Here is a 144179-nt window from a genome sequence, read left to right on the forward strand (position 1 = left end):
GCGGCTCATGGGAGACCAGTATTAGATTAAGATGCACCAGTGCAGGTTTACTGTATCCCTTCGACATTCACATTGACCATGAAACACAGAAATTGCATCGGGATGGAATTCAAATGGGACAATGCCGACTTAAGTACAAGAAGAGTGAATCTTACAAGTGTATAAGATTTGAGTGGCTCCTGGGTGTCCAGTGTTAGATTTCGATGCACCTGTGCAGATTTACTGTATCCCTTAGACCTTCACATTGACCATGAAACACAGAAATTGCATTGGGATTGAATACAAAGGGAACAATAACTACATAAGTACAAGAAGAGTGAGTCTTGTAAGGGTTTGTGCTTCGAGCGGCTCCTAGGAGACCAGTATTAAATTTCGATTTACCAGTGCAGGTTTACTGTATCCCTTGGACATCCACATTGACCATGAAACACAGAAATCGAATCGGGATTGAATACAAAGGGAACAATGCTGACTTAAGTACAAGAAGAGTGAATCTTCTAAGAGTTAGTGCCTTGAGCGTCTCCTGGGAGACCTGTATGAGATTCCGAAGCACCAGTGCACGATTACTGTATCCCTTTGACCTTCACATTGACAATGAAACACAGAAATTGCATCAGGATTGAATACAAAAGGGACAATGCCGACTTAAGTACAAGTAGTTGAATTTTCTAAGAGTTTGTGGTTTGCGCGGCTGCTGGGAGACCAGTATTAGTTTCCGATGCACCAATGCAGGTTTTCTGTATCCCTTGGACCATCACATTGGCCATGAAACACAGAAATCGCATCGGGATTGAATACAAGAGGCACAATGCCGACTTAAGTACAAGAAGAGTGAATCTTCTAAGAGTTTGTGGTTTGAGCGGGACAAGGGAGGCCAGTATTCGACTCCGATGAACCAGTGCATGTTTTCTGTATCCCTTGGACATTCTCATTGACCATGCAAAATAGAGTTTGCTTCGGGATTGATTACAAAACGCACAATACCGACTTAAGTTCAAGAGCAGTGAATCTTCTAAGAATTTGTGCTTTGAGCGGCTCCTGGGAGACGAGTATTAGATTCCGATGCACCAGTGCTGGTTGACTGTATCATTTGGACCTTCACATTCACCACGAAACACAGAAATTGCATCGGGATTGAATACAAAAGGGACAATGCTGACTTAAGTACAAGAAGAATGATTCTTCTAGGAGTTTGTGCTTTCAGCGGCTCCTGGGAGACCATTATTAGATTCCGATGCACCAGTACAGGTTTACTGTATCCCTTGGACCTTAACATTGACCATGAAACACAGATATTGCACTGGGACCAATACAAAAGATACAATGTCGACTTAAGTACAAGAAGAGTGAATCTTCTAATAGTTTGTGATTTGAGCGGCTCCTGGGAGACTAGTATTAAATTCCAATGCGCCAGTGAAGGTTTACTGTATCCCTTGGACCGCCACATTCACCATGAAATTCAGAATTCGAATCAGGAATGAATACAAGGGGAACAATGCCGTCTTAAGTACTAGAAGAGTGAATCTTCTAAGAGTTTGCGATTTGAGCGGCTCCTGGGAGACCTGTATTAGATTCCGATGCTCTAGTCCATGTTTACTGTATCCCTCGGACCTTCACAATGACCATCAAACACAGATATTGCATCGGGATAGAATACAAAAGCCACAATTCCGCCTTAAGTACAAGAGGAGTTAATCTTCTAACAGTTTGTGCTTTCAGCGGCGCCTGGGAGACCAGTATTAGATTCCGATGCTCCAGTGTAGGTTTACTGTATCCCATGGACTTTCACATAGACCATGAAACACAGAAATTGCATCGGGATTAAATACATTAGGCACAATGCCGTCTTTAGTACAAGAAGAGTGAATTTTCTAAGATATTGTGCTTTGAGCGGCTCCTAGGAGACCTGTATTAGATTCCGAAACACCAGTGCAGGTCTACTGTATCCCTTGAACCTTCACATTGACCATGAAACACAGAAATTGCATCGGGATTGAATACAAAAGGGACTGCCGACTTATGTACATGAAAAGTTAATCATCTAAGAGTTTGTGCTTTGAGCGGCTCCTGGGAGACCAGTATTAGATTCCGATGCTCCAGTGCAGGTGTACCGTATCCCTTGGACCTTCACATTGACCATGAAACGCAGAAATTGCATCGGGATTGAATACAAAATGCACAATGCCGATTACGTACAAGAAGAGTAAATCTTCTAAGAGTTTGTGATTTGAGCGGCTCATGGGAGACCTGTATTAGATTCCGATGCACTAGTGCAGGTTTACCGTATCCTTTGGACCTTCACATTGACAATGAAACACCGAAATTGCTTCGGGAGGGAATACATAAGGGACAATGCCAACTCAAGTAGAAGAAGAGTGAATTTTTAAGAGTTTGTGCTTTGAGCGGCTCCTGGGAGACCAGTAGTAGATTCCGTTGAACCAGTGCAGGTTTATTGTATCCCTTGACCTTCACATTGACTATGAAACACAGAAATCGCATCGGGATTGAATAAAAAACGCACAATGCCGACTTGAGTACAAGAAGAGTGAATCTTCTAAGAGTTGTGCTTTCAGCGGCTCCTGGGAGACCAGTATTAGATTCGGATGCACCAGTACAGGTTTAATGTATCCCTTGGACCTTCACATTGACCATGAAACACACAAATTGCATTCGGACCAATACAAAAGATACAATGTCGACTTAAGTACAAGAAGAGTGAATCTTCTAAGAGTTTCTGGTTTGAGAGGCTCCTGGGAGACCAGTATTGAAGTCCGATGCACCAGTGCAGGTTTACTGTATCCCTTGGACATCCACATTGACCATGAAACACAGAAATCGATTCGGGATTGAATACAGAGGGAACAATGCTGACTTAAGTACTAGAAGAGTGAATCTTCTAAGAAATTGTGCTTTTGAGTGGCTCCTGGGAGACCAGTATTAGATTCCGATGCACCAGTGCTGGTTTACTGTATCCCTTGGACCTTTACATTGCCCATGAAACACAGAAATTTCATCGGGATTGTATACAAAAGGGACAATGCCGACTTAAGTACAAGATGAGTGAATCTTCTAACAGTTTGAGCTTTGAGCGGCTCCTGGGAGCCCAGTATTAGATTCCGATGCACCAGTGCAGGTTTACTGTATCCCTTGGACTTTCATATTGACCATGAAATACAGAAATTGCATCGGGTTTGAATACAAGAGGGTCATTGCCGATTTAAGTACAAGAAGAGTGAAGCTTCTAAGAGTTAGTGCCTTGAGCGGCTCCTGGGAGACCAGTTTTAGATTCCAATGCAGCAGCGTGGGTTTACTCTATCCCTTGGACTTTCACATTGACCATGAAACACTGAAATTGTACCAGGATGAATGCAAAAGGGACTGCCGACTAAAGTACAAGAGGAGTTAATCATCTAAGAGTTTGTAATTTGAGTGGCTCCTGGGAGACCAGTATTCGATTCCGATGCTCCAGTGCAGAGTTTACTGTATCCCTTGGACCTTCACATTCACCATGAAACACAGAAATGGCATCGGGATTGAATACAAAGGCACAATGCCTACATAAGTACAAGGGGAGTGATTCTTCTAAGAGTTTGTGCTTTGTGCGGCTCATGGGAGACCAGTATTAGATTCCGATGCACCAGTGCAGGTTTACTGTATCCCTTCGACATTCACATTGACCATGAAACACAGAAATTGCATCGGGATGGAATTCAAATGGGACAATGCCGACTTAAGTACAAGAAGAGTGAATCTTACAAGTGTATAAGATTTGAGTGGCTCCTGGGTGTCCAGTGTTAGATTTCGATGCACCTGTGCAGATTTACTGTATCCCTTAGACCTTCACATTGACCATGAAACCCAGAAATTGCATTGGGATTGAATACAAAGGGAACAATAACTACATAAGTACAAGAAGAGTGAGTCTTGTAAGGGTTTGTGCTTCGAGCGGCTCCTAGGAGACCAGTATTAAATTTCGATGTACCAGTGCAGGTTTACTGTATCCCTTGGACATCCACATTGACCATGAAACACAGAAATCGAATCGGGATTGAATACAAAGGGAACAATGCTGACTTAAGTACAAGAAGAGTGAATCTTCTAAGAGTTAGTGCCTTGAGCGTCTCCTGGGAGACCTGTATGAGATTCCGATGCACCAGTGCACGTTTACTGTATCCCTTTGACCGTCACATTGACCATGAAACACAGAAATTGCATCAGGATTGAATACAAAAGGGACAATGCCGACTTAAGTACAAGAAGGTGAATTTTCTAAGAGTTTGTGGTTTGAGCGGCTGCTGGGAGACCAGTATCAGATTCCGATGCACCAGTGCAGGTTTACTGTATCCCTTGGACCATCACATTGACCATGAGACACAGAAATCACATCGGCATTGAATACAAGAGGCACAATGCCGACTTAAGTACAAGAGGAGTGAATCTTCTAAGAGTTTGTACTTTGAACGGCTTCAGAAAGACCTGAATTAGATTCCGATTCACCAGCGCAGGTTTACTGTAACCCTTAGACCTTCACATTGAGCTTGAAACAGAGATATTGCTTCGGGATTGAATACAAAAGGGACAATGTCGACCTAAGTACAAGAAGAGTGATTCATCTAAGAGTTTGTGCTTTGAACGGCACCTGGGGGCCAGTGTGAGATTCCGATGCCCCAGTGTAGGTTTACTGTATCCCTTGGACCTTCACATTGACCATGAAACACAGAAATTGCATCGGGATGGAATACAAACGGCACAATGCCAAATTAAGTACAAGAAGAGTGAATCTTCTAAGAGTTAGTGCTTTGAGTGGCTCCTGGGAGACAAGTATTAGATTCCAACGCACCAGTGTGTGTTTACTGTATCCCTTGGACCTTCGCATTGACCATGAAACATAGAAATTGCATCGGAATTGAGTACAAAGGGACAAACCGAACTTAAGTACAAGAAGAGATAATCTTCTAACAGTTTGTGCTTTGAGCGGCTCCTGGGAGTCTAGTGTTAGATTCCGATGCACTAGTGCAGGATTACTGTATACCCTTGGACTTCCACATTGACCATGAAAGACAGATATCGCATCGGGATTGAATACAAAGGCACAATGCCGACTTAAGTACCAGAAGTGCGAATCTTCTAAGATTTTGTGCTTTGAGCAACTCCTGGGGGAACAGTATTAGATTCCGATGCACCAGTGCAGGTTTACTGTATCCCTTGGACCTTCACATTGACCCGGAAACACAGAATTTGCATCGACATTGTATACAAAAAGGACATTTCCGACTAAACTACAAGAACAGTGAGTTTTCTAAGAGATTGTGGTTTGAGCGGCACCTGCGAGACCAGTATTAGAATCCGATGCACCAGTGCAGGTTTACTGTATCCCTTGGACATTCACATTGACCATGAAACGCAGAAATCGCATCGGGATTGGATACAAACGGTACAATGCCGACTTAAGTATAAGAAGAGTGAGTTTTCTAAGAGATTGTGGTTTGAGCGGCTCCTGCGAGACCAGTATTAGATTCCGATGCACCAGTGCAGGTTTACTGTTTTCCTTGAACCTTCACATTGACCATGAACCACAGAAATTGCATCGGGGTGAATACAAAACTCACAATGGCATCTTAAGTACAAGAAGAGTGGATCTTCGAAGAGTTTGTGATTTGAGCGCCTCCTGGGAGACCAGTATTAGATTCCGATGCACCAGTGCACGTTTACTGTATCCCTTTTGACCTTCACATTGAAAATGAAACACAGATATTGCATGGGGATTGAATACAAAAGGGACAATGCCGACTTAAGTATAAGAAGAGTGAGTTTTCTAAGAGATCGTGGTTTGAGCGGCTCCTGCGAGACCAGTATTAGATTCCGATGCACCAGTGCAGGTTTACTGTATCCCTTGGACCTTCACATTGACCATGAAACACAGAAATCGCATCGGGATTGAATACTAAATGCACAATGCCGACTTAAGTACAAGAAGAGTGAATCTTCTAAGAGTTTGTGGTTTGAGCGGCTCATGGGAGACCAGTATTAGATTCTGATGAACCAGTGCAGGTTTACTGTATCCCTTGGAACTTCTCAATGACCATGAAACACAGAAATTGCATCGGCATTGAATACAAATGCACAATGCCAACTTAAGTAGAAGAAGAGTGAGTCTTCTAAGAGTATGTGCTTTGAGCGGCTACTAGGAGACCAGTATTAGATTCCAATTCACCAGTGCAGGTTTACTGTATCCCTTGGAGCTTCACATTGATCATGAAACACAGAAATTGCATCGGGATTGAATACAAAAGGCACAATGACGACTTAAGTTCAAGAAGAGTGATCGTCTAAGAGTTTGTGTTTTGAACGGCACCTGGGGGCCAATATGCGATTCCGATGCACCAGTGCAGGTATACTGTATCCCTTGGACCTTCACATTGACCATGAAACACAGAAATTTGATCGGGATTGAATACAAAAGGCACAAAGCCAAATTAAGTACAAGAAGAGTGAATCTTAAAGAGTTTGTGGTATGAGCGGCTCCTGGGAGACCAGTATTAGATCCCGATGACCCAATGCGGGTTTACTGTATCCATCGGACCTTCACACGGACCATCAAACACAGAAATTGCATCGGGATTGAAAACAAAAACCACAACCGACATAAGTACAAGAAGAGTGAATCTTGTAAGAGTTTGTGCTTTGAGCGATTCCTGGGAGACCAGTATTAGATTCCAACGCACCAGTGCAGGTTTACTGTATCCCTTGGACATTCACATTGACCATAAAACACAGATATTGCATTGGGATTGAATAGAAAAGGGACTACCGACTTAAGTACAAGAAGAGTTAATCATCTAAGAAATTGATTTGAGCGGCTCCTTGGAGACCAGAATTGGATTCTGATGCTCCAGTGCAGGTGTACTGTATCCCTATGACCTTTACATTGCCCATGAAACACAGGAATTTCATCGGGATTTAATACAAAAGGGACAATGCCGACTTAAGTACAAGAAGAGTTAATCATCTAAGAGTGTGTGTTCTGGGTGGCCCCTGGGAGACCAGTATTAGATTCCGATGCTCCAGTGCAGGTTTACTGCATCCCTTGGACCTTCACATTGACCATGAAACACAGAAATCGCATCGGGATTGAATACTAAATGCACAATGCCGACTTAAGTACAAGAAGAGTGAATCTTCTAAGAGTTTGTCGTTTGAGCGGCTCATGGAAGACCAGTATTGGATTCCGATGAACCAGTGCAGGTTTACTGTATCCCTTGGAACTTCTCAATGACCATGAAACACAGAAATTGCATCGCAATTGAAATCAAATGCACAATGCCAACTTAAGTACAAGAAGAGTGAATCTTCTAAGAGTTTGTGCTTTGAGCGGCTCCTGGGAAACCAGTATTACATTCCCATTCACCAGTGCAGGTTGAGTCTATCATTTGGACCTTCACATTGACCATGAAACACAGTAATTGCATCGGGATTGAATACAAAATGGACAATGCCAATTTAAGTACAAGAAGAATGAATCTTCTAGGAATTTGTGCTTTCAGCGGCTCCTGGGACAATAGTAATAGATTCCGATGCACCAGTGCAAGTTTACTGTATCCCTTGGATCTTCACATTGACCATGAAACACAGAAATTGCATCGGGATTGTGTACAAATGGCACAATGCTAACTTAAGTACAAGGAGAGTGAATCTTCTAAGAGTTTGTGGTTTGAGCGGCTCCTGGGAGACCAGTATTAGATTCTGATGCACAAGTGCACGTTAAATGTATCCCTTTGACCGTCACATTGACCATGAAACACAGAAATTGCATCGGGATTGAATACAAAAGGAACAATGCCGACTTAAGTACAAGAAGAGTGAATTTTCTAAGAATTTGTGGTTTGAGCGGCTCCTGGGAGACCAGTAATAGTTTCCGATGCACCAGTGCGTGTTTACTGTGTCCCTTGGTCATTCACATTGACCATGAAACATAGAAATTGCATCGGGATTGAATACAAAAGGCACAATGCCAATTAAGTAAAAGAGGAGTGAATCTTCTAAGCGTTTGTGGTTTGAGCGGCTCCTGGGAGACCAGTATTAGAATCCGATGCACCAGTGAACGTTAAATGTATCCCTTTGACCTTCACATTGACCATGAAACACAGAAATCGCATCGGGATTGAATACTTAATGCACAATGCTGACTTACATACAAGAAGATTGAATCTTCTAAGAGTTTGTGCTTTGAGCGGCTCCTGGGAGACAAGTATTAGATTCCGATGCACCAGCGCAGGTTCACTGTATCCCTTCGACCCCCACATTGAAGATGAAACACAGAAATCGCATCGAGATTGAATAGAAACGGGACAAAGCCGACTTAAGTACAAGAAGAGTGAATTTTCTAAGCAGTTGGCGGTTGAGCAGCTCCAGGGAGACCAGTATTACATTCTGATGCACCAGTACTGGTTTACTGTATCCCTATGACCTTTACATTGCCCATGAAACACAGAAATTTCATCGGGTTTGAATACAAAAGGGACAATGCCGACTTAAGTACAAGAAGAGTGAATCTTCTAACTGTTTGTGTTTTGAGCGGCTCCTGGGAGACCAGTATTAGATTCCGATTCACCAGTGCAGGTTTACTGTATCCCTTGGACCTTCACATTGACCATGAAACACAGAAATTGCATCGGGAATGAATACAAGAGGGACAATGCCGACTTAAGTACAAGAAGAGTGAATCTGCTAAGAGTTAGTGCTTTGAGCCGCGCTTGGGAGACCAGTATCAAATTCCAATGCAGCAGTGCGGGTTTACTGTATTCCTTGGATCTTCACATTACCATGAAACACAAAAATTGCACCGGGATTGAATACAAAAGGGACTGCCGACTTAAGTACAAGAAGAGTTAATCATCTAAGAGTTTGTGTTCTGGGTGGCCCCTGGGAGACCAGTATTAGATTCCGATGCTCCAGTGCAGGTTTACTGCATCCCTTGGACCTTCACATTGACCATGAAACACAGAAATCGCATCGGGATTGAATACTAAATGCACAATGCCGACTTAAGTACAAGAAGAGTGAATCTTCTAAGAGTTTGTCCATTGAGCGGCTCATGGGAGACCAGTATTGGATTCCGATGAACCAGTGCAGGTTTACTGTATCCCTTGGAACTTCTCAATGACCATGAAACACAGAAATTGCATCGCGATTGAAATCAAATGCACAATGCCAACTTAAGTACAAGAAGAGTGAATCTTCTAAGAGTTTGTGCTTTGAGCGGCTCCTGGGAAACCAGTATTACATTCCCATTCACCAGTGCAGGTTGAGTCTATCATTTGGACCTTCACATTGACCATGAAACACAGTAATTGCATCGGGATTGAATACAAAATGGACAATGCCAATTTAAGTACAAGAAGAATGAATCTTCTAGGAATTTGTGCTTTCAGCGGCTCCTGGGACAATAGTATTAGATTCCGATGCACCAGTGCAAGTTTACTGTATCCCTTGGATCTTCACATTGACCATGAAACACAGAAATTGCATCGGGATTGTGTACAAATGGCACAATGCTAACTTAAGTACAAGGAGAGTGAATCTTCTAAGAGTTTGTGGTTTGAGCGGCTCCTGGGAGACCAGTATTAGATTCTGATGCACAAGTGCACGTTAAATGTATCCCTTTGACCGTCACATTGACCATGAAACACAGAAATTGCATCGGGATTGAATACAAAAGGAACAATGCCGACTTAAGTACAAGAAGAGTGAATTTTCTAAGAATTTGTGGTTTGAGCGGCTCCTGGGAGACCAGTAATAGTTTCCGATGCACCAGTGCGTGTTTACTGTGTCCCTTGGTCATTCACATTGACCATGAAACATAGAAATTGCATCGGGATTGAATACAAAAGGCACAATGCCAATTAAGTAAAAGAGGAGTGAATCTTCTAAGCGTTTGTGGTTTGAGCGGCTCCTGGGAGACCAGTATTAGAATCCGATGCACCAGTGAACGTTAAATGTATCCCTTTGACCTTCACATTGACCATGAATCACAGAAATCGCATCGGGATTGAATACTTAATGCACAATGCTGACTTACGTACAAGAAGATTGAATCTTCTAAGAGTTTGTGCTTTGAGCGGCTCCTGGGAGACAAGTATTAGATTCCGATGCACCACCGCAGGTTCACTGTATCCCTTCGACCCCCACATTGAAGATGAAACACAGAAATCGCATCGAGATTGAATAGAAACGGGACAAAGCCGACTTAAGTACAAGAAGAGTGAATTTTCTAAGCAGTTGGCGGTTGAGCAGCTCCAGGGAGACCAGTATTACATTCTGATGCACCAGTACTGGTTTACTGTATCCCTATGACATCTACATTGCCCATGAAACACAGAAATTTCATCGGGATTGAATACAAAAGGGACAATGCCGACTTAAGTACAAGAAGAGTGAATCTTCTAACTGTTTGTGTTTTGAGCGGCTCCTGGGAGACCAGTATTAGATTCCGATTCACCAGTGCAGGTTTACTGTATCCCTTGGACCTTCACATTGACCATGAAACACAGAAATTGCATCGGGATTGAATACAAGAGGGACAATGCCGACTTAAGTACAAGAAGAGTGAATCTGCTAAGAGTTAGTGCTTTGAGCCGCGCTTGGGAGACCAGTATCAAATTCCAATGCAGCAGTGCGGCTTTACTCTATCCCTTGGATCTTCACATTACCATGAAACACAAAAATTGCACCGGGATTGAATACAAAAGGGACTGCCGACTTAAGTACAAGAAGAGTTAATCATCTAAGAGTGTGTGTTCTGGGTGGCCCCTGGGAGACCAGTATTAGATTCCGATGCTCCAGTGCAGGTTTACTGCATCCCTTGGACCTTCACATTGAACATGAAACGCCGAAATTGCATCGGGATTGAATACAAAATGAACAATGCCGACTTAAGTACAAGAAGAGTGAATCTTCTAAGAGTTTCTGGTTTGAGAGGCTCCTGGGAGACGAGTAATATATTCCAATGCACCAGTGCAGGTTTACTGTATCCCTTGGACCTTCACATTGACCATGAAACACAGAAATCGCATCGGGATTGAATACTAAATGCACAATGCCGACTTAAGTACAAGAAGAGTGAATCTTCTAAGAGTTTGTGGTTTGAGCGGCTCATGGGAGACCAGTATTGGATTCCGATGAACCAGTGCAGCTTTACTGTATCCCTTGGAACTTCTCAATGACCATGAAACACAGAAATTGCATCGCGATTGAAATCAAATGCACAATGCCGACTTAAGTACAAGAAGAGTTAATTTTCTAAGAGTTTGTGCTTTGAGCGGCTCCTGGGAAACCAGAATTACATTCCCATTCACCAGTGCAGGTTGACTCTATCATTTGGACCTTCACATTGACCATGAAATACAGATATTGCATCGGGATTGAATGCAAATAGGACAATGGTGACTTACGTACAAGAAGAATGAATCCTCTAGGAGTTTGTGCTTTCAGCGGCTCCTGGGAGACCAGTATTGGATTCAGATGCACCAGCGCAGGTTTACTGTATCCCTTGGACCTTCTCATTGACCATGAATCACAGAAATCGCAACGGGATTGAATACAAAAGGCACAATGACGACTTAAGTACAAGAAGAGTGATCGTCTAAGAGTTTGTGCTTTGAGCGGCTCCTGGGAGGCCGGTACTACATTCCGATGCACCAGTGCAGGTTCACTGTATCATTTGGATCTTCACATTGACCTTGAAACACAGTAATTGCATCGGGATTGAATACAAAATGGACAATGCCAATTTAAGTACAAGAAGAATGAATCTTCTAGGAATTTGTGCTTTCAGCGGCTCCTGGGAGAATAGTATTAGATTCCGATGCACCAGTGCAAGTTTACTGTATCCCTTGGCTCTTCACATTGACCATGAAACACAGAAATTGCATCGGGATTGTGTACAAAAGGAACAATGCCAACTTAAGTGCAAGGAGAGTGAATCTTCTAAGAGTTTGTGGTTTGAGCGGCTCCTGGGAGACCAGTATTAGATTCAGGTGCACCAGTGCACGTTAAATGTATCCCTTTGACCTTCACATTGACCATGAAACACAGAAATTGCATCGGGATTGAATACAAAAGGAACAATGCCGACTTAAGTACAAGAAGAGTGAATTTTCTAAGAGTTTGTGGTTTGAGCGGCTCCTGGGAGACCAGTATTAGTTTCTGATGCACCAGTGCAGGTTTACTGTATCCCTTGGTCCTTCACATTGACCATGAAACATAGAAATTGCATCGGGATTGAATACAAAAAGCACAATGCCAATTAAGTAAAAGAAGAGTGAATCTTCTAAGCGTTTGTGGTTTGAGCGGCTCCTGGGAGACCAGTATTAGATTCCGATGCACCAGTGAACGTTAAATGTATCCCTTTGACCTTCACATTGACCATGAAACACAGAAATCGCATCGGGATTGAATACTTATTGCACAATGCTGACTTACGTACAAGAAGATTGAATCTTCTAAGAGTTTGTGCTTTCAGCGGCTCCTGGGAGTTCAGTATTAGATTCCGATGCACCAGTGCTGGTTTACTGTATTACTTTGACCTTCACATTGACCATGAAACACAGTAATTGCATCGGGATTGAATACAAATGAGACAATGCCGCCTTAAGTACAAGAAGAGTGAATCTTCTTTTAGTTTGTGCTTTCAGTGGCTCCTGGGAGACCAGTATTGGATTCTGATGCACCAGTGCAGGTTTTCTGTATCCCTTGGACCTTCACATTGACTATGAAACACAGAAATTGCATTGGGATTGAATACAAAAGTGACAATGCTGACTTAAGTACAAGAAGAGTGAATCTTCTAAGAGTTTGTGGTTTGAGAGGCTCCTGGGAGCTAACTCGTTACAATACACCCAGGAAGTGGAGAGGAACCCGCACTGGACACCTCAAAAGGCTGAACATTGGGAATAATTGTAGATGTAGCTAAATGGAATATCTGAAGGGAAGTAACAAAATAATGTGTACTAGGATATGACAAACCTGCCCAAGTCCTCTACAAAGGATACCAAGGGTGTAAATAATTTTTTGATAACATTTTGTATTTAAAAATATTTGTGTGTATAAATTGTTCATGTTGATGTAAATTTGACAATTTAAGAAATGGTCATGCTTAGGAACAATATAAGAAATAGGCGTTATGTAAAAGCCAGTGTGCTTTTGTTTGAAACGAAAATGGCTATGGAGAGTGGAAAAGGTTCGAAAGGCGAATTGGCGTGCTACCTTGAGCAAGTGCGGGAAGTAAGTCACACAGTCTGTAGGCAGCAGTGATTGAGGTAACTCCTTTGTGGAGCAGAAGCTTTGCCTGCAAATTTTCATAAAAATGCCTCGGTTGAAGACTGCAAAAAGCTTGCAGCATAGCTGCGAGTTGTTGAGCTACTGTATGTAAAACTGAATGAAGCCAAGTAGAGAAATTGAGCCCACACAGCAAGAAACTTGCAGGCTGTAGTGTGGGTAGTTTAGCCGTCATAACTGTTCGCCACACCCAAGCCTACAGCCCACAGATAAGATTTTTTTCTATTTTTACCTTTGTAGGGCATGAACCATTAATTTAAACTGTGTTTTAATAATCATTCTTGAACTTTACGGAAACTGGTTCACCCTGTTATTTCATCCTAATCATACATCTGTATAGGGTTCCTTCCTGGTGTTTGATTAATCCGAGTGTCCTGTTTTACAGACTTATGAAGTTCCAAGTTAATATAAAGAGGCACCATTTAAATAGCTTTAGTGTAAATAATAAAAATGTTTTCTTAACTATTGCAAAGTGTTGTAGTTTGGTTACATAAAATTCAATCAGAGTGAAGACAAGTTACTAAAACCTGTTAGATGGCTATACAGAATTAGTTCAAAGAATAATAGCTTTTGAAAGTTAATTCCACCAAGAAAGAGGTTTTCTTTAAGTGAAATGTTCAGTTAAAAAGTGTGTGCTTTAGTGTCTAAGTATTTAAGTTTCTTGATTATGGAAAGTGCTTTTCTAAAGGTTGTCCCCCCCACCCCGGCTAATTTTTTTTACCTTCCTCGAAGTTATCTACTGGGCTTTTTCTTTTTTAAAAACATAATGCATAAAGATGTAGCCCAAAATTGTTTAAGTGGGGTGATTTATTTGAAGAGCCAAACTAAACAGTAGCAAGAAAGTAGGCAAAATTCACATTTCTGCTTCTCCAATACTTCACTATTTCATTGCCAGGATAGGTTGGTGACCATTAAGTACATGTTTCATACCACTACATGAACTTGGAAATGAGTTGTCCTAGCTTCAGTATATTATTATTCATACTGTGTTTCTATCTAGCCACTGGGTAAGATCTTAGGAAAAGAAGTGAATAGTCAAATTTTCTTATCCATTAGATGCAACACATGGTAAATCCTGTAAGAAGGATAACTCTATTGATTATCTTTTCCTATAAACAGGACTATCCTTCCATAGTGTATTTTATTTGGAAACTAAATTAAATTTTAGTAAGAGGGTTATACGTGGCAACATAGAGACAGGGTTTCTGTTATTTATGTAAAAGCATACTAATATCATAATGGTAGTGTTATAAGGTCCTATTAATGTGTGGTCATGACATTTGTTAAATGTCTCACCACATTCCTATTGAAACTATTTACTCTTCTTGTAAATAACACCTATGACAATTTTATACAAATGTCCACTAAGACTTTGCTCGTCAACTTTCATTTAGGTAACAGCGATCTTTAGATGTATTTAAATCAGTACTGTTAAGAAATACTGACTAGCTTTATTTTCAAGAATCTCAAGTTTAAGTTATACATACTGTTATCCTCCAATAAGAATCATTGGCCGATTCTTCATCTTTGACAGGTTTAGCATGCCTGCAATGCAAAACATTATCTTTTGTATTAACAGATGAAATCCAACTTTTTAAATTTAATAAATGCTTATACAAACATAAAGTTTCTTCAAAAAATGTATTTCTGACAACTTCCTGTCACAGATAATTTTCACTGAATGTTGCAACCCAGTTATATTGCTGATGAGAAGCAAATGTTGATCTTTTCCCTCTCTTCCTTCACCATCTCCTGTTTTCAGAATGAGATTTTCACTCTGCAGCGGAAACGAGGTACTGGCAGAAGTAAAGCTGTGAGTACCGGACGTGAGTCGTGCTTTGGTAGAGCACTTGCCTGCGAAAGGCAAAGGTCCCGAGTTCGAGTCTCGGTCGGGCAAACAGTTTTAATCTGCCAGGAAATTTCATCTCCTGTTTTGTTCACCTTGACATATTTCTACCAAAAAGACTACCCCAATGGATCCACTGCTTATATTTAACACACAGTAAATTCAGTTCAAATATTTCCTTAACAGAGGATGTGCATTGACGAGCTTGAATTAATCAGAAAAATATAAACAGATACTAACCATTCCTCAGCTCTTACAAAATACTTGCATTAAGTAATCATCAAAGCTACTTTTTGTACAGCAAGAGGACTAACAGTCAAAATGGTGCTACATGCTACAGGCAGTGCAATACAATTTATTTTACTCATTGCTACAGCAATAAATGTACTTATAAAAATATTCAGACTTAGACTATAATCAAATACAGAGAGAGAAAATATTCTAACTAAAGAGATATAGCAGCCATAGGCAGAAACAAATAAAAAAACTGATACTAATCTTAGCTTTGAGGACCAAAAGTTTCTTCATCTGGAAAATGTAAAAAGAGAAATGAGACTGTTCAAGAATTAAGGATGAAAATTCAGAATCTTGAGTCAAGGAAGATGGATGGTTAAATGAATGAAAAAACTAGACTGGACATGATGAAATTGAGTTGCGAAAGAGCAGCAGATGATGTAATTTTAAATGCTGAGAAATAAGATCTCTTCAAGAGGAGCCACCAAAAGGTCAAATAAGTGAAAAACAAGCTGAAAATACCGGTAAATGGGCTAAAATGGCGGCAAATAGATAAACGAAACAGAAAGATAGTGCTGAAGAACAGGCAACCAAACAACCACAACAACAACAACAACAATAATAATAACAGCACATTGTAGCAATATATAATAGCAGTCCCACAACATCTGGAGGAAGATTTTCCACTAACAGAACAATAAATTCATGAAGCCATCAAATCATTCCAACACTCCACTACAGAAAAATTATTGAAATAGTCAGAACACACAAATGATCTACAACTGCTGTTTGAGAACATTTGGAGAGCTGAAGAGATTATGGAAAGCATTAATCCACAGCTATGAAAAAAAGGGGAAACACAAAATGTCAACAATTGCAGAGATGCCTGACTTCTGCCAGTGATATACAAAATATTATCAAAAATTCTCTGGACAGAGTTGTAGAAACTTTAGACAAATAACTGGGAGAATCTCAAGGAGCTCTAGAAAGGGAATACCCTGCACAGAACAGATGTTTATTAGAAAATCGATAATTCTCCACATACTGTTAATCACCAAACCTATAATAGTATCATGTATAGGTTTCAAGAAAACATTTGATTTGGTAGGCAGAGAAATTATAGGTAAAATCATCAAAGAATTTTGTGTTAAAGCAAACATAATCCTCAAAACACTAGCAAATAGGATGGCAGAAGCTAAATTTATGGGAGAAGTATCTCAACCATTTGAAATAAAAACTGATGTTAGACAAGGGGACAGTTTATCACCTTTACTGTAACACTGCATTCTAGAAAAAATAGAAAGTATCTGGAATTTGGAGAAAAAAAATCACAAAATTGAACCAATAATTTTAGGATGAAAAACAAATGGAATTAAGGTAAACTGCCTGGCTTCTGCAGATGATTCTGATATACTTTCAAAAAATCTGGCAGACAGTTATTGAAAGAAATCTTTTGGAAGAAATAGCAAAGGGAGCTGGTCCCAAAATTTCAGCCGAAAAAACAACATTGATGACAATTTCAAACAATGCATCAACACTCTTAGAAAAACAAAAAAGTAAAATAGCATTAGGAAGTAAATTTAAATATATTGGACAAACTGTACAACAAAATGGACTAAAAGAATTAACAGTAGATGCAAGAGTCAGCAAACTGGAGAGAGCAAATCGTTTGACAAAGGATATTTACAACAAGAAATGTACAACTAAAAAAACAAAACGAAGACACTATCCCACAGTGGTATGACCAGGATGTTTATATGGTTGAGGATGCCTAATGATGAACTATAAGCTGGACAGAACAGAGGTTCCTCAAAGGAGCATTATTAGAAAATAATGGTTGCAATACAAGCTATAGATGGCTGGAAAATGAGAAGTAATGAGGAGATCTACCAAAATTTTGAGAAAATATCAGAAGTAATGGCTAAAAGAAGATTAATCTTTTTTTAGAGACCTCTACTGAATGAGTAGTTCTGGAAGAAGGAATCAATGATAGCATGGATTACAGAAATAAGAAAGAAACAACATCAAACAATCAGAAATAATAGAAAGAAACCTTTTTACAGATAAAATACTGAATTTAAAAGGATCATCACCTCTCCAAGATCAAAATTAATTTCATCCCTCTCAATAAGACCGTGAAAACCGGAAATAAAATTCATAAATATGATATTGCGAAGCTCAAAATCAATCAAAACATATTGGAACAATGCCACCAGTAACTGACAGTTGAATCCCATAAATGGGCAGACATTGACTCCATGATCCAACAAGCAGCTAATACTAAAATCCTGACAGCTAAAAAGAGGAATCATACATGGTGGAATGAGGTTTGTGGTGAGGTGGTGGGCCAAACAGCAAGTGCATGGAAAAAGTGGAACTCTACCAGGAGACCTGATGATTTTGATGTATTCCATGAAGTTCGAAAATATGCAGCCAGAACTCTACGAAGGGCTAAGCAGTTGCATGAGAAACAGCAGTTATAACAGATCGATCAGCGTTTCCAGATAAACAATGTCAGAGACTTCTATCAGACGTTCAAATCGAATTTGAAAGGATACCAAGCCCCTAGTTTTTGTTTTAGAGACGAAAATGGAAAGCTCAGTGTTGTGTACATAGTTCCGCGTATTCAGCGCGTACACAAATTTCCCACTAGAGTGAGCCCCGCTAAGCACAACAGCGCAGGCGCAGCACTCGTCCATCTCCGCACTATGAGATGGCGCTGCCACAGAGACGGATCAAATTCTGCTTCCGCCGATTCGCGTATTAATATGTAACACAGCCAATGAGATTGCTGCTAAGATAGAACACTTTCTCCTCGCGCATCACACTCACGCAGTGATACATGAACGTGCGAGGTATTATAACAAGTGTAAAGACCTTCGACCAGTCAGTCTGCATTTGTCTGCACCAGTCTGCATTAGTCTGTACCAGTCTGCATAGTCTGTACCAGTCTGTACGAGTTCTACAATTGTCTGTACCAGTCCATAGTCAAGATTCAGTTTGCGCCTAATAAGATTACCATATTCCTGTACATTGCCATGAAGATAAATGTATAGACACTTTCGTCAAGTACCCGAGATATATGTGAGAATAAGATTAATGTATCAATACCAAAGGAACTTCAGATTGTCAATTGTAAATAGCATCCAGAACCAAGTTAAGTAATTTTTATATTTGTTATTATTTTAATAAATGAATGTGAAAACTAATCAAGTTCTGTTTAAAGTTGGTCACCGTCAATCTGCTACTCTCAGCGTGCAAGTGGCATTTCTATCGTCTGACCTAATGGCAGAAGATAAATACGCCATGATAAGACCACGAGACATATTGCTGACACTCGCTTACTTTGTTAGAGCAACAAGTCAAATAATCTGATGGTGTGTGCACTGAAGGTCTTACAGTACGCACACCACACTCGGCCTGACCAACAAAAAAACTGCAAGATAATGTCTCGTTACTTTGAAAACCTACTTAATTGTGATGAACCGAAAGAAAGATTCCCTGTATGTGCCCCAATCCACAAACTACCCCTCATCTCCATCTAGTAAAGAGGAGACCAAAGAGATCATCAACAACTTTAAGAATAATAAGGCAGCTGGAGAGGATTCAATAGTGGTGGAACTACTGAAGCTGGCAAATAATGAAACTCTAGATATACTAGTCCAACTTTTTGAGGAGATCTGGAGAGCTAGGATGATACCAACTGAATGGCAGTCAGCTTTAATCCATCGTCTACACAAAAAAGGTGATAAATAGAATGTCAATAACTATAGGGGTACCTCATTAGTATCTGTTCCATATAAGATTCTCTCGAAAGTGATACAGAATAGAATAGAAGATCATTGTAACCAACTGATTGGGGACTATCAAGCTGGTTTCCAAAAGGGTGATTCTTGCGCAGAACAGATCTTTAACCTGAAGAACATCATGAGGTACAAAAAAAAATTGGAAGAAATAACTATGTGGTCATGTTTGTTGATTTTCAGAAAGTATATGACTCCATCGACTGACATGCATTAATGAATATTTTGGAAAAGTTTGGGGTGGATAATACATCAAGAAAGCTGATCAAACAAACTCTTGCTAACACAGTGTCGAAAATTAAACTTATGGGTGAGGTATCTGAACCCTTTACAATCAGAACGGACATAAGACGAGGAGATGGACTATCCCTCTCCTTTTCAATTGTGTCTTGGAAAAGGTCATTCGAGAGTGGAGAAAGTTATTAGCCCAAGAAGAAACAAATGAAGAGTGGTTCAGACTTGGTCCTAAGAACAAAGGGGTGTGCATTGACTGCTTAGATTTTGCGGCTGACCTGGCCATTTTTGCTAACAACATAGAGTCAGCAATCAACAAGATAAATAGGCTGTCAGAAATTGATGAAAAAAGTTAGACTCCAGATCTCTATTCAAAAGACAAAATATATGACGAACATCTGTGACGGACCTGAATGGAAGATAACCAACCTGGGAAAAAATCGGATGAGTTAAGAATTTCAGGTATCTGGGTGAAGTCATCCACCAGGAGAATGGATTAAAAGAAGAAGCAATTGTCGGGATGAGGAAGTTAGACCAAGCATACCAACTGACAAAGAATACTTATAACAAAAAGTCTATGAGTATATGGGCCAAGTTCCAACATTATAATACAGTTGTACAACCTGAGGGCTTATAAGCATCCAAAACTTTGACCACGAATAGACAAGGTAAGCTGAGCGGCTGGAAAAGCGTGAGTGTAGGATATTAAGGAAAATCCTAAGGTAATAGATGGGTCGATGGACAATGACGAATGAGAGCAAATGAGGACACGTGCAGTGAGACAGAATCTATCACAGGATCCATTACAAAGAAATGATTGTTATTTTATGGTCATCTCATGAAAATGGACGGTGATTGACTAACAAAAAGAATACGGAGTTTCATCCTATCTAAGAAAACAAGGCCGAGATGGTTCAAAGAATGTGAAAAAGATCTTAAGCAGATTGGTATCTCAGAGAGAAATTCCTGAAAGGAACAAATTTAGAAGATTGGTGACCAACTACCAAGGTTTTAACATGGCATCAACATTCGAAAGACAGTGAGGACCATTATCTGAAGAGCATAAAAAGGCACTTCTTGGAGGGGCTCAGAAGATACTGGCAGGAAGTCAAAGCTGGAGCAAGAACAAGACCTGGACACTAGAGTGAAGTCGGTTGTTACCACGCAGTCCGTAGAGACTCACCTCAATAAAAAAAATAAGTAAATAAAAATAAAAGACTTTCAATGCAGAAGAAATAGGGGATTGAGAACAACACGAATAGAATAAAGGGGGAAAAACATGAGGAGGAGATGGACGAGTACTGGAAAAACAGGAGACGACAAGGGAAGAAGAAGAAGTGAAGTTATTACATGACGAGAGATGGTGATTGGATTTGATTTGATTCAGTTTTTGTTACATACACCGAAAAAATGAGATGATTCTCGAGGGTGTGGAACATATCAGAATGTATAACACAAAACATTTTAATATAATGAATACTTCCCTGATCATTTGTCACGAGATTGTCAAAATAGGTGAATACAATACAGTAAACTGGAAAAGCTAATATTTACAGAATTAATACGCTGTCAGAATGAAACATTGTTATGCACTATTAATAAATTTATCATACACAAAATACTTAATATTGACTGTTGCAACCAAGTGCTGTCAAAACTTAAATCTAACATATTTTTACTTAAGCTGGCCTTTCAGTCTCTGTTAGGATATTCATCTATAGAGTAGACGGCATTGCCTATCAAAAAGTCATTCAAACTCTGTTTAAACTGTGCTTTATCTGAAACCAAGTTTTTAATGGGTGCTGGTAATTTATTGAAAATGTGTGTTCCTGAATATTGGACCCCCTTTTGGACCAACATAAGTGATTTTAGGTCTTTATGTAGATTGTTCTTATTCCTAGTATTGATAATATGTATTGAGCTATTTGTTGGAAATATAGATATGTAACTTGCAACAAATTTCATTAAGGAGTAAGTATACTGAGAAGCAATGGTCGGAATTCAAAGTTCCTCGAATAGGTTCTACACAATGTTCTTCAAAGACTGGTCCCAGATACTCCATTGCACCATTCACCGAACCTGATAACCCCGAGCCGTCAGTAACAAAAATTAAGTCTTGCTTAAGAGATTTACAACACTACATGCACTTGTTACCAAAGCCTCATTTACTTTTAGAGCTATCTGTTCCACTTCCTTTTTGGCCCCACTTCTCTCTGTCTTCACTATATCCCATACAGTTCTTATTTTGTTGATACAATTATCTTTTTCTCTTAATAAAGCTACTTCAATTTCTGGATTACTTGATTCAATATTTTGCAGTATTCTTTGTAATGCATTACAATGCTAATATCAGAAATGTTCCTAGATAGTAGATACAGTCTCCTTTTTCCCCACATGACATCTTTATTCCTTGTGTAATCCATGGTTTATCTTTTGACTTCTGTGTGATCTGAGTTACCTTTAGGGGAAAACAATTTTCAAAAGAGGAGGTAACTTTATTAATAAATGCTTTGTATTTTCCATTTGAGTCAGGTAAACATCTCTCCAGTTCATGTCTTTGAGCAATTTCCTGAATTCCTCAATTTCTGGCTTATTTATTATCCTCCTGTACTCAGATTTAATATTTTTTTTATCCTGAGAAGTTTCAACATTTGACACAGGATGCTGCACGTTGTGATCAGATAGTCCATTTACTATTGGTTTTGTGATATGACTTTTTTCCGCTAGATTTGTTCATAAAGATATTATCAATAGCAGTCTCAGAGCATTTACATATCCTAGCTGCAAAGTTCACAATAGGAACTAAATTGAATGATAGTGTTAAAAACACCAGCAACCACTATTTCCTCTTCTTCTTCTTCTTTTTTTTTTTTTTTTTTTTTTTTTTTTTTTTTTTTTTTTTTTTTTTTTTTTTTACACAAGCCATTCCTTTCGCTTTGTGAAATGAAGCACTGCCTAGTTCCAAAACACAGGACTACTATGACAAGGTGAAATGTTCTCAGAGTGCTACATGTACGATAGTAAATGTAATCAGCACTATAGTTGTTTTCTGAGTAGTTATGCTGTGTGTGTTTCATGCAATCAGATGAAATGGAATAAAATCATCTATTTATTTATTTGGGCTCTTTATCACCAAGATACATTCAATGTTGGTTGAGGTTTATCTTTTGAATTCACTCCAGTGTAGATTGTCAAAATTTTATCAGTTGTCAAAGTACTTGTAACACAGTTTTCGAATTTACTGCCATCCAGGAAAGTCTCGCACTCAAATTATTCTCAGAGACTGAGAGCTGGCTGAAACCCAGAGTAGAAAGCTCTCACATATTTAGTGATTAATGGAATATATATCGGAAAGGCAGGTTAGACACTGTAGGAGAGGGAGTGTCTATTGTCTCTATTGAGGTCAAAGCTGATTGTGACAGTGAAGTTATCTGGTTGCATATAACAAGTCTACGTGAAATCAAGTTAATTAATGAATGTTTTAATCAGCCACCCGGTTCTGCTATGACAGTTTTGGAGCCATTCACAGAAAGTCTACAGACAGTAGCACGTCAATATCTAGATCATGCAATACTAGTTGGAGGTTAATTTAGCCTACTGAGTATAGATGGTAGCCTATGGCTTCATTGCAGGGGGTGCAGTCAATCTTGTGAAGCACTTTTGAATGTGGTTTTCAAAAATTGTCTTGAGCACCTAGTTTGGCATGCCACATGCAATGGAAATATCTTAGACCTTGTAGTTACAAACAGGCCAGATATCATCAATGACTTCAGCATAGAGATGGGGATTAATAATCATGATAACATCATAATAACTAAGGTTACAAAAATTAATAAATCAGTCAAGAAGGCTAGGAAAACGTTCATGCCAGAAAGAGCAGATAAGCAGATGTTAGCATCTCACTTAGACAGAACTGACATCACTTAGTTCCATTAAGATGGACGTAGAGAGATTATGGTCAAAGCTTAAACAGATCGTGAATTGCACTCTCAACAAGTCTGTACCTAGTAAACAAATTAAGGATGCAAAAGAGCCACTGTGGTTTAACAATGAAATTCGGAAAATACTGAGGAAGGAAAAGCTACTGCACTCTTGGTTCAAAAGAGAATGCCAAATGGCAACAAGGAAAGGTTACTACCACTGTCATACCTCAGCAAAAGATCTGGCTGAGAAGCAGGGGAAATTATTGTCCTATGTAAAATCACTAAGTGAGTCAAAGGTTTCCATCATGTCACTTGACCAGTCTGGTGTGGCAGTAGGAGATAAATGTTTTAAATTTTACATTTAAGAAATAATTCATGCAAGAGAATCATATAAACATACCGTCATTTGACAATAGTACAAAGACACCTAACAACAATCACCTGTAAACATGTGCCATGTCAGTGCTCTTGGAAGAGAGCTGTGGCAGTGACACGGCTCTGTTGTTGTTCCTGTGTAGTGATCTGCAAAGACGGGGGGGGACGGGTAGAGATTCAAGCAGTGATGAAGTACTTCATAAAGATAGGTATGAAAGCGAAGGACATTCATGCCGATTTCCAGAATACACCAGGGGCTCTGCTCCTTTGTCTTCAACTGTTGCCAAGTGGATAAATGAATTTAAATTTGGTCAGGAGAGCTTAGATGATGATCATCCATGAATAGGTCAGCCAAGATGTGTCACTACTCTAGAAATCATTGCAAAAGTGCGCATAATGATCAAGGAGGATCACCAATTTAGAGTGCATGAAATTGCTCACGCTTGCCAGATGTCATCTGAAAGGTATTCACAAGATGGGTGCCGCGACTCTTGATGCTGGGTCAAAAACACATGAGAATGGACATATCACAACAATGTTTGGCCTGTTTTAGGAGAAACAAACAAGAACTTTTGTGCTGGTTTGTGACCACGAGGAAACTTTGGTTTACTACTATACCCCAGAGACAAAGCAACAATCAAAGCATTGGAAACATGCTGAATCTCCGTCGCCAAACTCCTTCAGCGGGGAAGGACATGGCGTCAGTGTTCTGGGATGCGCCACCAAATTCCTTCAGCGGGGAAGATCATGGCATCAGTGTTCTGGGATGAGAAGGGGATTCTGTTTGTACTTTATCTCCCCACTGGGCAAACAATTACTGGAGAATACTATGCTAACCTTCTGGACAAATTGCAACAAAAGATATGAGAAAAAGGCCAGGTTTAATAAGGAAGAAAGTCATCTAGCATCAAGCCAATGCACGCTCGCACGCATGTGCCATCGCCATGGTAAAATTACACAAACTAAGGTATGAATTGTTGCCACACGTGCCTCTTCCCTAAACTGAAAATTTTTCTTTGTGGATGAAGATTCACTTAAATTAAGAATTGATAGCCTGAGTTGACAACTATTTTGTAGGCCTGGAGGAAAATCATTGTCGAGATGGGATCAAGGTATTGGAACACTGTTGGACCAAGTGAATTAATCTACAAGCAGGGTACATTGAAAAACAAAAAAGTTTCAGTGACATAAGTACTTTTTTTCTATTCTGTTTCAAGAACTTTTCAAACCACCCTCGTAAGCATCCCTGACACCTGAAATAATTAAAAACAAATGTCACCAGTTGCAGATGGAATCTCAATTTGGTTTTACAAAGAGTGCTATATGGCACTGGACCCTTACTTAGCTTGTATTTATTGTGAATCTCTCACCCAGCAGAAAGACCTAAGCAACTGGGGAAAAAATACAGAGGCGTCTCCTGTATATACGAAGGGCGAAAGAACAGACCCGCGAAATTACAGACCAATACCCGTAACATCAGTTTGCTGCAGAATTCTTGAACATATTCTGGGTTTGAATCTAATCAGTTTCATAGAGACCAATAAGTTTATGTCCACAAATCAGTACAAAGCATCACTCATGGGCAACTCAGCATGCCCTTTTGTCATACAATGTCTGTTCAAAAAATTCCAGAACTTTGTCCACAAAATTTTCTATGCTTATCTTTTAGTTACTATGGATTGTCTCCTTCAAAATACTCTACTCCAAAATTGATACACTGCTCCCAATATCATTTCCACTTCCAGGAGCAGTCTTGACACACATCTTGCTGGGTCGCATAAAGTGCCGTCTGCGAATTTTCTTCTATCTCATCTACCATTGCAAAACTTCATCCTTTTCACCTTTGGAAATAAAAAGAAGTCTGCAGGGGTCATACTATTCTCACAAGGAACATCTCAGTCTCATTTGTAAGATCCAAAAAGTTTTTTTGGTCTTGACTCATGAGCGTGGAATGAACTTGACGGCAACACAATGCATTCCAAGATGCTGTGTCATTTCATAACATGATCCAACTGAAATGTTACATTCTTCTACAATCTCTCGGACAGTGAATCTTCGACTGGCACACACAATTTCGTTGACGTTCCTGACACAAGCATCATCAGTGGACATCTAAGAGCGTCCTGAACAAGGATCATGTTTGACTTTTGTAAAGCCATTTTTAAAACGTGTGAATAATATATAACACCGAGTATGGCTTAAGTACTCATCGCTATAGGCTCCCAGCATCATTTGGTGTGTCTCTGTAAAGGTTTTCTTGAGTTTCACACAAAATTTAATGCAGATGCATTGCTCCTCTAACTTTGCCATCACAAAATTCACAAACCCAGATTCCATATTTCTTGATTTCCGAGAAGCATTTGACATAATGACTCAATGCAGACTTTTAACAAAGGTACAAGCACATGGAATACATTCCCAGACATGTGAGTGGCTCAAAGACTTCTGAAGTAATAGAACCCACTACATTATCCCGACGGTGAGTGTCCATCAGGTGACTGGGGTATCATTAGGATCGTTCCAGGGATGTGTGATAGGAGCGCTATTACTCATATTTTCTATGTGCATAACTGATTTGATGGACAAAGTGGACAGTAATCTGTGGTTGTTTGCTGATGATGTTGTGGTGTATGGAAGGTGTCATCGTTGAGTGATTTAGGAGGATAAAAGATGACCTGGACAAAGTTCCCAGTTGGTGTGATAAATGACAGCTAACCCTAAATGTAGAAAAATATAAGTTACTGCAGATGAGTTGGAAAAACAAATCCATAATGCCAGAATCCAGCATTAGTAGTGTCATGAATGAAGAAGTAACATTGTTTCAATATCTGGACGTAACATTGCAATGTGATATGAAATGGAACAAACGTGTGAGGGTCATGGTAGGGAAGGCGAATAATCATCTTTTGTTTGTTGGGTGAATTTTACTACAGTGTGGCTCAGCTGTGATGGACATCACATATAGGATGCTAGTGTGATCTCTTCTTGAGTACAGTTTGAGTGTCTGGTATCCGCAAGGGGTCGAATTAAAGCAGACATTGAGGTAATTCAGAGGCAGGATACTAGATTTGTTAACAGTAGGTTGAAACAACAACATACAAGTATTATGGAGATGTTTCTGGAACTCAAATGGGAATCCCTGGAGGGATTTTGAGGAACACTGTGCTGACTGCAGAACAATTCTGCTTGCACCAACATACATTATGCGTAAGGACCACAAAGATAAGAGACAACAAATTAGGACTCATAGAGAGGCATATAGACATTCACTTTTTCCTCACTCAATTGGCAGATGGAACGGGAAAGGAACTGACTACAGTTGAAATAAAATTACTTGATAGTTGGCACTTCAAACGCCAATAAGAGTAGTCAGCGTCACACTTGAACTGTCTGCTGTTGCCAAACTCCACCAAAATTGGCCAGTCACTTCCAATTCCTGGTTCAGCATTCTTTCTTGATGTATTTGTATCCCGAATTACGAGCCCCACACTTTTATTATGTATTTCATGACACGCGATACCTACACCAAAAACAACACACATTAACAATGCTAATGAAAGACACACATTTCATTCATAGCACTAACCAAACACTACTGAATAACTCAGCACAAGGTGTGATTCAGTATCATACATATAGTTATCATATTCACAGAGATCATCTTACATTAGATAAGCTTTTCACTACACTGCGTGAAACTGAAATTTTTAAGGTTGCAATTCATAGTTGCAACTGGGTCACTACATTCACATATATAAATACTTCATGCAGTGCTGTGGCATAGCACAATGGTTGGCAGATTAATCTAATATGTAGCATGTTGTAGGTTTGAATCTCATCAATGTAGCAAAATTTTTATTTTTAAATCTAACCAAAAGAGTGTGATTATTATTTTCATTCAATTAATTGGTTTAAATATATTTTTTTTATTTTTAATAATTTGCTGCATCATTTTTCATCATTGTTTTGACTGTTCTATTTGGTCTTATTTTTCTTCCTGTCATTATTTCTTCATTTGGAATCTGCCTCAGCCATCTATAATCCACGACCAAGTGCCCACATGGACTGTTCACTGATTTCTAACATGACAGCATGTGCAGCTAGTGTAAGGATAGTTACAGGTAACAAATGACATGGAGAAATTTCAATTTGCTTTCAGCCCTGAAATTGAGTTTTTGTTGTCGTGAGTTTACCCTTAAGGGTTAGCTTTAATTGCCATGAACAAAGCGATCATGATATTAGTACTGCTGCAGACTGTTGACCACAATTTTCTTGGCTGGGTTAGGACACAAGTTTACAGTCAGGGATACAAAACGGGTCGTCTGCCCCAGTTCAGTCACTGGTCACTTTAAATCAATAGTCGACAGAGTATCCAACATTTCTGACATACCTTGCACCAGCCACTAGAAAAATTGCTCTGTGTTAAACATTTAACATAATTTGTGAAGTGAGCTGCTTGTTTGTTGTCACCTGTAACCAAACGGTAGCTGGTAGCCAATGTGGCAACATTGTTGCAGCAAGTGATTGATGTCAACTATCAAGTAATTTTATTCAGACTATTGTAGTGAGACAGGGTACCTTCTGCCATGCACCATATGGTGGCTAGTGGAGTATGTATGTAGATGTGGAATCACATCCCATCTGGAAAGTCAGCCCTTGATCTGCAGTTCTGGGTAACTTTCTCAAAATCTACCCTTTTTCCTAGACCTATCCTTCACCCCTCTTCCTTCCACTTCAACCCCTCTGCCTGAAGAATGAGCTACTGGCTCTGAAGCTCGCCTAATTATAATCTTCTTTTATGTGTGTGTTCTGCCGCCACTTAGCAAGTAGGTTGTTTATCTATCCAATTCAATTATCATGTAATCAAAAGCTGCATTTAACACACCAAGTCTCTTTTACCAATCACTTTTAATATGTCCTACAGAATGTACTGTCTATCCTGTCCTTTTTTGAGATTACTGTTTTGTTGCACTTTTCTACAGGCATCATCTTACTTATTAGGAGTCAGTTCCTTCATGCTGTTGTTGTTGTTGTGGTCTTCAGTCCTGAGACTGGTTTGATGCAGCTCTCCATGCTACTCTATCCTGTGCAAGCTTCTTCATCTCCCAGTACCTACTGCAACCTACATCCTTCTGAATCTGCTTAGTGTATTCATCTCTTGGTCTCCCTCTACGATTTTTACCCTCCACGCTGCCCTCCAATGCTAAATTTGTGATCCCTTGATGCCTCAAAACATGTCCTACCAACCGATCTCTTCTTCTAGTCAAGTTGAAGAGCTGCATGTCCTCGGGAAAAATTATGGCTGTAGTTTCCCCTTGCTTTCAGCCGTTCGCAGTAACAGCACAGCAAGGTGTTTTGGTTAATGTTACATGGCCAGATCAGTCAATCATCCAGACTGTTGCCCCTGCAACTACTGAAAAGGCTGCTGCCCCTCTTCAGGAACCACATGTTTATCTGGCCTCTCAACAGAAACCCCTCCGTTGTGGTTGCACCTACGGTACGGCCATCTGTATCGCTGAGGCACACAAGCCTCCCCACCAACGGTAAGGTCCATGGTTCATGGGGGGAGTTCCTTCATAGTCAACAGTTAAGGAATGGGTGGCTGAATTCATATGTGGCATATGTCTCTGTAAGATGACTCATGAACTACTTCCTAGAATTACAATCAAATATGAAAATGCTGAGAAAGAACACAGTGTGATATTGCAAGATCAGTAATTAAAAAGATGTGCAAAACAGTTGATGCCGTGGCCATACCGGAAAATGAGTGGCATGTCTGTTGAAGCCTGACTACAACCTAATGTGAAAAACAATTTGGGACAATCTGACACACAACTGATTCTATGCACCAATCTGTTCCCGTGGATGAAATGAAACAGCAGTTGCACAAAAATAGCCAAGGTGACTTAATCGGAGAGAAAGAGTGGTCATTGTTTTCTAGGATGCAAAAGGGATTGTATTTTAGATTAGCTTGCAAGACTGAAACAATACCTCACAAATACTATGCAAGTATTCTGACTCAACCGGATGAAAAAATATGGAGCCAAGACCCAGGGGGGAAAAAAAGTTTATCATCAGTGAAATGCATATGGTCACAAAGGCACTTTCACAATAGGAAAACTGGGAGTTTCAAGTGTGAAGTCTTCAAATATCTATTCCATTCTCCAATTTTTTCAGATTCTGACTTTAGCTTCCTCTTCTTTTCTTTTTGTATGAATGATTCACTTAAGACTACATGCGTCACAGCTCAAAACCGTTTTGTGAGTCAACAACTGGATATGTTTTCACTGCTCTGTCTCTTGTAACTCCGTTGGACATGGAGGTAGCAAATGAGGATGTAGGATGTCCATGACATACTGTTGTGCTGTCAGGGTGACCTGAAGTCATATCCGATGCTGCCCCAAACGCCCTCTCCCTATGTCGTTGTCATACTCACTGACAACTGTCATCGCGGGTCTTGTAGAATGTGACTCACTGCTGATCACATGACAGGTGCAGGTGTGAAAGGGTTACAATGTGCTCGGCGTACTTGCAGCAATTCTCCCATGGGCTCGTCAGACACGGTCAACCGGAAGCTTGCTGACAAGCAAGCCGCCCTTACGTACCCAAGCAGTCCAACATGGGGACACTACCACATCTGAATGTCTCACAAATCTGCATACTGCATAATTCAATCAGCCTGGCAAATGGAGACACACAATTAGGCCCCTTCAAATTTTGTTACGTGCTGATAATGCTGACTCACAGAAGTACAGGGCATCTGTGTCCTTCACAGGGATCACTCAACATCTTACGCTCTTCACATCTCTTATAGCTCCTACCATTCACGGTAACAATCCGAGACACAAACAAAGCTAATGCAATCTGGTGACCTTTTTATCCATTTCAGAGGGTTGCGACTCTCATAATTTACCACTGGTATGCACACTCGTGAAACTACGTTGCTTCAGGGAGCTTCCCTTTTTTTTCTTCAAGCAGTTTAGTTCTTTGAATCCATTTTTCTTGTAGCTCAGAATAATTATTTTATTGTGTAGCAAACTTACAGGCTAGCATTCTGGCCTGAGCTGTCTGAGTTGGTGGTCATGTGTGTGTGTGGTGTGCTTGCTTGTGTGAATGAATGGTGTGTATTTCTATTTCTTTTTCTGATGAAGGTTGTGGCCAAAAGCTTATGTGTAAGTGTCTTAACTGTGCCTGTCTGCATTTTAACGTGCCATCTTTATGGTAATTAGCACTCTATCTTTTCCTACACTGCTGATATTCCAACCTGTAGTTTCCATTGTTTGAACTTACGGTCTACTGTTTTATGTTGCAGTGCACTTCTACAAGTGTAATACACAAATGTTGCCTTAGGAAAGTGTCACAATAACATCCATGTCTACCGTTTGCTATTTTTTACGAAATAGCACGTCACACTCGAAATTTAACTTAGCCAATGAAATAAGTTTGAAGATTTATTGTGTGTAAGAGACACAAGGGCCCACTGTGTGGGAAATGTGGGAAGTTCTGTGCAGAGACGGAGTTATCCACAGACACAGTAAGTCTTGGGAGCTATACGGGTGTTTAAACATCGCCACCTGCTGGGATGAGGGGCCACTTACTCTGAGGTGGCGCTGTGCCAGCAACGAGCTCGACCCATTGATTAGCACCACAGATGACAATGAGTAACCAGCTGCTTCTCTGTGCAGAGATATAAAATTTATCGATTTTGGACATCGGGTGACAATCTGTCACATGGAGAACAATGTTTACTCTGGCAATTTTAACACTAATCTAGTGCTCTGCAACATATTAATGTGAAATGTTGTCTATGATGTTGAAGAGTTTAAGTTAAACTGATATCTGAGAATTTGTTGTTTTTGTGGCACTATCCGGAAAATGGCCTCTCTTGCAGCTCCAAGCATAAATGTATAGTGAAGAAGAATAATTAGCACAGCACACTGGAACCGAGTAGGGATCCGGTTTACTGCTCGGCCACTAAATTAGCATATTGTGAGTACACCAGAAGAGACGCTGTACACACTTGCATATACTACATACACAAGTACAAGCATCGATCAAGCTACTGTGAAACTGCACTCTGTGTGACTCATCACTACATCAGAATACTGTAAATGTGGTGATTCCAATTTCGTAAGGTCTCCTCCTGTTTGTTTTCATCAGTTGGATCTTATTTTTCAAGTATGTGGGAATCCAATGAGCTGCCTGTTTGGATACATTCTTTCTGTATGTCCCACAAGTTGGATTCTTTGGAGACACATTGTAACAAGAGTTTTTAGGAATTTGCCTGGAGATTTCACACTGGGTTCTGTGTGATGTATTCCATCTTTTATTCTTGGACCTAAGATTTTTACTACAATTTTACATTCTTCTAATTCAGTTTGCTGTTTTCATGTCTTGTGTTGGACAAAGAGTCTCTCTCATGCATAAAGAAATTCTAATTTGATCACTGTTGTGCAATGTTAGATTTTAGAGTTCCAGGAAAAATACTTTTAGTTAACTGAGAGACAGTTTGTATTTTCTGAAGTCTGGATTCTATGCCTTCTTTTCATTATGATGTTCAGTGGTCTTTTTCACCTAATTATTTAAACTCTTTATCACCGAATACTATGTTGTTGCCTATATAAGTTCACCCAGTGCCATTTTGGTATCGTCCATTAATTTTTTATCCAGGTGAAATTATTAGTCCAATTTTCCTAGATTGCTCCCTTAATATTTCAAATTGCTTTAGCACATCAGTGATGTTTTTGTCAATTAGTATTACATCATCGGTATAGGTTACACAATATAATTCTATCTTTAAGTTTACATTCTAGTCAGTGTAATAGTGCACCTGCTCTTCTCCATTATCTTACAATTTTCTTAGGGGCATAGTTGAATAGCAATGTGTTATGCCATCCCATTTTCATATACTTATGTCTGTCTTAAATTACACTGCTTGAAAAAAAGTGAGACACTCAGAAGGTGGGGAGAAAACAAATTGAAACATAGCTAATTTAGAGGGTATGCGATGTTATTTCAGTGATAACAAAACAGAGTCAAATTTACACAGAACTTATCAGTTTGAGCCCACTTATCAACACAGCAATGCACCCTGTCTGGCCTGGACAGTGCGGGAGGATGTCGTAAAGCTGCTGCATACCCTCCTGAGAAAGGTGATCCACAACTGTTGTAACTGGACATTGCAATCATGGATACAGGCAGTGGGATGGAGTTGACGTCCATGTTGGTCCCATAATGTTCTATTGGGGACAGATATGGGGATTTTGCTGGCCACAGGAGTATATCAACATCACGCAGACAACTTAAAGAGACACACACTACATGTGGACAAGCACTGGCCTGTTGAAAAATAGCACCACAATACTATTACACACTGCTGTACCATCAGAGTTCCCTCGGCCATTACAAGCCATGACCTGAAGTCATACCCAATGGCTCCCCACACCATGGGACTGCTTTGTGACCCCCCCCCCCCCAAAATGTGGAAGAATGGGACCTCTCCCCATCTCCCCGGGTCACTGTCGAACTTCTCCACGATAGTCATTTGGAGCAGTGCAGGACTGGGACTCATTAGTGAACATAATGTGACACTATTCATTAGCAGTCCGTACTTCTCGATCATGGCACCACTTCACATGCAGTCATTTGCTTGGGTGTTAATGGCAGCCTATGTGCAGGACGGCAATTCCATAGTCTGGCTGCTCCTAGCAGTATGACACAGCATGTTGCAAGGAGTCTATTACAGTGAACTCCTGTTTATCCTAAATGATCGGGACGGTGGCCGGTTCCGATAACAAAAATTTCAGATAAATCAAAGTCCCCCTGTTTTCACATGTGAACACTCCAAATTGCATCAATATTGCGAAATACGATCGTAAAACGTGCGTAGGGTATGTAAAACGTTACTGATATGGTTGCAAATAACCCTGCACTTTTTTACTGAAAAAATTGTGTTGACATGTTAAAAAGGCACCAAACTATGATTGAAAACTCAAAGTTTTTAAGTGCTGTATAACAAAGCTCGTTTATTTTGCATTCTTACAGAAAAAATCTCCCTTATTTGGCAGCAGGAAATAACAGGAGTTTTAATTTTATTACCTACTCTTTTGAGTAAAAAATAAACTACTGAACAAAATTATGAAACAAATCTAGAGATTACTCAAAGGAACAAAAAGTCTGTCTAGAGGAACTTTCAAGAAAATTAAAAAAAAAAAAAAACTTTTTAAGTTATGGACATAGAAGTTCTAGGATGCTTCATTAGAGTTTATTTTTTGGTAACAAAGTCACAAACGTCTTTTTCTTTTGTTTTTTTGCTTGAGAAACTATTGCTGCAACAATACATCTCCAACGTTGAAATCAAACTATTTCAAGATAAATCGTCTCCGCCTGTTGGCTGATGTACTCCAGGGCAGTTTGGATCACTTCGTAACAGAATGTGTGAGGAATATTTTTCTCTGATTCATCATCAGAAACATAGTCTTCTGACACTTTATGATCGGTCACAATTTGGACGATTTCATCCTCAGTCACATGAAAAAATGCCATTTTCTATCCACTCTTCAATGTCTTCGAAGTGTGTGTCTTTACAACCAGCTTCTCCAGTAAATTCACCAAAATTATGTCAGCTTGAGTTTTGGTGTTGCCTCCTCCTTCCCACCACTTAGGTTGCCTTACGATCTAAGAGTTTTTTCCAAGACCTAACAAGAGGAACTGGAGGAATTAGATTCCAAGCTTCAGCAATCAATGAATGACACTTAAAACATCGATTTTTTTAAGAGCTTCCACAAAATCATCTGCAGCATCAATCACACCTATTAATTATTCCAGCATCTTGCGTCTGTAATGTTTTTCCATCGCCTCAAGAATACCTTGGTCCATCGGTTGACATAGAGATGTGACATTTTGTGGGAGAAATACAACTTTGATATCCCCATCTTGCAGATCACCTGGGTGAGAAGGAGCATTGTCCACAAGAAGTAGCACTTTTCAAGGAAGTCCATTTCCTTCCATGTAATTTACTACAGTTGGAACAAACTCTGCCTGGAACCACTCTCTGAAGATGGCACTGTTCATACATGCCTTAAGACTGACTCGTGTACCTCAGTGGCAAACTGGTTGGTTGGTGTCTAAATGCTCTTGGTGTTTTGGATTTGCCAATTAAAGTAAGACACAGTTTATGATTGCCAGTGGCATTACTGCAAGCAAGGACAGTAAATCTTTCTTGGATTTTTTTGTATCCTGAAGCCATTTCTTCTTCTTTAGAGGCAAGGGTTTTCATTGGCAGCATTTTGTAATTCAACCCAGTTTCATCACATTTGTAAAGTTGATTGCCAGTATAACCTCCTTTGTCAATGATTGTGTGCAGTTTCTTCTTAAAATCAGTGTAGCAGCTTCATCCCCAGATAATGATTTGGAACTGATGGCAATTTCATGAATGCCACGCTGCTTCTTGAAACGATCCTGCTGGCCATTACTTCCGAGCAATTCTTGCTTCTTTCCTTCAATCAGCTCATCAGCTCATTTTGACAAAGTAGAGGACCTGAAACTGACACACCTTTGGCTCTTATTTATTCGTGCCACAAAAATAATGCCTCTTCTAACTGAGGATGTGCACCTTTTCTCATTGCTTTTCAAGATTTCACTGCGCTGCCCAATGCTTGGATGGAACAAAATTTTTAAATTCCTGATCAATTTGTCTTCCGATCAGTAATTGTACTCCTACTCTGCAGCAACTTTTGTGGGTGGCTCACCAGCATCAATTCTCTGCAAAGTGTGAAGCTCTTTTTCCAACAAGATCACATTCATTTTATGTTTCGTGCCTGTAGTCACGTTCAGTGTTCTTTCTACAGACACTCGACTGAGTCCTTTATGGTTTTTGGCCCCTTTTATCTCTGGACACTTTAAGGCACATAGTGGGAGCACGAAACCTCAAATCAGAAACACACAGATGCACAACTTGACAACACTCGAGATGCACTAGACAAACTTTTGACTTTTGAAACCAGGCTGTGGCAGCCATCAAATGAAAGCATTCGATACATCTATGCCATTTCCTCTGTTCTACCCAAGCCCACGTGGCAACACAACAGGGTGTTGTACATTCACTGTTACACACTCAGCTTTGATGTACCGACAACAAGTGGAAAGTGTTAGGCGGCGCACTCTAATTGTCGGTTTTGACAGGGCTACGTTGCGCTGCATAGAACAATACTGTATGTACTGTACTACCAAGGAGTTCCAATAGATGGCAGTGGCATGAAACCATGCAATACGAATAAGAAACACACTAGAGCTTCAACCAACACACGCACGAATTGACGATACTTGGACTTTTGACACACACCAGTGCACAGATTAGCAGTAGATTGCCAAAAAACACCAGCAAATGCTTGGCTCCAGGTGCACGCAAACTGAAACTTGTCAAGTGTCAATCTAGCTAGCCAAAAGTGTAGCTGCACGAGAGTTTACTGTACTTGTTCTCAGATGGCAGTCACAGATGTGAACAGGTTACAATGTACTCAGTACACTACACAGTGATGCTCCCTTGTAGTGGTCTCATGTAGTCAACTGGAACATTGATGATGAGTATGCCCTTACTTCCAACATCAGGCCACTGTCAGATCCAAATACTCCAAAAATACAGATGTTGCAAGGTTTAACCAGGCGACCAAATGGACATCCACAATGAGGTTTCTTTCAAACTCTCATCAGATAATGCTGTCTCACACCAATATGCAGCACCTTCATATCCTCCAGAGTGATGATTCATCTGACGCTATTCGCATCCCTTATATACCACATGATGCTTGCTAAACAGCAATAAAAACAAAGAACACTAATGAATAATGAAGGAAAAGACAGACTGTTACTTACCATAAAGAAGATACCTTAGGCTGCAGATGGGCAGAATTAAAAGACACTTACATAGCTTTCAGCCACAGCCTTCACCAGTAAGTAGTAATCTGCCTTTTCCAATATTGTTGATATTCCTACTGGAGTTTCCATTGTTTCAAGGACACTGATGCTTTTCTGTGAGTGTTTGCTTTATGATGTTTTCTGCATTTTAGCTTTTTTTTAAAAAAAGAAAAAAAAAGAAAGAAAGAAAGAAAAAAAAAAAGATTTGTTGCTGGAAAACTTCTGAAGTCCAATAAAGGAGTTACAACAGCCATATATGGTTATCTGGTGGACCTTGCAGAACCAAATTCTAGGGCTGAAATATCTTGTTGACCAATGGGCATTAATCAGAATGAATACTAAATAAAAATTAAATCCAAGTTTACACAAAAAACACAGGTTCTATCACTGTTGTTTTTCGTTCTATTTTGCTTTTATGTTTGCTATGACTTGTTAAACAGAAATTTTCTTTCTATCTATAGAGTTACATTTGCTGTAATGTATCTTACCTCGATGTTGTTTCTTCCTTCTTCTCACTGCTGCCCCAATCATGGCAAGCAAGTCATCCTCACTGCATTTGCTTCGTATTGCATCTCTGAAACAACTGTTAAAACACCCGTTAAACAGTACCAGGCAATTACCACACAGTGAAATGTTGGTACACTAAAAAGGAAGAAAAACTTTGCAGAAATCTTCAACAGTAATCTTGTAGTCTGCAGTAGGCAACAGCAGGATAACAAACCCACTGGACAAGAATGGGAAAGTCATGATAGATCTTACTTTTATTTTTATAAATAAACAGGTATCTTACACAAATGCTCAAGAGTGTACATAGGATCTTGGGCTGAAGAGGTGGAGCAGAAACTGACATTAGTTTTGTTGAAGAGGGAGTACTGGAACACAGCACAATTTCTTGCAAAATGAAGCCAAATTTATTGATAAACTCTTAATTAATTGCCAAGCTCACTAATGTGATCATTTTACGACAGGTACTTACTGCTTGGAGTATATGTGACTTTTCAGGCTTGCCTGATAGATCTGTTGCAAAAACACTTTGGGTTCCCCACCAGATAACATTATGCAAGTCCCTCCCTCAATATTTAAGTGACACAACGTTTTGGCATCTACAGGTGGTGGTGATTTCCACCATCACTGCTGCAAGATGCAACTGGCAATTTCCACATGACAGCTTTGAAATTTATCATGTGGATGACTATGACCATCATATTTAGAATTCAGAGGATTTCATAGAATACCTGAAGATGCTTAAACTAGAACTTTCAGATCTTTTAGTTAGCTCAAATGTTATATCATTACTTACAAAAGTGCCCCTGCAGCCCTCATTAGAGGTTATTAACAGCAAGTTTGAGAAAGAAATTGTGGTGCTGTTTAAGCACGTGCATACCTCATCCTATTTCTTATGTAACACCAACTACTTTAATCAAGTGGACAGTGTTCCCATGGGAGATCCTCTATTTCCCTTAGTAAATATCCAACATTCCTCCTTCTGGCAGAATGCTGAAGAGACATTTGTGGTGTGGCCCACATAATACAGACACTACCTATGTCCCTGCAGCATTTGCACTCGCTCCATCTGAATATTCAGTTCACTGTGGAAGTACAAAAAGATAGCAGCTTACCATTCCTGGATGTCACAGTTAGAAGAAAAGCTGACAGAACACTGGGGCATAGTCTCTACTGCAAACTGATACATGCAGAGTTTGCGGTCCAAAAGTTGCCATCACCCTGCACAATGTGGTAGTGTCTTACACTCCTTGGCACATAGAGCACACGTGATCTCAGATACCAACAGTCTGCCTGGTGAACTGTAAAACCTAATAACAGTGTTGCAGCAGAACGTTTATTCTTGTAAACAGATTTGCAATGTGTTCTGAGCAAAGCAAGTTCAGTGTAGGGATGTAAATGAAGATACTTAGACAAGCACTGCAAATGGCTTTCTTGCCATATTTCAGTGGCATGTTTTCAAAAATAGAAAGAATCGCTAGGAGAAACAGAATCAAGTGTGTTTTTCGTCTACCAGCGAAACTAAGGAAGTGTTTGTGTTAAGTTAAAGACAATCTTGACCCTAGAAAACATAGATCATATATAAGATCTGATGCCATTATGGGAAATCTTATATAGGGCAGACACCTCACATTGTGCAAGAACACTGTGTTCAACAGCACTGACAAAAATGCCACCCAGTAAATTAGTGGTAGCAGAGCACTGCCTGAATACAGGGCACCACACGTTTCCCAAGAGGCCATACGGTGGGCAATCTTACCAACAGGAATATGGAATTTTGACTAAGCACTGCCCAGAATCCAGCACTGACTGCCATGAAATTAAAACAGTAGAAACCAGATCCTCCGATGTATGACCTGATGCAGCACCTTGCAGAGAGTTAATTCAGCTTTTAACCACACGAGTGTCCAGAAGTGCAGTCATTGCCCACAACACATAAGCAGAAGGCTACTATGAATGGCATTTCCATCCAACTGGGAGTGCCTGTCCACACATTCGTACTCCTGCTTCTAGCCTGACAAATTTCAATTCTGCTGTGCGAATATCACCAGTCACATCTTGCAGCAGTGATGACAGGACCCACCACTACCTGAAGATGACGAACAGTTGTGTTGGTGAAATATTGCGAGGCTTGCACAAAGTTATTCAGTGGCCAATCTGAGAAGATTTGTATACATTATTTTTCTGTGACACAGGTATTGTGCAGCAAAATGTGATAACTTTCTGCATTTGCCTTTTTGTAAATTTCAAAATACCCCAAAAATTGGTGAGAAACACTGAACATATGACGTAACCAGATGACATACCCCACAGCATGTGCAGCAGTCGGGGTTGAGTGTAAAGAAATGATTGAGCAGTGCAATACTTTCATTTGAGAAAACAGAGCAAATTTCAAAACATTTTGTAAATATGATCTGTTGTAAATGTAGATGTTACAAAATTACTGTCCCTGCTGTAATCAAGCAAAAGCAGTTCTGATTTTGTGTTTTTTGCTTCTGTCACTTCTCTTTTTGTTTACAGACATTAGTTAGTAAAGAAAACAAAGGTCATTTAATGGCGATGATGCTATTCTGAAGTTTACACTCATCTACTTGTTATGCAATATGGTAGGTTTTCATTGTACTGTACTTTGCAAGAAATCAAGGAAACTGCAAGACCGGTAAATAAAATAATAAACTTCAATATAAACACATAATTGTTTAACACAATGAAAAAATACTGCCTGCCAGATGCAAGACGCAAATCCTGAACGCCATCACTAAAGTCGCACACATGTATCCGTAGCCACAACGATATGAATACTTGACTTGGGTTGGGATGATCAAGTGTGACAGACCAAGAGGCTCAACCACTGCAAGCATGGCAAGGTACATCATCTGGTGACATTTGTCATTTGCTTTTGACACATTTCCCAACATTTGTATCGTATCCAACATTTGTGATCCCATGTGTCTTGTATTAAATTACTTGTCTCAGGGTCATCTACAGTGCTTTGGAGGTTTTTAAATGTTAATACGCATCACCCTGTGTGTGTGTGTGTGTGTGTGTGTGTGTGTGTGTGTGTGTGTGTGAGTATGTGTGTGTATGTGTGTGTTTATATATATGAAACAAATACTAACAAAGAGGTAGAGGGCCTGGTGAGTACTTACCTCAGCTCAGTACAGCCGATAGATACACAAAACAGAACAGAAAATTGACGTATCCTAGCTTTCGGAACTTCGTTCCTTCATCAGGGAGGAGAGAGGGGAAAAAAGGGGAAGAAGGGAAAGTGGATTCAGTTATTCACAACCCAGGTTATGAAGCAACAGGGGAAAGGTAAACAGGGAGGGTAGCAAAGATGGAGGCATGGATGTCAGAGGGAAGCCAAAGATATTCTACTGTAATTACTGTGCCAGCTTCAAACCAAGGAGGATGAATACAGAAGTAAAGAGGTACATAGTATAAAGATAAACACAACTATGTAGGATAAAAAGATGCGTGAATGGCTAAAGAGGAAAGGGAAAGAGGAGAAGACTAAAGAGTAAATGGGAGTGAGGTTGGTTAACATAGGTTCAGTCCAGGGGGATGGCGGGATGAAAGGATGTGTTGTAGTGCAAGTTCCCATCTCCGCAGTTCCGAGGTACTGGTGTTGGGTGGGAGAAGCGACATGGCACATATGGTGTAGCAGGTTCCTAGGTCCCTAGAATTATGCTGGAGGGCATGCTCCGCTACTGGGTATTGGACATCTCCTAGGTGGACAGTTCGTCTGTGCCCATTCATGCGCTCAGCCAGTTTAGTTGTCGTCATACCAATGTAAAAGGCTGTGCAGTGCAGGCATGTCAGCTGATAAATGACGTGCTGTCTCACATGTGGCCCTGCCTTGAGTTGTGTATGTTATACCAGTAGCGGGGCTGGAGTAGTTGGTTGTGGGGGGATGCATGGGGCAGGTTTTGCATCGGGGTCGGTTACAGGGGTAGGAACCGCTGGGTAGTGAAGGTGGTCTGGGAATATTGTAGGGTTTGACAAGGATGTTACGGAGGTTAGGGGGACGGCAAAAGGCAACTCTGGGTGGTGTGGGGAGAATATTGTCAAGGGATGATCTCACTTCAGGGCTTGACTTGAGAAATTCATATCCGTGGCGGAGTAATTAGTTGATGTATTCGAGGCCAGGATAATATTGGGTGACAAGGGGGATGCTTCTGTGTGGTCTGGGGGTAGTAACATTGTTGTTGGGTGGGGAGGAATGTATTGTTTGGGAGATCTATTTGTGGACAAGGTCTGCAGGATAGTTGTGGGAGAGGAAAGCACTGATATATAATATAATACAGGGAAACATTCCAAATGGGAAAAATATATCTAAAAACAAAGATGATGTAACTTACCAAACGAAAGCATTGGTATGTTGATAGACACACAAACAAACACACACACAAAATTCAAGCTTTCGCAACCCACAGTTGCTTCATCAGGAAAGAGGGAAGGAGAGGGAAAGACGAAAGGATGTGGGTTTTAAGGGAGAGGGTAAGGAGTCATTCCAACCCTGGGAGTGGAAAGACTTACCTTAGGGGGGAAAAAGGACAGGTATACACTCGCACACACACACACACACACACATACACACATATATCCATCCGCACATATACAGACACAAGCAGGGTATATGTGTGGATGGATATGTGTGTGTGTGTGTGTGTGTGTGTGTGTGTGTGTGTGTGTGTGTGTGTGTGTGTGTGAGAGTGTGTGTGTGTGTGTGTGTGTGTGTGTGTGTGTGTGTGTGTGTGTGTGTGGCATACTGGTCTGAACTATCAGCCTTCAAATGGAAGTTTTTTGATCACTCCTTATTTTGCACCCTGCCACCTTGGCAATATGTACCGCAAATCATCAGACAGACGACCTTCCTGCATGCTTCGAGCATCCCCTGGTGCTGTTCCGAACCAATGCTAATCTTTGTAACTGTGACGAGCAGTGTGCAGATTGCATCTTTGTATCCCACAAAGAGGTGACAGTTCCCAGTGGCATGAATGGTTACTGTTTATTGACTGTCACTGAGTTGGTGAGTCATTTGCTACATTGTGGCCCACCTGTTCGCTGCTAAAGCCATGCTAGTCAGTGGTAACCCCTGTCAATGATATCCTGTTGCCCATAGCAGTTCACTCTGCTGATTGTGGTAGTATTTTCCTTGAGTAAATCTGCTCACAGTACACCTTTGACACTGTGGTACAAGAAAGCCCAATGACTACACACCCTTATAGAATAAGTGTCTCGAGCCATGGTTACCCACGATATGGCAGTGATAAAATCACCCTGTGATCAACTGTCACACTGCAGCTGTAAGCTGCACCTCCTTTTTCAGAATACTCAGGTTTATTAATTTGAAGTAAATCAGATCTTTTGCAGGAAGATTTAACAAAAAGAGCACATCCACGAAAGGATGAAACCATGTCTAATTAACTGGAACACAAAATTAATAATTAGTGGTGACAAAGATCCTCTGCAATAAAAAATAATGTCCACTTACTTCATGTATGTCTTCAAGTGACAGAATATATGTAACTGTGTCCTTCTTATTTACACTGATTAAACAATGGAAATTCCAGGTAGGAATATCAACAGTGCAGGGAAAGATAGATCACTATTTACCGTAAAGAAAACAAAGTTGCACACAGGCACAACACACAAGCAAGCACTCCACGCGCGCACGCACGCACACACACACAGAGAAAAAAAAACTGCCAAGTCCAGCAGCTAGGGGCAAGCTACTGGAGTTGTCAGTCATATGTGTGTGACATGTGCTTGCCTGTGTGTATGAATGTGTGTGTTTCTCTGTATCTCTTTTGCTGATGAAGGCTGTGACCGAAAGCTTTGTGTAAGTGCCTTTTTAATTGTGCCTGTCTACAATGTAACATGTCTGCTTTACAGTAAGCAGCAATCTATGTTTTCCTATATTTTTCATTTACACAGATGTAATTAACAAATCAGAGTCTATTTATTCCAGAGAAGTGACAGTTTGTTCATGACAGTTCAGCACAAATCTGATTTTTTATATACAGCAAGGCTACCTATATATTATTCTGTGTGCCAGTGTTCATGCTGACTATAGGGATTCACACGGATCATGTGTAATTTGACATCTGGTCCTGTAAACTTACTTCTGCTCAACGTGAAAAATTCTCCAATCCACATTTTATAATTAACCTTAACATATCAAATAATGCACCCTTCGATATAACTGCTTATTGTCCACTTCCCATCACTCTATTCCCAATGTCAACCCAGTTGACCTCTTCTTCTAATCCAAAAACCATGGTTGACTCAATGTTTGCTATTGCAAGCTATTGCTATTGCAGCACAAAAGTGCCAGAGGCACCAGTAATGATATATAATTAAAAATACTAGAAAGTAAGGCTCACTGGTCCGTACATGCTAAGACAAACACTACAAGTGTGTAAGACACCGCGCTCTCACACAACAAGTACAAGGTCTGAATACATTCCATTTACGATACACTAAACTGTTTCATTCACGGTGCAATATACATACTCTCTCCCCAATAAACAGAATAGTTATAACTCAATTGTTCACAAGTGTATATTATGACTCTTGCCACAGCTATGCAGTCAGTATGCCACAGGGGTGCCATAGAAAGGGATCAGGTTCAATTCCTTGTAGAGCCGGGAAATTCTGCTCGGTGGACGGACTGGAATAGGGTACACTCTGCTTGTAGTTCCAGCTGAGGAGCTACTCAAGTGAGAAGCAGTGTCTTCAACTTCTGGAAGTTGATAACAGCCTGGAGAGTTGTATACTGACCCCCTAACTCTCCATAGATATATAGTAGAGGACATCTCTCGAAGGGCATTGCGTGGTCTTCTGGGCCCAATGCAGAGTTCCTTTATCAATGTATATTGTATATCACCACTTGTACACACTCATCAGCACAGTACCATATTGTCTCTTCGCGTGGCAAATTTTTATTCCCTTGTTTCCAGATCAAGATTTTTCCACTTCCTCTTCTTCTTCTTCCCTTTTTTTTTTTTTTTTTTTTTTTTTTTTTTACTTGTACCACACATATTCCACACGGTTTATGCTCACTCCTTCAATGATACTTCCTATCCTCCTCTAGTGTCCGAGTTGTCCCTGCTTTCCTGCGTGTTTGTTGGTTTAAACACCCTTGTTTCAAAAGAGAGTGACAGCTTCGATACAGTCTTGTCAACATTTTGTATTTTTATTTAGCAATTATTGTTTGAGCCTTATAGGCGAATGTCACAAGATATTGTCAACCACTGCATTCACTAGATTGGAATGGGGTTCATGGTAACTTATCAATTCATTTTTTAAGTTGCTGTTATCTTTTTCATCCTATCTTGGACTAGCTTTTCCATACTCCCACTCTATTTTACGTAGTCAAACAGTTATCTGCCCTTGCAAACTTGCTCCTTTACTACCAAGTTAACTAATACTGGGCAGCCTAACAGAAGTTCCAATATCCAGTCTTTCACCACAATTCACCTACACACACTTTTCACTCACTGATTTTCTTTTTTCAATGTCATAAATATTTTGCTTTCACAGACTGCTGTGCTATGAACATAAAATTGTAGGAACATCTGCCTCACAGGTCATTTTTTTTTTTTTTATTAAAGAATATGTTCCTTGCTTATTCCTATTTGCTTCTGATACATTTCCATTCTCACTTTTATTTTGTTTTGATCCATTTCTTTTTTCTTTGATAGACAAGTCAAACAACAATGGCAATATGTTGCAGCCCCTTGTGTTTCACCCTACTTACTACGAACTTACTTTTCTTAGCTTCCAATTTTATTAGTCATTTGGTTTTTAAGATACTTAAATTAATTGTTTGACCCTGTATTTTTATATCTTATTTTACCTTCGGTTGATAAAGGATTTCTGGTATGCTCACAAAGAGAGAGCTGATTCTTCCCACCCCTCACCCCCCTTACCTTGTCCTGAAGCAAACTTATCGCCAAGTATCTTGCAGTTTTTTTCCTATTATTAATCTCTTAGTCTAGTCATCAATTTAAAAGTGTCAGTTGTTGGTCCCATTGTCTAATAATTTGTACATTTATACACATGAAGTTCCAATTTTTATTTGGAACATATAGACTCTGATAATCATGAATCACAGTTCAAATGGCTCTGGGCACTATAGGACTTAACATCTGAGCCAAGGCAGGATTCAAACCTGCGACCGTAGCAGTCGCGCAGTTCTGGACTGAAGCGCCTAGAACCGCTCGGCAACAGTGGCTGACGAATCATAGTTACCATCACATGGACAGAAATATTGTGTTAACTTTATTACAACATAGGGACATAACTAAAAATGTCTTTACATAATTTCCAGTTCTGATTACTTTCCTTTAATTTAATCTCACAAATAGGTTAGTGTAACATGATGTTGACAGAGGCAAATTATATATACTCACAAATTATTTAGCTAGAGGTATCTGGTTTGTATGTCTGGGAGGGAGGAGGGTGCAAGCTGAAAACTTCAAGAAAAGATTACTCATTTCATACCTGCTGGATTTAACTGCAGTTTATCTCTTCCATATACCAACCACATACCTAATGTGCATGGCAAACAGTTTGAAAGTATTATTCTATACTCAGCATTTGGAACTATCAGTTCCTTAATGAGAGAGGAAAGAGGGATAAGTTTCTGAAGGTCTCAAAGGTCACTCGGACTCCATGACTAATGTGAGGACAAGAGGAACAAATGTGTCTATAAGAAGTTTTGGAATTTCACCTCCTGAAGGTAAAATACTGATCAGTCTGTCAGTCTTCTAGTAATTTTATGGTTTCCTCACATGAATTTTCACTTGGACACAATTATTCTATGTTTCATCACTCACCTGAGAGATATCTCTGAATTCCCAAAGAGACACACCTTCAAATTGCCATCAGCTGTTATCCGTAAACGGTTGCACGTGCCACAGAAGTGTTCACTCATTGAGGTAATAAATCCCACATGTCCCTTGAAGCCCGGCACATGGTATTCCTGCAAAAAGAAATTGTAAGAAAATAGCTACTGCTGTTGTGAAAATACTATAAATGTGTTGCACACCAAGTGGAGGAAGGAGAAAATGTGCATTAAGTGGAGTTTGAACGCCATATCCTGACAATGTTAAATTTAGTGACTTAACTTCCCCGTATTTCAGGAACAACTGTAGCCATTGACAAGAAACTTTTACAGGACATTAAACTATATGTTCTGAGTCTTACAATAATTGCATTTCAGCCACTGCTTTTGGAAATACAATTTTTTAATTACACAGTTAAAATTTTGTGTACTTTTTTGTATGTTATTCTAAATAATTTTATTTATACATAACATTATGTTCTTCTTTTAGTTCAGAAGGCTCAGGATACATACTGAAAATTTGAATTCGCTATTCGAATTAGTTACTGAGATTTAGGGGAAAATGCAAGACAAAATGTAAATTTTCAGGAAGAGTTTTTAAAGTTTTAATAGACTGTAACTCAATATATGCTTAACATTTTATTTTTAGTCACTCAGAAGCACCCTGCACCATACTGTATATCATCCTCTTGATCTTTTTTAAGTTTTTTCTTGTTTTCTTCTTTCTGGACTCCGTAGTGGCCAACTGTGCTGCATACTCTGCTTTACCAGTGCAAACCTTGTCCATCCATTCAAATTCTCTGATGCAGTTTGCTCCAGAATTAATTCCCATATGTTGTAGCACTTTCACGCTACCAATGTTGCCATCATTAAAAGCAATAACAGCATGACTGACCCCCACTTTAGTGTCTTCATTACAAGAAAAACATTTTTTGGTCTACATCTACATCTACATCCATACTCCTCAAGCCACCTGATGGTGTAGGGTACCTTGAGTACCTCTATTGGTTCTCCCTTCTATTACAGTCTCGTATTGTTCGTGGAAAGAAGCATTGTCGGTATGCCTATGTGCGGGCTCTAATCTCTCTCATTTTATCCTCATGGTCTCTTTGCGAGATATACGTAGGAGGGAGCAATATACTGCTTGACTCCTCGGTGAAAGTATGTTCTTGAAACTTCAACAAAAGCCCGTACCGAGCTACTGAGCGTCCCCCCTGCAGAGTCTTCCACTGGAGTTTATCTAACATCTCTGTAACTCTTTCGCGATTACTAAATGATCCTATAACGAAGCATGCTGCTCTCTGTTGGATCTTCTCTATCTCCTCTATCAACCCTATCTGGTATGGATCCCACACTGCTGAGCAGTATTCAAACAGTGGGCGAACAAGTGTACTGTAACCTAATTCCTTTGTTTTCGGATTGCATTTCCTTAGGATTCTTCCAATGAATCTCAGTCTGGCATCTGATTTACCCACGATCAACTTTATATGATCATTCCATTTTAAATCACTCCTAATGCATACTCCCAGATAATTTATGGAATTAACTGCTTCCAATTGCTGACGTGCTATATTGTAGCTAAATGATATGGGATCTTTCTTTCTATGTATTCGCAGCACATTACACTTGTCTACATTGAGATTCAATTGCCATTCCCTAAACCATGCACCAATTCGCTGCAGATCATCCTGCATTTCAGTACCATTTTCCATTGTTGCAACCTCTCGATATACCACAGCATCATCCGCAAAAAGCCTCAGTGAACTTCCGATGTCATTCACAAGGTCATTTATGTATATTGTGAATAGCAACGGTCCTACGACACTCCCCTGCAGCACACCTGAAATCACTCTTACTTCGGAAGACTTCTCTCCATTGAGAATGACATGCTACGTTCTGTTATCTAGCAACTCTTCAATCCAATCACATAATTGGTCTGATAGTCCATATGCTCTTATTTTGTTCATTAAATGATTGCGGAGAACTGTATCGAACGCCTTGTGGAAGTCAAGAAACACAGCATCTACCTGGGAACCCGTGTCCATGGCCCTCTGATTCTCGTGGACGAATAGCGCGAGCTGGGTTTCACACGATCGTCTTTTTCGAAACCCATGCTGATCCCTACAGAGTACATTTCTAGTTTACAGAAAAGTCATAATATTCAAACATAATACATGTTCTAAAATTCTACAACTGATCGATGTTAGAGATATAGGTCTACAGTTCTGCACATCTGTTCGACGTCCCTTCTTGAAAACGGGGATGACCTGTGCCCTTTTCCAATTCTTTGGAACGCTACACTCTTGTAGAGACCTATGGCACATTACTGCAAGAAGGGGGGCAAGTTCCTTCACATACTCTGTGTAAAACTGAACTGGTATCCCATCAGGTCCAGCGGCCTTTCCTCTTTTGAGTGATTTTAATTGTTTCTCTATCCCTCTATTTCAATATCTACCATTTTGTCATCAGTGTGACAATCTAGAGAAGGAACCACAGTGCAGTCTTCCTCTGTGAAACAGCTTTGGAAAAAGACATTTAGTATTTCGGCTTTAGTCCATCATCCTCTGTTTCAGTACCTTTTTGGTCACAGAGTGTCTGGACATTTTGTTTTGATCCACCTACCGCTTTGACATAAGAGCAAAATTTCTTAGGATTTTCTGCCAAGTTAGTACATAGAACTTTACTTTCGAATTCATTTAACGCCTCTTGCATGGCCCTCCTCACATTACATTTCGCTTCGCGTAATTTTTGTTTGTCTGCAAGGTGTTGGCTATGTTTATGTTTGCTGTGAAGTTCCCTTTGCTTCCTCAGCAGTTTTCTAACTCGGTTGTTGTACCACGCTGGCTCTTTTCCATCTCTTATGATCTTGATTGGCACATACTCATCTAACGCATATTGTACGATGGTTTTGAACTTTGTCCACTGATCCTCAACACTATCTGTACTTAAAACAAAACTTTTGTGTTGAGCCATCAGGTACTCTGAAATCAGATTTTTGTCACTTTTGCTAACCAGAAAGATTTTCGTACCTTTTTTAATATTTCTATTTATGGCTGAAATCATCGATGCAGTAACCGCTTTATGATCACTGATTCCCTGTTCTGCATTAACCGTTTCAAATAGTTCGGGTCTGTTTGTCACTAATATGTTATCGCCATGAGTCAGTTCTCTGTTTAACTGCTCAAGGTAGTTTTCAGATAAAGCTCTTAAAAAATTTCACTGGATTCTTTGTCCCTGCCACCCATTATGAAAGTTTGAGTCTCCCAGTCCATATCGGGCAAATTAAAATCTCCACCCAGAACTATAACATGTTGGGCAAATCTAATCGAAATATTTTCCAAATTATCCTTCAGGTGCTCAGCCACAACAGCTGCTGAGCCAGGGGGCCTATAGAGACATCCAATTACTATGTCTGAGCCTGGTTTAACCGTGACCTTCACCTAAATTATTTCACATTTCGGATCTCCGTCAATTTCCTTCGATACTATTGCACTTCTTATCACTTTAAACATGCCTCCCCCTTCACTTTCCAGCCTGTCTCTGCGGTATACATTCCAATCTGAGTTTAGAATTTATTACTGTTTACATCGGGTTTCAGCCAACTTTCTGTCCCTAGTACTATGTGGGCATTGTGACCGTTTATTAATGAGAGCAGTTCTGGGACCTTTCTATAGACGCTCCTGCAGTTTACTATTAGCACATTAATATTGTTATTCCCTGTTGCATTTTGTCTACTCCTACCTTGCCGCATCTCAGGAGGTGTGTTGTCGGGCCTAGGGAGGGAATTCTCTAACCTAAAAAACCCACATGTGCACTCCACACATACTCCACTACACTTGTAGCCACTTCCTGCATGTAGCGCATGCGTGACCTATTCAGGGGGACCCTACATTTCTCCACCTGATAGCGGATGTCGAGGAATTTGCACCCCAGATCTCCGCAGAATCGTCTGAGCCCCTGGTTTAAGCCTTCCACTCGGCTCCAAACCAGAGGACCACTATCGGTTCTCGGAACGATACTACAAATAGCTAGCAGAGATTCCACCCCGCGAGGCTTTCCGCCTTCACCAACTCCACTAACCGCCTGTATGAACTGAGGATGACCTCTGAACCCAGACGGCAGGAGTCATTGGTGCCGACATGAGCAACAATTTGCAGTCGGGTGCACCCAGTGCTCTCTATCACTGCCGGCACAGCCTCCTCCACATCTCGGTTGAGACCCCCGGCAAGCAGACAGAGTGAACACTGTCCTTCTTCCCCGACCTTTCCGCTATTTCCCTAAGGTGCTCCATCACCTGCCTAACGTTGGAGCTCCCAATAACTAATAAACCCCTCCCCCCATGTGCCTGCTCAGACCTTGCTGAAGGAGTGGCCACATGTCCACTCACAGGCAGAACGGGCGATGCCACACAGCCAGCCTCCACACTGACCCTCCGCCTCGTGCGCCGCGAATGCTGCTGAACCCGCCACTCCCCTTGTTAAGAGGGTGGCCCAACCGCGCCCGGTACCCGCAAAGATGTGTCGACAGAAGGGTCAGTGGGTGAAGCATGTAATGTAACACCTGGGGTGTACCATGCAAAGCACCAGACTCCCCACTGCCGCTACACTCCAAGGCAGCAGCCTGAAGACGGGTAACCGCGGCCATCAACACGTTCAGCTGTTCGCGAACAGTGGCCAGCTCCACCTGTGTCCATACACAGCAGTCACACATCCTATCCATCCTAAGAAATCAATTTACTGTAGAGAGTTAATCAACTTATAACTAGACTGCTAATTCACTAAAGGTGGCTGATAGTTGACTAAACTGTGGTTACTAGACACTTCCTGTAGAAAACAATGAAAATAGCCCTACCTGTCTCTGGACTGTATTGAAAACAAACACTAGCACTACTGGCACTATGGCTTACTAAACGGACTCTCTCTGACTGTATTCAAAACAAACACAAAATCTATGGAACACTATTACTAGCACTCGACAATAAAAAGCTTCCTAAAAGCAAAAACACATGGAAGAAGAAGTGACAAGTAAGAAAAATAGAGTTAATACTTAAATTAGCATAGCTCGCTGCACAGCAGACATGACGCAGACGGCAGTTACGACAACACTGACACTATAAGATTATTGAACGACTCATTGGGATTTTGAGTCTGACAATGCAGACACTTCTTCAATAATTCCAGATTGCCAGGTCTCTGTAAACAGGTTTTATGATATCCACAACTGCTGCTGGGATAGAATGTTTATGGCTGTATGACCTGTTTGAGTACTGGGCATTGCGGTAATTGCACCATGAACCAGATCCAGGAGGGCAAAGATGGTGTACTGGTTTATCATCAGCTGACAGTCTCTGGAAGAAGGTAGCCCGTACTGCCTGCTTCAATTTCAACAAATCCTCAGTATTATTTCTAATGGCAATCTCATAATACTGTTGTAGTTGATCAATCATGTTGTCTGTCAGCCTGCTTCTTATGGTCTTACCACCTGAAAGTTTCTTGTCTCTCAAACTTTGTTTCAACTTCCTCAATCTGGTACCCATCCTCTTCTGGACATGACCAACACATTCCAGTTCTGTGATAAGCTTCTCACCATAAGGCTGAGTGGCTACTACACTGTTATATGCATTTGAGTCTGCATAACCTAAGAACTTAGTGTAACACACTCGCCTTTAGTTTACAGATCGATTATAAATTTCAACAGCTGCACAGGCCTCCGTACGACTAGTTGTCCTTCATAATTTCTGTCACAGATATGCCCTTCTTCATGCCCTGATTTATACTTATAACAATGTTTGGTTAAAATCTGGAAATCTATTAGCTTTCCAGTATCCACACTGGTCACTGTAGCAACAGAATTCTTAGAAATGCAGCTGCGCTACTACCAAGCGCCCCAAAAGCTACGGATATGTCAATCATACCATCGTTTATTTCAGCAGCTTCATTTGCAGCACACTTAATTGACTCACATGCAGCAGATTTCACAGCAGCTCCAATAAATCCTGCATACTTGTCCATTTTACAAAGTGGGCGTGGCATATACATCATGACACACATTGTTTCTGCTGCAGTGTAACCTTTGCCAATAGCTCTCAATCCATAAAACCACCTAACATTTATTTCAAAATAATTATCTTTACACTTATCAGAATTCCAAAATGAATGAGTATATTTACAACTGGCAGAATTAATGATACGTTTCCTGGCTAGTCCATTTGATACCTCAATGTCTTCATGTAAACTAACTGGCCCTCCACATACATACAGCACACACATTCACATAACACCCCTGTTAGGTTGTGTAAATGTATCAGAATATAACCTAACCTACCGTTTACATGAGTTTTGTTTTGAGATAACTGTGTTATCACTATGTTTCATTTTAATCTTCGAAGCACTAATGGGTGTTTCGCTAGATACTCATGAGTTTGCCAGTATTTCGTTGTCTGTAACTTCACACACCACATGCTGAATGCAAAGTTTCTCTTTATACAAAAATTTATTACCATGAAACCCACATTTCTTAAAAACACTTCATTTTGGAGTCATACTTTTTGAGAGATTTACCAGTCTATTCGTCACTTTTCCTCGGAAGAACGTTAGCACTTCGATATACAAAGCATGTTTATACTATGAAAAGATACGATACTATTTTTGACAGTGCTACCAATACAAACACATAATTTAACATTTGTAACACAGTAATCCACAGCTTTCTACAGGGTGGTCCATTGATAGTGACCGGGCCAAATATCTCACGAAATAAGCATCAAATGAAAAAACTACAAAGAATGAAATTCGTCTAGCTTGAAGGGAGAAACCAGATGGCGCTATGGTTGGCCTGCTAGATGGCACTGCCATAGGTCAAACTCATATCAACTGCATTTTTTTAAAATAGGAACCCCCATTTTTTATTACATATTCATGTAGTACGTAAAGAAATATGAATGTTTTAGCTGGACCACTTTTTTCGCTTTGTGATAGATGGGGCTGTAATAGTCAAAAATGGTTCAAATGGCTCTGAGCACTATGGGACTTAACTTCTGAGGTCATCAGTCCCCTAGAACTTAGAACTACTTAAACCTAACTAACCTAAGGACATCACACACATCCATGCCCGAGGCAGGATTCGAACCTGCGAACGTAGCGGTCGCACGTTTCCAGACTGTAGCGCCTAGCACCGCTCGGCAACTCCGGCCAGCTGCTGTAATAGTCACAAACATATAAGTATGTGGTATCACATAACATTCCGCCAGTGCGGACGGTATTTGCTTCATGATACATTACCCGTTTTAAAATGGACCGTTTACCAATTGCGGAAAAGGTCGATATCATGTTGATGTATGGCTATTGTGATCAAAATGCCCAAGGGGCGTGTGCTATGTATGCTGCTCGGTATCCTGGACGACATCATCGAAGTGTCCGAACCATTCGCCGGATAGTTACATTATTTAAGGAAACAGGAAGTGTCCAGCCACATGTGGAACACCAACCACAACCTGCAACAAATGATGATGCCCTAGTAGATGTCTTAGCTGCTGGGGCAGCTAATCCTCACATCAGTAGCAGACAAATTGCGCGAGAATTGGGAATCTCAAAAACGTCGGTGTTGAGAATACTACATCAACATCGATTGCACCCGTACCATATTTCTATGCACTATGAATTGCATGATGATGACTTTGAACGTCATGTACAGTTCTGCCACAGGGCACAAGAGAAATTACGGGACGATGAAAGATTTTTTGCATGCGTTCTATTTAGCGATGAAGCATCATTCACCAACAGCGGTAACCTAAACCGCCATAATATGCACTACTGGGCAACGGAAAATCTACGATGGCAGCGACAAGTGGAACAGCAGCGACCTTGGCAGGTTAATGTATGGTGTGGCATTAAGAGAGGAAGGATAATTGGCCCCCATTTTATCGATGGCAATCTAAATGGTGCAATGTATGCTGATTTTCTGCGTAATGTTCTACCAATGTTACTACAAGATGTTTCACTGCATGACAGAATGGCGATGTACTTCCAACATGATGGATGTCCGGCACATAGTTTGCGTGCGGTTGAAGCAGTATTGAATAGCATATTTCATGAAAGGTGGATTGGTCGTCAAAGCACCATACCATGGCCCGCACGTTCACTGGATCTGACATCCCCGGATTTCTTTCTGTGGGGAAAGTTGAAGGATATTTGATATCGTGATCCACCGACAATGCCTGACAACATGCGTCAGTGCATTGTCAATGCATGTGCGAACATTACGGAAGGCGAGCTACTCACTGTTGAGAGGAATGTCATTACACGTATTGCCAAAGGCATTGAGGTTGACAGAAATCATTTTGAGCATTTATTGCATTAATGTGGTATTCACAGGTAATCACGCCATAACAGCATGCGTTCTCAGAAATGATAAGTTCACAAAGGTACATGTATCACATTGGAACAACCGAAATAAAATGTTCAAATGTACCTACATTCTGTATTTTAATTTAAAAAACCTACCTGTTACCAACTGTTCGTCTAAAATTATGAAACATATGTTTGTGACTATGACAGTGACATCTATCACAAAGCGAAGAAAGTGGTCCAACTAAAACATTCATATTTCTTTACGTATTACACGAATATGTAATAAAAAATGGGGTTCCTATTTAAAAAAAACACAGATGATATCAGTTTGAGCTATGGCAGCGCCTTATAGCAGGCCAACCATTGCGCCAGCTGGTTTCCCCCTTTGAGCTAGACAAATTTCTTTCTTTGTAGTTTTTTCGTTTGACACTTATTTCGTGAGATATTTGGCCCGGTCACAATCAATGGACTACCCTGTATATAAGAAATTACCGATTTTATTAGGTCTTGACGTAATGCATGTAAAAATTTTTACATTTTTAACTGGTGTAGATTATATTTTAGAAAATAAAATAAAATACTTCCCACACAAGTTTATAAGTAATATACATATCATTTTAGTTGGAGAATTGCAAATTTTATAATCAGATAAAAACCCAAAAAAGTGAAAAAGAACGTTTTCCCCTTCTAACTCCCCTTAAAGTTATGGAAATGTGCAAGCTTTTGGAGTCAGTGGCTTCTTCTTCTGGCAGAAACAATGAAGGGGAAGGAAAAGGGAAGAAATAAAAGGATTGTCAAGGTTTAGGAAATGGGGAGAGTTGCAGAGAAGCTGCAGAGAAACCCAGGCCAGGACAGACTTACTGAATGGGATGAGAAATATGTAACTAAACCAGTCCATCTCTCATACCACCAGCAGATGTGAAGTATTCTTGTGATCGGTAGTAAGTCATAAACATTAAATTATTTTCAATGCATGTTCATATGTAATACTGCACGTACCTTTGAGGTATCATTGGGCCCATTGGGAAGAGGATCAAAATCAGGCCACTGCTTTCTAATTATTTGGAGCATTTCACTAAAGGAGACCATCTTCCCATCATTCCATTTGTTGCCGCTGAAAGGCATGTACTCGATAAATCTTACATCAACATTTTTCTCTTTTGTTAACTCCACAAAACTGCACACTTCATCTTCATTAAAACCTCGCATTACAACACAATTTATCTGTGGAAGAAAGACACCATTAAAAACTTGGTATCAGATAAAGCATGGTTTAAACAGAGTTTGAAAGACTTTTTGATAGGCAACTCATCCTACTCTATACATGAATATCTTAACAGTGGCTGTTAGGCCAGCTTAAATAAGAATGTCTGTTAGATTTCAGTTCTGAGAGCACTTTGTCATAACAGTCAAGATTATGTACTTTTTGTTTGATAAATTTATGAATAGTGCATAACAATGTTTCGGTCTGACAGCGTATCAATTCTGAAAATATTAGCTGTTACAGTTTGTATTGTATTCACCTAGTTTGACAATCTCCTGACAAATGATCAGGGTATTCAAATGTTTTATATTTTTTATGTTATACTTTCTGGCATGTTACTCACCCATGAGAATCATCTCATGTTTTGGGTCTTGGAACAAAAGCTGAATCTAATCTAATCTAACCTACAAAATAATGGTTCTACAAGTCTGTTGTTATATTTGTATACCTCACTGATTCTGTTAAATTAATCTTTTTCTCTCTTTTTAGAGAATGTGTGAATTTATCTTAGCATGCCAAACTGTTAACCTTCTTAACAATTTAAGAAAATTAAACTACATACATCTCCAATCCTTTTTCCCACTCCAACGCACACATCTTTTGCTGAAGGTATTATTTTAACTATTACATTAAATTATGAAGCTTTCTTGAAACTGTGCTGCCATTTGTGAAACAAAGTTAAAAGTGTTCTCAAGATAAAAGGTCTTCACAAAAGGAGCATTTAGTATCTGTGCAGGTAGTAACACTGGCAGCCTTCATATAAACAAGCCCATATGGTAGAACATCCTGCTTTACACATACACGCAATGGCAGAAAAAAGGAAAAGAGCACACCTTTCATTCAAGCATTGAATATATAAACTGATGAGACAAAACACTATGACCTCCTGTTTGATAATGTGTTTGTCCACTGTTGGAACACAATACAGCAGTGATTTTGTGTGGGACAAGTTCAATAAATTTCAGGTATGTTCCCAACATTATGTGAGGTATGTTCCCAGCATTATGCAGCACCGCATGTCTAAGCACAGGTCATGTAATTCCCATAAATTGGAGATCAGTGGTTTCTGGGTGCAGAACTGGTATCTGATATCATCGCAGATGTATTCCATCAGATTCAGAAGGGGTGAATTTGATTCTGGCCTCGTGACACTGAAAGTCATATTGTTGAAACATGTCACCTTCATTAGGGACAGAGTGCGGACAGTGCACAATAATGTTCACACAGAACAAAGCTGTTATGGAGCCTTCAGTTACTACCACAGGACCCATAGAACACCAGGTGAATGTCCTCCATAGCATAATATTGCTCCCACTGGCCTAAGTCTGTAGCAAAGTGCACCTTTCAAGCACCAATTCACTCTGTTGACAGTGTATGTGCACAAAACCGTCAAGCAGGTGTAATGCGAAACACGAATGATTCAACCAGATGACACATTTCTATTGATTCACTGCCCAATCTCAATGCTCCTGAGCCACAGAAATTGTAATTCAACAGTGTTGTCAACATGGGAACATACAGGGGTTGTCTACAGCAGAGCCCTATGTTTAACAATGTGCAATGATTGGTGTGCTCTGAAATACTCGTGCTTCCACCAGCACTGTGTCATCAGACCTGCCACAGAAATTAGCTTCCTCAACCGAATGTCATCTTTTTCAAAGGAACCATCCCAGCATTTGCCTTAAATCAATTAGGGAAATCAAGGGAAACCCAAATTTTGGTGGCCCGATGGGTCTCGGGTCCGCTGTTCTCTCGAAGGCAAGTCCACTGTCTGACCACTGTGGTGGCATGACCTAGTCTTAATTAAGCCAGAAAATCCTGGGAAATGCTGACATACTTATTGATTTAAGATATAACAATTTAAAACAATCCTTTCATGAATTTCACTACAATTTTCTGCTCTTTTGAAAAAAAATTTCTTTTGACTGTTTTGATGTTGTTTAGTATGTTTAAATAATGATGGCAGTCTCTATAAAAGGGCAGTTTGACTTTTAAGTTTAGTTATACTGTTTTAAACTACATCCTTCATCTATTTGTCCACCCAGAAGTGCTATAGGATATAACTTGAAGACTATGGTGAGGTGGTGGGGGACAGTCATGTGTTGAGAAGGAGGTGCTGCCAGAAACGAAGTGTGTGAGGTGACGTTATTGACACTGCATACAGGGAGAATAAAAATACTCTATTCCATATTCATTTACAATCTACGTCTGGCCCCCATATGGTTTTACTTTTCTCCAATAAGAAAAAAAGAAATTGTCAGTAACTGTCTTTATAAGGTCTTAAAAGGAAACAAACAATAGAAAATCTAGGCTGGAATAATGACCATATTATAAAAAAGATACATTGCTATTCACTGTATACAGGAAATGTTAGGTCACAGACAAGCACAACAAAAAGACTACTAAACAAGTAAGCTTTCGATCAGAAAGTCTTCTTCGTAAGTGGACAAAACACACACACACACACACACACACACACACACACACACACACACACCCATGACCGTTGTTTCTCCCATTATGCGCAGTTGCTCCCAGTCTGGCCCTAGCAGCCAGAGACAGTGGTCATGTATGTGTGATCTGCATTTGCGCGTGTGTGTGTGTGTGTGTGTGTGTGTGTGTGTGTGTGTGTGTGTGTGTGTGTGTGTGTGGGAATGGGGGGGGGGGGGGGGGGTTTGCACCAAAAGCTTACGTGTTTAATAGGTGGTGTTTCCCCCACCCCTGCCAGCAACACAACATCTACAATATACAGTGAGTGCCAATCTATCCTTTTCATAATACTATCGTTACCACCTTGCCAAGAGGCATATTGTGGAGTAATCCGAAGGGCTCTACTAATTTGTACAAGAGGAAGGAGAGCACAATCTCAATGTAAGTTTTTAGAAAACTGGTATGTGCATTACTTCTCCAAACCTTTCAGAAAAGACACGGTATGCTCTTCATTCAGCAAGATGCGTAATAAACAATATTAGCAATACTGCATCAAACTTGTTCACTTTCATCTTTGGATTAAACATTCGATTTCAGAGAGTACAGAATTTGGCAGAATCAAATTTTGGGGATATGTGGAACTGGGACAATGGCATATTTTTTACCCATTCAACAAACTAAGCACTGCTGATTGCTACTTTTATTGTGTCTGCTGCTGCAATGCATATATGAAACTGTAAGTGCAGCATCTATGATGGAATAAAATGTTATACAAATGAAACAAACAGGCACAGTGAAATAGAGTAGTATGGCTCATCATTTCGGTCTCACAGATTAGCAGGTGTTGACTTGAAAGATAATACTTAAGAAGTATTTACTCAAATCCAAGCCGCACTTTTTTTCCGGTTTTTGTAATCCAAAAAACCGCCTGCGGCTTAGAATCGAGTGCAAAGCAAGTGGAAGTTCTGAAAAATGTCAGTAGGTGCTGAAACAACTAACTTCTGCCGTCGAATATATGTAGCGCTACACAGGCATGCTTCATAGGCACAAAGATAAATACTGGCGCCAAAACCTCTGCGTCAGTAAATAAATTAAAAAAAAAAAGGTGGAAGACAATTTTCATACATTATCCAAAGAAGTAAATACAAATTCCGTATTGTTCATCTTCGAATGTAGCAGAACTTCAATGTATTACGAAAATCCGACTGGCAAGACTGTTTGGGATGTTTGTCAATATGGCCAACTCTACGTTCTGAATGTTTTCCTACCTGTGAGAAGAGATGGTTGCTAATAGGAACCTGACGAAATGTGAATCACATGCAGTATTCTCTTCATCATAAGAGTAATACGAATATAAACATTTTGCCACGTATTCTTTTGTGTTTGCTGCTATCTTATTTAAATCCTGTCTGCCTAATAAACTACGAAACTAGAGTGAGACAACAGCAAATGCGGAAGAATATACGTATCGTGTCATGTTTATATTCGTATTATTCTTATGCCTAATAGTGATACAGTCAGAAATGAAGCATGGCAACTGACTAGATTTTTATATCTAAGATGACTCTAATTTCTGTTCAGAATTTGATGTACTAAAGAAGCGGCTGCAAAGATTTTCAAATGGAGAAAAATTTTCGTCTAACTCTCGTTCAGAACATGTTCTATCATACGCAGTCTATTATTTGGTTCTTGTTGATCATTATCAAAGAAAGCAGCAGTGTAAGTAACAAGAAATAGTAGTCTCTTGCCATTGTTACGCTAATGAGACAATTTCTCTCCCTCTCTCTTTTTTTTTTTTTTTTTTTTTTTTTAATTGTAAGCGGCGGTAGCGTGCACAAAAGCAAGCCATGCCGCGAGCGACGAAAGGCTGCAAACACGCACTATCAGAATGCGACAAACAATGCATGACACAGTACAGTAATGCATTTTCAGCTTAGAGTGACATAAACGCCTATAACAAGGAAAATGGCACTTATCAGATCAAAGCAAAATAAGCAATCGATTCAAACCAGATGAAGCACGTGAAAAAGGAAGGGTACCAGTATAAATACGGACGGAGCGCCTGACGCATAGCAATGGCTACCTGGTAAAGCTTAAGTGCTACGCTTACGACTCGAACCAAACTACTGTAGCTGTATCGTCATTCACTCGAACTAAATTGTGTCTCATATTACAATGGACTGACTTTGTTTCGATTTGGAGGTGCGGCCTAAAACTTTTCTCTCCCCTTGAACTTCGAGTCTCAAATTTAAGGTGCGGCTTAGATTCAGGAATTTTTTTTTTTTCCTTCCTTTATTTCGAGTCTCATTTTTCAGGTTTGAGTGCGGCTTGGATTTGAGTAAATACGATAGGTGGTATTTCAACTAATTCTGACTATGAAATAAAACAAAGTACAGCAGGGAGCTCTGACGAATCAAAGAGCAGCGATGAAGATTCTGATGAATAGTAAAGTATAAGTTAAGAAATAAGATGCTACTGAGATCATAAATTTTTCTTGTGTTGATGAATCTGTCAACAAACATATTCAAAAATGCACTGAAACATTGGCACATGTAGTGTTGGGAGGTGATAAACTGTCATTACTGTTAGAGGAGCTACGTATTTCTTGCTGTTCTACTCCTACATGACACTGTATCTGAAGGTATAGATTGAATCTTCACTGGCTAGAGAAATGGGTAACACAATTTTACAAGTCTCTGCTGTCATGTAATCTCTTCAGGGAAATCATGACTGTACTACGATTCGGTTTGTGGTTGACAAGGTCAGAGTCATTAAGAAATGCAAGGCAGCTACCATGTCAGTCCTAGAAGAAAGAGACGTAGCAAACTGTCAAAGCATGTACATCCCCGGTCCTTATGTTTGTGGTGATGTACTAACCAAGTAATACTGAAGTGTGATCCAAGTCGCACAAATATGGCTTTAATAATAACCTCCGAACAATATGCCTCTAAGGACTCAACAAGGCACAGAACGCTGATGTGCACATTACAAACTAGAATCACACAGCGAGTCAGTCAGCACTGTTCCACACTTACATATGTGCAAGTCGCCAGCAGATGGCATGGCAGGGACCGCACGGCACGCTTGGCTCCCAGAGACGGCCTCCAGCAGCCAGCCTGCAATGATCAGTCGGTGACCAATTTAAAGACGCAAGTACGGCAACACCACTCTCGGTGCACTCACACAGACACGTACTAGTAGCACGATACAGCAGTGATGAGCAGTAGTACCCCTCCTGTCTTGCGCGCCTTTTATCTGGCCCTACAATTTACTTTCCTAGACCCACACAAATGCCTGATCCTCCTAATTCAATTTGCTCTGCAGACTATTTAAAATTCATAAAGAAAAAGGAGCCACAATTGCACTTTGTGTGCCAGTTACTTTCCAATACATTGGCACCAGCTGATCTTATTTAAGAATACTCAACTTTCGTAGCCATACTTACAGCACATCCTTTGCTTCCTGGTCTAAATCCAAGTTAACTCCCATCCCCCTCCCCCCCCCCCCACACACACACACACGCCCCTCCCCCCCCTCTCCCCCCCCCTCGCAATCAGCTAGTTGTGTGCTGTTATCTCACGTCACACCCTAGTCTATGAGTACCCAGCTGTCTGTCACCTGACCCCTCTACCTGCACCCCTAGCTAGCCCACAGATGGTTCCCCACTCTCCCACGAGCCACTAAATGCTTCCCTCCAAACCCCTCCCATCTCTCTCCATCCCTCACATTGCCTCAACCCACCCCATCCTACCCCACTCTAAAGCCCCACCTCACTCCAGAACACTCACCGTGGGCCAGTAAAGAGCTGGCAGTTGAGCGACCACAAAATAAGGAGACGTGCATGCGCATGTGAGTGTGTGTGTGTGAGTGTGTGTGTGTGTGTGTGTGTGTGTGTGTGTGCTCGTGCGCATGTTTTCCCTACAGCTAGAAAAAGAAAGTGCATTCTGTAAGCTCGCCAAGCAACGTACCTTTTAGTTTGGAATGTAGAAGACGAGGTACTGGTGGAAGTAAAGCTGTGAGTACGGGTTGTGAGTCGTGCATGGATAGCTCAGATGGTAGAGCACTTGCCCATGAAAGGCAAAGGTCCCAAGTTCGACTCTTGGTCCGGCACACAGTTTTAATCTGCCAGGAAATTTTCATATCAGTGCACACTCCACCGCACAGTGAAAATCTCATTCTACATATCTTTTGTTCATGTGCCTATCGATGAGACAGTGCTTCTGCCTTTTGGTGAGCCATCTCCTTTATTCCTAAATAATTCGTAATTTTCAACAGAAACTTTCCGTACGTTATTATTGCATCCTACATTACAATATGCAATTTCCACAATATGTGGTCCTCTGTGAATATAATGGGGGTAACAACTGTAGGAGACCAAACACTGACTGCAGTAAGCAAGTTCAAGTTATTGTACGCTGCAGTAGTTATGCAGAGGTGAAGAGGGTCACACAGGATAGGCTAGCATGGTCAACTCCATGAAACCAATCTTCAGATGGAAGATCACAACAATAAAAACATTTGATTCAGCATACACCAGACTCCAAACAGCGTACACAACCTGTATGCTCAGAAACACAGAAAATCATATTGGTTCCATCAGCAGGAAACTTCAGCCCGTAATTGTTATGGAACTCTGTGGCGATTTTGTTCATTAACAAAACCCAAAACTGGGGAGTAATAAGAGAGTATTGTTGTAACTTCTTATCAACCTGGTTACCAAAATACATATTAAGAACACTGGTAAAGTGTTATTTTAAAGGGGTCACTCCAAAGCGCCACGAAAGTATTTGAGCAATGTATAAAATTAGAGAATCAGTGCACAATATTGAAAGCCTATCTACATAATCTATATCTGCATGACTAGTCTGTAATTCACAATTAAATGCTGGCAGAGGGTTCAGAGAACCACCCTCAACCTCTTTATCTACCATTCCACTCCCCTACAGCATTTGAGGAAAAACAAACACTTCAATATTTCCGTACAAGCTCTGATTTCTCTATTTTATTACAATGATCATTTCTCCCTATGTAAGTGGGCTCTAACAAAATATTTTCACATTCGGAGGAGAAAGTTGATGATTGAAATTTTAAGAACCTGCTCCAGCAAATTGCTTTTGCTTTAATGACTGCTACCCCAATTCACATGCGATATCTGTGGCGTGCACTTTCCTGTTTGCCAATAATACAAAATGAGCTGCCCTTCTTTGAACTTTTAAATGATGTCCTCTGTCAGTCCTATCTGGTAAGGATCCCACACCATGCAGAATACTCCGAAAGAGGACAGACAAGTATAGTTGTAGATAGTCTCTTTAGTAATCCTAATCTTCTAAATGTTTTACTATTAAATCACAGTCTTTTGTTTGCTTTCCCACCGCATTATCTATGTGAGCATTCCAATTTAAGTTATTTGTAAATGTAATTCCTAAGTATTCAGTAGACTTCACAGCCTTTAGATCTGCGTGAATTATCATGTAACCAAAATTTAGTAGATGCCTTTTACTACTCATGCGGATGACATAACAATTTTTATTATTTAAGGTCAGTTACCACTTTTTGCATCATATGGATACGTAGCCTAAATCATTTTGCAGTTCATTTTGATCATCTGATCACTTTACAAGACAGTAAATGATTTGCAAGACTGTAAATGATAGCATCATCTAAGAGGACTGCTCAGATTCTCTCTTAAATTGTTAATGTAGATCGGCAACAGCAGGTGGTCTATAACACTTCCTTGAGGAATTTCAGATATCACTTCTGTTTTACTTGATGATTTTCCATCAATTACTATGAACTGTGACCTTTCTGACAGGAAACCACACATCCAGTTGCACAACTGAGACAATACGCCATAGGCACACAATATGATTAGAAAATGCTTGTGAGGAACTGTTTCAAAAAGTCTTCTGGAAATCTACAAATATGGAATAAATTTGAGATCCCCAGTCGACAGCACTTATTACTTTGTGTGACTAAAGAGCTAGCTGTGTTTTAAAAGGTCGATATTTCTGAATCTATCTTGGCTATTTATCAATGAATCATTATCTTTGAGATAATTCATAATATTCAAACACAATATATGTTCCAAAATCCTAATGCAAATCAACATTAGTGATATGAGTCTGTTATTTAATAGATTACTCCTCTTTTCTTTCTTGAGCATTGGTGTGACCTGTGCAACTTTTCAGTCTCTAGGTATGGATCTTTATCAAATGAGCAGCTATATATGATTTCTAAAGGAGCTATAGTATCAGCATTCTCTGAAAGAAACATAACTGCTTTATTACACTGAGGAGAGCTACTACTAAGTTACTCACAGTTGCAGTTGTTCTTGATTTGAATAGTGCAATATTTACTTTGTTGTCTTTGGTGAAGAAATTTCAGAAATCCGTGTTTAGTAACCCTGCCTTAGTAGCACTGTCATCAGTAACATTACCACAGCTATTGAGCAGTGAGGGTATTGGTTGTGTCTTGCCATTGGTGTACTACACATGCAACCAGAACCTCTTTGGATTTTCTTCCAGATTTCAAAATGAAGTTTCACTATGGGAACTATTAAACACATCTTGCACTGAAACCCACCCTAAGTTTCGAGCTTCAGTAAAACATCGCTAATCTTGGAGATTTTGCATTCTTTTAAATTTTGACATGCTTTTTTTCATTGCTTCTGCAGCTGAGTTTTGACATATTTTGTGCACCACCCTTTTAATTTATTTGGTATCCTTTCAATTGCACAAACAGAATGTGCAAAGTAAGTGGAAATTACTCATCTCTTCCCTGATTACAGTGCAATAGAAGATACTACAAGATGTTGACAGATTGCCATATCTCGGTAGCTTTATATGTAATAATGAGGTCACAGATGCAGAAATCACCAGCAGAACTGGAAAATCAGTCCATATGGTAATTAGGTCTGTAATATGTCAACAAAGCTTTGACTGTACTCCTTTATCATTTATATGCGTGAGACTTGGAAAATATCAGTAAAATCAGCACACAGTCTCCATATTTTTCACCAACAATGCTAGAGATGAATTCTGAAGATGTTAACCCAACCAAGTTACAAACGATGAAGTGCTGAGAATACGAGGTCTACACAGCCTGCACGTAATTATTGTTGAAAGAAGACTGAAGATTGCAGGTTATGTTCTACGCATGTAAGGTGGAAGAATCCCAAAATCAACACTGTTGTGGAAATCAATGGACAGATACAGATGTACAGGAAGACCTTTTAACACCTGGAACTTTTGCAATGAATCTTCAATGCATGGACACAAACTTGGAGGAAGGTGAGAACTTGGCAGCTGATCGAGTGAACTCTGTGAAACCAGTTCCTTGTATGGTACACAGCAAATCTGAGTAAGTTAGTAAGTAAGTAAGTAAGTAAGTAAAGTAAGTACAACTGGGGATTTTGCAAAACTGCTGGATGATCGATATTATTGTCTAGATTTGACACTGTTGGACTTCTACCTTTTCCTTGATGTGTATTCTTCAAATTGTGAGTTTTATGAGAAAGCTGATAGGTACTTACCAATCAACCTTCCCTCACATGAACTGACATTGTCTCTTTATAAATTCTACTGTGCTAACAATTATCTACTGAGAATCCTCGACTAGGTCTCCGCAGCTCAAATGAGCCAGTTTCTTTTAAATTTCAGTCTTTGGCTATAATTGTCTTCCAAGTATGGTGACACAACATCCTGTCATGAAACTTTTTCCTTTACACTTGTTTTTTTTTCTGGACACTGCCTTTTTCTGCACTGTGCACTAAATACACTATGTGAGTAACGTCCAATCTCCAACAACCAATCGTGAGCTGTAAACAGTTGTGAACTCTACCAGGGCACATAACAAACAATTAACATTTGCGTTTTAGTGTTCTAAGCTGTGAAGTCATCAGCGGACAAATAATTTAGTACCTATTCCTGGACAGCCGGAGTGGCCGTGTGGTTCTAGGCGCTACAGTCTGGAACTGAGTGACCGCTACGTTCGCAGGTTCGAATCCTGCCTCGGGCATGGATGTGTGTGATGTCCTTAGGTTAGTTAGGTTTAATTAGTTCTAAGTTCTAGGTGACTGATGACCTCAGAAGTTAACTCGCATAGTGCTCAGAGCCATTTGAACCTATTCCTGACATGCTGTTGTTTGGAACAACAACTGACATGATCCAAAATATTACTTTTTTTTATTATAGCTTCACTTTTATTTTGTCTAATGATTACTAATTTCAGTATCAAATTCCATCATCAAGCCACTATATGATTGGAAAGCAAAGTGTATCGTTAAAATATTGTTTATTAAACAGATTACCATTATATCATCATTCCTTAAAGTAATGTCCAAAGTGGAAGGACAGATGATTAATTTTGAGTATATACAAAAGTCAGAGTACTGAACCGGATATGAAAGAAGGAAAACCAGAAGGGCAGTGAGAGACGGGTGCCTTCTATCACCTTACTTCCTTAATATTTTCATCAAGGAAGTAATAACAACAACAAAGAAAAGATGACAAGAATCAAAAGGTAATTTCTGGAATACTCCAAGGAAATGTGATAGGACCATTACATTTACAATGAATATAAATGATCCAGTAGAAAGTGTCAGAGGCTCCTTAATATTGTTCACAGGTACTCTCACTTGTCCATCAGAAAGTAGCAACAACAGAAGGCAGTATCAATTTGCACAATGACCTGCAGAGGATTGGTGAATGATGCAGGCTCTGGCAGTTGACCCTGCACATAAATAAATGTAACATATCACTCACACACACACACACACACACACACACACACACACACACACACACAGGAAAAGAAATCCAATACTGTACAACTACACTATTAATGACAAATTGCTGGAAACAGAATCTACCATAAAATATCTAGAAGTAACTATCCAGAGCAACCTTAAAGTGGAATGACCACATAAAACTGCAATAGAAAAGCAGATGCCAGACTAACATCCACGGGAAGAATCTTAAGTGAATGTAAATTACCCCTGTGTCCTTACCCAGTAGGACTGACAGAAGAGAGAAAGAAGATCCAACGAAGTGCGGAGTGTTTTGTCACAGGATCATTTAGTCACTGTGAGATCATTACAGAGATGCTCAGCAACTCCAGTGGTAGATGCCATAAGAGTGCAGTTGTGCATCACGGAAAGATTTACTACCCAAATTTCGAGAGAGTAGTTTCCGAGAAGTGTCTGACAACATAATAGTTTCTCTCATATACAATTCACGAAATGATCACGTGAAGAAAATTTGAGAAGTTAGAGATAATACAGAAGTGTACTGACAGTCATTCTTCTCAAGCACTGTTCACAAGTGGAACAAGGCAGAGGGGATCAGTTGGTGGCATGAGACGTACCCCCTGCCACACACAGTTAGGTGGTTTTTGGAGCATGATGTTGATATGGAAACTTAATTGCATGCATATACACTGCAGATTGATGACATCACAATAGTAAATCAAAGTAGGAACTAAATAAAATGTTTCAGGCCTTAAATCTAGAAATGGTAAAACTAAAGCTAAAAATGAATACAAAGAAGACAAAAGTTATGGCTACAGACAAGAAAGGAGGTGGAGGTAGGACTGACACAAGAACAGGCAATGAGCAACTCAAGAAAGCAACTGAAATTCAATATCTCAGTAGCTTTTTGCAAGAAAACAATCAATATTTCAAGGCATTCAAGAAAAGAATAGCACAGGTGAAGAATTCCTTCCAAAATAAGAAGAAGCTGCAACTGAATAAACATATCAGCTTCCACATTAACAAAATATTTGTAAAGACCTTTGTGTGGAGTGTTCTGACACACAGATGCAAAATCTGTACATTAGAAAAGCCAAAGGAAGCTCGCCTCAAACCTGCTGAAATGTGGTTCTGGAGGAGAAGTACAAGAACTAGCTGCATTGACAGAAAAATTAAAGGAAATAGGAGAGAAGAAAAAACCACTGAAAGTTATAGGCCAGGGCAAAGCAAAATATACTGGACACTTAACTGGAGACGATAATCTTTTAAAAAACATTTCTGAAGGCAAGATCGTAGGTAAGAAAACAAGGGGATGACTGAGAACATCCTACTTAAACAATGTGATCAATGAATGGGATTTTCTTCACACATGGAGATGAAGACAACTGCTGAAGAGAGGAAGCTGTGGCTGCAGAGACAAGGTTTAACCTTTTGGAAGAGTAAGGACAAACAAATACGAAAAAAGTGAGTCTACATGGTAGCTACATATGGAATAAATGACAACTTCTTGTGTGCAGTCATCAAGTCACTTACCCCAGTAGGTGTCTTATCTACTAAAAGTAAAGGTCACTGTTGTGCTTTCAATAGATGTGAACTGCACCCTGAAAATGGTATGTCTAGTTTGCAGTTGTACAGAAGCTTTTTATTTTGCAAAATGGTTCAAATGGCTCTAAGCACTATGGGACTTAACATCTGAGGTCATCAGTCCCCCAAACTTAGAACTACTTAAACCTAACTAACCTAAGGACATCCCTGCCTGAGGCAGGATTCGAACCTGCGACCGTAGCAGCAGCATGGTTCCGGACTGAAGTGCCTAGAACCGCTTGGCCACAATGGTCAGCTTTTATTTTGCAAAGAAATTTTTGATAATAAGATGAACTGATGCTGGTACTTGCTACTGAAACCAGTAGTACTTAGATACAACAAAAGTGTGACTATAGAATTAAGAATAATTTTTCCAAACAATCGAGTATTTTTTTCAAAATGGCACCACAATAGAGGATACTTATTTTAAACTAAAGACACAAAAGAAAAAAAGAGAAACTGTAAAGATCTTGAGTTTCATAATGCTCTCTTGGGAGGAAAATATAAGATACCAATTACAAATTATTTGTTTCAGTTCCTTTAGAATAATTTCCTGTTTCACAGGTGCCTTGAAGAAAATAAAAGATCTCAAAAGTGTCCTAATGACAACCGTAGGCCTCATGTTGACAATAATTGGTAAACTTGCAAGCCATACTTTTTTATGTTGTATAAACTACGAAACTGTTAGCATCGTCAGCTAAAATTTACTTCTTCTGTCTTAATATACCTTCCTTCACTTACAGCTGCAGTGTGGAGACAGCGGTGAGGGTGGGAGCGGGGATGGGGGTTAGGGTGAGGGCGTACTGCTTTAAAATGGTGATTCTTGTATTGATATTCTTAACAACAGATTTATATCTTTTGTTTATGAAAGTCTGCATGCGATGACAGCTGCACTAGTAATACCTTCACAGGTTCGTATTCAAGTTGCAAGGCTAGATCTATGCCAGCCATGACACGCTTCCAGCCTTTCCTCCTCATGATCTGGTTGTAGCGTTGGGACTGCAGGGTGTCTAAGCTGATGTTCAGACCGTCAAGCCCTGCCCTCTGCAAGGCAACCAGCTGTCTTGTCAACATGAGGCCATCGGTTGTCATTAAGACACTTTCGAGATCTTTTATTTTCTTCAAGGCACCTGTGAAACAGCAAATTATTCTAAAGAAACTGAAACAAATAATTTGTAACATTGTTGCTGCATATGAAACAAAACTCCAGTTGATAAATTGAAAATACAAATTCCTTAAAAGTTAACTGTACATTTGCCCTAATACAAAGAGATAAGAAGGGTTAATAAACTGAATTGGAGAATGCAAGTTAAGATAGCAATGAAAAAATAATTAGAGGCATAAGATCACCTACTGCAACAGGGAAATGGGAATCAATATGAACCATTACCCAGCTACTGTCAACTCATTCCATGTCTCCATGCACACTGTATAAACCACTGTGGGTTTGTCCGACAAAGTACATTGTTGTACCACACATTATGGTTTATCTCCATTCAATGCTCATGTGGAGTGTGGGAAGAATGATTCTTTAAATGGTTCTGTGCATGCTGTAATTAATCTTGCCTTCATGGTCCCTATAGGAGTGATACATATGTAGTTATTGTATAATCCCTAAATACCTCGCTTAATACAGGTTCCTGAAATTTCATAAGTTGGGTTTTGTCATATATTTGGTGTCTATCTTCACTTGTCTGGCATTTCCAATTTTTAGTAGCTTCTTGATGCTCTCCCATGCATCAAATAAATCTATAATCAATCATGCTACACTATTTTGTATACATTCAATGTCTGCCATTAGCCTTATTTGTTATGGGTCGTACTTAAGCAATATTCTAGAATGGGCCACACAAGTATTTTGTAAGCAATGTCCTCTATAGACTGATTGCATTTTCCAGTATCTTACCAATGAATTGAAGTCTGCATTCTGCTTTGCCTACAAGTGAGTCTATGTCACCATTTCATTTCATCCAGATATTTGTATGAGTTGACCAATTAAAACTGTGATTATTTGATAATGTAGTCATACAATACTGTCTTTTATTTGTTTTGTGATGTGCTCCAATTTACATTTCTGAAAACTTAAACTCAGTTGCCTATCTTTGGAGCAATTTGAAATGTTATGATCTGACTCAAATTTGTGCAGATTTTTTTCAGGCAATAATTCATTATAGACAACTCTATCATCCAGGAAAAGTATGACGTTCCTTATAATATCATCTTCCAGAACATTAAGGTACAACATTAATGTAATAGTATAAATTACTATAACTGTATAAATAAGTTTATAAGTGTGTAAAATACATTGAACTATTTGTTACAACAAAACATTGTACTGGTATACTCAGCAAGATGTTAAATCAGCAGATAGCTACATTTTATGTTCAACATTTTGTGTACAGCATATATGCTGGAAAGGATTTATACCCAAATTAAATAAATCTGAAGAAATGGTAGTGTGTCTCTGGAAAAATAATCCATAAAAACTCATACAGTCCAATTTGCTATTATGTCACTGTTGCTGAAATATAATACAAAGTAACTGAATTCGATGAACATTCTCAGAGTGCAATATGCCTCAGAGTGAAATGCACAGTAATGTCAACATTATTTTTCAAGGCTATGTTTGCGAAAATGGATGAAAGCAAACCACACATTTTGTTCTCAATCTGCGGAAGCATTATGCACTGTGAAACACTGTACTGCTGTTCTACATAAAAGCTGTCTCATTGTCAACATCTTTCCCCTGCTGGCTGTTCTACACTTCTCATCACTGATTCAACACATTGTAAGATATTTTATGCTGTATGACACCACAGTCCAGTCTGGTTAGGACAGCATAAAAATAATATATGAATTTCAGTATTGAAACTGGAACAGCAGAACAGCTCTCATCACACTGGATATCAAATCGAGGTTGGATTACAGCCGTGGGTACATCATTTCATGCTACTCAACTGTATGTCATATGTCAGAGTTCTCCAACTGTAGTGGCTGGTGACTGGTGGCTGGCGACTGGTGGCATACCCATCTCTTGGCATCCTGTGAACAGACGTTCTCCACAGGTGACAGATTTGAAGAAAATGCTGGATACGGCAACAGTGGAACACTCTCTGTATCGAGGTAGCTCAGTACAGATCAGGTGATGTAACGTCTTGCATTATCCTGTTAAAAGATAACATCACGGAGCCCTTGAAAATAGGGTACAGCGATAGGCCTTAACAAAACACAAATGCAATGGCTGCTGTCCAAATTACTGGCTATGTGAACCAGAGGTTGTGACATGTATCCAGTTGCACCCCATACCATCACATCACATGCTGGACCTGCATGTGAATGACAGGTACAATCTGGCCAGGTCTGTTGGCATCAGAGCCTCCACACACAAGTACATCAATTGTGACGATGTTGCAGAACCGAGACTCATCTGATACAATGACACAGTGCCATTCCTTTGTCTGGCATTGTTGTCAGTTGCACCGCTGTCAGTTCAACTCTCTCTAGAGCTGCATTAATGGCTTGACAGTCTGTGCTGCTCCAGATGCCATCACATTGTATGTGTGGATACTTGTCTCACTGTATACAAGCCCACTTCCTGACTAAATGTACACAACTTCACTGCAGGATCATGTACGCATGAGCGAACACTTGTCTGCCCTCTCAGGTGCTAGTTGGATGGCACTACGGAGGCCCTGCAAGGCATTTAGCATGGCCCTCCTGAACCTACCAAATCTATGTTCGCACAAAATGAGATTCTGAGCAATGCAAGCAGCAATATAGTGAAACAATAAACCAGAGTCTCACCAGACCATGAGCCTGCCACTGCCAAATCTGGAATGCTGATAAACATTTCTCCTTCTTCCATTATGCTTAACACGGTCTTTGTGTACACAACCAACACTGAAATAGAATTTCTGAATGAGAAACCGGCTTTCTTGCATACAGAATATGCATGGGAGTGCTGAAAAGTAATGCCTCTGAATTTTTTATTCTGTTCTCAATATCGGTCGAGGTATGACACGTCACGCATATTACTTGGTCAACTTTCCCACTTCACTGACTCGTGGCACACCCCCCTCCCGCTAACAGATGGAGTCGCAATAGGCAGCCCACTCTGACCAGAGATTGTGAATATGTTTACGGTGCACTTCGAGGAAGAGGCCCTGATGTCATCCAAATGGAAATCCATCTTCTTCTTCTTCTTCTGTTATGTGGATAACACACTTGTCATCTGGCCTCATGGAAGAGACAAACTTCTTGACTTCTTTGTACATCTGAACTCCACACGCCACAAAATCAAATTCACTATGGAGACCAAAGAAGAGGGAAGACTACCATTCCTGGACATCATAGTCAGGAGAATAACGGACAGCACCCTGTGCCACAGTGTGTATCTGACTCTATAAAACACATAAACTCAGTTCTCCCTATGGCACTGTGAATAATTTCAATAACAAAAACTGAGATGAATGTTGCAGCGTACATTTAATTTCCACTTTGGCTTTGCATTCAAGATCAGTCTTACCTGAGAGTGCAACATTACATCTTTGGTTAATTTAATTATATGTTCATTAGATTTTGGTTATAAGGCACGTTTTGCTGCCTAATGTTTCATCTCCAAATACTGGAAACAATCCATGGAGGAAGAGGAGTATGTAAGACTTTGGTGGACCAGGTTGGAAGAATCTGTGAATTTCAATACTCTGTAGAAGAGCTCAATCATTTGAAAATAACTTTCAGACCTTGTGGCTATTCTAACAGATATACATAGGGCACTACATTCTAAAATATTTGGATCTTTCAGTGAGAAACAAGCAACTAGAGGAAAAGTTCTGTTGCCATTTGTAAAAACTGTCGCAGATAACGACCTCCGTGTGCTATGAAGAGAAGGTATTGACGCAGTGCTTAAACCAAACTGAAGACCACAACAGCAGCCATACTCAAGCAAATTGCTATGCAGTAGTTTCAGTGAATTTGACAATGATGTGGCTGCTTTCATTGTGGCCCAGTCATATTGTGGGGTAGGGAATGCCAGTGACTGGGCTGGATTTGTGGGTGACAGATGGATTTTTGGCAAAGCCTTGTATCAATACCTCCTTAATTATTGAGCTGAAAAACTGTAAAAAACATCATACAGTAAAATCACACAAAAAAATTTCCTATTTCCGCAGGTATTGTGCCTTCTGTTTCTTTTTCATTACAAAAACATATTGATTCAAGTTTATAAAGTCACAACTATGTCACTGTGATTTGTGTAACACACATTCTGGAACATGTTCCAGGACTGCCATGAAACAGACAGCTTTAAATACTTACTCTAGCTCATCTTTCAAGACTTGCATGCCAACAACAACACCATCTATCCAATCTGTTTCTATTTCACTTTCATGTAAAGCTTTCTCCACAAAGGATATCATCTGCCATGTAGGCAGTGCAAGAGGAAATTCCACACTCACATTTGGGTAACCAAGTGGATTCTGTGTCTTGTCAGAACCAAGTACAATCAACCCAATTTCATCTTTACCACTGGTAAATATCTGGAAACATATTAAATGATAAAAATAAGTTTTGTTTATAACAAGTTGTATACCAATAAAAACATCACACACAGGTACTCTTTATAAAATCATTTAATTCGATAGATAAAAAATCTACTCACCAAGCAATGGCAGAACACACACATAAAACACTGTTGTGATAGGCAAGCGTTTGGAGCCAGTGACTCCTTCTTCAGGCTGAAGGGTTGCAGGGGAAGCAAGAAGGGTGAAGGAAAAGGACCGGAGAGGTCTAAAAAAAGGGGTAGATTTTGGTAAAGTTACCCAGAAACATGGGTCATGGGTGACTTGCCGTACAGGATGAGAAGGAGAGACTAATTGTTGGGGAGTGCATCGGGCAAGATTCGGAAACCTGAGAGCTTAAAGGTGGAAGACAGGGTAATATGCAAGACAGAGATTACTACTAAAACTGTACATGAGTTAATAAGAGTGAGAAGCTAAGTGTATTGTATGCAACAGCTGTGGGAGGGGGCAGTGAAAACAGACGGGAAAGACAATGAAAGATGTAGAAAGCTAAAACGGAGTGAAGCAAAGAGTAATTACAGTGAAGAATAGCTGAGACAGGAGAAATTAACGTAAATTAAGGCGAGGTGGGTGGTGAGAACCAAGGACATGTTTTAGTGCTAGTTCCCACCTGCGGAGTTCTGAGAAACTGGTGTCTGGCGGATGAATACAGGTGGCATGTGTGGTGTAAAAAGGGGCCGAGGTCACGTATGCCATGTTGAAGAGCATGCTCTGCAACAGGATATTGCGAGTTCCCAGTATATACACTACGCCTATGCCCATTTATCCTAACTGATAATTTGGTGGTAGTCATGCAGATGTAGAAAGCTGAACAGTGTTTACATAATAGCTGGTATATGACATGTGTCGTTTCTATTTCTCGCCTGATCCGCAGTTCTGTGTGACTTTCCCAAAATCTACACCTTTTCATGGAACTCTCCAGGCCTTTTCCTTTACCCTTCTTCCTTCCCCTTCAACGCTTCTGTCTGGAAGAGCCACTGTCTTTTATGTGTATGTTCTGCTGCCGCTTGGTGAGTAGATTTTTTATCTATTCAATTAAATAAATTTATCAATAATTTATTGTTTTTGTTGTTATAGTTACTCTTTATAACCTACTTAAAATACATCACGTACCCTCCTCTCCACAATTCTTCGAACACATAGTTTTGCCTTTTGTAAAAAATCACTGCGTTTCTGTATAACATACTTGGAGTCAAAGTGTCCAACATCTATTACAATTATAAACAGATGAAAGAAAGTCATTGTATTTATTGGCAGTATTACGCAATCAAATATTTTGAAAGAGTTCCAGTGGTATAAATTTACAATATCTTACAAATAAATATATACGTTTATTCTTTAAATCAATTCTTAGCAATAATATAATAGTATAAATTGCAGAATCAATATAGCCAATTTTAATGTAATGACTGCAATACCAATACAAAATAACAGCGGTAAGTTATTACAAATGAGAGGGAGAGAGAGAGAGAGAAAGAGAGAGAGAGAGAGAGAGAGAGAGAGAGAGAGAGAGGCATTTAGACAATGTTTCGTTACAGTGCGAAACTTATTAGAATTAAAATGAAGCCATAGTGAATTATTACATTCCAAAAATAATAATTATTGTGTTCTTTCACATCAAAATAATACATTCATTAGGCAATGTATACTTTTAATTTCAGAAATTTTTATAACAGCTCTGAACTTCACTGTTTTGATGAATTTATTACATGTGTCAATGAATGAGGTTTGATAACATTGCTTTAGTCATTCAATTGTTCATCATGTGATATGCACAATGTTCTTAATAACTTCTTATGTAAGTTCTATCATCAAAAAGATAATCTACGTAAGTTTTAAAAGTCGCGAATCTTTAAACAACAACTTGAAAATGGGTATATCAGTATTTTGTATACATTCTAGCATTGCTAGATTTACTTTTAAATTTTAAAGTATATGAGCAGATTGAGCGACTTTCCATCCAGAAAATTTGCTGTTGGCAAGACCTCACTACAAAGAAAAATGGTCTTTCCGGAGTCAAATGCTAAAAAATTCATAAATACCAGCATTGTAAGTTATACAAACAGGTATTAAGCAATGGGCATAAATATCGTTCTGCTTGGCGAGAAAAAAAGTAGGTAGATGAAAGAGTAAATTGGGTGCAAGGATTGAACATAAACTCACCCAAATTGCAAAGGTTAAAAAAAAAAAAAAAAAACAAGAGGGTCACTGCTCAAGAATTGAGAACTGCCCCCCCCCCCCTTTTCTTTTACAGGCTTGCTTTCACTTTTCAGATGAGACCATGTCCCCCATATGTGAAGAAAATAGCCAATACGTAAAGAGAATTATAGATAAAGCTTTTTCTAGAATGAGATTTTCACTCTGCAGCATAGTGTGCACTGATATGAAACTTCCTGGCAGATTAAAACTGTGTGCTGGACCAAGACTCTAACTTGGTGATCTTAACCCCAGATCTGTGTAGCCGATTTGGGAGGTAGATCTCGTATCTGGAAAGAGGAGATGACAGTTAGGGTACTATGGGTGAGCAGCTGCCATCAATTTTTGATGGTGCAGAACCCACAATAGTGGAACTGCTGCCTAGTCCAAAGGCACCTGTTACCAGTCTTACCCCACAATAGTGTATCGAATCCAGACGTAATGTCGAAGCTGATGAAAAGTCATATGAGAGATTCCTGTAATCTAGGTGTGACTTCACCAATGCTGCATACAGCCATATCAAAGTAGAGTGGACCACACCGTGGTCAGTGTCGCTGAGGCATAGAAGAGCATTCAGGTGCGACCTACATGTCTGCTTTAGTTGACAAAGACGGGGAACCCATGTCAACTAGGCATCAAAGACCGGTCCTAAAAAACACAATGACAGAAATGCATAACATAGGTCATGGCAGGCAAAAAATGGATGCTATGAGTGAAAGCCCAGGATTGTGCTTGGTGTATTGCTCCCTGCATTCTGCCTCCAGCAATAGCCATCGTGGATGAACAGGAAAGATGGGGACACCATATGCCATGCAGCTGCCGCCAGATCATTGATAGCCACAAAAAGGAGAGTGGCACTCAAAACAGAACCTTGTGCAAGCCCCTTCTCCTGCAGGGGGGGATGCTACAGGAGGCACCAACCTGTACCCAAAAAGAGTGACATGGAAGAAAGTTCTGGATAAAAATCAGGAGTGGGCCATGGAGGCCCCACTCCTTTAAGGTGGAAAGGACGTTATGGCACCATGTGGTATCATAAGATATACATGCAGATCAATGAAAACTGCAACAAGGAACTGATGCTGAGCATAAGCTGTTCAGATAGCACACTTCAAGTGGACTAAATTATCTTCAGTAGAGCGCCCTTGGCGAAAAGCACACTGGATCGAAGCCAAAAGATCCGGGGATTCAAGGACACAATCCAGCCTTCGACTAACCATATGTTCAAGTAACTTGCAGGACACTGAGTAAACAATCTGCACGACAGCTGTCCGTTTGAAGAGGCAATTTATCTGATTTAAAAACTGGAAAAACGGCATTTTCTCGCTACTGGGAAGTGAATTCTGCATTGCACCAGGGATGGTTAAAGAAAGGCCAGGTACACTGACGGAAAAATTTGCAACACCCAAAAATAATTAATGTAGAGTAATGAAATACCAGGAATATATTTGTTGAGACAATGTATGTAAAGTGATTAACGTTGCAGGATCAGAGATCAATGTGAGTGTGAGATAAGCCACTGCAAATGTAAATGTAAATGCTGATACGCTGTTGTACATGTGTCATGTGTGTGTGTTTGTGGGATGTAGTTCCATGCCTGTTGCACTTGGTTGGCCAATATAAGGACAGTTAATGATGTTTGTGGATGGGTTGAAGCTGTCATCAGATGACGTCCAATATGTACTCGATTGGAGGTAGAGCTGGTTATCGAGCAAGCCAAGGCAATATGTTGACACACTATAGCATGTTGGCTTACAACAGCAGTATGTGAGCAAGTGTTATCCTGTAGGAAAACACCTCCTGGAATGCTGTTTGTGAATGGCAGCACAACAGGTCAAATAACCAGACGGACATACAAATTTGCAGTCAGCATTCGTGGGATTCATACAGACAGTTTTGTCAGTGGAAAAGCGAAAGCCATTGTTAATGCTCCAGGAGTAAAGACAATCAAGACATTGCTGAAGATGCCACTAAGTGAGACAGGTTCATAGAGAACTGCAATAGAAGGCAAAATCGTCAAAAAAAAGGGAGCCGGAGATGCCCAGTGGAAGACATGCCATTATAGGGTTAATGGTGATAGCAAAGAGAATGACACTCAGAATGGAACCCTGAGACACACCATTTTCCTGGATAAAGGTGTCCGACAAGGCAGACCCTTCATGCACCTCGAAAACTCAGTCTTTTAAAAATGTCTGAAGGAAACAGGGTAGGTGGCCATGGAAGCCCCACATGTGAAGAGTATGGAGGGTACTAGCTCTCTAGCAGGTGTCATAGGCCTTCTCACAAATCGAAAAACACAGCGACAATCTGGGATTTCTGCAGAAAACCATTCATGACATGGATGGGCAAAATAATGAGACGGTCCACTGCAGAATGCCGTGTTGGAAGCCACACTGTGCATTCATCAAAAATTGTGAGACTCGAGCCACCATATCATCCGGGCATGAATCATATGTCCCATCACCTTGCGAACACACTGGTAAGAGAGATGGAGTGGTAGCTAGAAGGAAGAGTGTGTGTGTGTGTGTGTGTGTGTGTGTGTGTGTGTGTGTGTGTGTGTGTGTGTGTGTGTCAGAGAGAGAGAGAGAGAGAGAGAGAGAGAGAGAGTGAGAGAGAGAGACAGAGACCTAATTTCGGCAAGAGCTGGATTTCAATCAATAAACTGGGTTGAAGTCTGCTGTTGTGGTCTTCATCCAGCTACTGGTTTGGTGCATCTCACCAGCCTATTCCAGCCTTTGTAAGCCTCTTCATCTGCATAGCATTTCAACCTAAATCCACTTAGAATGGTGAACCACCATTCAGAGAATAACTTTTTAACAACACAGTTCGACTTCTCTAAAGGCTTCTATACTGAGAATCCAACATAATATCTCACAAATTCAATTCCAGTAGAATTAAATAGTGGAAATTAACCCCTCTGTCATCTTGCCAAAGCCTTTGACTGTTTAGATTAAAAAATTCTGTGAGGGGAAGCTAAAACAGTATGGCATTAAAAGTCTTCCCCTTGCATGGATTGAGTTGTACTTTAACTACAGAAAATGGAAGGTCACATTAACAAATGATAAGACAGGAAGTGGGCGCCATGTGTAGAGAGTACAAACGATACTAGTCCCCAACAAATGTCGTAGGCTTTCTCCAAATTGAAAAACACAGCCAGTCTGGGATTTCCACAGAAAACCATTCATGACATGGGTAAACAAAGTGGGTGATAGCCAGAAGGAAGTTGTTTGTCCTTACCGGGCTTAGGTGTGGGTATAACAGTGGCTTCACAACAGTGGCTTAATAACATGCCCCTTGCCCAGGTCCGGTTGTACGTATTAAGCAAAAAGTGCTTGCCCACAAGAGAAAGGTGCTGCAACATTTGAAAATTAACAGTGTCTGGTCCAGGGCAGAGGATTGAGATGAAGTGAGAACGTGAGCTAGCTTCCTCATAGTAAAGGCAGCACAGTAACACACACGATTCTGAGAAGAGAAGGGTATTGCCTGAGTCTTCTCTGCCCATTTCCAATAGAGGTAGGCAGGATGATAGTGGGAGGAGCTCAAAATTTCTGCAAAATGGCGACCCAAGGTGTTGGAGATAGCAATATGGTACACGATGATACTGTCTGCTACTGTCAGGATGAAAATTGGGGAATGGATCTTGCTCCCAGAGAACCATCAGAAGTTGGTGCACACGATGGAAGAGGGGGGTGAAACTGTTAAAAGAACTAGTGAATGAAGTTCAGTTACCTTTTTGGTTATCCTGAAGAATGCGAATTCCATCGCAGCAGGCTTCAGTCCACCAAAGGATTGGGACACAGCATGGTAAAGAGGAAGTGTGAGGAATGGAATGTTCTGCGACGGTAAGGATAATGTTTGTAAGAAATTCCACCTGTGACAACTGTGGAAATCATGTTCGTTGAAGGTCGCCAGGGCGGGGTAAAGTCTCCAGTCAGCCTTAGTGTGCTGCCATTTCGATGTGCACGAAGGTGGGGTAGGAGTCAGCAAATGGATAGCACACAGGAAATGGTCGCTCGAGTAGGTGCCAGAAAGAACGGACCGTTCAAGATGATGTGCAGGACGGGCAGTGAAGAAGGAAAGGTCCAAATGGGAATAGGAGTGCGACGAGTCTGAAAGCAACATGGGTGCTTCTGTGTTAAAGATGAAAAGGTTAAGTTGATTAAGAATGGCAGCGAAGAGGGCACCTCTCGGATAGGTTCTGGAAGAGCCCCAAATGGGATGGTGTGCATTAAAGTCCCCAAGCAGCAGAAATCGGCGAGGAAGCTGTCCAATAAGCTGGAGGAAGTCGAACCTGGTGACATCAAATGATTGAGGGATGTAAATGGTAGAAAGGGAAAAGTTCAAGTGAGGAAGGAAAAGACAGACTGCAACAGCTTGATGACAGGTAGTCAGGGAGATGGATGGGTTGACTATGAATGTCATCCCATATGAGCAGCATGACTCCTTCATGAGACAGAATGCCAACCTCGAGCGGAAGGTCAAAACAGACCAGGAAGAAATACAAAAGCTCAAAGCAGTCGTGAGGATGCAATTTTGTTTCCTGAAGGCAGAGTACAAGTAGAAGCTGCGATTCTAAAAGCAGTCATAAATCCTCTTTGTTGGATCAAAGTCTGCAAAAGTTCCATTGGATGACAGTCACGATGAGGACAATAGGAAGGGGTGTCACCTCGGCAGCTGCCAAGTGTCAGTCTGCGAAAACTCACTGCTACAGGGCACAGAGGCAAGAGGATCCTGCTCCATGAGGTCCTACAGAAGTGTCGGCTTTCTTCTGCTGTCGACATGAGGAATCCAGGGCATGTTGTCTGTAGTTCAACAATGCCTAGATGATCCTTACTGCAGTTCGATTGCATCTGCATTATTACACTTTGCCAAGAAGGGCTCTCAGCAAGGGTAATGTCCAGACATCGTGGAGTGAACCGTAGCAATGTTGTTTGGACATGGAAGAGATAGAGAGGGACAGGAACTATCAGTGACATACCTTGCTCAGGCCACCCGAGGGCTACTACTGCAGTGGGTGCCTGCTACCAACGGATTATGGCTCTGAGGAAGCCTGACAGCAATGCCAATGTGTCGAATAATGCTTTTCGTGCAGCCACCGGACGTCTTAGGCCTGTTGCTCTTCCATTCATTGAAACTACAAAATTCCTGAGGCTCCTGCTTTATACAAAACTATCTTGGTCCTCCGACTTCATGCTCCCTGCAGCTTTTTCGATGGGTGTGAACCCTTCACCATCTTGGCTTCATGCGGCAGCCCATCTTCACCTTGACCTTCAGGCTCGCCTTCAGTTTCACGACCTATGCATGGATTTTTGCAACAGTATCTTTGTGTACACTGAAGGCTCTTGGACTGACCATGGTGTCAGGTGTGCCTTCAACGTCAACCAACATTTTTTGGTACTGACTTCCGGCACATTGCTCAGTATTTACAGCAGAGCTCTTCACCCTGTATCAGATCATGGAGTACATCTGGTGACATACTCTTTTCAACTGTGTCACTGCTCAGACTCTCTCAGCACCCTTCAAAGCCTCTGTGCACTGTAGACTGTCCATCCCTTAGTGCACCAGTTCCAGGAAAGCTTCCACTTGCTCACTTTTTATGGAGCCACTGTGATGTTTACGTCGGTTCCAGGTCATATCGGTCCAAGAGGTTGCTGACACTGCTGCCAAAGCTGCATTCCTCGTACTTCAGCCCAATAATTCTTGCATTCCCTCTGATGATCTCTTGTTGCTTTCTGTCAGGAGGTGGTGTCACTTTGGCATCGCCACTGGTCCTCCATTCATAGGAATAAGCTCTGGGTTATTAAGCCTCTTCCAGTGGCTTGGACAACCTCCTCTCAGTCGTCCTGCAGCGAGGAGGTCATTTTAACTAGGTTGCATATTGGGCACTGCCTTTTTAGCCATCACCATTTGTTAAGTGGTGCTCCCCCACTACCTTGTGTACATTGCACCCAACTTTTAACTGTCTGCTGTTTCCTGAGAGGGTGCCCTTTTTTTTTACCGTTTACGTTCCCGTTTGGGTTTGCCATCTGAGTTATTGGCCGTTTTAGTGAACAATGCGTGGGCTGTCGACCGTGTTTTACTTCTTATCAGTTGTAGCAATATGGTGAAGGCCATTTAACTTTTAGTTCTGGGCCTCCATTTACCTATTGCGTACTTCATAGACCTTTCTCCACATCCCTGATTGTAGCTGTCCTCTCTCCTGTCATTAAACGTTGACATGTAATCATTTTTAACTCCTCTCCTCACCTTTGTGTTTCACAGTTTTGGCATGGACACATATGACCCTAGTTGTTTTTGCGCCCTAAAACAAAATGGGGGAGAAATACAAAGCCCTTACATTCTTTTGTCGACTTATGTCTTTACCTCCCCTTGAGACCTCAAAATTTGTCGGGGAAAAATTCTAAAATGTGTCTGTGGAATCAGAGATATCAGGGACTTTCACTTGGAGAAACTTGTGGCAACCCTGATGTTAGGTTTTTATATATGGAAATTATTTTTGCTTCTAGTATTGCAGTTCTGAATTGCTGAGTTCATCCTAAACTCACACGTGAGTGGTATCTGCATACCCAGGAACTTAGAACACGGGAGCCTAATTGCCTATTTATCCCTACTTTTGATATTCGTATCTGTAAGTCACTTTTATTTCTTTAGAACTGCACAATACAAGTTTTTAGGCATTAAGCTGGTACCTGTGGATCAGTACACGCCTGTTCTGTTATTCTCCTGGATGTTTCTGGTATGGATGAGTTTAGATCTTGCATCAATAAGTTTGTGGCACTGCAAAACATTAGAGTTTTTCCTAAGCCCTCCAGTGCCGGAAGTAAATCATTTTTGTGGACTTGGCAGCAAACACTGTGTGCCACACCATATTTTATGTTCTCCCTTTTTGAGTTTAATCTTATTCCTGTCTTATCATTTGTTAATGTGACCTTCCATTTTCTGTAGTTAAAGTACAACTCAATCCATGCAAGGGGAAGACTTTTAATGCCATACTATTTTAGCTTCCCCTCACAGAATTTTTTAATCTAAACAGTCAAAGGCTTTGGCAAGATTACAGAGGGGATAATTTCCACTATTTAATTCTACTGGAATTGAATTTGTGAGATATTATGTTTGATTCTCAGTATAGAAGCCTTTACAGAAGTCAAACTGTGTTGTTAAAAAGTTATTCTCTGAATGGTGGTTCACCATTCTAAGTGGATTTAGGTTGAAATACTATGCAGAGATGAAGAGGCTTACAAAGGCTGGAATAGGCTGGTGAGATGCACCAAACCAGTAGTTGGATGAAGACCACAACAGCAGACTTCAACTCAATTTATTGATGGAAATCCAGCTCTTGCCGAAATTAGCTTCTAGCTACCACTCCATCTCTCTTACCAGTGTGTTCGCAAGGTGATGGGACATATGATTCATGCCCGGATGATATGGTGGCTCGAGTCTCACAATTTTTGATGAATGCACAGTGTGGCTTTCAACACGGCATTCTGCAGTGGACCGTCTCATTATTTTGCCCACCAAAGTCATGAATGGATTTCTGCAGAAATCCCAGATTGTCGCCGTGTTTTTCGATTTGGTGAAGGCCTATGACACCTGCTAGAGAGCTAGTACCCTCCATACTCTTCACATGTGGGGCTTCCATGGCCACCTACCCTGTTTCCTTCAGACATTTTTAAAAGACTGAGTTTTCGAGGTGCATGAAGGGTCTGCCTTGTCGGACACCTTTATCCAGGAAAATGGTGTGTCTCAGGGTTCCATTCTGAGTGTCATTCTCTTTGCTATCGCCATTAACCCTATAATGGCCTGTCTCCCACTGGGCATCTCCGGCTCCCTTTTTTTTGACGATTTTGCCTTCTATTGCAGTTCTCTATGAACCTGTCTCACTTAGTGGCACCTTCAGCAATGTCTTGATTGTCTTTACTCCTGGAGCATTAACAATGGCTTTCGCTTTTCCACTGACAAAACTGTCTGTATGAATCCCACGAACGCTGACAGCATTCCAGGAGGTGTTTTCCTATAGGATAACACTTGCTCACATACTGCTGTTGTAAGCCAACATGCTATAGTGTGTCAACATATTGCCTTGGCTTGCTCGATAACCAGCTCTACCTCCAATCGAGCACATATTGGACATCATCTGATGACAGCTTCAACCCATCCACAAACATCATTAACTGTCCTTATATTGGCCAACCAAGTGCAACAGGCATAAAACTCCATCCCACAAACTGACACATGACAAGTGTACAACGGCGTACCAGCATTTGCATTTACATTTGCAGTGGCTTATCTCACACTCACATTGATCTCTGATCCTGCAACGTTAATCACTTTACATACGTTGACTCAACAAATATATTCTGTTGTGTGTAGACAAGACAGCCTAGACACAATGAGAGGAAGCCGAAAGGCATGCGCTACGCTCACGCAGATGGGCGTGAGGTCTGAAACAGGATACGTAACGAATGCTATACAGAAAAGTATGTAGCTTCTGTAATACTTAACTTTAATCCATCCTTTTGGTACATCTGGGGAATGTGGTGATACAAGTGAGACTCTTTAGATACATGCAATGTTACTAATGGCGCCTTGCTAGGTCGTAGCCATTGACTTAGCTGAAGGCTATTCTAACTATCGGCTCGACAAAGGAGCGAGGCTTCGTCAGTATAGTCGCTAGCTATGTCGTCCGTACAACTGGGGAGAGTGCTAGTCCGTATCTCGATACCTGCCTTGTGGTGGTGCTCGGTCTGCAATCCCTGACAGTGGCGACACGCGGGTCCGACATGTACTAATGGACCGTGGCCGATTTAAAGCTACCACCTAGCAAGTGTGGTGTCTGGCGGTGACACCACATTCCTCCCCCGCAAATCGGCGAACGGTCGTGTTATAAGGCTTCCGCCCGCCGTGGGGAGGACCCCATGTTGACGTATGCGATGAGGTGGGGAAACTAACAACAGGCGAGGCTGTGGCACCCGCACCCAGCCATTCGGTGCGAGGGGATCTAGGAAACGCCTGAAAACCTAGTCCAGGGTGCACGTCAGCATGCGGTGTATGTGCCTGTAAAGAGACAGGAGGGGCCGAAGGGTCGACCGCGAAGACGCCATGTGGTCCGGAGCGGGCAAGAGTTACATGGTGGAGGACAGCTGGTCACGGGAAGTGATCGGCGGCGCGTGACCCAGGGAGGCGCTTGGCGGCTGCAGCGAAGCGTCCACTGTGGGCGGCGCCGGCTGGAGGACAGGCGGCGGCGACGGAGGCGGCAGCGGCGCGTCGCCATGGGGCAAAATGGAATTCATCGTCGGTAACACCTGGGGATGAGGCGAGCCAGTAGATGGGTCCCCAGGGCACTGACCGGACGGCACCGTCGCTGAAAGCAGATGGGGAGCGGCAGAACCCGTGCGACGACAGAGGCGCAGCTGATTGAGATGCCGACACACCTCACCAGAGGCCCCCAAAACCATATACATCGCGCGGCCGAGGCAGCGAAGAATGCGCCCTGCGAGCCAACGCCGTGAACCTCGATAGTTGCGATAAAATACAACGTCGCCTGGAGCAAAAGCAGAAGTCTGCCGCTGCACAGGAACCTGATGCGGCGGGTGCAGCAAAGACATCAAGGTTCGATGAGGACGACCGTGGAGCATCTCAGCCGGCGAGCGACCATCTCGGGGCTGAGAGCAATACGAAGACAAAAAGAGCAACAACGCGTCCTCCCGAGAATGCGACTCTTTCAACTTCAACATCTGTGACTTGAAAGTCCGGACCAATCGTTCAGCGTCACCGTTTGACTGAGGCGAAAACGGCGCGGATGTCAGATGTTGAATACCATTGGCCTGGCAGAATGACTGAAATTCTGAGGACATGAATTGTGGGCCATTGTCAGAAACAATAGTCTGCGGAAGACCTTCAATGCAAAAGATAGCAGACAATGCTTGGATGGTGGCAGTTGACGTCGTGGAAGACATCCGGACAACAAAAGGAAAATTACTGAAGGCATCTACCAGAATAAACCACCGAGCATTCCAGAATGGACCAGCAAAATCGATGTGCAAGCGTTGCCAAGGGGAAGTGGCTTTTGGCCATGCAAATATTTTCCGCGGCGGTGCTGATTGTTGTTCGGCACACGCCATGCAAGAAGAACACATATTCGTAATCGCAGCATCGATGCCGAACCAAGTACAGTGCTGACGAGCAAGTTGTTTCGTTCGCACTATACCCCAATGTCCTTGGTGAAGAAGCCATAAAACAGAGGACTGTAACGAACGTGGGACCACGACTCTGGACTGATCATTATCAGAACGCAACAACAAAACACCACGTCGAACAAAAAGTCTCTCCTTGTGAGCAAAAAATCGGCGAACCAACGGATCCTCGATCCGAGACTTTGACAAAGGCCATTGCGTAGCAACAAAACGCAAAACGGTAGCAAGGACCGGGTCAGCAGCTGTGGCTGTAGCTACACGACGAAAATCAATCGGAAACGATTTGACCACGTCATCGGTTTCCGAATCAATGAGCATACAAGCAAGTTCGGAAGAGTCGAATGCTCTATCCTCAGCAACAGGCAAACGGGACAACGCATCGGCGTTTCCGTGCTTAGCAGTGGACCGATAAAAGATATCGTAGCGGTAATGCGAGAGGAAAATAGACCAGCGAATGAATTTCTGCGCTGTACACGGAGGTACAGGCTGGTTCACTGATAGGTCTTGATTTACTATAGACATGTTAAACAACTGAAATAAATCTAAACCAAACAAGTTCACTGTAGTAGAAGAACGAAGAACGTAAAATGACACAAGTTTTGTTTGTCCCTTGTATGTTGCAAGAAGGGTGCACTGTCCTAACACAGGGATATTCTGACCTGAATAACTATTTAACTTAACATTTGCGGCACGCAACAGAGGTTTGCCCAGTTGTTTGTACGTGTCATGATTGAGCAATGAAACTGCAGCTCCGGTATCAAGCTGGAATGGTATGACCTTGCCATTTAAGTCCAAATCTACAAAAAGTTTAGTGTCCTGGTGACGACAAGAGCGACTGTCTCATGCAATTTGAACTGACACTGGTACAGAAGCACTTGCGACTTGACGCGAGTTCCGGCAACATCGACGCACAGCATTTGTGGGACGAACACAGTCACTGTTAGAGACAGTGGCACTGGAGGAAGTGGAATTAACTACATGAATGTCCATGGGCGAAGGTGCACGAGCCTGAGTATTCTTGGTTCGATTCCGGCGCGAAGCAAAGGGCTTGGAATGATTAAGAGTGTCTGATCTGAGCTTTTTCTGGCAAACACTTTGAACATGTCCTTTCTTATTACAGTAAAAACAAATAGCTTGGCGTGACGGGCAATTTTCACGCAAATGTCTAGTAGCACACCGCGGGCATGATTTCACTGCAGTTGTATGCTGTCACGGCACACCTGGTTTAGAGCGAGGCGGCAGCTGCGCGGACACGTGCGAGGGCAGTTTACTGGGCCGTGCAGTGCGCCCGGCGGACGGGTAAATACTTTTCGAAGTTGGACCTAGCAGATGCGTACTTGCAAATCCCAGTGGACGCCGAATCCCAGCGCGTCTTGGTGGTTAACACGCATCTTGGCTTGTACCGATTCAAAAGACTGCCATTCGGGTGTGCATCCGCCCCTGCATTGTTTCAGCAATATTTACAAACTGTTTGTGCGTCGGTGATGATGGTAAAGTGACGACCATACAAGAAATCATGGAACTTAGTAACACCAAACACAAGAGCCAAAGCTTCTTAATGTGGTATCACCGCCAGACACCACACTTGCTAGTCCCTAGCTACGTCGTCCGTACAACTGGGGCGAGTGCTAGTCCGCATCTCGAGACCTGCCTTGTGGTGGCGCGCGGTCTGCGATCCCTGACAGTGGCAACACGCGGGTCCGACATGTACTAATGGACCACGGCCGATTTAAAGCTACCACCTAGCAAGTGTGGTGTCTGGCGGTGACACCACATATTCCTGGTATTTCATTACTCTACATAAATTATTATTTGGTGTTGCAAATTTTTCCATCAGTGTACCTGGCCTTTCTTTAACCATCCCTGGTGCAATGCAGAATTCTCTTCCCAGTAGCGAGAAAATGCCGATATTCCAATTTTGAAATCAGATAAATTGCCTCTTCAAACGGACAGCTGTCGTCCAGATTGTTTACTCAGTGTCCTGCAAGTTACTTGAACATATGGTTAGTCGAAGGCTGTATTGTGTCCTTGAATCCCCGGATCTTTTGGCTTCGATCCAGGGTGCTTTTCGCCAAGGGCGCTCTAATGAAGATAATTTAGTCCACTTGAAGTGTGCTATCTGAACAGCTTTTGCTCAGCATCAGTTCCTTGTTGCAGTTTTCATTGATCTGCATATATATCTTATGATACAACATGGTGCCATAACATCCTTGCCACCTTAAAGGAGTGGGGCCTCCATTGCCCACTCCTGATTTTTATCCAGAACTTTCTTCCATGTCACACTTTTTGGGTACAGGTTGGTGCCTCCTGTAGCATCCCCCCCCCCCCCCCCCCCCCCTGCAGGAGAAGGGGCTTTCACAAGGTTCTGTTTTGAGTGTCACTCTCCTTTTTGTGGCTATCAATGATCTGGCGGCAGCTGCATGACATATGGTGTCCCCATCTTTTCTGTTGGTCCGCGACGGCTATTGCTGGAGGCAGAATGCAGCTAGCAATACACCAAGCACAATCCTGGGCTTTCACTCATAGCATCCATTTCTTGGCTGCCATGACCTACGATATGCATTTCTGTCATTGTGTTTTTTAGGACCGGTCTTTGATGCCTAGTTGACATGGCTTCCCCGTCTTTGCCAACTAAAGCAGACATGTATGTCACACCTGAATGCTCTTCTATGCCTCAGCGACACCGACCACGGTGTGGTCCACTCTACTTTGATATGGCTGTATGCAGCACTGGTGCAGTCACACCTAGATTACAGGAATCTCTCATATGACTTTTTATCAGCTTCGACATTACATCTGGATTCGATACACTATTGTGGGGTAAGACTGGTAACAGGTGACTTTGGACTAGGCAGCAGTTCCACTATTGTGGGTTCTGCACCATCAAAAATTGATGGCAGCTTGTCACCCATAGTACCCTAACTGTCATCTCCTCTTTCCAGATACGAGATCTACCTCCCAAAATGGCAGCACAGGTCTGTGTTTACGATCACCATGTTTGAGTCTTGGTCCAGCACACAGTTTTAATCTGCCAGGAAGTTTCAAATCAGTGCACACTATGCTGCAGAGTGAAAATCTCACTCTAGAAAACGCTTTATCTGTAATTCTCTTTACATATTGGCTATTTTCTTCACATATGGGGGACATGGTCTCATCTGAAAAGTGAAAGCAAGCCTGTAAAAGAAAAGGGGGGGGGGGGGCAGTTCTCAATTCTTGAGCAGTGACCCTATTGTTTTTTTTTTTTTTTTTAACCTTTGCAATTTGGGTGAGTTTATGTTCAATCCTTGGACCCAATTTACTCTTTCATCTACCTACTTTTTTTCTCGCCAAGCAGAACGATATTTATGCCCAGTGCTTAATACCTGTTTGTATCACTTACAATGCTGGTATTTATGAATTTTTTAGCATTTGACTCCGGAAAGACCATTCTTCTTTGTAGTGAGGTCTTGCCAACAGCAAATTTTCTGGATGGAAAGTCGCTCAATCTGCTCATATACTTTAAAATTTAAAAGTAAATCTAGCAATGCTAGAATGTCTACAAAATTCTGATATACCCACTTTCAAGTTGTTGTTTAAAGATTCGCGACTTTTAAAACTTACGTAGATTATCTTTTTGATGATAGAACTTTACATAAGAAGTTATTAAGAACATTGCGAATATCACATGATGAACAATTGAATGACTAAAGCAATGTTATCAACCCTCATTCATTGACACATGTAATAAATTCATCGAAACTGTGAAGTTCAGAGCTGTTGTAAAAATTTCTGAAATTAAAAGTATACATTGCCTAATGAATGTATTATTTTGGGGTGAAAGAACACAATAATTATTATTTTTGGAATGTAATAATTCACTATGGCTTCATTTTAATTCTAATAAGTTTCACACTGTAATGAAACATTGTCTAAATGCCTCATTCTCTCTCTCTCTCTCTCTCTCTCTCTCTCTTTCTCTCTCTCTCTCCCTCTCATTTGTTATAACTTACCGCTGTTATTTTGTATTTGTATTGCAGTCATTACATTAAAATTGGCTATATTGATTCTGCAATTTATACTATTATATTATTGCTAAGAATTGATATAAAGAATAAACGTATATATTTAATTGTAAGATATTGTAAATTTATACCACTGGAACTCTTTCAAAATATTTGATTGCGTAATACTGCCAATAAATACAATGACTTTCTTTCATCTGTTTATAATTGTAATAGATGTTGGACACTTTGACTCCAAGTATGTTATACAGAAACGCAGTGATTTTTTACAAAAGGCAAAACTATGTGTTCGAAGAATTGTGGAGAGGAGGGTACGTGATGTATTTTAAGTAGGTTATAAAGAGTAACTATAACAACAAAAACAATAAATTACTGATAAATTTATTTAATTGAATAGATAAAAAATCTACTCACCAAGCGGCAGCAGAACATACACATAAAAGACAGTGGCTCTTCCAGACAGAAGCGTTGAAGGGGAAGGAAGAAGGGTAAAGGAAAGGCCTGGAGAGTTCCATGAAAAGGTGTAGATTTTGGGAAAGTCACACAGAACTGCGGATCAGGCGAGAAATAGAAACGACACATGTCATATACCAGCTATTATGTAAACACTGTTCAGCTTTCTACATCTGCATGACTACCACCAAATTATCAGTTAGGATAAATTGGCATAGTCATAGTGTATATACTGGAAACTCACAATATCCTGTTGCAGAGCATGCTCTACAACATGGCATACATGACTTCGGCACTTGTTTCACCACACATGCCACCTGGATTCTTCCGCCAGACACCAGTTTCTCAGAACTCCGCAGGTGGGAACTAGCACTACAATGTGTCCTTGGTTCTCACCACCCACCTCGCCTCAATTTACGTTAATTTCTCCTGTCTCAGCTTTTCTTCACTGTAATTACTCTTTGCTTCACTCCGTTTTAGCTTTCTACATCTTTCATTGTCTTTTCCGTCTATTTTCACTGCCCCCTCCCACAGCTGTTGCATACAATACACTTAGCTTCTCACTCTTATTAAATCATGTACAGTTTTAGTAGTAATCTCTGTCTTGCATATTACCCTGTCTTCCACCTTTAAGCTCTCAGGTTTCCGAATCTTGCCCGATGCAGTCTCCAACAATTAGTCTTTCCTTCTCATCCTGTACGGTAAGTCACCCATGAGCCATGGTTCTGGGTAACTTTCCCAAAATCTAACCCTTTTCTTAGACCTCTCCAGTCCTTTTCCTTCACCCTTCTTGCTTCCCCTGCAACCATTCAGCCTGAAGAAGGAGTCACTGGTTCCAAACGCTTGCCTATCACAACAGTCTTTTATGTGTGTGTTCTGCCACTGCTTGGTGAGTAGATTTTTTATCTATCCAATTAAATAATTTTATAAAGAGTATCTGTGTGTGATGTTTCTATTGGTATACAACTTGTTATAAACAAAACTTATTTTTACCATTTAATATGTTTCCAGATATTTACCAGTGGTAAAGATGATATTGGGTTGATTGTACTTGGTTCTGACAAGACACAGAATCCACTTGATTACCCAAATGTGAGTGTGGAATTTCCTCTTGCACTGCCTACATGGCAGATGACATCCTTTGTGGAGAAATCTTAACATGAAAGTGAAATAAAAACAGAATGGATAGATGGTGTTGTTGTTGGCATGCAAGTCTTGAAAGATGAGCTAGAGTAAGTATTTAAAGCTGTCTGTTTCATGACATTCCTGGAACATGTTCCAGAATGTGTGTTACACAAATCACAGTGACATAGTTGTGACTCTATAAACTTGAATCAATATGTTTTTGTAATGAAAAAGAAACAGAAGGCACAATACCTGCGGAAATAGGAAATTTTTTTGTGTGATTTTACTGTATGATGTTTTTTACAGTTTTTCAGCTCAATAATTAAGGAGGTATTGATACAAGGCTTTGCCAAAAATCCATCTGTCACCCACAAATCCAGCCCAGTCACTGGCATTCCCTACCCCACAATATGACTGGGCCACAATGAAAGCAGCCACATCATTGTCAAATTCACTGAAACTACTGCATAGCAATTTGCTTGAGTATGGCTGCTGTTGTGGTCTTCAGTTTGGTTTAAGCACTGCGTCAATACCTTCTCTTCATAGCACACGGAGGTCGTTATCTGCGACAGTTTTTACAAATGGCAACAGAACTTTTCCTCTAGTTGCTTGTTTCTCACTGAAAGATCCAAATATTTTAGAATGTAGTGCCCTATGTATATCTGTTAGAATAGCCACAAGGTCTGAAAGTTATTTTCAAATGATTGAGCTCTTCTACAGAGTATTGAAATTCACAGATTCTTCCAACCTGGTCCACCAAAGTCTTACATACTCCTCTTCCTCCATGGATTGTTTCCAGTATTTGGAGATGAAACATTAGGCAGCAAAACGTGCCTTATAACCAAAATCTAATGAACATATAATTAAATTAACCAAAGATGTAATGTTGCACTCTCAGGTAAGACTGATCTTGAATGCAAAGCCAAAGTGGAAATTAAATGTACGCTGCAACATTCATCTCAGTTTTTGTTATTGAAATTATTCACAGTGACATAGGGAGAACTGCGTTTATGTGTTTTATAGAGTCAGATACAAGCTGTGGCACAAGGTGCTATCCGTTATTCTCCTGACTATGATGTCCAGGAATGGTAGTCTTCCCTCTTCTTTGGTCTCCATTGTGAATTTGATTTTGTGGCGTGTGGAGTTCAGATGTACAAAGAAGTCAAGAAGTTTGTCTCTTCCATGAGGCCAGATGACAAGTGTGTTATCCACATAACAGAAGAAGAAGAAGAAGATGGATTTCCATTTGGATGACATCAGGGCCTCTTCTTCGAAGCGCACCGTAAACATATTCACAATCTCTGGTCAGAGTGGGCTGCCTATTGCGACACCATCTGTTTGCGGGAGGGAGGTGTGCCAAAAGTCAGTGAAGTGGGAAAGTTGACCAAGTAATATGCGTGATGTGTCATACCTCGACCGATATTGAGAACAGAATAAAAAATTCAGAGGCATTACTTTTCAGCACTCCCATGCATATTCTGTATGCAAGAAAAGCTTATGGAGCAGGTTTCTCATTCAGAACTTCTATTTCAGTGTTGGTTGTTTACACGATGACCGTGTTAAGCATAATGGAAGAAGGAGAAATGTTTATCAGCATTCCAGATTTGGCAGTTGCAGGCTCATGGTCTGCTGAGACTCTGGTTTATTGTTTCACTATATTGCTGCTTGCATTGCTCAGAATCTCAATTTGTGTAAACATAGAATTGGTAGGTTCAGGATGGCCATGCTAAATGCCTTGCAGGGCCTCCGTAGTGCCATCCAACTAGCACCTGAGAGGGCAGACAAGTGTTCGCTCATGCGTACATGATCCTGCAGTGAAGTTGTGTACATTTAGTCAGGAAGTGGGCTTGTATACAGTGAGACAAGTATCCACACATACAATGTGATGGCATCTGGAGCAGCACAGACTGTCAAGCCATTAATGCAGCTCTAGAGAGAGTTGAACTGACAGCGGTGCAACTGACAACAATGCCAGACACAGGAATGGCACTGTGTCATTGTATCAGATGAGTCTCGGTTCTGCAACATCGTCACAATTGATGTACTTGTGTGTGGAGGCTCTGATGCTAACAGACCTGGCCAGATTGTACCTGTCATTCTCATGCGGGTCCAGCATGTGATGTGATGGTATGGGGTGCAACTGGATACATGTCACAACCTCTGGTTCACATAGCCAGTAATTTGGACAGCAGCCATTGCATTTGTGTTTTGTTAAGGCCTATCGCTGTGCCCTATTTTCAAGGGGTCCGTGATGTTATCTTTTAACAAGATAATGCAAGACTACACATCACCTGAGCTGTACTGAGCTACCTCGATACAGAGAGTGTTCCACTGTTGCCGCATCCAGCATTTTCTTCAAATCTGTCACCTGTGGAGAACGTCTGTTCACAGGATGCCAAGAGATGGGTATGCCACCGGTCGCCAGCCACCAGTCGCCAGCCACTACAGTTGAAGAACTCTGACATATGACATACAGTTGAGTAGCATGAAATGATGTACCCATGGCTGTAATCCAACCTTGATTTGATATCCAGTGTGATGAGAACTGTTCTGCTGTTCCAGTTTCAATACTGAAATTCATATATTATTTTTATGCTGTCCTAACCAGACTGGACTGTGGTGTCATACAGCATAAAATATCTTACAACGTGTTGAATCAATGATGAGAAGTGTAGAACAGCCAGCAGGGGAAAGATGTTGGCAATGAGACAGCTTTTATGTAGAACAGCAGTACAGTGTTTCACAGTGCATAATGCTTCCGCAGATTGAGAACAAAATGTGTGATTTGCTTTCATCCATTTTCACAAACATAGCCTTGAAAAATAATGTTGACATTACTGTGCATTTCACTCTGAGGCATATTGCACTCTGAGAATGTTCATCAAATTCAGTTACTTTGTATTATATTTCAGTAACAGTGACATAATAGCAAATTGGACTGTATGAGTTTTTACGGATTTTTTTTCCAGACACACACTACCATTTCTTCAGATTTATTTAATTTGGGTATAAATCCTTTCCAGCATATATGCTGTACACAAAATGTTGAACATAAAATGTAGCTATCTGCTGATTTAACATCTTGCTGAGTATACCGGTACAATATTTTGTTGTAACAAATAGTTGAATTTATTTATACAGTTATAGTAATTTATACCATTACATTTATGTTGTACCTTAATGTTCTGGAAGACGATATTATAAGGAACCTCATACTTTTCCTGGATGATAGAGTTGTCTATAATGAATTATTGCTTGAAAAAAATCTGCACAAATTTGAGTCAGATCATAACATTTCAATTTGGTCCAAAGATAGGCAATTGAGTTTAAGTTTTCAGAAATGTAAATTGGAGCACATCACAAAACAAAAAAAAAAAAGACAGTATTGTATGACTACATTATCAAATAATCACAGTTTTAATTGGTCAACTAATACAAATATCTGGATGAAATGAAATGGTGACATAGACTCACTTGTAGGCAAAGCAGAATGCAGACTTCAATTCATTGGTAAGATACTGGAAAATGCAATCAGTCTATAGAAGACATTGCTTACAAAATACTTGTGTGGCCCATTCTAGAATATTGCTTAAGTACGACCCATAACAAATAAGGCTAATGGCAGACATTGAATGTATACAAAATAGTGTAGCATGATTGATCATTGATTTATTTGATGCATGGGAGAGCATCAAGAAGCTACTAAAAATTGGAAATGCCAGACATGTGAAGATAGATGCCAAATATATGACAAAACCTAACTTATGAAATTTCAGGAACCTGTATTAAGTGAGGTATTTAGGGATTATACAATAACCGCATATGTACCACTCCTATAGGGACCATGAAGGCAAGATTAATTACAGCATGCACAGAACCATTTAAAGAATCATTCTTCCCACACTCCACATGAGCATTGAATGGGGAAAAACCGTAATGTGTGGTACAACAATGTACTTTGTCGTACAACCCACAGTGGTTTATTCAGTGTGCATGGAGACATGGAATGAGTTGACAGTAGATGGGTAATGGTTCATATTGATTCCCATTTCCCTGTTGCAGTAGGTGATCTTATGCCTCTAATTATTTTTTCATTGCTATCTTAACTTGCATTCTTCACTTCAGTTTATTTACCCTTCATATCTCTTGGTATTAGGGCAAATGTACAGTTGACTTTTAAGGAATTTGTATTTTCAATTTATCAACTGGAGTTTTGTTTCATATGCAGCAGCAATGTTACAAATTATTTGTTTCAGTTTCTTTAGAATAATTTGCTGTTTCACAGGTGCCTTGAAGGAAATGAAAGATCTCAAAAGTGTCTTAATGACAACCAATGGCCTCATGTTGACAAGACAGCTGGTTGCCTTGCAGAGGGCAGGGCTTGACGGTCTGAACATCAGCTTAGACACCCTGCAGACCCGACGCTACAACCAGATCATGAGGAGGAAAGGCTGGGAGCGTGTCATGGCTGGCATAGATCTAGCCTTGCAACTTGAATACGACCCTGTGAAGGTATTACTAGTGCAGCTGTCATCGCATGCAGACTTTCATAAGCAAAAGATATAAATCTGTTGTTAAGAATATCAACACAATAATCACCATTTTAAAGCAGTACGCCCTCACCCTCACCCCCATCCCTGCTCCCACCCTCACCCCTGTCTCCACACTGCAGCTGTAAGTGAAGGAAGGTATATTAAGACAGAAGAAGTAAATTTTAGCTGACGATGCTAACAGTTTCATAGTTTATACAACATAAAAAAGTATGCCTTGCAAGTTTACCAATTAAATATCTTATATTTTCCTCCCAGGAGACTCTTATGAGACTCAAGATCTTTACAGATTCTCTTTTTTTCTTTTGTGTCTTTAGTTTAAAATAAGTTTCCTCTATTGTGGTGTTGATTTGAAAAAAATACTCCATAGTTTGGAAAAATTATTCTTAATTCTGTAGTCACATTTTTGTTGTGTCTAAGTACTACTGGTTTCAGTAGCGAGTACCAGCATCAGTTCATCTTATTATCAAAAATTTCTTTGCAAAATAAAAGCTGACCACTGTGGCCGAGCGGTTCTAGGCACTTCAGTCTGGTACCGTGCTGCTGCTACGGTCGCGGGTTCGAATCCTAACTCAGGCAGGGATGTCCTTAGGTTAGTTAGGTTTAAGTAGTTCTACGTCTGGGGGACTGATGACCTCAGATGTTAAGTCCCATAGTGCTTAGAGCCATTTGAACCATTTTGCAAAATAAAAAGCTTCTGTACAACTGCAAACTAGACATACCATTTTCAGGGTGCAGTTCACATCTATTGAAAGCATAACAGTGATCTTTACTTTTAGTAGATAAGACACCTACTGGGGTAAGAGACTAGATGACTGCACACAAGAAGTTGTCATTTATTCCATATGTAGCTACCATGCAGACTCATATTTTGTATTAGTTTGTCCTTACTCTTCCAAAAGGTTAAACCTTGTCTCTGCAGCCACAGCTTCCTCTCTCCAGCAGTTGTCTTCATCTCCATGCGTGATGAAAATACCATTCATTGATCATATTGTTTAAGTAGGATGTTCTCAGTCATCCCCTTGTTTTCTTACCTACGATCTTGCCTTCAGAAATGTTTTTTAAAAGATTATCATCTCCAGTTAAGTGTCCAGTGTATTTTGCTTTGCCCTGGATTATAACTTTCAGTGGTTCTTTCTTCTCTCCTATTTCCTTTGATTTTTCTGTCAATGCAGCTAGTTCTTGTATTTCTCCTCCAGAACCACATTTCAGCAGGTTTGAGGCGAGCTTCCTTTGGCTTTTCTAATGTACAGATTTTGCATCTGTGTGTCAGAACACTCCACACAAAGGTCTTTACAAATATTTTGTTAATGTGGAAGCTGATATGTTTATTCAGTTGCAGCTTCTTCTTATTTTGGAAGGAACTCTTCACCTGTGCTATTCTTTTCTTGAATGCTTTGAAATATTGATTGTTTTCTTGCAAAATGCTACTGAGATACTAAATTTCAGTTCCTTTCTTGAGTTGCTCATTGCCTGTTCTTGTGTCAGTTCAACCTCCACCTCCTTTCTTGTCCGTAGCCATAACTTTTGTCTTCTTTGTATTCATTTTTAGCTTTAGTTTTACCACTTCTTGATTTAAGGCCTGAAACATTTTATTTAGTTCCTACTTTGATTTACTATTGTGATGTCATCAATCTGCAGTGTATATGCATGCAATTAAATTTCCATATCGACATCATGCTCCAAAAACCACCTAACTGTGTGTGGCAGCCAACTGATCCCCTCTGCCTTGTTCCACTTGTGAACAGTGCTTGGGAAGAATGACTGTCAGTACGCTTCTGTATTATCTCTAACTTCTCAAATTTTCTTCTCGTGATCATTTCGTGAATTGTATATGAGAGAAACTATTATGTTGTCAGACTCTTCTCGGAAACTACTCTCTCAAAATTTGGGTAGTAAATCTTTCCGTGATGCACAACTGCTCTCTTATGGCATCTACCACTGGAGTTGCTGAGCATCTCTGTAATGATCTCACAGTGACTAAATGATCCTGTGACAAAACACTCCGCACTTCATTGGATCTTCTTTCTCTCTTCTGTCAGTCCTACTGGGTAAGGACACGGGGGTAATTTACATTCACTTAAGATTCTTCCTGTGAATCTTAGTCTGGCATCTGCTTTTCTATTGCTGTTTTATGTCGTCATTCCACTTTAAGGTTGCTCTGGATAGTTACTTCTAGATATTTTATGGTAGATTCTGTTTCCAGCAATTTGTCATTAATAGTGTAGTTGTACAGTATTGGATTTCTTTTTCTGTGTGTGTGTGTGTGTGTGTGTGTGTGTGTGTGTGTGTGATATGTTACATTTATTTATGTGCAGGGTCAACTGCCAGAGCCTGCATCATTCACCAATCCTCTGCAGGTCATTGTGCAAATTGATACTGCCATCTGTTGTTGCTACTTTCTGATGGACAAGTGTAGTACCTGTGAACAATATTAAGGAGCCTCTGACACTTTCTACTGGATCATTTATATACATTGTAAATGTAATGATCCTATCACATTTCCTTGGCGTATTCCAGAAATTACCTTTTGATTCTGGCCATCTTTTCTTTGTTGTTGTTATTACTTCCTTGATGAACATATTAAGGAAGTAAGGTGATAGAAGGCACCCGTCTCTCACTGCCCTTCTGGTTTTCCTTCTTTCATATCCGGTTCAGTACTCTGACTTTTGTATATACTCAAAATTAATCATCTGTCCTTCCACTTTGGACATTATTTTAAGGAATGATGATATAATGGTAATCTGTTTATTAAACAATATTTTAACGATACACTATGCTTTCTGATCATATAGTGGCTTGATGATGGAATTTGATACTGAAATTAGTAATCATTAGACAAAATAAAAGTGAAGCTACAATAAAAGAAAGTAATATTTTGGATCATGTCAGTTGTTGTTCCAAACAACAGCACGTCAGGAATAGGTTCGAATGGCTCTGAGCACTATGCGACTTCTGAGGTAATCAGTCGCCTAGAACTTAGAACTAATTAAACCTAACTAACCTAAGGACATCACACACATCCATGCCCGAGGCAGGATTCAAACCTGCGAACGTAGTGGTCACTCGGTTCCAGACTGTAGTGCCTAGAACCGCAAGGCCACTCTGGCTGTCCAGGAATAAGTACTAAATTATTTGTCCACCGATGACCTCACAGCTTAGAACACTAAAACACAAATGTTAATTGTTTGTTATGTGCCCTGGTAGAGTTTACAACTGTTTACAGTTCACGATTGGTTGTTGGAGATTGGGCGTTACTCACATAGTGTATTTAGTGCACAGTGCAGAAAAAGGCAGTGTCCAGAAAAGTAAAAAAGTGTAAAGGCAAAAGTTTCATGACAGGATGTTGTGTCACCATACTTGGAAGACAATTATAGCCAAAGACAGAAATTTAAAAGAAACTGGCTCATTTGAGCTGCGGAGACCTAGTCGAGGATTCTCAGTGGATGATTGTTAGCACAGTAGAATTTATAAAGAGACAATGTCAGTTCATGTGAGGGAAGGTTGGTTGGTAAGTACCTATCAGCTTTCTCATAAAATTCACAATTTGAAGAATACACATCAAGGAAAAGGTAGAAGTCCAACAGTGTCAAATCTAGACAATAATATCGATCATCCAACAGTTTTGCAAAATCCCCAGTTGTACTTACTTTACTTACTTACTTACTTACTTACTAACTTACTCAGATTTACTGTGTACCATACAAGGAACTGGTTTCACAGAGTTCACTCGATCAGCTGCCAAGTTCTCACCTTCCTCCAAATTTGTGTCCATGCATTGAAGATTCATTGCAAAAGTTCCAGGTGTTAACAGGTCTTCCTGTACATCTGTATCTGTCCATTGATTTCCACAACAGTGTTGATTTTGGGATTCTTCCACCTTACATGCGTAGAACATAACCTGCAATCTTCAGTCTTCTTTCAACAATAATTACGTGCAGGCTGTGTAGACCTCGTATTCTCAGCACTTCATCGTTTGTAACTTGGTTGGGTTAACATCTTCAGAATTCATCTATAGCATTGTTGGTGAAAAATATGGAGACTGTGTGCTGATTTTACTGACATTTTCCAAGTCTCACACATATAAACGATAAAGGAGTACAGTCAAAGCTTTGTTGACATATTACAGACCTAATTGCCATATGGACCGATTTTCCAGTTCTGCTGGTGATTTCTGCATCTGTGACCTCATTATTACATATAAAGCTACCGAGATATGGCAATCTGTCAACATCTTGTAATATCTTCTATTGCACTGTAATCGGGGAAGAGACGAGTAATTTCCACTTACTTTGCACATTCTGTTTGCCTTATCTCTATTAATTTCCAGCCCTACACAATAAGGCATTTAATGAGAAAGCAGATAAAAATTAACTTGATGCCTTCCAAGAAGACGGTCTCTACTAAGTCTCTACTCCTTCAAGTCTGACTATGTAAGTGTAGACCAGAGATGGTTTAAATTCAGAGAAATAGTATCGACATCAATTAAGAGATATATACCAAATAAATTGAAAGGATACCAAATAAATTAAAAGGGTGGTGCACAAAATATGTCAAAACTCAGCTGCAGAAGCAATGAAAAAAAGCATGTCAAAATTTAAAAGAATGCAAAATCTCCAAGATTAGCAATGTTTTACTGAAGCTCGAAACTTAGGGTGGGTTTCAGTGCAAGATGTGTTTAATAGTTCCCATAGTGAAACTTCGTTTTGAAATCTGGAAGAAAATCCAAAGAGGTTCTGGTTGCATGTGTAGTACACCAATGGCAAGACACAACCAATACCTTCACTGCGCAATAGCTGTGGTAATGTTACCGATGACAGTGCTACTAAAGCAGGGTTACTAAACACGGATTTCTGAAATTTCTTCACCAAAGACAACAAAGTAAATATTGCAGTATTCAAATCAAGAACAACTGCAACTGTGAGTAACTTAGTAGTAGCTCTCCTCAGTGTCATAAAGCAATTATGTTTCTTTCAGAGAATGCTGATACAATAGCTCCATTAGAAATCATAGATAGCCGCTCATTTGATAAAGATCCATACCTAGAGACTGAAAAGTTGCTCAGGTCACACCAATGCTCAAGAAAGAAAAGAGGAGTAATCTACTAAATAACAGACTCATATCACTAATGTTGATTTGCATTAGGATTTTGGAACATATATTGTGTTTGAATATTATGAATTATCTCAAAGATAATGATTCATTGATAAATAGCCAAGATAGATTCAGAAATATCGACCTTTTAAAGCACAGCTAGCTCTTTAGTCACACAAAGTAATAAGTGCTGTCGACTGGGGATCTCAAATTGATTCCATATTTGTAGATTTCCAGAAGACTTTTTGAAACAGTTCCTCACAAGCATTTTCTAATCATATTGTGTGCCTATGGTGTATTGTATCAGTTGTGCAACTGGATGTGTGGTTTCCTGTCAGAAAGGTCACAGTTCATATTAATTGATGGAAAATTGTCAAGTAAAACAGAAGTGATATCTGACATTCCTCAAGGAAGTGTTATAGACCACCTGCTGTTGCTGATATTCATTAACAATTTAAGAGAGAATCTGAGCAGTCCTCTTAGATGATGCTATCATTTACAGTCTTGCAAATCATTTACTGTCTTGTAAAGCGATCAGATGATCAAAATGAACTGCAAAATGATTTAGGCTACCTATCCATATGATGCAAAAAGTGGTAACTGACCTTAAATAATAAAAATTGTTATGTCATCCGCATGAGTAGTAAAAGGCATCTACTAAATTTTGGTCACACGATAATTCACGCAGATCTAAAGGCTGTGAAGTCTACTAAATACTTAGGAATTACATTTACAAATAACTTAAATTGGAATGCTCACATAGATAATGTGGTGGGAAAGCAAACAAAAGACTGTGATTTAATAGTAAAACATTTAGAAGATTAGGATTACTAAAGAGACTATCTACAACTATACTTGTCAGTCCTCTTTTGGAGTATTCTGCATGGTGTGGGATCCTTACCAGATAGGACTGACAGAGGACATCATTTAAAAGTTCAAAGAAGGGCAGCTCATTTTGTATTATTAGCAAACAGGAAAGTGCATGCCACAGATATCGCATGTGAATTAGGGTGGCAGTCAATAAAGCAAAAGCATTTTGCTGGAGCAGGTTCTTAAAATTTCAATCATCAACTTTCTTTGTTTGGCACGGCACTTGGAGGGCGACGGTTCAGTCTTCACCCATCTGTCTCTTTTGTCCCATGTCCTGATTATTTTCTCCTCATGCCTCACTCCTGTCTTTACTTTGAACAGTTCATGGATCTCTCCCATGAACTTCACTTTCGATATTGCATTTTTCATGTTTCTTGTCATATTAACATCAAAGATAATGATAATGTGCAAGAATAATGTAAGGCTAGCATCTTTTTAGTCACATATTTCTGCTGATACAGCTTATATTGTACGCCTGGAAATACAATGTCAATTTTGTTCCGATGACAACGTATGTCACCTGGGAGTAGTAGATGTACTGGCAATGGTTTCAGTGTCATCCGCCAACAGATAGTGTAATGGCATAGCTATCAGAGTGCTATATGTGTCTACCCTTTAATAGGAAATGCTCACAGCCAGTGTGATGCAGACATGTGAAGCAAGCAGGCAACCATGCCAGGAAGGCACACTCGTGATTCTTATAGCCAACGAGTCAGTTTAAAAAGGGGTAAAATTGTGGGCTTCCGAGTGGCAGGATGGTCCTTTCGGGGGAATTTCCACACAAGTTGGATGTGCTGCATCAGTTATGCAACGCTGCTAGTATCTGTAGTCACGTAAACATTCTCACACACGTAATCGAGGTTCTGGACATCCACACAGCACAGATGCTCACTAGGATTGTTGTACTGAAAGGGCAGCAGTTGCAGATCATACGGCTACCACAGCACAGATAAAAGGTCTTGTGAGCCCCAGATGTGTCAACACAAACTGTTGCGAAGCAGTTATTGCCAGTTGCGTTACGGACGTGCACACATCTATCCTGTCCTCCAATCGTGCCTCAGCACTGACATGCATGGTTCGAGTGGTGCCATTAGAGGATCTATTTGAGGATGGCATGGCACGCCATGGTTGTAAGTGATGAAAGCAGATTCCGCTCACACACAAGTGATGGTCGTATCAGCAAATGACATAAATCTGGTGAGCACTCTCTTGTAGAGTGCATTTGCCCAAGATACAGTGGCCCCACCCCAGGCCTTATGGTCTGTGGTGCGATAAACTACAACTCTCATTCATCTGTGGTGTTTCTGCACTTGGTACATGCAGAATGATGTTACACCTGTTATTTTTGCATTCTTGTAACTGGAAGGTAATGTACTGTTCCAACAGTATAGTGAGGACCCACACGCTGCCCATGAAACTCAGTGTTCTCAGAAAGATGAGCAGTGACTTCCCGGGCCAGCATTTTCTACGAGTTTGTCTCCAACCGAGCACATGTGGGAACATGGGATGAGAAGTGACTCGTGCAACTTGTCAACCAACAACTCTTACATAACTATCTGAACAGATTGAGCATGTGTGACATAATTTATCTCAGGACAGTTTTTGCCATCTGTACTATCGACTGAATGCCGTAGTCAGTGCCTGCATTGTCACCAGTGAGGGCTACACCACGTACAAATGTGTGTGTTTTGGCACGGGTCGATACATGCTAGCTGAGAAGCATTTGCAGTATTGATCTGTAAATGTGATCATTTCATGTACTCCATATGCACTGTTGCAACATTAAATCTAGAGTGAATTTTCTTCTGGCAGTGGGCACAGACTTTTACCTCACAACTTTGATACATTTTACTTTTTCTTTTTCTTAGTCTTTATCCCCTGCTATCACAGTCTCAGCATGTTAATGTGGATTTGGCAGTATTAGTGGTAAATTGTGGCCAGATGCCCTTTCCATGCCACCTCCCCCCCCCCCCCCCCTCCCCCCCTTGCAACCCACACCAGAGTGAAAGTTATGTACCCTGTATCTGTATGTATCTAATATTATCGTGTGTGAAAGTGTGAGAATGTTTCAAAATGTTTGAGGATCATGTAACTGATGTGGGGTGTGCATACCAGTCTGCTATTCATCTAGTCGGATGTGGACAACAGCCTAAAAACCATGTCCACACTGGCTCTAGCTGCATGCTAACGTTGGCATCTACCCAGGAGTATTACAATTTCGATAGAGTACAGTAGAGTTTTAATGATTTATACAATACTTTTATGTCATGAATTTTAGTGAATTGATTGAAGATGTCTTTCTGCTGTTGTTTAATTTATGATATAGCCGCAACAGAAAATCCAACAGAATATGTTAATTATTCTGGTCTTGTTCATTTCCGTATTTGTTCTGTGTTAAAGTAATTGTTCAGATGCATACAACATAAAAGTAAAAGTAAGGTCTATGATGACAGGCAGTGACTGGGCTGTTGTCCTGACAGCAGGTAGGGTGCAGCCTTTGTTCACTGTGGCACTAGGAGGGAGAGGGTTAATGGCCTATCACCCCAGCTTCCTTTTACCCCTGGGAAATATCCCCAGGAGTCACCTGATAGCAGGTTGGCGTCACCTGGGGGTCATCCTGCAGTCACTGGAACAAGGAAAATTCCCCACCTTTTATGTTTTATGGGGAATCGAGCCCAGGACCTCCTGATTGGAGTCTAGTGCGCTACCCACTAGACCTCCACAACCACTGTGCTTATGGGATATGAAATGTCTGCATCTATATGACTACTCTGCATTTCACAGCTCAGTGCCTGACAGAGGATTTATCAAACCACTTCCATACTGTTTCTCTACCGTTCCACTCTTGAACAATGTGTGGGGAAAAGTAACACTTAAATTGCTCTGTGTGATCTCTGATTTGTTGTGTTTTATTATAACGATCATTTTTCCCTATGAAGGTGAGTGCTATGAAAATTAAAATGTTTTTGCATTTGGAGGATGAAGTTGGAGACTGGAATTTTGTGAAAAGATCTTGCCACAGCAAAAAAGTATTTCTTTTTGTGATTACCATCTCAACTCGCATATCATGTCTGTGACTCTCTCTCTCCTAATATTTTACAATAATACAGACTGAGCTGCCCTCATTTTGACTTTGATTTCCTCCATCATTCGTATCCCATGGTGTACTTGTGCATTGTCATCTTGAAACACAACCAATGATCATCCAAATGTCGACTATATGACAGGACAGTAGGTTCGAGGATCCTATCATCATATTGCACAGCCCTCAAATAGCCTCATTAGAAATGAGATGTGTCAGACATCTGTACACCATACTGGCCCAAAACATGACCGATCCATCTGCCTGCTAAACTTAAAAGACTGGACTGCAGGTCTGAAACACATTTTTCACTGGAGCGGACACAAATGAACAAGAATTATCTATGGCTCTGAACAGTAGCTGAGCACAAGCAGACACCATTCTGTTGCATTTGGTTAGCATTCACAGGTGTTCACTCATGTTCTGCCCATTATCAGTCCTTCGATGAACTGTCAAACGAAGTCTCCATCATCTCTGCATTGGTGAGAGCAGGAGAGAAAGAGCTAAATTCTGGTGTTTCATCAGTGAACTTTTGTCTTCAACTCAAGATCTTTGAGCAGCAGAATGGTCTGAAGAGAATGTAATGTTTCTGATAACAGAATAGATGCTCGTGAATTCCAAGATGTCCACGCCATAAATGCCAAATAAAAAGAAATACAATTGACAGAGAGTTTCCGAGGTACTGGGAACATGAGGAAGATGATAATTACATTAGATACTTTCATCAGCCAGGAATGGAGTGAATAAGCACGAGCTTTGTATTTGTTTTTATTAAAAAAGAACAGCACAACAAAGTTCCTTGAAAGTAAACATGTACAAAAATGTATCTATCATGCTGATTAAAATTATGTACATACCCCACACGAGCTTTGTATTTGTTTTTATTAAAAAAGAACAGCACAACAAAGTTCCTTGAAAGTAAACATGTACAAAAATGTATCTATCATGCTGATTAAAATTACGTACATACCCCACAAGCCACCTTAGTAATTTCTTGTCCTGTTCCACTGACAAATAGTGCTAGGAAAAGCAGTAGTCTATATGCCTCTGTACAAGCCCTAATTTCTCTTGTCCTTGTGGCCTTTACATTAATTGTAAATTGGTGGCTGTAGGATCATCCTGCAGTCAACCTCAAGTACGAGGTACCTAAATAGTTAAATAGTGTTTTGTGAAATGAATATCATCTTCCCTCCAGGGGTTCCTATTTGAGTTCATGAAGCATCTCTATAATACTTATGTGCTGGTCAAACTTACTGGTGATAAATCTCTGAATTGGTTCAATGTCTTCCTTTAATCCAATGTCATGCAGATCCCAAACACTCAAGCAATGCTAAAGAATGGGTCACACTAGTGTTGTGTCCTTTACAGATAAGCTACACTTTCCTAAAATTCTTGCAATAAACCTATTTGGCCATTTGCCTTCCCTACAACCAATTTTGCTTGTTTCATGTCTTACTGCTTTGCAACATTATGCCTAGGTATTTAATTGACGTGACTGTCAAGCAGCATACTACTGATGCTGTATTCAAACATCATGGGATTTTTTTTCCTTCTCATCTGCATTAACCTACATTTTTTTATATTTACAGTAAGCTTCCATTCATCTCACCAATCACAAATTTTGTCTAAGTCATCTTATATCCTCCTATAGTCACTCAATGGCGACATTTGCTCATACACAATAGCGTCATCAGCAAACAGCCTCATAGTGCTGGCCACATTGGCTGTCAGATCCTTAATGTACACTTATTAGCCAAAACATTATGACCACTGCCCACTGCAAGTTGGATGCTGCCTGGTGGCATTGCGGGCATGTGATGCAGTAACAAAAATATGTAAATAGAGCAGAGGGGGGTGGGGGCTCACTTAGGTAAGATATGGGCTGCAAATGGGGAAATCAGTTGAGATAAGTGATTTTGATAAATGGCAGATTATTATTATGCTAAGCCTGTGACACACATCTCAAAAGTGGCAATGCTGGTCAAATGTTCATGTGCTATCTATCACTAGGTGCTAAATGGTTAGACATCCATGACTCTTCACAGTAGTTGGGGTTTGGCGGCATGTCTGGCTGCAATGTAGGATAGACGGTGATTTGTAGCAACTCTGCTGAAAGAGCACAATGCTAGTGCACGCACAAGTGTTCCATAGCACACTGTTCATTGTAAATTCTGGAACACGGATCTCCGCAGCAGACCACTCCTACATGTTCACATGTCTACCCAACAACATCATCAGTTGTGATTGCAGTGGGCACAGGACCATTCGGATTAAACCATCAATCAATGGAAATGTTGGCTCTTTGGGTGAATCCCATTTTTGCTACACTAGGTTGATAGGTGTCTCCACAAAAACCATCATTGAGGTGAATGGCAGCTCCAAATGTGCAGCACACCACGGATGCTGGCTGGTGGGAGCAGCATTATGCTTGGGAGACATTCTCCTGCACTTGCATGTAGTAATCAAAGACATGCCGACAGCTGTGAATCACCTGTGTCCCTTCATGCTTGATGTCTTCCCCGACAGCGATGTCATCTTTCAGCAGTGTAAATGTCTGTGTCTCAGAGCCAGAATCATGCTACAGAGGTTCGAAAAGCATTATAGTGACGTCACGTTGATGTCTTGGTGGCCAAATTTGCCTGATGTAAACCTAAAAAACCCATCTGGATCACTATCGGGCATCATTACCACGTATGTAAATCAGTGAATTACAAGACCTGTGTGTAGACATCTAATGCTTCATACCTCCTCAAACCTAACAACAAGCTGTCTGATCCCTGATACGCAGAATCAGTGATGTATTTTGTCCCAAAGGTGGACAAACAAGCTATTAAGCAGGTCATAATGTTTTGGACCACCAGTCTATACAGGATGTTACAAAAAGGTACTGCCAAACTTTCAGGAAACATTACTCACACACGAAGAAGGAAAATATGTTATGTGGACATGTGTCCGAAAACGCTTACTTTCCATGTTAGAGCTTATTTTATTACTTTTCTTCAAATCACATTAATCATGGAATGGAAACACACACCAACAGAATGTACCAGCATGACTTCAAACACTTTGTTACAGGAAATATTCAAAATGTCCTCCGTTAGCGAGGATACATGCATCCACCCTTCGTCGCATGGAATCCCTGATGCGCTGTTGCAGCCCTGGAGAATGGCGTATTGCATCACAGCCATCCACAATATGAGCACGAAGAGTCTCTACATTTGGTACCGGGGTTACGTAGACAAGAGCATTCAAATGCCCCCATAAATGAAAGTCAAGAGGGTTGAGGTTAGGAGTGTGTGGAGGCCATGGTATTGGTCAGCCTCTACCAATCCATCGGTCACCGAATCTGTTGTTGAGAAGCGTATGAACACTTCAACTGAAATGTGCAGGAGCTCCATCGTGCATGAACCACATGTTGTGTTGTACTTGTAAAGGCACATGTTCTAGCAGCACAGGTATGAAATCATGATAACATGCTCCATAGAGCGTAGGTGGAAGAACATGGGGCCCAATCAAGACATCACCAACAATGCCTGCCCAAACGTTCACAGAAAATATGTGTCAATGACGTGATTGCACAATTGCGTGCAGATTCTCATCAGCCCACTCATGTTGACTGTGAAAATTTACAATTTGATCACGTTGGAATGAAACTTCATCCGTAAAGAGAACATTTGCACTGAAATGAGGATTGACACAATGTTGGAGAACCATTCGCAGAAGTGTGCCTGTGGAGACCAATCAGCTGCTGATAGTGCCTGCACACGCTGTACATGGTACGGAAACTACTGGTTCTCCCGTAGTACTCTCCATACAGTGACGTGGTCAACGTTACCTTGTACAGCAGCAACTTCTCTGACGCTGACATTAGGGTTATCGTCAACTGCACGAAGAATTGCCTCGTCCATTGCAGGTGTCCTCGTCGTTCTAGGTCTTCCCCAGTCGCTTAGTCATAGGCTGGAATGTTCCGTGTTCCATAAGATGCCGATCAATTTCTTCGAACGTCTTCCTGTCGGGACACCTTTGTTCTGGAAATTTGTCTCGATACAAACGTACCGCACCATGGCTATTGCCCAGTGCTAATCCATACATCAAATGGGCATCTGCCAACTCTGCATTTGTAAACATTGCACTGACTGCAAAACCACGTTCCTGACGAACACTAACCTGTTGATGCTACGTATTGATGTGCTTGATGCTATTACTGTAGAGCAATGAGACGCATGTCAACACAAGCACCGAAGTCAACATTAACTTCCTTCAATTGGGCCAACTGGCGGTGAATCGAGGAAGTACAGTACATACTGACGAAACTAAAATGAGCTCTAACATGGAAATTAAGCATTTCCGGACACATGTCCACATAAAGTATTTTCTTTATTTGTGTGTGAGGAATGTTTCCTGAAAGTTTGGCCGTACCTTTTTGTAACACACTGTATAGAGAATGAGAGTGGTGCCATCATACTTCCCCGGGGCACTCCTGAGAATAACCCCAATACCCCTGCCTCTGATGAACACTCACCATCAAGGACGACATTTTGGCTTCTGCTACACAAGAAGTCATCTCGAGCCATTCACATATCTTGAAACCTAATCTGTAATTTCAGACCTTCATCAACAGTATGCAGTGGCGCACTGTGGCAAACACTTTCTGGAAACAGCAATGTGGAATCTGCCTGTTCCCTTCATTGCTGATTTGCAGGATATCTTGTGAGAAAGGAGCAAGTCGAGTTTCACACGAACGATGATTTCTAAATCTGTGCTGATTTGTGAACAGAAGCTTTTCTGTCTCGTGGAAATCAAAGTGAAAATACATTCAAGAATTCTGCAGCAAACCAGTGTTAAGGATATTGGTTTGTAATGTTGTGGGTCCATTTTTTTACTCTTCTTATATACAGGAATTACCGTGCTTTTTTCCAATTGCTTATGACTTTGCATTAAGCAGGAAATTACAATAAATGCATGCTAAGAACAGGACCTATGCCATAGTGCACTATTTGTCGAGAGACCCATTGCTGAAATTTTGACATTTTGTTGGCTAAACAGTAGGTTGGAGGATTCAGTTCTGATACTGCACAGCTCTCAAATTATACTTACTAGTTATTAGAGGCATTTGATATCCATAGGTGACACAAGACCAAAACCAGACTGACTCAACTATGTGCTGAATCTGTGGGTCTTCACACTTGAGACATGCATTGGTACCTGGCCATTTCCGCACCCTTCTACATGGATCATCAGGTATCAAAGAAATGCTTCACTTATTGTGAAAGGAATACAATACCGCTGATCCAAGTTCCGCTGGAGGACACCCTGTATCACCACTAGTAATCTCCTTTCCTGTTGCACCACAAACAGAGTGAGGGCAAAATGACTTGTCTATATGCCTCTGAATGAGCCCTAATCTCTCTAAACTTGTCTTCATGGCCCTTACATGGAATGTACATTAGTCGCAGTAGATTGTTCTGCAGTCAGCGTCAACAGCCATTTCTCTAAATTTTCTCACTAGTGCTCCTTAAAAAGATTGTCGCTTGCCATCCACCGGTTTCCATGTACACCACGATTCTTTGTGCACTACATTGCCCGGGGGTTTGTACTGTAGTACATAATGGACACCTAGAGACCCCACTGAATGTGTCGAGATGGTTGTGTACCGTGTGAGTCAACACAGCTCTCCCCATTATCTGCAAAAAAGTCACAGTGCAGTTACAGTAAGTTCCTGAGGTACTACCTGTCAGCTATAATTTGAAGTTAGCAGTCGTCAGTTGTTGTTGGCTCTGAGCAATCTCTGTAGTGCCGATTTTTAACATTTTGTTACTGCAAAGGCTGTGGAATGTTCATATGACGTCGCTGTAGCTTTTGCCAATTGTGTGGTAACTTTGCATGCTGACAAACATTCTTACTGTAAAGTAACAATGCTTGGGCAGTCTTTAAGCATTAACGCTTTAATCCCATTGCAAAGTCAAATTTTTTGATGTTATATTTGACATGTGATCAGCTTGTTTATTTATTTATTTTTGTAATTTTATTTTTGTGGTTTAGGACAAAAACTGTAGTGGTAGTGTATTTCTCCTAGAGCCCTTTTGTGGGCTGCTATTTTCCACTGTGAAAATGAGGCAATTTTTTTTTCCAACTACACAAGTGACGATAGTAGTGATCTGACAACAAACAAAAACTGTTTGTTGTAGCAATTTTTATGCATCTAGTACAGTGTACTATCACAAGATACCAGGTACATCAACATATGGTAATATATATTCCCAAAAGCTTTGTAAAACCACTAAGTGGTTGGCAAGTGTGCTTCCCGAGATTCACAAAAGACATAATTGTGTAATACCGTATTTACTCAAATCTAAGCTGCACTTTTTTCCGGTTTTTGTAATCCAAAACACCACCTGCAGCTTAGAATCAAGTGCAAAGTAAGCGGAAGTTCTGAAAAATGTTGGTAGGTGCCGCCACAACTAACTTCTGCCGTCGAATATATGTAGCACTACACAGGCATGCTTTGCAGGCACAAAGATAAATACTGGCGCCAAAACCTCTGCGTCAGTAAACAAATTAAAAAAAAAACGGTGGAGGGTGGGGGGGGGGGGGGGGGGGGGGTTGAAGACGAGCTTTTTTCTCCGCCCCGAGTTTCGACCACTGCATTTTCATACTTTATCCAACAAAGTAAATACAAATTCCATATTCTTCATCTCTGAATGTTGCAGCCTTTCAATGTACTATGAAAATCCGACTGGAAGACTGTTTGGGATGTTTGTCAATATGGCCAAGTCTACGTTCTGAATTTTTGTCCTACCTCTGACAAGAGATGGTTGTTAATAGCAACTTTTATGAATTGTGAATCACATGCAGTATTCTCTTCACCATAGGAATAATACGAATGTAAACATTTTGCCATTTATTCCTACGTGATTCCTGCTATCTCATTTAAATCCTGTCTTCCTAATAAACTACGAAACTAGAGTGAGACAACAGCAAACGCGGAAGAATATATATATCATGTCATGTTTATATTCGTATTATTCCTATGCTGAATAGTGATACAGTCAGAAATGAAGCACGGCAACTGACTAGATTTTTAAACCTAAGATGGCTCTAATTTCTGTGCAGAATGTAATGCACTAAAGAGGCGTCTGCAAAAATTTTCAAACGGAGAAAATTTTTTGCTAAACTTTCGTTTGGAACATCTATCATATGCAGTCTATTATATGGTTCTTGTTGATCATTATCAAAGAAACCAGCAGTGTAAGTAACAACAAATAGCAGTCTCTTGCCATTGTCTCACTGATGAGACGATTCCTCTCTCTTTTTTTTTTTTTTTTTAATTGTAAGCGGCGGTAGCGTGCGCAAAAGCAAGCCATCCCGCGAGCGGCGACAGGCCGTGAACACGCATAATCAGAATGCGACAAACAATGCATGGCACAGTCCTATAATGCATTTTGAGCTTAGAGTGATGGAAACACCTATACATCTACATCTACATCTACATTGATACTCCGCAAGCCACCCAATGGTGTGTGGCAGAGGGCACTTTACGTGCCACTGTCATTACCTCCCTTTCCTGTTCCAGTCGCGTATGGTTCGCGGGAAGAACGACTGTCTGAAAGCCTCCGTGCGCACTCTAATCTCTCTAATTTTACATTCGTGATCTCCTTGGGGGGTTTAAGTAGGGGGAAGCAATATATTCGATACCTCATCCAGAAACACACCCTCTCGAAACATGGCGAGCAAGCTACACCGCGATGCAGAGCGCCTCTCTTGCAGAGTCTGCCACTTGAGTTTATTAAACATCTCCGTAACGCTATCACGGTTACCAAATAAGCCTGTGACGAAACGCGCCGCTCTTCTTTGGATCTTCTCTATCTCCTCCGTCAGACCGATCTGGTACGGATCCCACACTGATGAGCAATACTCAAGTATAGGTTGAACGAGTGTTTTGTAAGCCACCTCCTTTGTTGATGGACTACATTTTCTAAGCACTCTCCCAATGAATCTCAACCTGGTACCCGCCTTACCAACAATTAATTTTATATGATCATTCCACTTCAAATCGTTCCGCACGCATACTACCAGATATTTTACAGAAGTAACTGCTGCCAGTGTTTGTTCCGCTATCATATAATCATACAATAAAGGATCCTTCTTTCTATATATTCGCAATACATTACATTTGTAATGTAACAAAGAGTCTGCAGTCTATTATATGGTTCTTGTTGATCATTATCAAAGAAACCAGCAGTGTAAGTAACAACAAATAGCAGTCTCTTGCCATTGTTTCACTGATGAGATGATTCCTCTCTCTTTTTTTTTTTTTTAATTGTAAGCGGCAGTAGCGTGCGCATAAGCAAGCCATCCCGCGAGCGGCGACAGGCCGTAAACACGCATAATCAGAATGCGACAAACAATGCATGGCACAGTATGATAATGCGTTTTGAGCTTAGAGTGACAGAAACACCTATAACAAAGAGAACGGCACTTATCAGATCAAAGAAAAATAAGCAATCAATTCAAACCAGACGAAGCACTTGAAAAAGACTCTCTAGTATAAATGCGGACGGAGAGCCTGACACATAGCAATGACTACGTGGTAAAGCTTAACTGCTAAGTTTACCACACGCACCAAACTACTGTAGCTGTATCGTCATTCATTCGACCTAAATGGACCAACTTTGTTTCGGTTTGGAGATGTGGTCTAAAACGTTTCTCCCCCTTGAATTTCGAGTCACAAATTTCAAGTGGGGCTTAGATTCGGGAAAAATTTTTTTCCTTGATTTCGAGTCTCATTTTTCAGGTGCGGCTTAGATTCCAGTGTGGCTTAGATTCGGGTAAATACAGTAAGTGTACTTCCCAAACCATTTTGAGAAACTATTTTGATGGAAAGCATATTTTCCGAGAGCCATTAAAACACTGTTATTTGGTGGGCTGTATACTTCTCACAGCCCTAAAAGCTATATTTCATAACAAAAAGAAAGTAAACTGGTGCAGCAGACTATCACTGGATGCCAGGAGCATGCAGAAGTGGTTCAATGTATTCCCATAAATGCAGTAAAGAAACACAGCTACTGCTAAGTATATCTCTCATGACCAGTAAAAGCCTTAAGTGACTCTTTGCAGCAGGTCGACAGACTGTACAGCCCACATGAGTCACACTGTCCCATTAACGAATGGAGACACAGTGCACTCTGCTAAAGTAAATGAGAGTGCAGGTTCGCTTTCACCTACATTACACAGTCAGTTATACTTAGTGATTTCTGGTGGACAAAAGAATATTGAGAAAGGAGAAATGAAGGAAGATAAGTGTTTAATGTCCCATAAACACTGAGGTCTTTAGTGTCTGAGCACAAACTCTGATTGTTTCAAGGATGGGAAGGCTATTTATTGTGCCCTTTCAGAGAAACCATCTCGGCATTTGCCTGTACTGATTTAGAGAAAGCTCAGGAATCCCAAATCTGGGTGGACTAGATGGAGCTGTAGAGAGCAAAAACTGTAGAGGAAAACAGAGACTGGAATACATCCAGCAGATAATTGAGGCTGTAGGTTGAAAGGGCTACTCTGAGATGAACAGGTTGCCACAGGAGAGTAATGCATGGACTTTAACTGTTAGTCGCCCTGAATGTGAGTCCAGTGAGCTCACCACTGTGCCACCTCGCTCGATATATTTTGAGAGAAGTTCCTGATTTTACCATTTCACAGGATGTGGGACGTGTACTTACCATCAACTGTATTTCTTTACTGTATTCCTGAGAACACATCATACGAGCTCTGTATGCACCTGGCACCTGATGTTAGTTTGCTGCACCAGCTGAACTTTCTGTCTGTTATGAAATGTAGCTTTTAATTGTCATTAAATGTCACTTGTTCCTTTCAGAAGCAGTTGCAAATATATGTGCCACCAAATAATGTTGTTTTGAAGGCCACTGGGAAGTATGCTTACTACCAAAGTAATTTTTCCATGATACAAGAAGAATATACTTACCACAAAATTAATTTCTTTTTTGGACTGCAGAAAAGATACTTACCACCAACTGACCATACTTACCACTAATTTAGTTGTTTTACTATGCTCTTGGGAAAATGTTGTACCTCCTCTGGACGTGGTTGACCTTTTGTGATAATATGCTAAACCACTGGTGCCTGTTTGTCATGACATCAGTGCTGTTGTCACTTGTTACAACAGAACACATTGTTTCATTCTGCAATATATGCTATTGTGACTTGCCTCAGCTCGTTTCTTTAAGTAGTGTTAAATGAAGTTTCTAGGATTGTAAAATAGATAGTCAAATAAAAACAGAAAATTCCTTTTTTTCACATGTAGTAGTAACTCATAACAGCTTACTAAAGACAGTGGGAAGTATACTTACTACTATAGTTTTTTGCTCCTAAATCACAAAAATAAAATAATCAAAAATTAAATTTAGTTGAAACTTCTAAAATGATACCAAAACAATTAACTTTACAGGCTGCTACAAAAAATGTGCCCACAAATGGGTTAAAAACAAAGTTTGCAAGCTGTGGGGGCAGTGTGAAACTTTTTTAAGCACTGTATTTGAAAAATAATATTCATTTTGTTCCACTTCTAGAATGTTAGGTTTTGTGGATTTTTGCCTGTACATTAATGGGTGTGGATGCGTTCAGTGGAAGCAAGTGTGTCGTGTATGATTTTTCTCAGTAAATATGTCCTACTGACTTTGCAGTATATCTCCAATGTTCTGGATGCATCAAATGAAGTTTAAAAGACAGCTAAATGCTGTTGCTGGTATGTCTCTTCATGTAAATGTCAGAGTTACTATTATTATTCAATACAGAAAGGAAGATTACCAGCTTAGCAATTTGCTGAAAATGGGTTCAATAAAGGGAATATTACAATTAACATCCTGTTAACGACAAATTAATTAGAGATGGGAAGCAGCCCCAGATTGGAGAAGGAAATTGGACGGATAGCTGAATCCATAAAAATTAATACATTTCACACTGTGCTCGAGCACAGGCAATAAAAAACAGTGAGCAAACATGATGCGTGTACTTGTTGCCTCAGGGTCTCCTGCGAAACTGAGGTCCTTGAGTAAGCTACATCACACTGCTTCGTTGTGTACTTGTTGTCCAGCCAGTTTATGAAGTACACATCCCTCTTCATTTTTATATAACTTTGTTTTGAATGCACTGTACAAGAATATTGAATACCTTGAAAATTATCGAGTTCAGCCATTCATTCACATGTAATATTCCAACAGCTCCATCACCGATGAGAGCCTTCAGGGGTGTAAAACGAGTAAGTGAGAAGTGCCACTGAACTACTAACAACCATTTTCATCTACTACTAATCTGCTCACATTAATCATTATTCAAGGGGATCAGTTCTACATCATTTTATTTTTATAAATATACAGAGAAGCAACTACTTGAAAAAAGGCAATGCTCTGCTACTTAAACTGCTCTGCCACTATTTTGATTTAATACTTCATGCTAAATGGGCATTTAATTTTACACAGGACACTGTCATCTAAACTTATTCTGATAAATTCATATACTTCCTTCTTGTGCAATGCCCTTTATGCTGTCAATGCCACGTTGGGACCGGTACAGTAGTTTCTGTTCTGTGGAGGACCAACCGTACCTGCACATAGGCTATTATTATGATGTAATCACCACTTCAAAAGGCATTCCTGTCTGCTCCTAGAGAATATGTTGCATGGCTAAATATGGTCTTCTGTTAGAAAGTGTTTGTGTGTTGTGTATTTGAGGTGGGACAGGTAGGTAAATCCACATATCCAGGTAAATTATTGGTGTACTGGCTAATAAAACATTTTTTACTTTAATTTTGAATATTTGGGGATTTCCCGACTGCTCCTAATGTCGGCTGGCAGATGTTAAAAGGGTGTTGTACCTGAATATAAAACAGTTTTCTTAACCCTAAGCTTCAATGCATATTCTCTATGGAAATTATTTATATTGTGATTGTTATGGTTGCAAACTTTGCAATTAATGCTAAATTCTCTCTTGTCCATTTCAGCAGCTCAAGGTCAGCATATCTTGCTGCTATGTGGAGGACCCAGGTCCAATTCGTGGTAATGCCTTTTTTTTTAAGGGGCGAAGCTACTCCACACCCACACTGACATGGTGACCATCACCAAAGTTCTACCATCACCTCCGTTTGCTTCGTTACAATTGAGAAGTGCACAGGATGTGGGGTCATGATGTTGTCCGTAGGATTACCCACTAATACAGGCACTTTGAGGCGATAGAAGTGGTCGAGAAGTGAGCAGAACGTAGCAGTTTTAAGGGCAGAGGGAGAAAAGTGCCGAGGCAAGCACCAAAGGAAAAGAACTTCTGCAATAGTCTGGACAGATAGTAAGAGCAGTAACAGTTTCTTTCTGTCTGCAAGGGTGAGGTTGTCGTTAGTTTTGGGTATCATGCGATGCTTGATACCATTGTCGCAGCTTAAAACACTCTTTACGAGTGTCAGTCCTATTGAGGAGGGGTACTCCTGGGCTGTGCACCTCAGTGTCTCCTGGGCCACCTGCAGCATCTGTACTTGTAACATGCCAAGGTCGTTATACGAGTGGTCAATTGGCCACAAAGAGGTTTGGTTGGATATGTTTATGTTTAGTGTGCAATACTGCTTTCCCGTATTGCCAGTTGGTCAGCTAGATATTTGCAGCTGGCAATGCCATTTAGTTTTGCTGTAATGCAGGGATTCACCAGTGTTTATTTTGTCTGTGAGCTTGTGCTGTCCACAGGTGATTAATTGTCCCTAGATAGAAGTGTTTTTCAGCAGTTGTGTTTTCACCCGTGGTTGTGGTCGTAGTTTCCCAGGTTAAGAATGAAATAATTGTCAGAGTGTCTCAAGTTCCTGTACAGTCGTGTGGTGAGTTTTTTGAATATCTGTGTGTGAGTCTCAAGGCAGTATTCTCTGTGAAGATCGACAGTGTGTGTGGACTGTGGTGCACTTCGTTGTGTATCACCTGTAGGCGGCACAGGCGGTCAGAGCCACATAACCCCAGACTGCAGCTGCATGTATCATCATGGATCTAATCAGTATCATGTACACAGACCTCGATACCCTCCTATTCAGTGTGCTTTACCTGTTGAGCTTAGAGTAACACTGTTTGAGCCTTGCATTTGCTCAGTTGGCCAGTCACTGAAGTATTTGACTTTCACACTGAAACGTATTGGGCGTGTGTGTAGTGTTATTTGTCTTCAGTCTTAATGTGGGGTCCTGCCCACTCATCTCATATAGGGTGCCTAAAGGATGCTGCATTCTCAAAATGCTATACAACAATTCAAGCAAACAACATTAATAGATTTTATTACAAATAAGAAGTTTGACAATGCTTAACCTGGAATTTACAATGGTGTCGCAAGCAATAGGCGACATGCAGTATAAATCCGAGTCCTTTGCTATGTACAATGTTCGTGCAAGTTTGACACACAGTTTGTGGATCACTAATAACTGTTATTGTAGCATTCAGCGCTAGGCCTGTCCGTATACTGTCCTAATCCTGTCCAAATACTGAGTGGCCGAGGCTGGCAGGAGCGGCACTTATATTCTCTTTGTCTAGGGGCCTGCTCCCGTCGTGGTGTGGTCCTTGCCAGTGGGCTATTGGCTGACGGTGTGTTCACTGCCTTCTTAGCTCTTGCAATCTTAATTTTCATTCCAGAGCTTGTGGGTATGCCAGAACACTTAATGTTTGTGCAGTTGTTGTGGTTTGTCAGTGAACAGAACTGCTTCACACTTGTCAGCATTTGCTTTAACACACTGTCGTTCCAGCTAGGCAGTTTTGTTTGCAGTTACGAATTATGCCTGATGGTTTCCAGTCTTGCACTAGGATGGTAATGTCATCTGCGTAGATGGTTGCCATTGTGTTTTGTTCAGTTGGAAAGTCATTGACGTAGAGATTAAACAAGAGGGGCCCTTGGATGCTGCCTAGGGGTACTCCCACTTGTATACTGTGTTGTGTTGACTGTTTGCCCTGAACGTCGGTGTTGAAGCTTCTGTGGGTGAGATATGAGTGTGTAAGATGCATGAACTCGTTGGAGAGACTAGCAGTGCAGAGTTTGCGAATGAGACGATTGTGCCGTAGATGACTGAAGACCAAGAACAGCACTCCTGTAGCTTTGTTGGTGTTGGGGGTGTGTGTAATATGTTCTACTACACCGAGGAGTTGTTGTGTTGTGGAGTGGTGATTGCAGAATCCAAATTCCTCCAGTCTCAGCGAGTGATTGGTGTTGCAGTGCATAGTAAGATGTTTGAGAATCATCTTCTCAACAATCTTATTCAGGGAGCTCAGCAGGCTGATGGCTCCATAATTTTGTGGTAGGGAGTGGTATTTCCCTGGCTTCCTGAACATCAGGACAGGGAAGTGTTGATGTTGTAGAATGGTATTCGTCATATGTGTGAGATGCTCTATAGCTTTATTTGTGAACTCCTGGGTGACACGGTTTTGAAAGTGATTGGGACCAGGAGCTTTTCTAGCTGTTTTGTGCTTAATAACCTGTGTAATTGCATGTGTAGCAGTATGTATTGTTACATTGCACGTGGGCTGGGTTACAAGCCATGTAACCTCCTGGTTCATTTCAAGTAGCAGTGCTGGATTGGAAGGAGCCAGATTCAGTGTGAATGATGTTGCTAGTGTTCTGGTCATCAGCTCATGCTTCTCCTCCATGGAGTATGCTGGTCTGTAAGGCGGTGGTAAGGGCTTTGACAGCTTCAACAAGTTTCCTGCTTTGTGTAATTTTGGGAATTTGTGGGATATGACTTTTCAAGCATTTCCTTGAACAATGCCCAATTCACACGCTTGTAGCTCAGTATCCTGTGAGATTCATCATACTGCTGTGTTTCTTCCAAGTAAAGTATTACAGGTGTTTGGTGAGGCCAAATCATGTATAATTTCAATGTTGATTGTGACTATAATGCCAATCACATCTAATGTCTATCACATTTAGTCTCTGTTCCCTGTTTTAAGTGTCACCTCAGCTGGCACTAGTGTAATGTAGTTTGGGCGCAGTGCATGTTCGCATAGTTTTTTTGCTAATGGTGTTTGATCTTTGTTAGTTCCAAGCAGAGTGTTTAGCATTAAGATCACCAGTGGCTATTAGTCACTATGCGATGTTGAGTATTGTGCTGATATCGCTTGTTATGATATTACCAGATCAATTGTATATCGATATCAATGTAGTGTTCACTCAGTTGACTTGACCCTAACAGCTGTGGCTTCTAGTCTTGCAGGTTCAGGGATCTTAATATTTGTGTATTCTTTGTCTCAATATATGATGATTGCTGTTCCACCCACAGTTGTGCCTTCAGGTGGTCAGTACAGTAGATGTAATATCTTGGGAAGAGTAGTTGTTTGTGTGACTGGAGTTAAGCTTTGTTCATGAGAGCATTCCAGATTCCCTTCTCCTCCATAAATGCAGCTAGCTCTGCCCTTTTGTTGCCAATCCCATCTGCATTCCAGAATAGCATCTGAGTCAAAGTACTGTTGTTTGTGTTTTGTGGTGTATTATCTATGGAAGAGTGTGGGCGGTGTGGTGATAGCAGTTTGTATAGGAGCCATGCAATGGCTGGGTGTAGCCGTCATGAGTTTGTGCATGCGTTATGATGAAGAGCCTCAAGAGGATCTTAAGCCACGTGAGTGGGGAATAGTGTCTCCACTATGCCTCTGATTGTGGTGAGAATGTTTGTTATGTCAGCCAAAGTGTTGGCGGTGGTGTTGGTGGCTGGTGGTCCTTATGTTGGTGTACTGGATGGGCTGGCTTGTGTGTTATTCATGGTTCGTATTTCATCTGGGGTCACCTGTGTTATTGCTGTGGTGAGGGGGGCAAGAGTGTGAGTTACGGTTACATTGTTCCTTTTAATGTGTTCCTATGTTTGTCTGGTCTGTTGTTGGTGTATTTGTTGTGGTGTGATAGTGTCCCCTCTTTTGTTTTTTGGGTACCTCTGTTTCATTTCGTGTGTTTGTGGTTGCCCTAGTTTGGGTGTGTCTTCTGTGATATCACGAGTGTCACAATCTGGCCTAGACAGAGTTGACTTGGTGTTGTCTGGGACCGGCAGTGTTGTCATCAGAACAGGGGCAGTTTCTAGCATTGCAGGTGTGGGTTGTGGTTCTGTTGTTGTGGGAGTGTGCCATGAGTTTGTGGAGCTCTGTGCATCCTCAGTTCATCCACTTCCACTGACAATGCCAGTAAAAGAGATTCCACACCTTACTGGTTGGGGGGTGGGGAGTGTCTTGGAGCTGTTCTGGTTACCACTTGTCTGTCTTTGGCACTTTTGCACCTTAGAGCTTCTTTGTATGCTGCACACAATCTGTAGTTTGCACATGGACCCCTCCACATTTGGTACATTTGATAGTTGTACCAAGTTTAAAGTGTCGCGCTACATGGTTACCAGTGCATTTGCAGCACTGTGTGCCAGTTCACATCGGGTGCCGCACGGCCAATCTGCTGGCAGTGGTGGCACTGTTGGGGGACACACGGAAGTGTGTATATTTCTACTACGACCATGTGAAGCAGGAGCATCTGCGTCAGAAAGTTGCATGAGTAAGCTGTGTCGTCCAAATCCACTAAATAGTTTGGCTGCAGTCTGTGTGTCACGAATCCCAGAATTCATCTCATGCTCTCACAGTCCCAGCTGAGAGCTGTGATTATACCATGAAGAATGTCATTGAGGGTTGTGGTGTCAACTCCTTTCATGATGTACATTCGAGTTTTTCCCCCTTGGGTGCTATATTTATGATACTCAATTCCCCCAGCTTTGACGATTTTCAGGAGATTTGTGCAATCTGTTTTGTTGCATACATACAGTGATACATGGTCCCTTGTGAGTTTTGTGTTTGGTATATGGTGGGGAGTGACATTCTACAAATGTCTTGTTTAGCTTGCCGAGGCAAGTGTAATTGTGTATTATGACCAGTGGGAAGCCAGTCGGTGTAGTGTTCTGCGTAGCGGCTGGGTTAGTGTTGTGTAGTTGAGGTGCTGCAAAATTGTTTGTATGGGCGCTCATATTACCGATGCTCAGAACTGGTGTTGGTAAAAGCACGCTGCATTTGCCGTGTGAGTCAGTAGGCTCAGTTGTTCGTGTATGTTGCTGCTGATTCCATTTTGGACCCACCAGCTTCGATGGTCCATCTCTGTTCCACGGAGCTGTCACTTCCAGCTCGAGGACTACTGCGGTGATATTGAGGGCCTCTCTAGTATATTCACTGGTGGTGTGACTGGTGTTGGTGTTGCTGTTGCTGTTGCGTTGCTTCCACCCGTCAGTTGGACAATGAGCTCATGCTGTCTCCGAGCCATTGCTTCTTGATTTGTGGCAGCAAAGTCCAGATTTAGCTGGTTCATCACTTACTGATAGGTGGCAAAGCAAGACAGAAACATTGAAGGGAACAGATGGCACTCCTGCCTCTTGTGCTGCAGTCTTGCTACGGGTCGTTGGGTGGGATCTGCTCGGTGGATCTGCCGTCTCCCAGACATAAGGATACTTTTAAGGATAGAATGTGGATATGAGACAATTTTACTTTTTCGTCTGAAAAGACAATTTTGCTTTTTTAGTGTACATACAGAAGAGGGCAGTCCTTATGACTCACTTGTGCAAGATGCAATGCACAGTGCAAGAGAGCACGGGTGGTAGACAGCAGGCCTGTACTGGACAGTGTTGTCCAATGTGAACGTGCCTCGGACACTGAAATACCCTATTAAAGAATGGGAGAGTCACACTGGGGAAGTTCCAACCACAGTTGCAGGAACTTTGAGCCAGAACTCTTGGCCACCTAGCACTGTCAAGTGTGTAGCAGCGTGTGCTTATTAGTGACACTCCAAAGAGTGTCCTGTGGCATCTACGCCAGTTTTAGCGTATATGTAACACAAATATCCTCTCGCAGCTACTGCAGGTACAGGGGGAAGGCAGCTGCTCAGCTGCGACTCACCCGTAGTACTGCCCGTAGTTTTCCTTGGTGGGAGGACTGGAACGAGGTGCACCAAGCCTTGTGATGCCCATTGAGGAACTGTTGGACTGAGGCGTAGTGACTCTGAGGTCAAGAAAGCTGGCAGTGACCAGAACAGGGTGTGCTGACTCACCCCCCCACCCCCCCCCCCCCCCCCCCCCCCCCACGATACTGATTTCAGTGATGCCATTGCAGAGGATTACACTGTGGTTGGTCATCTGGTTTTGATGTGGGCCAGAACATGAAGCTTTCCTTTGCCTTTTTTTGCTAAATTGACTCTTACTTCTGGGCACAAACACCTATACAGAGCAAATGTATTGGCACCCAGGGTTTGGTTATTTGGGGGGGGGGGGGGGGGGAGTGATGGTTTGTTATTGTTTCCACCCCCCTCACCCAGCTTCCCTCAAAAATGCAACTCGCTAGCAACCTCACTGTTAGCACACGACAGACATCTACAATTTTAATAACAATAATAAACACACAAAAATATATCAAATTATTCAATATAATAGTAACAATACAAATAGGTGGATCAAAGAAGGAAGAAAACATAGGACAAACAAAAGAACTTCAGAAAGTGTACAAACTGACATGGACACACTATAATAAAAGAAACATTTCAGTACAAGGCAAACACATGCGCTACAATACAGTTATAGTATCAGAAGCACTCTTCGCATCAGAAATGACCACAATCTGAGGACCAGGCACCACAAAGCAGAAAGAATACAATGCAAAATCCTCAGAAAATTTTTTGGAGCAGTGTACAGAGATGGCATATGGATGAAGAGATCAACCAGAGAATTATAAGAACACAGAGGCAGACTCAGTCACAATCAGAAAACACCGACTAACATTCTGTGGACACATACACACAATGAACAGCAACAGATTCACAAAGGGATTTAGGATGTAGTAAATGCCTAAATCAAAAAAAAACCAGTTGGTTTCAAGAAATAGAAGAAGGCTAAAACGAGCAGGAATCAGAATGGAAATGATGAATGAAAGAGACAAATTCAGAATCAAAATTATGAACATAAAACTTGAAGTAAAGGGAAGGAAGAAAACAGAGAAAATATGTACATATCAAAGGAAACAAGAACACAGTCAATGAATGAAACGATTTTGGGAAGAGAAAAGGGAGGAGGAAATAAGGAAAAATCTGAACAATCACGTAACAACCAAGTTGAACTCTGTCAAAGTGTGTGCTCACCATCATCATTTCAATAAACATTATGACTGAACAGAGGTCTGCAAACACATGTGAATGAGGGGAATACTGTTTCTGTCAATGATTTCCAACTGTGTTCGGGAAGTCATTCTTTCTGCTGTTGTTGTATCGGATCTGTTGTTGACACCTGGTATGTTCAACCCAGTGGTGTGCAGCTTTACCCGGCTGGAATGTTGTCAATCAGACCAAAAGCATGTCCTTGTGGGCAGACCCTAGCACGAGCAACTGAAAAGTGTCCTTTATTACATGTAGCTTGTCATTGCTGGAAGAACTTGGCATTTTTTACACACTTCTGTTTCCATGCTACCTCCTTCTCCAAAAGTTATGTGTGCATTTGGAAATTGGTGAAGTAAAAAATATAAAGACATCGTGTCATTCTGCCACATCTGTCTGTAGTGTGCATTTTGCGGTGCGTGTACGATACAAGGCATTTAGGTATGGTGAGGTTACTTAGCCATTAGTGTTCACAATGGCTGGCATAAAGGAAACATGACAAGTATTACATTAGAAAGCAACAGCGATAGCTTTCCGACCGCATAAATTCTACTAGGCAGAGTCAGAAGCAGACACAGTGGCCTGTGCCAGATACGAGGGTTGGAAGTAGCTGAAATGTGAGTCGTGGGACAGAGAGAAAGAGAGAGAGAGAGAGAACACACAGACAGCACCATAAAGCATTCCCCATCTCTTTCTGCACGGAATGAACCACACTGCTGCCTTCTTAAGGGCACCCCAGTATAATATGTTGTTTGGGAAGTGGGTGGTAGTTATCATCATTGCAATGACCTCCCCTTATATCCACTCCTGCAAGATTGTGAAATCTACAGCCACTGAGGAGATTTATGTGAGATGTTCCTATCAACTTTGTGTAATATTCATATTGCACACTTCTGCAGACAAAACAGATTTTCGACCTTAGCTTAGGAAAGAAGAGAATCATCACAGATCATTAAGGTTCAAAGAACTTGTCTTGAACACTGTTAGGGATCCGTGATCCCACAAACATAGATTCTAGTATCTGACGCCCAGGTCGATAGCGGACAGGAGTCGATTGTCGAGCGCTGCAGTAGGCAGTGAGACTAGTGCTGAGTGCGCAGTAGTATGGTAGAGTGTCGAGTGAGAAGTAGAGTGGGAAAGACGGCCAAGAATGGTGGTCTAGTGAGTTGTAAACGGTAAAATTCACTGGAGTATGACGAGTGAGCACGTCCCCCTGATCGTCGTGGGGTTGACTCTCACTAATGCCGATTCGCGAGTGATATGAAACAGAAAGTGACAAGTGCCAAATTACGTGTTTCGTGTCAACCGCGTCAGCCAGCAACAACCATGGATTGCAGTGAGGATTGTTGTGAATGTTAACCATCAGCATTGCCTGTGACAAAGTGCTGAAAATCAGCAATCAATAAAAAGAGATAACCACAATTAGACGTGTAAGGCAAAGGTAGCAACAGCCTCAGAATTTGTGTGTTAGTAGGAAATATATATCAGTTGTACATCGCAACCTTTGTGATACTTAATAATAGACAAACTTTCAATCATTAGCTATTCCGTCTCAGAACAGCCGCATTCGGTTGAAATACTCCCGAAACCACAGCAGAACAATGCAGAACAACCAATAGCCTTTCATCCAGTAAGCACACGGTCATATATCATAATAATTAACTGTTTTGTGGCTTTGGTAAATTACCCAAAATCCAGTAAAGGAATTAATCGGGGGTGTTTCAACACGAATGCTAAAAAATTCTTTTGTAGTTAACCTATTTTCAGATTATGAAGAGTTCTTTGTTACAGCTTGTATTTTTGTTCCAGGTGGCACTGAACTTGATGGCTGTAGTGATGTTGTGAAGGCACAAAGTCGGAAGTTGTTAAACCTTCAGAAACAAGATTTTCAAAAGTACTTCTTCTCAGATACCAATATTTCGCCCCTGTTTGTGTCGGATACACAGATGTCTCAGTTGTTGTCACATAATTTGAGTGTAGTGACTGAATCTAGAAAACAGTTTCTTTTGCTTCCCTGTACCCCAAGCATTATGTGCAATACAGGACTCCTAACAAGACAAACACACAGAGCACAGCCCTCTGTCTTCTCTTGCCGTTTCTGCAGTTTGGGAGCACAGTCCGGAAGTCTGACTCATGTTGACCGGACCGGCAGGGCGAAAATGGTCGACGTGGGTTCGAAGCTGGTGACAGAACGGACTGCTGCAGCACGAGCAAAGGTTTTTGTGGGACCCGAACTGATGAAACTCGTACGAGAAAATGGCCTGAAGAAAGGTGACGTACTTAGCATTGCTAGCCTGGCGGGAATTGTGGGGTCCAAGCAGACGTCCAGCCTTATCCCTCTGTGTCATAACATATCTTTATCCTCTGTGGCTGTGGACATTGAACTGGACTCTGCTCTCAACTGTGTGATTGTAACTGGCACGGCAAAGTGTAGAGGGCAGACGGGTGTGGAGATGGAAGCTCTCACTGCTGTATCGGTGTCTGCCTTAACAGTGTACGATATGTGCAAAGCTGTGAGTCATGACATTGTGATATCTGAAATAATGCTTCTGGCCAAAAGTGGGGGAACTAGAGGAGACTTCCACCGGACATGAGCATCTGTGTGGGGCAGTGAAATAAGTTAAGTATACCTGGTGTGATGTAGGCAAATTTCAAAGTCTGTTCATAGTTATCATAAATTATATACACATCGAATTGGCCTGAATATGAGTTGCACCTTTAATTTCAAAAAAGAGAGAAACTTAATTAAAAATAATTTGTCAAGTTGCCCATTTATAAAAGCTTTTCAAAATGTGATTTACCCTTAACCAGTTTTTTTGTAGTACACTGTAGATAAATTACACACAAAAACAAAGCTTTCAGTTGCAGTTTTCATGTAAGACACTCTTAACTTCACTAACATTCATTGTTTTGTCACTGTCAGTATTTTTGTCACTCTCCTCCCAAAGTACAGTGGCGTCGCTACAATCCCGGGCATTGCATGTGCAGCATTTCTTGAACCGTACCTTTAAAAAGCACGTCTGTTAGATGAATAACTGTGAGTTTGAAATTTGCAACATAACTGTACCGAATTCCAAATCTCTCTCTCTCTCTCTGTGCCCTCCCCCAGCTGTGTGTGGTAGTGTCCTCTGTGTTGCTCTATTGTCTCAATTTTTGATGGTCCCATGCTGTGAAAGTTGAGGTGAAGTGTTCATTCTTAAATAAATAGTGTGTATCAGCTCTTTTCTCCTAGGATCAGGTTGTCATTGCTGTGTTCATTGATGTAAAATGACACTTTTTTAACAGTTCCTAAAAGGTGCACCACTTCATTGACACTTTTGCTCAGGTGTAGAGCATATTGGCCAGACTAATTTACATGTTTCAGCTTTACACTGTATGGTATCCTCTTTTGTAAAAGGCCTATTATCTTTCTTGTGTGTGACTTGTCCAGAGATTGAAAATGTTTTATTTTGTAAGTTACCAATCCAGAACAGGTTTCTGTCAATTTAATTCTTCAGGTTTTTCCAGAAGTTTGCTGAAATTCCCGAGTTGTCCTTTGCACAGTCGGACATCATTGTCTTCCTCGCATATTTCGGTGACATTAGTTGTTGCTTTCACAAAGTGCTACTTGAGACTGACCGTCAGATGGAGCAGGTCTGTAATTTGTTCCCTCTGCCTTCGTGCTTCATCTGCAATCTGCTCTGACAGACATCATCCTCGGGTATCCGTGTTGCGTGATATTCCGAGTGTCATCTACACTCACGGGCACGATTCTTGTGTGTTATGTTTTCAGTCCAAGCTGGTTGGTAGAATTCTGTTTGCAGGCTGTCCCCGTTTGGGGACAAGGATCGGCAGGGCATGAAACCCTAATCTTTCATCTTTCAGTTAACTCAAATGTCGAGTGTCACTTTTTTCATGTACTGCGGTTACAAATATAAGAAAATACAAAATGAAAATTTCTCAACATAGTCATGTTTCTTTTCAGTATGTTTCTCAGATCAGTACACTGCAATGTAAATATTCCATTAAAAGAATATATTTTTGATTGTTTCTTCAGTCAGAGATGCATTGCCTTTTTGACTTAACAATCAATGTCAAATCATTGTCCCTCAAACAATCCTGCAGGGGTTTGACAATGTGAGACCATGGCTTTATGGAGCATCACCTAGAATTAGCTGCCATCTTTTCTGACATGATTTTAAATCAATGCTATCATCACTGTTTCTTTTGCTTAGGGTTTTGAGTCTAGGAATGATGCAAACAATCCTTAGCCCCCTTTCTTCCTTCATTTGGTAGCCTTGAGCAAATTGAATATTCCTGCTTTTGTTTGTATTTATTAATCTGTTTGTGCCTCTAATTCTTAAAAGACTTCATTATGACACTAATAATCTGAAGCAGCAAATTTGGGGAAAAAGAGCTGCATCCATTTATGCTGTTGTAAAATGGAGGAATTGGTTGTAGTTGGAAAAAAAATCTGCCTTTTACAGCTGCTGATTTTTGTCATTTATTTTACGTAGCCCACCCATGATCTACAATCAGGTCTTCTTTTTTATGTTGTATTTTTTATGATAATGTTGAAACATAGATGATTGTTATGCATCTTTGCAGCACCTAAACTTGAATATTGTACTTAAAAATGTTATTTGTTGTCTTTTTTAAATTAAATTGTTATGTTAAAGAAGTGAATTAAATGATTGTTGCCTGTGACATAATTTTGTAGCAGCTAAAATTAAATGCTGGTCTTCAATATTTTAATTGTTATAGTTTGGGGTATGATTGTTGTAATTAGAAAATGAATATGTGACTTGTGCACTATGTTGTTACAGTAATTTGGAGTTTATTTTGTACATCATCTGGTGTAAATTATAAGAATTTAAGCAAAAACTTCTGTCTCTCAACAGATTTCTTAATAACACTATTCCAGTAACTGGATATGCATATTGAAATATTTGTGTTGTATATTAGATTCTATGACCTGTACCGAGGCAATATTTTGCGGTTGCAAATTTTCTTGACTATTATTATGTGTGTGTGTGTGTGTGTGTGTGTGTGTGTTGCTTATGCCCTACATACGAGTCCTCCAAGGTTCTTATGATCTGACCAATGTACGACATGCCAAAATGCTACAGCTGCATGGGGAGATACAATTAAATCCCATCCCCCCTCTCTCTCTCTCTCTCTCTCTGTCTCTCTCCCTCTCTCTCTCTCTCTCAAAGATCGGCAGGTTCAGGAATCTAACACAGAAAGAATTTAATCACAGTTTCTTTTTCATCTCTATCATACAATGTAGTCCAATTTTTTGCTAATACAGATATAACATTTTGTGATTTATGTTGTGTACTCTTCAAAAGATCTAATGATGTCCTCATTCCTTTCTTATAAACAAAACAAAAAGAAACTGACAATAATTGTCATTAAAGTAAAACACAGAACAGTGTCTCCATAGCATCAATGAGCACATCCTTTCAGCACCTTTGACCCAGGCAGTGAACACAGCAGCAGTCAGTCTATGACTTGCAGCAGGTGAATCCCAGTCAGCTGCATTGCTCATGAACCCCACGTAAATAATAATAAACAAAATCTAACAATACACATAACCAAGTCTTGATTTGTGACAGTATACCGCTGATGACGAAAAAAATTAGACCCAAAGATTTTGAGATGTGGTACAATAGAACTTTTGCTCTAGTTGAAGCGGTAAGACACAAATGTTGTATTCACACTTTTAAAAAGCTCAGAAAAGTGTTATAACTTTTTCAGAAGTCTAAATCAAACTATGGAAACTCTCGGTAGGAACTTAGAAATATAGGAAATGATAGAGTGCTACTTACCATAAATACATGTTAAGAAGTCTATTTTTTTTTTTCTTTTAACAAATCTAGCACTGCATATTACTGCCAAATTAGTCATTACCTATGATTGCCCCAGTGGCAGAAGTATGTATAATAATGTCAAAACGTTTGTGACACTACACACTAGGACAAGCTCAAGTTTCAGATACACGTTGATTGCGTTCTGGATGATGCTATCTACATGTTCATCCACACTCTGCAAACCACTATGAAGAGTATGACAGAGGGTACATCTCACTGTACCAGATATTAAAGCTTGTTCATGTTTCAAGACCATTTAAATCTTTCTCTGCATGCTGTAATTAATCTAATATTGTCCTCACGGTCCCTATGGGAGCAATAGTTACAAGGTTGTAACATATTCTAGAGTCGTCTTTTGGTAAGCATACTTTCTTAGGATAGTGTACATCTTATCTTGAGGCGTCTGCCAATTCAGTTATTTCAGCATCTCTGTGACACTCTCCCTTGGGTCAAACAAACCTGTGACCATTTGATCTGCCCTTCTCTGCATGCGTTCAAATCACCCATTAATCCATTTTGATACAGGTCCCACACTTTTGAGCAATATTCTAGGATGGATTATACAAATGATTTGTAGAATGACTGCATTTCTATGGTATTCTACCAAAAAAAATCTCACTCTTTCGCCTGCCTTACCCCTGAGTGGGCCTATATGACTGTTCCATTTCATATCCCTACAAAGTGCTCCACCCAGGTAATTGTATGAATAGACTTAATCCAAGCAAGACACCCTGATACTGTAGTCATACCACACTGCGTTTTCTTCATTTTGCAAAATGCACGATTTTACATGTCTGAACATTTAAAAGAAAGTTTGAAATTATCAAGATCTGACAAATGTTTGTACAATTTCTTTCAGACTGTGCTTTATTCTAGATAAATGCACTATCTGTGAAAAGAGTGCTTTACTATTAATATTGTCTGCAAAGTCATTAATGTACATGAACATGAACAGCAATGGTCACAACATACCTCTCTATGACACATCTGAGGTTACTTCTACATCAGATGATGACTCCCCAGCCAAGATAACATGTAAGTCATTCCTACCAAAATATCCTCAATTCCAGTGACAAATTTCACTCGATACCCCTCACAGTAGCAATTTTGATAATAAGCATCAATCTGGCACTAAGTCAAAAGCTGTTCAGAAATCGAGAAATACTGCCTGCACCAGTCGAGCCAGGAAGACGAAAGTTTGAAGGTCAGGTTGACAAAACAGATTTTTAATACTCTTGGTAACAACCTTTAAGTTTCTGACGTAGTTCAGGGGAATGACAAAGGGATCTTTGACAGGCTGGATTAAATCTAGGCGGCGTCTCAGACCGACCAGAGTTACAACTTTAAAGGCTTCTACGCTGAGCAAATACAACGGGCTGTTGGAGGAAGAATGCAAAGGCAGCTTCTAGTAATGTGCAATTGCTATTCTGCATGGTCTTTAATGGCCATTATCAAATTTTAAAAAATTAAGAATAACAATAACACAGTACACAACAGGAAGGGTACAGCAGACTTTCCCTGATTGTTCCTTACATTATCTTTCCTTGATTTTTTTTTTTTTTAATGATAATGTTTCTAAGTCTTTCCTGGTTTCCATTGAAAGGTTTGGATTGTTTCAAAGATTAATTTACACATTTTTTAATATTTTAATGTATTCTAGGACAGGAACTCAAAGAGCACAAGTATAAAAAAACTGCATGTAGGACATTCATGTAAAGCTTCCCATTTTTAACTGCAAGGTAATGGCAATCTATTTTGTTACAAGAAAATGAATTGGGACTTAGTTCTCCAGAGCTGATACTATTATAAGGAGTTGTGATGGAAGAACATGAGTTCCAAACAATGGATGCCTTGGATCTGTTTGCTGCTGCTTCTTTTTAATCTCTGCTGCTAATCCCATGAGTGAAAAATCTCTACCAATGAAAAAGTAGATTTGAATGACATTAAGTTTCTTCTCTTGTCGATAGTTGTTTCTACTGAAGAGAAATGAGTCTGGTCATCTTTGTCCATTTGCAGTAATTCAAAGGTGTCGTAGCACCTGACATGTATGCTTGAAAATAACAAACGATCAAAAATGTAATTAACAGAAGTATTGACAGCAGTAAGCTGTATTTATCACATTCAAAAAGTTTGTAATAGCTGTGGACCCTTGTTTTATCATGTCAATCCATTTGTGCCAATGGCTAACAGAGTACCATTCACCATCATGTCAAGTGGCAATAACAGTTTGCTTGCATCATAAATATTGAGTGTCAAAAGATAATTCTAACAATATGAAATAGGACAGATTGCTACTCACCAGTTAGAGCAGGCAATGGGCAGCAGACAAGCATACTGAAAAAAAAGAAACTGTCAGATACTATATACTCAAAAAAACACTTAGGTACTGAAGGAATTATCGAAATACCAAATAGGGCTGAAATCAGTAAATGTGACATACATGTGAAGACAGAAAAATAATTACAGTTTCAGAAAAAACTGGATGATTTATTCAAGAGAAAGAACATCACAAATTGGATGAGATGGTCCACCTCTGGCCCTTATACAAGCTTGGCTCTGGCTGATAGAGTTGTTGGATGTCCAACAGAGGGACATCATGCCAAATTCTATTCAAATGTCACTGTAGATAGTCAAAATCCCGAGGTGGTCTAACGGCCCTGCCCATAATGCTCCTTACATTCTCAATTGGGGAGAGATCCAGCAACTTTGCTGGCCAAGGTAGGGTTTGGCAAGCATGAGGACAAGCTGTGTGCAGACAGGCATTATCTTGCTGAAATGTAAGCAATGTATGGCTTGCCAAGAAGGGAAACAAAATAGGATGTACAGTATTGTCAACAGACAACTATGCTGTAGGGGTGACATCCATGTCACCCTTACAGCATAGTTGTCTGTTGACCAAAAGTGATCTGTTACGAAAAGAAATCGCACCCCAGATCATCAGTCCTGGTAGTTGGACCGTATGGGATGTGGCATTCACGGTGGTATCCCACTGTCTGGGGCGTCTTCAGACGCATCTGTGATGATCATTGAGGCTCAGTTCATAGTGGGACTCATCACTGAAGCCAATTATATTCCAGTCAATGCAATTCCAGACCAGGGACGTGCCTGGGGACACACCAGATAGCAGTGCGATACCAACCCGGCTGCTGGCTGCCATACAGCCAAACGAGGACTGATGGTCTACTGTGCCATTTCTTTTCATAACAGGACCTCTTTGGTTGTCATCTGTGTCACCATTACAACACAAACATCTGTTGACGATATTATAAACCCCATTTTGTTTCTCGTCATGACAAGCCATCATTTGCTTACATTTCAGCAAGATAATGCCTGCCCACACGCAATTTGTCTTCATACTTGCCACACTTTATCTTCGCCAGCTAGGTCACGGGATCTCTCCCCAACTGAGTATGTCTGCGGCATTATGGGTAGGGCCACCCAACCAGCTCATGATTTAGACAATACAATGTGCCACTTGGATAGAATTTGGCTTGATGTCCCTCAGTAGGACATCCAACAAATCTATCAATGCCAAACTTGCTCAAGAGTCAGAGGTGGACCAACTTGCTCAATTTGTGAAGCTCTTTCTCTTGAATAAATCATTCAATTTTTCTGACATTGTAATTTTTATTTTATTTTATTTTATTTTTTTTTTTTTTTTGTCTGTGCACGTACATCACATCTACATATTTCCATCCCACACAGATAATTCTTTCATGCTGCATAATGTTTATTTTCATCTTACGAGTGTAATCTAATGGACAGAGCCCACCTCAGCATAGGGAGTCTCTGCTGGTTGGGAGTGTGGAGGTGGACAGACAGAGAGAAGTGTACTAGGGGGACGTAATAGTGTGTGAGGTTGGAATGGGAGCAGGGGAGGGCATTGAGGTGTGGGGCCACAGGAACGAAGCCTAGAAACTCTAGCTGCGACATATTCTTCACTCCTGTAAACCCCGTTACCTAAACCTTTGCTAGTCTCTCTGTCTCACATATCTAGGCCTTTACCTGCTCCCACCCCGGCCTCACACCACCACACCTGCTAGATGAGGACTGTCCCATACTTTCTAATATCTAAAAATCTTCCTTCAATGTGCCAGTCTGCCACTCAGTGTCTCCTCTAGGTGGGGAGCAGAAAGCTATCCTATTCCATATTATTGTTATTCCATCCCAGATATCCCAATGCTTAAAAATTAATTTTAGGCTTGCCGTAAAGTATTACACAAACACTAATTGGTTATTTTTTCTGATATTCAAATTATATTTTGCTCTCATTTTTGTCCCTTTATCTAATCAACTTTGCATTGTGACATTTCTGACGAAAGTACGAGTTATTCAGAAATTAGGTAAAAAGTAGTGAATTCTTCCTTTGAATCACTCTCACTTTGTCTCAGGCACGAGCAAATGTGTGTACCTGTATATGCATTTAGCTGTATCAAATTATCTTCCCCAACACACAAAATGGGGGTCATTATTCAATTTATCTTGAAAGTATGTGTGAAATGCACTTTCCACAAAAATGCTCAGATGCATAACTCTCAAAATATGTGTTTGAACAATAGGTCTGGAATTTTTAAAGACAAGGTGAAGAAACCATTGGATTGTATAATTTTTTTATTAATCACAAAGAAACAACATGATTCAAAGACATCAACAACAGCAATGGAAGTTCAAGTGAATTGTCTGCCTCCAATTCTGATCACAGAGAAACACTCCAATAGGAAAGAGGGCACAACATCCTGCTCCATTTTCAAAAGCTGCAATGTCAAATATTACAACCTGTAACAAAAAAAGGTCATGTGATAAATATTGTTTACATATCGATTACAGTAACAGAGGCATATATGGTCTAATAGGAAGGGTGAACACAAGGGCAGGACATGGGGAACAATGAACAGATGAGATGTGAAACCACGGTAAGTTAATAGTGGTGATAATGCCAGTTAATTACATGGGTGGGAAAAGCAACCACTCTTGCAACTCAGAGCTACTCTTGTTTCTGCAACTGATCTTCCGTTCCTTCATTGTTCCTATTTTTCTCATATTAATAATTCTAGTTATAGAAGGTTTTCTAACTAAAAGCTTATTAGCATTTTGTAATGAAACCGATAAACAATACAGTCTCATTCTCTAATGGAAGAACACAGTACATCGCGTTCGTAAATAACTTGATCCAACAAAACAGTGGACATTCATTACATGACATTTAATTTTAAGTATCAATACAAACACTTACATAAAACATTATTTACACTCAAAACCCATTATTCAAAACTGATGTCCATATGTGTAACTGTTTACAGTAGCAATTATTAATATAGTTACTATTGCTAGCTTTAATATGGATTGTTAAAAAGTTTAGAAATGTTAACTTAAAAATGAACTGTAAGCAAAATCTTTTCTGTTAAAAAGTTAATGTTGAAACCACTGGAGAAACATTATAATGTATTATTGTAGTCATCATGTACACTGAAAAAAAAAAAAAAAAAAATTTGCAACACCAAAAAGTAATTAACGTAGAGTAATGAAATTTCAGGAACATATATGTCTAAGTAACTTATTTAAGTGATTAACATTGCAAGATCACAGGATAATATAAGTGCGAGATACACCATTGCAAATGTGATACACTAATGCATTGAAATCCAGTGTAACTGCCCGAATGTAAGCATGCAAACGTGCATGCATTGTGCTGGTTATGAGTTTGTGGGATGAAGTTCCATGCCTGTTTCACATTGTCATCAAAACAGGGATGGTTAATGCTGTTTTTGGGAGACACTGGAGTTGTTCGATGATGTCCCGTGTGCACTAAATTGGAGCCAGACCTGGTTATCAAACAGGTCAAGGCAACATGTTGACATACTGTAGAGTATACACCCATGCCTCCATCTTTGCTACCCTCCCTGTTTACCTCTACCCTGTTGCTTCATAACCTGGGTTGTGAGTAACTGAATCCACTTTCTCTTCTTCCCCTTCTTTCCCCTCTCTCCTCCCTGACGAAGGAACAAAGTTCCAAAAGCTAGGATACGTAAATTTTCTGTTATGTTTTGTGTATCTATTGGCTGTACTGGCCAGCCCCTCTATCTCTTTGTTAGTATTTGTTTCACGTCTTTATATGAGATTTTCCATCATCACAATAATGTTAGTTTATAATTTACGGACAGCCTAATCCATTATTTCCTGTCAAGGTTTGAAACTTTAGAAAATCATAAATTTTGTCTTGGTAAAATAAAGGTGATTAGATGTTTCCCTTATGCACATGTAAAAGACTGTCAGTTCACATCTACGTTTATAATCTGCAATCCACCAGGAGGTGCATGGTACAGGGTAAGTCCCATTGTACCAGTTATCAGGGTTTCTTGCTGTTTCATTCATGTATGGAGCATGGAAGAATGATTGTCTGAATTTGTCTGAATGCCTCCGTGTGAGCAGTAATCATTCTAATCTTATCTTCACGACCCCTGTGAGAGCAATATGTGGGGGCGGGGGGGGGGGGGGGGGGGGGTGGGGTTGTGGTATATCCCTAGAGTAATCATTTAAAGACAGTTCTTGAAACTTTGCTAATACACTTTCTTGGGATAGTTTACACCTGTCTTCAACAGTCTGCATTTCAGTTCCTTCAGTATCTCTGTGACACTCTCCCATGGATTAAGCAAACCTGTGACCATGCTGCGTTTCTTTGTATACATTCAATGTCTCCTGCTAGTCTCATCTGGTACAAGTCCCACACACTTTAGCAATAGTCTAGGGGGGGTGGGAGGGGGGGGGGGGTCACACGAATGACTTGTAAGCATCTCTTTAGTAGACTGATTGCACTTCCCCATTATTATACCAATACACCAAGGTCTACAACCTGCTTTACCCACAACTGAACCTATGTGATCATGCCATTTCATATTCCTACAAAGTGTTACACACAGGTATTTGTACGAGTTGGCAGATTCCGACAGTGACTCACCAATATTATAGTCACAGGATACTAAGTTTATACATTTCTAAACATTCAGAGCAAGTTGCCAATCACTGCACCATGTTGCAATCTCATCAAGATCTGACTGAATATTTATGCAGCTTCTCTGAAATAGCACTTCATTACAGATAGCTGCATCATCTGCAAAAATCCTGATTTACAGCAAGGTCATTAATGGACAAGAACTGCAAGGTCCCCAACACACTTCCCTGGGGCACACCTGAAGTTACTTCTACATCTGATGATGACTCTCCATCCAAGGTAACATGCTGTGTCCTTCTTATCAAAAAGTCCTCAATCCAGTCACGTATTTCACTTGATACCCCATATGATCGTACTTTTCACAGTAAGTGTAGGTGTGGAACAGAATCAAAAACTGTTAGGAAATCAAGAAACACAATCTACCTGTTGCCTTGATCCAACGCTTTCAGCAAGTTATGTGAGAAAAGTGAGAGTTGGATTACATATCATCTATATTTTTGAAAACCATGCTGGTTGATTCGAGAAGGTAGTTCCGTTCGAGATACCTCATTATGTTTGAGCTCAAAATATTTTCTAAGAATCTACAACAAATTGATGTCATGGCTACTGGATGGTAGTTTTGTCACTCCTACAACCCTTCTTGTAGACGGGTGTGATCTGTAACTTTTTCCAAAAACTAGGTAAGGTTTTTTGGATAGATTACAGTGAGAAGAGAGGATAACTCAGCCACAAATTCAATATAGAATCTGACTGTGATTCCATCGGGGTCTGGAGCTTTGTTTAATGATTTCAACTGTTTCTCAACACAACTGACACTAATACCTATTTCGTTCATTTTTTCAGTGTACGAGGATTGAATTGGGGCAGTTCTCCTGGGTTTTTATTTGCAAAGGAACATTTGAAAATCGAGTTCAGAATTTCAGCTTTTACTTTGCTACCCTCAATTTCAGTTCCTGTCTCACTTGCTAGGGACTGGACACTAACTTTTTTGCCACTAACAGCCCTTACATACGACCAGAATTTATTTGGATTTTGTGAAATGTCATTTGACAATATTCTGCTACAGTAGTCATTGAAGGCTTCATGCATTGCTCTCTTGACAGCCAAACATGTTTCATCCAGCGTCTCTCAATCTATAATCCTACACTTTGTTTTACACCTATTATGCAGTAATCTCTGTTCCTTTAGAAGTTTTCTTTACAGTGACTGTATACCACGGAGGTTCCATCCCATTATGAACTGTTCTACTAGGAACCTATCTACTCAGTGCGTGGTCAACTGTTCTTTTCAAGTAGAGGAAGAGCACCTCTACATGCTCCTGACCTGTGCTGAAACTTTCAAGTTCCTCACTGAGATAAGATATTACTGATTTCTGCTTAGTTAACTGAACGCATAATAAGAGGGAAACATTCCACGCAGGAAAATATATCTAAAAAAAAATCTTTTTGGTTTCGATGCCTTTCGCGTTTTTGGGTTCTCCATAGTTGACTCTGTCAATATTGTCTCTGACGCTATTCCTTATGCTCAACTGGATTCCTTGTCGACTACATTTTCGTCCCTTTTTTCTCCCGGTTTAGGCTGTGCGAACGACTTTGAAGCTCATATCATGCTCAAACCCACGGCTCGGCCTAAGTTTTTTCGGGCTCTGCCCATTCCTGTGGCCCTTCAAGATCGGGTAAAACGGGAGTTGGATCGTCTCACTGCGTCAGGGGTCTTACTTCCTGTCACTTCCAGTGAGTGGTCCTCTCCTGTTGTTGTAGTTGCTAAGGCCAATGGTGATATTTGTCTCTGTGGCGATTTCAAAGCCACTGTAAATGCTCAATGCCTCATTGACACTTACCCTATGCCCCGTCCTGAAGAACTGTTCACTAAACTCGCTGGAGGACAGTATTTTCCTAAAATTGACCTGTCAGAAGCTTATCATCAACTTCCTCTCGATGCTGCTTCCTGGCAGTTTCTGGTCCTTAACACGCCTTTCGGCCTCTATCAATACCAACGCTTGCCATTCGGGATTGCTAGTGCCCCTGCTCTCTTTCAGCGATTCTTGGAACAATTATTGCTCCCTGTCCCTGGGTGTATCAATTACATGGACGACATTGTTGTCACTGCCTCCACCACTGACGAACATCTTCAAAATCTCCGCACACTTTTTAATGTCTTACAGACTGCCAGTCTTAAATGTAATCTTCAGAAATCACAATTTTTTCAGGCATCTATAACGTACTTTGGGTTCCAACTCTCTCGCGATGGTATTCAACTGTTTCAACACACTGTCGCTGTGATCGATGCCCTTCCTCGCCCTACATCTGTTAAGGAACTGCAGGCCTTCTTGGGGAAAATAGCATACTATCACAAGTTTTTACCATCTGCGGCGTCGGTGGCTCAGCCGTTGCATCCCCTGTTGCATAAAAACGTGCCTTTTCACTGGTCCGCGTCATGTGACGCGGCTTTCCAGAAATTAAAGACTATGCCTGGCTACTTATCGACCTGGCCAACATCTCGTTCTTGCCACAGATGCCTCTCAATACGGGGTCGGTGCAGTCCTTGCACACCATTTTTCTGACGGTTCAGAACAACCCATCGCTTATGCCTCCAAAACGCTCACGGATGCCCAACAAAGGTATTCCCAAATTGAGAAAGAAGCTTTGGCCATTATTTATGCTCTTCATAAGTTTGGTGTTTTTCTCTATGGCTCAAAATTTCATCTTGTTACGGATCACAAACCACTTGTTTCCTTGTTCCATCCATCAACGTCACTGCCCGACAAGGCTGCACACCGCCTCCAGCGTTGGGCTCTTTACTTGTCCCGTTTCAATTATGAGATTCATTTCTGGCCAATGGCTCAACATGCGAATGCTCATGCTTTGTCTCGCCTTCCCATGGGTCCTGATCAGGCATTCAATAGGGACGAACTTTGGTGTTTCCACCTGGATGTTGCCGAGCAGCGGGTTGTGGACGGGTTCCCCATCACTGCGGACAGGCTGGCAGCTGCTACGGGTTCTGACCCTACCCTCTCCCGGGTTTTACGCTGTATTCAGGAGGGTTGGCCAGATCGCCCGTCCGCTAAGACTTCTGATCCGTTGCGGAACTACTACACTTTGCGCTACCGCCTTACGGCTAGGGATGGTATTATCCTCCTCTCCACTGACAATGCTTCACCGCGTGTAGTGGTACCTGCATCTATGCGTGTTGCGGTCTTGCGCCTCCTTCACCAGGGGCACTGGGGTGTGTCTCGCACAAAATCTCTGGCGCACCGTCATGTGTACTGGCCTGGCGCTGACTCTGAAATTGCACACATGGTGGCTGCCTGCGGCCCTTGTGCGTCACAGGCCGCTGCCCCGAAGTCATCTTTGTCACCGTGGCCTTCGCCTGAGAAGCCCTGGGAGTGCATTCATGCTGACTTTGCGGGACCTTTTTTAGGTACTTATTGGCTCCTTGTAATTGACGCCTACTCTAACTTTCCTTTCATTGTCCGTTGCACGTCACCTACCACCGCGGCAACCACCAGTGCTCTCACCCGCATTTTTTCTTTGGAAGGCCTCCCCTCTACTCTTGTTACTGATAATGGTCCGCAATTTGCCTCTTCCGACTTTGCAGATTTTTGTGCTCGTCACGGCGTTACTCATGTCACGGCCCCGCCGTTCCATCCACAATCCAACGGTGAGGCTGAACGGCTGGTCCGCACATTTAAGGCTCAGATGCGAAAACTTCTGACTTCTTCTGCTGATGATGATGCACTTCTCCAGTTCCTGGCATCTTACCGTTTCACCCCCATGGGCGATCACAGCCTGGCTGCGCTCTTACATGGCGACAGCCCCGCACGCTACTTCATCTTCTGCGGCCTCCCTCCTCATGGCCGCGGGTGCCTTCCCTTGGCCGGTTCACCGCCGCCGACCTCGTCTGGGTACGCGGATATGGCAGGCGGCCAAAAAGGAGCCTGGGCCGCATCTTACGACACCGTGGTAGACGCCTGTATGAAATCCAGATGGACACGGGTGTTGCAGTGCGTCATTCGGACCAGCTTCGGCCTCGGGTGCCAGCAACGCCTGTTCCGAATGCTGCCACACCACTTTTGGCTCTACCTGATGCCCGGGATCTTGGCATCTCTCAATACTCACAACGCAGCCCTCTCACCGTCATCGCGATGCCAGCACCAGAACGGACGCCACCAGGAGACGTGCCCATGCAGGAACCGGAGGATCATCCTCTGTCAGAGTACATCTACTCGCCTCCTCCTTCAATGGATGCCGACACATCACCCACGTCTCCTGTCATCTCGACCCGTTATCATCGGGGACACTTCCGTCCGTACGGGAAGCCTCCTCCTCGAGACTTTACATTAGCCATCTCCAGGACACCTCCATCAAGACCAGTGCAACAATTTCAAAGGGGGGAAAAATGTTGTCACTCGCCGATTATTCAAAGTGCTGCCACGCAATTACACGCGTCCTCTACGTGCGGCGCTGTCTGCCAGCCATGCAGCAGCTGCGCCACCTAAGCAGCCAGCCGAGCAGCGGCCGCTAGACTGAGACTCAGTGTTGAATCGAATGCCGACTTGTACACAGGTCAACTTACTCAGTGACTTATATGTGTTGTTGTGTTGTTCCTAAATATATGTGTTAAACTTGAAGTTCTAACACTTCTCTTTGGCAGTAATCTTTTATGCAATTCTATTCTACTAGAATGATCCTGCAGTTAATGAGGTCCCAAATGTTTCATTGTATCCTCAATTGACTGCTCTCTTTCTTGATTTTAGTTTCAATATTACATTTCTCCCCCCCTCCCCCCCCCCTCTCCACCTCACCACCCTCACTCCATCATTTTCTATGCCGATCACTTCTGCTTTGCAGTCAATATTAGAGGCGAAACTGGTGACAGAAGACATGCAGAAAATGCAAGTCTTTATGTCTGTCAGTTTCAATATTTTACAATAAAATACGAGCCTAAAGTATGCTTTGTGAGAAAAAGCTATCAGAAACATAATAGTATGTAAAATAACTACAATTGTAAATGGAAACCACTGAAATTGTAAGGTACCAAAAATGTTGTCTTACACTTGGGACTAAGAGAACTATGTCTACTCTAAGTGACGTTAAAAGGGCAATATCACAGCCCTTGACAATTTGGTACCTCAAAGATTTCCAGTTCTTTGCCCACATTCTCTGCCAACTGAGAACATGAAGGGTGGATTTCACTTCATGGTCTTCTTTCCTGCATTTAGCTTCCAAACATCAACTCTCACATATAATTTCAAATCAACAGTACAGGATGTCAACAGCATAGAAACAAAACCAAATACACACAATTATAATGTTGTTTCCAGACTTAGGCCTGTAAGTTCAATATTATATTCTCTTACTTTTTTGTTCTTTTCGAGGGTTTTGAATGGATTTAAGAACACTAGAAACACACGATTCTATGCCTTTAGCATACTCAAGTGGTCCACTTTTAACTAAATTTGAGTTTTCTTTTACACTGAATAAGATGCTGCACATTGTTCCCAATTTATTTCTTGGGTTGGTAATAAAATATTTAACCAATGGTGGTCCAAAATTTCTATACAGTTATTTTCTAGTTTCTGTTTTTAGGACTTTTCCAATTTAGGAACACAATAAGGATCTGTTGAACCACATGCTGAAAACTATAAATTTCTACATCAATTCTTTAAGTCTGAAGACAACATAACCATACCATTAAACAGAGACTCACATTACACAGGACTGAAAGAATATGCACATAAAAACACACATCACTAAAAATAAAAATAAAATTATATTTATACACAGGTACTACTCAGGACAGTAAAATGTTATCATAAATGAATCAACCAAAAAGAAGACATCAGGGGTAACATGAGAAACTAAAAAGGTTTTCAGCTAGTGAAGGAGGCAAGTTGAAAGTATATTTTACAACAACAAGCATTTTTGGTTACATTCAAAACATTAGTGGTACATTCAAAACATAAATAAATAATGAAGCTAGTTGTTTATCTCACCATTTTTTCAAGTTGTGTGAAAATTGCACAAAAGTAGGGAACACCATTTGTGCCGTAACAAAGAGCAGAACAGCATTAAATGAAATATAAAATAATCCATTCACTGTTCAATAAAAGATATTAGATATTTATGGCAACTGAGTTTAAATTCACACTAACCACAAAAGCAAATCAGAGTAGTTAGAAACAGGATAAGTTTAAGGAAGAAAAGTTGAAGTACAAGATGGAGGAAAGGAAACATGAACAGGCTTTAATATCTGGTACAGTGAGATGTACCCTCTGTCATACTCTTCATAGTGGTTTGCAGAGTGTGGATGAACATGTAGATAGCATCATCAAGAACACAATCAACGTGTATCTGAAACTTGAGCTTCTCCTAGTGTGTAGTGTCACAAACGTTTTGACATTATTATACATACTTCTGCCACTGGGGCAATCATAGGTAATGACTAATTTGGCAGTAATATGCAGTGCTAGATTTGTTAAAAGAAAAAAAATAGACTTCTTAACATGTATTTATGGTAAGTAGCACTCTATCATTTCCTATATTTCTAAACTCCTACCGAGAGTTTCCATAGTTTGATTTAGACTTCTGAAAAAGTTATAACACTTTTCTGAGCTTTTTAACAGTGTGAATACAACATTTGTATCTTACCGCTTCAACTAGAGCAAAAGTTCTATTGT

At 40.8% G+C, this 144179-nt stretch overlaps 2 protein-coding genes across 2 annotated transcripts; one reads left to right on the forward strand and one right to left on the reverse strand.

The window, feature by feature from the left end:
• Window positions 1-14824: 14824 nt before the first annotated feature.
• Window positions 14825-75216, reverse strand: LOC124555816 (molybdenum cofactor biosynthesis protein 1-like). Its single transcript, XM_047129884.1, has 7 exons — window positions 75088-75216; window positions 73712-73932; window positions 69299-69554; window positions 55371-55595; window positions 46016-46161; window positions 37154-37239; window positions 14825-14880 (listed from the first exon to the last, which is right to left on the reverse strand). The coding sequence occupies exons 1-7, from the start codon at window positions 75214-75216 to the stop codon at window positions 14825-14827; spliced, it is 1119 nt and encodes a 372-aa protein (XP_046985840.1).
• Window positions 75217-126858: 51642 nt separating this feature from the next.
• LOC124555817 (molybdenum cofactor biosynthesis protein 1-like) lies at window positions 126859-127293 on the forward strand. The gene has a single exon (XM_047129885.1). It carries the CDS (start codon window positions 126859-126861, stop codon window positions 127291-127293), a length of 435 nt encoding a protein of 144 aa, XP_046985841.1.
• Window positions 127294-144179: the final 16886 nt, after the last annotated feature.

The sequence above is a fragment of the Schistocerca americana genome, chromosome X (assembly GCF_021461395.2).
Source record: "Schistocerca americana isolate TAMUIC-IGC-003095 chromosome X, iqSchAmer2.1, whole genome shotgun sequence".
NCBI classification, from domain to species: domain Eukaryota; kingdom Metazoa; phylum Arthropoda; class Insecta; order Orthoptera; family Acrididae; genus Schistocerca; species Schistocerca americana.

What these genes read in the sequence shown, in the direction of transcription:
- LOC124555816 (XM_047129884.1), bottom strand. Translation starts at nt 75,216, where the DNA reads ATGACTTTCTTTCATCTGTTTATAATTGTAATAGATGTTGGACACTTT. An exon ending in TTGAATACGAACCTGTGAAG is followed by an intron (nt 55,596 to 69,298) that starts GTATTACTAGTG and finishes TTTCTTCCACAG; the next exon opens with ATAAATTGTGTTGTAATGCG. An exon ending in AATTCAGAGATATCTCTCAG is followed by an intron (nt 37,240 to 46,015) that starts GTGAGTGATGAA and finishes CAGTTGTTTCAG; the next exon opens with AGATGCAATACGAAGCAAAT.
- LOC124555817 (XM_047129885.1), top strand. Translation starts at nt 126,859, where the DNA reads ATGGTCGACGTGGGTTCGAAGCTGGTGACAGAACGGACTGCTGCAGCA.